The sequence below is a fragment of the Pleurodeles waltl genome, chromosome 6 (assembly GCF_031143425.1).
Source record: "Pleurodeles waltl isolate 20211129_DDA chromosome 6, aPleWal1.hap1.20221129, whole genome shotgun sequence".
Taxonomy (NCBI): Eukaryota; Metazoa; Chordata; class Amphibia; order Caudata; family Salamandridae; genus Pleurodeles; species Pleurodeles waltl.
This window is the reverse complement of record NC_090445.1, coordinates 170,944,491-171,088,669: the sequence shown is the minus strand read 5'-3', so window position 1 is coordinate 171,088,669 and position 144,179 is coordinate 170,944,491. Positions and strand designations below refer to the sequence as shown.

At 45.6% G+C, this 144,179-nt stretch overlaps 1 protein-coding gene across 1 annotated transcript; it reads right to left on the bottom strand.

Annotated features, from left to right (window-relative positions):
* Window positions 1-54,285: 54,285 nt before the first annotated feature.
* Window positions 54,286-104,283, bottom strand: LOC138299479 (glucose-6-phosphatase catalytic subunit 1-like). The gene is made up of 5 exons (XM_069237746.1): window positions 104,016-104,283; window positions 89,165-89,274; window positions 68,592-68,700; window positions 56,186-56,301; window positions 54,286-55,283 (listed from the first exon to the last, which is right to left on the bottom strand). The coding sequence occupies exons 1-5, from the start codon at window positions 104,231-104,233 to the stop codon at window positions 54,772-54,774; spliced, it is 1,065 nt and encodes a 354-aa protein (XP_069093847.1). The 5' UTR covers window positions 104,234-104,283; the 3' UTR covers window positions 54,286-54,771.
* Between the last annotated feature and the right edge of the window lie 39,896 nt (window positions 104,284-144,179).

Below are 144,179 nucleotides of genomic sequence, written 5' to 3'. Positions count from 1 at the left end.
GTCTTGCTGGAAACAAAAGGCGATATTGAACCTCCATAGCTCTTAGTTGTTGTTTCACTTCGGTGAATGAGCGCCTTTGTTGTTGAACTTCCCTTGTTTAGTCTGGGAAAAGTAGAACTTTTGTTCCATTGCATGTGAAGTCACCTTTCACACGTGCCTCTTGTAGCACTGCATCTCGGTCTTTAAAGTTAAAAAGGCGTATTATCACCGATCTGGGTGGAGATCCCGGGGGGGGCCTTGACTGCAGCGCCCTGTGGGCTCGTTCGATCGCGAACCATGGCGTGAGGCGATCAGTTGGCATCCCGGAGCGGATCCAGTCCTCCAGGTATTGGGCAAGCGATGATTCCGCTGTGTTTTCGGGAAGGCCTACCACACGGAGGTTGTTGCATCTAGATCTGTTCTCGGCATCTTCAGCTCTCCAATGCAGGTCTGAAGTGCGATCCGTCAGAGCGGCGACTTGGGTCTTGAGAGCTGTCACCTCATCTTCCACTGTGGAGATCCTGGATTCAGCTTCTGTGAGTCGAGCCGTGGCATTCCGGAGGTCCTGCCGGACCAACGCCACGTCTACCCTGACCTCCCCTATTTTAGATTCAACGACTGCCTGGTATGTCTGTATCGCCTGGAGTATTGTCGCTAGATCTTCAGATGTTGTTCGTGGTTCGCCATTTCGGCCTGGCGCACGGTCTTCAGCCCGGGACCCGGTGGTTCCCATGGTGAATTGGTCCATACACGTCTGTGCTGTTGTTTGCTGCGTTGGTTTGTCTTTACCCATGGTTGTGTCAAAGGGATTCCGGTCCTGCAAGACCTTGAGTGTTGATGGTGTGTTGCAGCCTGGCGGGATCAGTGTTCACAGTTATAAGGCCAAGAATGTTTCGGTTTGTTAACCAGTTCTTCGGTGTCCACCCGTGTCCGGTAGACCTCTAGGCAGCTCCGGGGTCCCAGGGGACAGCAGCAGCAGCTCCCAGGCCCCCAGTACGAGCCAGTTGGGCAGTCAAGGGTCCCAGGTCTCAGGTTCACCCCCGGAGGCAGAAGGAGAGCCAATCGCCGCCTCCCCGCCTGGGGATATTGCCCTGGCCCAGACGCCCTCTCCGGAAAGTTGCAGGTGGGGGGGAGCACACTGAGGGACCGCTTCTTGTCCCACAACACCGTGGGTCTTGGTGCAATGTTTGGATGGTTGTCTCTATTTACAGGCCGTTCTTTTTTGGAGCTTCTATGGAGTTTCCATCGATGAAGTGTTGTGTTCTATGCCTGTTGGGGGTGCTTTCAGGTGTGCGTTGGTCTCTCTGCATTTTCCCCTTCCCTACCGTGTGTTGCGTCGATTGTCTTGTGGTCTTCTCCAAGCCCTTCCCTCGGAAAGAAGGCCTGGGCAGGGGGGCAAGGGGGAGAGGACCCCTGAAGGAGTTTCTTTTATCCCACGTCGGTGTGGGCCACAGCTCAGTGTTGGGCAGGTTGGTCCAGTTCTTTGTGTCCTTTTTTGTGCGACACACTCCTGGAGCCCCGCCGAGTCACCGCCAGGACCCAGCATCTTCCGAGGGGATGTATCGGGGCGTGCGCCGCTCCCCCGGCGCTCTAGTCTCCCCCCCCTCGCCCGGCGCACCAGGGGTGCTGCAAAGGTATTTCCGGCCGCTTCGGGTCGGGCACCGCCGCAGAGTCTCTCGTTCCACCCATGCAGGGAGGGAGGTAGTGGGGGCCGGAGAGAGGAAGGCACCGCGGGCTGCAGCCCGCCACCGGTCCCGTCAGGTTAGTCGGCTCTCTGCCGTACGGCGATTCCCTCACCTTTGTACAGGGCCGCACGCCGCTCCGGTTGTGGTCGGCCCCCACCACACGATGTTACGCTCCCTCTCCTCGGGGCCGCGCGCCACCCCAGGTTATTCAGCGGGTGCCCTGAATAGCCGGCCGGCGCAATCGCGGTCTGCCGCCGCACCACGGGGCCCGAGATCTCCGGGCGTCTTCACCCGCGGTCCGCCATGTTGGATGCGGCCTCCACGTCTCGGTGTGTGTCTTCTTCCCGGCAGGATAGGGACGATATTTGGTTGTTTTATCTTGCTCCAGGATGCAGTGGAGTGTTTGGAGTCACTTCCAAAGCCGTGATGGGATCGGATGAGGTGTTTGTTGGAGGTGGATGACGGAGGGGTCCAGAGCACTACGAAAGTACGACTGCCATCTTGTCGTCTCGGCCACGCCTCCTATGAGGTCAGTATCTTACTTCTTCTTCCACAGACAACAGGTAAAAACAGGGCTGTTCTTCCATTATCATTTAACACAATGACACAACTGACAGTCTTGTTTAATGCAGTGAACCTATGGTATACTCGCTAGGAAGGGTCATAATTAAAACAGCCCTCAGCATCTATGCTTGATGGTCATGCGCACTGAAGTAAAAAAAAAAATGAAAATGTAAGAAACACCATAAATGTACTCTAGGGTAAATCAGGACAGGGAGCACTCTCCCAACATCATTCTGGGGACCACTTGGTCCAACACTTTATGCTTAGTGCCATGGCCAGCACTATGGAGTGCGGCAGTGCTGCCGCTAGGCTCCTCCACCTCAGCAATAGTACCTTAGCGATAACCTGTGGCCAAATAACTGGTACTCAATGTGAGCAGAGCCTCTTCTGCACAAGTTGAAGCTGTCCTCTCTCCTTCGTGCTCAGAAAAAGAGCACATATAGCTGCAAGAACTCAGTCCTCAGGTCTGGGGGTGAAGCCTGGATTACTTGGGTGGAGCTGTACATTTCAACTGCACTACTTCAGCCTGAAGTGTGACCCTTGATCCGATTCAAGATGAACTGGCATCTTGAATCACTGTATTATTTCCCGCAACAATAGTTTGGAAACTGTTAGGCTGTTGCCTCTCCAGGTGGGATAATCCTCGGCCCTTCGAGAAACCAAGCACACAATGATGAGGATGTACCTTAACTGATTGCATTGTGGTATTTCCACAAAGTCAATCTGAAGGCAGTTAAATGTGCCATCAGATTTTCCAGTGTGACCCATAGTCACTGCAACTCTTTCGTCCACAGTTTGCTTCTGACAGATCATGCATCGTTGGCACAAATCTTTTGCCGTCATATTGAACCGGGGATTAAATCAATGGGAATAGAAGGTGGACACCATTCCATCCCTTCCCACATGAGCTGGGCCATGCATGTGTTGCTACTGTATGTTCATAGGGGAAATGGTTGCCCATTTGCTCCCACCAAGCATGGCCTGTAGTTAGCCAGGGTTATAATTCTGAGACTTACTGAAGAATGATTTGCGGTGCTTGTCTGCCATTGAAGCAGTCCTCTGGAGCAATGACTATGGCTATGGCAACACCTGCTGAGACACTGAACAGCTTATCAGTGTGTTCTGGGTGCTCCGGGGGAGACAGCAAAGGCTATCCTGCACAGCATATGAGATGGAAAATCTTGTTACAGCTTTCCCTTCAAAGATAGGAATGGACAGTTACAGTAGGCCAAAACCCAGCAGACGGTAGTCCTGGGCCAACCTGCAAAGCAAACTGCCTCTGTTGCACTGCAATTTTGGCAGAATCTTCAATAAGCAATAAACTGGCAGCAACAAAGAGTACTAAACTCTCAATAGATAAAATAATTGAATAAATCCTTGACTTAAATAGATCAAACAAAGAGATGTAGACAAGGACTGTGCCAAAGACACAGCTGGGAGATCTCGCCACAAAAACATTCACTGATGGGCCTCCCAGAAGGTGTAGATAGCCACACCGTTGAAATCTTTTATTGAGGAATGGATTGAACAGAAAATGTGATCCAAGGTTCTGTGCATGTTGTTCTAGGTGAAGAGGGCACATGGAGCACGGTTCCCACAAGGCACCACACATAGCAGTGATCTTCAATCTACAGATTATAAACACAGAGAGGCTGTCCTTCTTGGGGTTTGACAGATGTGAGTTATGGTCTAGTTACCAAATTCATGACATTGGAGAATGGGGGCATGTGGCATATCATCGTTTTATGAGCAAACTATTTAATGTCCCTGTACCTTAAGTTTTAATTCATTGTGATGAACGGAATGCATAACTCTCAGCTCACCCTCATTTGGAGGGTGTCACCCTTTTCTGACTAACCAAGGAAGGGTTCCCTGCTATGTAAATGAAGGAGTGGGACAGGGCAAAAACTGTATACGAAAAAACAAAACAAAACCACCTTCTATCTGGGTTCCAATCCTGGAATCCTCCAAACAATCTACTAACATTGAGCAAAAACATGTGTACATACATTAACCACAGTGAACATGACTATACATCTTTGATATCTGAGTATAGGTTGCTGATTGATACTATTTGTTAACTGAGAACTATATAACTGGTTCCATGGAGAGACAGATAAGCATTGGCAAAGCCAACATCTCTGGGGTTAAAGAGCTAGACTGTAAGTGTGATTGGAATAAAGTGAGACACAGTGAGGCAGTTCAGTGCAGGCAGTAGTGTGTCTGTGGACATATACGGCCAGTACCATTAGGTGAAAAGTGAATACACCCCTGGGCTGAGCCAAGACATGAATGGCTGAAAGAAGATAGCTGAAGAAAGTCAGTGGTGAAAGGGGCAGACCTAAAGCCCTCCATGTGTCTATTGTAATTATATATGTGTTTAACAGCTCTGGTATCAAAGCCCAAACCTACAAAGGAGGGAGGTTCTCAGTATGTTGATAACATCATGAAAAAAGACCAGGTTGTAGCCTTTGTTATGATATGAAGAAAGTATGGCAACGTTATAAGAATAGGGTCAAAAGTAAAATACCTTCAAGCAGAATTCTGATTTGGGAGCATTGCTGAGCTGGTCCAAGGAGAGCATAATATTGTTTTCTGGGAGATGGTGAAAATGTGAAGGGGTGGAGACCTGCTAACTAGTGGCAATTACTCAAGGCTTTATTCTAAATCATCATTTTGTGCCTACTGTACCATTCTAGAGAGAGACCAGCCATGTACTAATCAATCTTGGTCCTGCTCCTCTAGGAACAGTCCATCCTGAACTGCCAGGCCAGATCCACGGTAGATGGTAGGCTGGTGGCCCAAAAACCAGTGAGAGAAATCTGTGGCCAGCTGTGCAAAAGCTGGTTAACGTCAGATAATCTATATTGCTTCATTGTATGTAGACAAGGCACTTGGCATGACCCTTTTAAAAAAAGGCACAACTGGGGATTTCTGGTTTGGGATTCTAATACTGAATGGTAAAATACTTGTGTCTCACTCCTTCAAACGCGGCAGGGCCGGATGCAAAGTCGGTGACACATGTGGTCTTGCATATTACCCTATGTTGCAATATTTGGGGCACCTCTGAAGCTGCCCCAAATAAAGATGTCCAGGGTAATCTTTTCCCTAAATAGAACAGCTGAACAGTGTGCGTGAAGCACAATATTTTCAGGACTCTTTGGTGAAATTGTTGGTGTGGGTCTCCTCAATAAGGCTTCATTGCCATTCTCTATTCATTGGAGTATTCTCACCATATGACCTGGTAAAGCAGATAGTTATTCTCCTTCAGAACTGACTCAACCAGACAGATCTGATCTACTCTAGCACCAGCAACACAAGCTCATCCAGATTGTGCAGACAATATTTTGGAGTAGGACTTATGGAGGTTAGTTAGCAACTATGAAGAGGCAGAGCACCGGTGTAGTAGAAACGTGCATCCTTCCTCCCATCCCAAGCATGAGAAAATGCAACAATGCAGTTGAAGGAGACCTTGTTGGAATAATAAGGTAGGATCGTATGAGTCCCCTTGTAAAACAAAATCATTAGACTTCTTGCTGAGTAGATACAATGATCTGGTCACACAGTGATTGGTGTAGGGCATGGGCAGCTATCCAGTAAATCAACAGCTGGCTTCAGAAGTGGCTGTGCAGAGCAAAATAAACAAGCATTAGCAATTCCAATAGGGCTGGCTTTAAATTAATATAGTATGGTGATCTGAAGCATTAGAAATAGATAATGGAGATGCATTTGTATCGAAGCAAAGAACTGTAGAGTAACACATTTGTAGATTAAAAGCTCAAGTGACACTTTCACTGTCAAGCCAGACCTAAAATTACTTGTAGGTTAACGAGTGCCCTCCTTTCATCTGTGCTGCTGCCAGATGAAAACTTCTTATCTAAGACACTTTAATATCATTAGATGTCATGTGTGTGTCCCTGAAAGTTTAAGCTCAGGAAGATGGATAAATAAACAAAATGAACACTGTTATGTGGAGGGAAAAGATTTTTTGAGAAGTGAACAATGCTCAATCAAAACGTACTCCTGGCTCCCAACATGTGGAACAGCCAAAGTCATTCTCCTGGTGATTCTCACATATTTGTCTGGCGACAGCTGCACTGTCAAGTCAGACCATAAAAAGTGATTGCTGGTATGGGTGAATTTATTATAATCACAATTGCTGTGGGTAGCATCCCACTCCCTCATATAGCTGGCCCTATTATCTAGGGGCTTCAAAAACAAAGAGGAGAGAGGGCCCCACTCAACCTTTCACCCCAAGGGGACAGGACACCGTAACACAGTAATCAAAAAGGTAACCCCTAGGGGGAAGAAGAACTATCCACCACTCAATCCTACCACAAACACTCAAACATTCCAAAGGACTATTATCTAGGGGCACAAATAAGCTCAAAAATGATGGTATGGGTTGTTCCCGGACTACTAACTACTGATTCAGATTAACTGAAGCACTTCCATCCATCAGTTTTTCTACGCCAGTCACCCTACTGGCGTTGGTATGGTCAGACATGTATCTCTTGTTCGCCATTCCACTGGGACTCAAGCCGCTCCTCACTGAGGTGGGGCACTGAAGCCAAATGTGGTCTAGGATTATCTGTGTTTCTATTCAGATTGGACACGGTTTAGCTGTTGGAGTCGGATTGTTACTACTGAATCAGGATCACAGCTGATGCACACATTGCTGGTTCATTTCTATAATCGTACAGTTTTTACCAATGGGTCTGAGCTTCCTATGCTTTTACACCCATCAGTTTTTTATTGTTCAGTGTCTTCCGAGTCAGTCATTACTCTGCGGTAAGAGAGCTTTTGTACTTTCAGCAAGAAGAAGTGATTGTTTTGGACAATTATCTGTGGATTTGTTTTGCTGTTTTAAAATAATACATTCATTCATATAAGGCGCTCATCTCCAAATGCATTTCATGTGCTTATCTGGCTGTAGCTCCCCTATTAACAGCCCTCCTCCTACCCCCATCTTCCTCACGGAGGGACCCCTAAAAAATCCTTTGTTTTCCAAGTAGGCTAAACACTCTTGTGTTAAAGTCTGTGCTGTTGTGTAGCGCTCCGACTGCTAACTGGCATCAATAGGCGCTAAACAAAACCTTTAAATAAACGCACAAAATATCAGTCGTTGCAGGTCTACCTTTCATGACTGTGGACCTATTGCCATTAAATATATTGTCCTCGTCTTAGCCGTATTTGTTTGAAATCATTTTTATTTCAGTTTATCAGTGCTGACATTGCATAGTTTATTTAGACTGTACTGATGCTGTGTTCCTACCCTTCCCGTCCTAACGAGAAGCCTTCAGTGCTCGACGCGTGGTACCAAAGTTAGCCTCATCCCAACAGAAGATGTAAAGGCTGTAAAGGCCGCGTTAATTCCGGCCCTGCAGCTGCACTTTCTTTACTGTGTTTTGGTTTCAGCCCCAGAGCAGCGTCATTGGCAGAGGCAGCAAACCTGACACTTGTATTTTGCTTTTGTGTTTGGGGGATGGAGGAGGGGAAACATGGGCGAGCAGCTGTTATTTCGTTGTTTGCAGGTGCGAGGGGATGCTTTCAGGTGGGGGAGGGCAGGGTTAGCAGACGATGTTATTCATCATTCGGTACTTTTGTAGGCGGTGAAGGAAGGCATGGGGACATGGTGCTAGGAGACACTGGGTGCATCACATGCTTCCTGATTTGATGGGAACCGTGGGGGGTGAGCCCCCTCCTCCATTTCTCTCCATGCACTTCTGCGCTGTTAGAACAGCTCAAGGAGCAGGAAGAAACACTGGGGTGGCTGATACAAAATATAGCAGTACGACTGGCTTTGGGACCCACTGTTAGACACTTGTGATTTAGGACTCCCGCAATAAGGACAATGACACAATACTATACATATGCTCTACCATCTATAATAATCATGCACTGCAAAAACACTGCAACTATGGAAAAGACCCAAATGCATCTTTATTCATTAACCTCACAAAGAAGTCTATAGATGTTGCAAATCAGCAATAACTGTGAAGACGATCACAGGCAGGTCCGTTTCCTGCTGTCCCATGTCAGTGTGTGTCCGAACTCAATGGACTTGGCCTGAAACCATGATGTTGGGGCTCTTGAAGAGGGAGGTTGTATCCTAGGAGGCTGGGGAAGCCTGGAGAGCCTGAGGACCACTTCATCACATAGCATAGGTAGTCCTTTTCTTGTGCATTGGCTGCACCATGGCCACTTTTGACTTTGCCCATGATGAGTAGAAGTGGAGGTCCAGTGGAGCGTCATCCTCTTCCTCTCTCACCTGCACATGGCTAGGGGACATGACTCATGATAATCTCCAAGTGGTCTTCTGGAAGATGCAAAGGAGGCTGGGGCTCCTACCTTTGTTCCGACTGGACACACTAGCAAGGTGTACACACACATATGTTACTTTGAATCTCTTGCCTGAAAAGACCCACCTTAATTGGTGGGTCTTCTGCCTTTCTATGCCGTTGATCTGTACAAGTGACAAATGTAATTTTTGGAGTCACACTTGTGTGGCTTAATTGTGGTACATGAAGCACCTATGCGTCTAAGTTAAGCATGCAAGGATGTGACCTGAGTAATAGTGTTATGCAAAGTATGTTAAACTCCTACTTTTTGTTAGTGACTCCTATCTAAGTAGAAGGGGCCATTCCATGGATTTTCAGATGAGTGGTCAGGGAAATGCAGTAAGGTGATGAGAACACAGCAACTCCTGGAGACTTTTCCCACCGAAGTGACAGCAACAAACAGAAACCCAGTCAGCCTGGGTTGCAATGACAATGCACCCATTAAACGTGAAGTCAGCAAAATGGGGACATTTTGAGGACTTTCGCAAAGGTTACATCATTCTGAATACTGCAGGGGTGTTTGGGGAGTTTGTGGCAGAGTTTTTGGCCCAGATGTCTTAATGACCATACATCATCTTGCAAGAGCTTATACTGTGGGAAATGCCGAGGAAGAACAGAGCTAGAACGAAGCAGTCTTACAATACTGAGCCACATAGACATAACCATATGGGCATTCACAAACATTGGGAATGCATTTACCACACGTATCTGCATTTACTTTCAAATTTACTCGTGAATGTCTAGGCATAAAGCAATGCCTAAAATGTAAGTACACCATTATTCCTTTTTTTTTTCAATATAGTACAAAAGAATAAAAAATCTTTAATTGAAAAATAGTTTCCTATTTCAGAAAACTATGTAACAAGATATTTTTTTGATTTTCTTTGAATTGTTGAACCCTATGCATGGTATGCTATGTTAGAGTGTCTTATAGGAGTACACATGCCAAGGCGGATCATGACAATAAGAATGAAATAATAGAACAGAAAAAAACTAAAAACAGGGTGAAACGAGCTTAAAAAACAACCAAAAAGCAAGACTATTAAAAGCGAGCAAAAGATGTAAGTCTTTATTGTCTGATTAAACGACTATTAAATGGATAGGTGATGAATCCCAAAGAGAGGGAATTTAGTTATATCTTAAGGTGTGATTGCATTCTACCTTCACTGTACATCTTTAAGAATTTATGCAACTCTGAGCTGTGATGATTCAAGATGGGGGTTCTGAGCCGTTCAGTTTGATTCAGGTCCCTGCCTGGTTTGGATGCTGTGACCTTTCTTCAATAAACTCCAGTATCTCATCTTCTCATTGTTTGGATTTTTTTGCAACAAACTCCATAGGTGAGGACTTAGAGCCAGATTTATACTTTTTCACGCAAAACTGCATTAGCGCAGTTTTGTGTGAAGAAGTATAGCGCCGGCTAGCGCCATTCCAAGATGCCGGCCGGGCACCATATTTATGGAATGACGCTAGCCAGCGCTAATGCGGACTCTAACAGGGTGGAGGAGGCGTAGGGGAAACCGGGGCTTGTGCGCCGAATTATGCCACTGTTCAGAGTCAGAAAAATTGCCTCTAAGCAGTGTAGCGCCATTTTCTGGCACACAACCCCCATGGACATGGCTCCTGTCTTAGTAAAAACAGGAGCCATGCTCACCACCCCAATGGCCATGCCCAGGAGACAAATGTCCCCTGGTCATGACCATTGGGGCCAGAGATGTGCAGGGGGCCCCAAGGCAGGGCCCCCGAGCAGGGTAATAGAAAAAAATGTATATACTTACCAGGATTTACCTGGGATGAGTCCCCCAGCCTGTGGTGTCCCTCTGGTGTGGGTGGGTGGGGGTGTCCCTGGGGCCTGGGAAGGCCACCTGTGGGCAACTTCCTTAGTCTCTGACCATGGAAATATGCCTACAGGTCTCCTAACGCCTGCCCATACCTAGGCGTTAAATAATGGCGCTAAGGAAGCTCAGCGCCATTATTTAAGGCCCACACCCCCCATGCCGGATTTTAGCATGGGGGGGATAAATATGGCGCAAAGGCCATATCGTCCTTTTCTGGACTGGAACGCCTACCTTGTACCTCATTGACGCAGGGTAGGTTTTCACATCCAGAAAACGACGTTAACTCCATAATTTTGGTGCTAGATGTGTCTAGCACCAAAGTATAAATATGGAGTTAGGTTTGCGCTGAATTAGCGTAAAACAAATGACGCTAATTCAGCGCAAACTGAGTATAAATATGGGCCTTAATTCCTTGAAAGCTTTCTCAACGTGCACACTTAAATTATGGTACTCTCACCATCAGAATTCAATCGACCTGCAAAGCTACCATTTGTAACTGCCCCAGCACTATTTGCGGTTCATAAGACTGATGATGTGTTAATTAAAAATGAAACAGGTCTCGCGACCCACAGTCTTAGCGGAGATCTCTGTTCGTAACCCTAGATTAACTGTAATGCCTAACCCTGACGGTTTGTCCCTGTTAGTCTACTATGGTAGTTTTGCACCTAGTGTCTGAGGCTTGGTTGGTAGTTGTGTACTCTCACTGCTATTCTTATGAGCTCCTGGCTGAAACCTTGATGAGTTACCACCCAGGGGGGTGGCCTTGTAGTTTACTGTCTACCCATGCAAGGAGACTGGGATGAAAGATGTTTGTGGTGTAACTGACTTTGTCATTAGGTTGTGGCACACATGTGAAATGTCCGCTGTGTAACACTCCACTCTGTTATGGAGTAAAAACCTACGGCAACAATCTATGTAGATTACATACATTTACTCACATAACCGGGGCGCGGCTTGGTCAGTAACACTGGGTGGGGGTGAGCTTCAGATTTCTCCAACAATCACGCTGGCACATAGGGCCTTATTACGACCTTGACGGAGGGCTTTACTCCATCACAAATGTGCCCGATATCCTGTCCGCAGTATTAGGATCTCCATTAAATATAATTTGATCGTAACATGGCGGACGTGATATCCATCACATTTGTGATGGAAGAAACCCCTCCGTCAAGGTCGTAATAAGGCCCTTAATCTTAAAATACATTATACGGGGATAGCGCATGAGAGGGGTGCTAAGGGGCAGTGGAAATAGCAAGGAATGCAGATTGGCAGGGGTACTAAGTGAGGGGAAAACTGTATGCTGTAAACGTACCAACATTTTGAAGACTTTTAAAACATAGAAAAATAGGAAGTGTGCACATGTTTTTGTCTGGGTGCATGTAAAAATTCCTGGTGAAATCCGACAAACACCTCCCCATACCCGGCTGAATGCACCTGTACCCAGGTATTTACCAGAAAATAAATTTATTAGGGGATGTAACACCCCATACACCCCTCTTCACATAACGCTTCCAATTCAGTCGTTTTGCTCCAATATTTCTCTTTGTGAGATTGGCTAACCGGATGTAAATCTGTGCAACAGGCACGTGCCCAAGCGTCTCGAAACGTATGAGTCTTTTGTCAATCAGACAATCAATATGCTATATTCCCCGAGAGAGAATAAAAACAATTAAGAATGTGTGATAATATAATTTCACTAGCGAGGCGTTGGAAAAGTTACAAACTAAACAAATGTGCAATGTTTTTCACTTTCGTAAAACCTTGCGCTGAATTTAACTCTAAAAAGTTGTTTCAGTGAAATTCTATTACAAAAAAGGAACATTTTTGTCAAAAATGCAGGTCTTCTAAAATTAGACTGGTTCTCCCCATATAACCGACTTTTGGTGCCACTTTCACACTGTTTTTTTTAAACGTTAAATTGCAAAGTTTAAAAAAATAAAACCTTCAAAGGCAATTTTGTAAATTCCCCATGCCACTAAACACTTGCCTGGAAAATAGCTAATAATCAATAAACCTTTTAGTTACATTCTGCCTTTTCTAATACTTAGCGTTACCTTTACCCATGAAGAGCAAAATTGAAGCAATTTACATCCAAACTTTTGTGCCCTTTTCCTCGAATGGAGGCCTAGCAATTCATTTGTTCTTGGAAAACACTAAAAGGCACCGAGCCTGACCTCTCACTCGTATTTCAGTGCCTTGTTGTCTCTTGTCTGTGCAGAAAGCTGACATCCTGACGTCATGGTGGCGCCCCAGGCAGAGGAATGACGCTGTACGTGCAGCTGTACGTGCAGCAGAAGGTGTTGGACTGGACACGTTTGGCCAAATCTGGATTTTGTTTTTTAGGTGGCGTGTTTTCAATTAGGAACAGTGCATGCAGGGTAGGCATTTGAAAGACGAATATGTTCCTGGCTGGACAAGTGAAGTGTCAAATGTAAGAGGTAATTTTTCAAAGAAACGTATAATTTTGAAGCAGGTAACAAGGGTTCTGAGGGCACGTCCCGTCGCCAGGTTTCCTCCCCACTTTGGGACATGCCTCTGGAATGGAGTGCGATGTTGTGAATGAATGAATGAATGAATGTTATTCATCATGATATAGTTACTTAAAACCGTACATGATGTGGTGAAACAAAATAAACCATATATATATTTAAAAAACAACAATATATCAATACTAAAACTACAAATATTTAAAATAGCTAAGGTGCTTATACCGCTGCATTTAAGCAATTAAGTTATCAAAGCAAAAGGATCGGAAATAGTGCAGGTGGTACAGTTCCCTGAGACAGTTTTAGATTTAAGTGCATGTGCAAGCATACGGTGTTATGCCGTTTTTGTTTTTATAAATCACCCCCCCAATCCTTTGGGAGTGCAGCTGCCTTGTACTGTTGTTCAGCAAAGATGTTGTGACAACGTCTGGACCAGCGATCTCGTGTAGATATTATAAGCAGGGGACACAAAGAACATCACTTAGGGGGCAGTGGTGGCTGGAGACATTTCAAAGTGGTGGGGCGTAAAAATTGGGAATTAATTATACGCAGCAAGTGAGTCCGGATGACATAAGAGCGTTCAACCCAGGGATCATTCACTGAATCATCCCCCATTAATTCATCTATGTTTCCATTATTCATCTGTTCATGCATGCATGCATCCAACCATCATCCATCCTTCTAGAGGCTCTCCCATTCACTCATCCACCCACCCACCCATCCATCTACATATCAGTTCACCAAAAAATCATCCATTCATTTGTCCACTATATGGAGCAAACATCCATTCAGGCATACATCTACTCATCCTTCTGGATACACTCACCTGTAACTCTTCCGTTCACCCATCCCATCTATGAATCCTTTCACCGAGGATCCAGACATCCATCCATCCATCTTGATCAAAGCACATTTGCTCGCGTGTATTTGAACCAGTTTCTCAAATACTCTGTTTGCCAGACAAGCGGAAACACAATATGGCTTTGTAACCTGATCCCAGTGAATTTCCCTTGTAATCTCTATTCATCTTTGAATTAATTTGCTGGTGCTCAAGTGCGTCCATCCAATTAGAAGGTATATTTTGGAGGTGTGTCATTAACAGTAACTGCCTCCGTATACATCAATGCTGGATGGGCGTGTCTTCCTTGATATAAAGTAATTCAGGTTAACAAGGGGCATTTTAAATCGGCTTCACTTCTTAATCCCAGAATAGGTAAAACTTTGCAAGAGAAAAATCGACAGAAAGCAGGCTGAAAATGCTGAGTCTAACGCCACCCTACCCTGTGACGATGGGTTGCAGTGCTACACAGCCTCGCTGATTGACAGCCAGTTTTGGAAACCCAGGGCTTACGCTTAAAGCGCCCAGGCTGTTTTCTGTGACCGAGGCTTCAGTGCGTCATAAGGGGCAGTGCCTTACAGTGTTGTAGGCTGCCAGAGGCCAGGGCTGATTTCAGGTAAGCTCTATAAATACTGCGATGGTCGGAACATGCGCTGCAGTACAAGTGCCTTTTGAAAGTGCCTGGTTTTGCCTGACCTCGCGCAGAGCGAGGGTCACACTGTTGAAGTTTAAATGCATTAAACATTTGTCATGAGATAGCCATTGATGCAGAAATTGAAGCTGGGGCGGAGCCCTGCCACCCTAATCAAGAAACCGTCCCTGCTGGAGGGCACCACACAAAATCAGTTTAATTGTCGAGGAGGAAAAGACATTCCTAGTATGTTGGCTACTTTTTGTCAGGGATAACTGGCATCATTGGAGGGCATTATCACTGATAACAGCCCTGTTCTGTTTTGTGATCAACTTTCCCTGTGATGTTGACAGGTATAGGAGGATCAGGATTTCTGATTGGCAAGATCGAGAGGTGATGACCTCATCTTTAATGCCAGCACTTGCTGATTTTATTCCCCTCCTCAAACACAGCCACCTCATCTGACAAATATGTTTTACACTGTAGCATATGAACAGTGCCACGAAAACACGCTGCACTTTTTCAAAACAAAAATCTCGCAGTGATGCTTCTCTGCAACTTAAATACCTTTTCTAGCCCTGGGTCATATAAGAAGATACTTGTCAGTAATTTTTGAATTATCAAGAAAGTAATGCCCTTGTTGACATTCTTGCAATCGATTCAAGCATACAGAGAATTCAATACCAACACTTGGATGCATATTCAGGGGAATTATATAACGATACCATCTCTGTGCTTGTGACATACACGACCACACTGTGTGAAAACGCTGCAATGAATTAAGTTGTGTCCTCCGCAAGCACTATGGGCACCAGTGGGGGTAGAAACATGGTGGCCAACAGAGCCCTCAACTTTCCATGTTCCGTGTGTCAGTGGAGGGCCCCGTGGAGAGATGGACGCAGTCCAGTCTCTCCATGGGAAGCTTCTGGCCGGAAGGAGATGGCCTGAGATGGGATAGGCTGGGGAGAGGAAGGGGAGGGAGTAAAGGGGGGGTTATAAGGAGGGGGCGGGAACGGGGATCGGCCTTTTTCGCAGCTTGTCGTGCTGCTGATAAGATTGGAGCCGATCCCCGGGGAAAGGTATTTTTGAAAGGGAATGGCCGCGGCGCATGAGGCAGCAGCTGTACGGGCCACGCTTTGCGTTTTAGGTGAAGCCAGCTGTAGCAACCTCCTCAGGCCTGGTGTCGTCGACCAGACCTGGGTGGGGATGCAGCGCGCGATGCGCGCTGCTACACACGGCGTTGAGGTGGCAGTTGCCGCCTGCCGCTCGCCTACAAAGGGGGGGAGAAGGAAGTCCATGGTGGGTGGGGCCGCTGCAGGTCTGCCCCTCTGCCCCTCCCCCGGGGCCACAAACAGCAATTGGGGCATTTGGGGAGCCTAAAGATCAGCAAAGGGAGGTGGAGGAGGGGCAGACAGAGGAGGCAGCTGGGGAGGCGCCTGGGCCCAGTGCCCAGTGCCTAGGGCCTGCCTACGGGGCAAAACACCTCTAGTGAAGTGCAGAGGACTGGCGGGCCTGGAGCAGCCTCTGGACCTTTCAGTGGCCCATCAAGCAAGGCTGGCAAGTGGGGGATAACTGGGGGGCTGGGGAGGGCTAAGGAAAGGCCAGATATAAGAAAGCCCCAGTGGCAGAGGTGGGGTTCAGGCGGGTGCCAGTGAGATCAGGGTGAAGGAGGCAGACATGGGGCCCAGCAAGGAGCAGGGGGAGGCAGGTATGTGGGGCCCAGGAGGGGAGGTTTGTCAGCAGCAGCCCACCACTGACTGGTCAGCAGTGGATATTGAGGCCAGGATACAGGAGCAGAGGAAGCTAGTGGTGAAGACTGAGGAGCGGTGGGCGCTTCTATGTAAGGAAAGGGTAGAGGCAGAGGGCCGGGCAAGGCAGGCAAAGAGAAAGTCAGGGAGGGCTAACGAGGTGCCCCGGGGGCGCAGTTCAGGGTGCGGAAATTGGGTATGGGTCCAGGCAGAAGAACAAGGAAGGGAGCAGGAGGCTGATGCGGCCGGTGGGACAGGCAGCGCAACAAGTGCACATGGCGCATACGGCCAGGTGTGGCGAGGGGAGTCAATGCTAGCAACAGAGGTTGGCAGAAAGGTGGCAAAGCCAAGGGGGTGCATCACGGCCCCTGGATGTTGGCCTAAAGCAATAGAGGGGTCTTCAGCGGCCTTCTCTCCACCGCAGGATCGCACAAAATACACAGATGGCAGAAGCCATGTGGGTCATGGGACTGTCTGCGAGCGTGATGAAGTGGATGTTGAAGTTGACAATGATGCATGGGGTATGGATGAGGAAGATGTGGTGGAGTTGGACTATGATGAGGAATTGGAAGAGTGGGAAGAAGGGGAGATACGTGACAAGTAGGTGAGCGCGGACCAAGGAAGGGGAACGGGGCGCAGGAGCGGCACAACCCCCTCTTCCTTTGATGTTTTGCAGACATCAAAGAATGGAGCTGGAACACGGGAGGTGTCGCGCACAGGAGGCAGCAGGCCTAAGGCCTTGTTGGAGGAGAGTACTCGGGCTCACGGAGTACAAGGTAAGGGAGACCGGTGGTCACAGTGGGGTGAGTGGAGGGGCAAGGCTGGTGCGGCCCAAAATAAGTCTATTGGAGTGGGGGATAACTCAGTACATGGCACACTTGATACCAGTGCGCTACCTGTGGGTGATAAAGAGCAAGAGACAGAGAAGGTTGCGACACCACAGAGCATAAAGGGAGACGCATTGGGGACAAAGAAAGTGACGTTATAGAAGGGGATAGCCACAAGAAGTGCCACCCCTACATGGGTTTAGCGATGTCACTGGGGTCTCATGTGGCAGAGAAGACGAAGGCTCAGATATGGAAGCATGAGTATGTTGACGTTTTTCGGCTCCTACATAGAGCCATTCAGGCTAAAGAAGGCTCAAAAGAGGAAGAGTGGGAACTGGCGCGTAGGCCTAGGTTATCTATCACTATGGATAATTGGACCTCGGCATTCCTGATTTATGCCAGTATTTACTGCGAAAAATACGGGGACAGAGCCATTGCTATGTTTAAGTACATGGATATTATTTGCAAGGCCCAAATGCATTTTGGAGGTTTTGCATGGTTGAGGTATGATGAGGAGTTCCGGGCTAGAGTGAGTGTTAATTCTGAGAAACCGTGGGGGGAACGTGGACTCGGAGCTATGGATGCAGTGGATGGCTTCTTCACAGTCTGCTGCGTCCACACATACAGCTAGTGGCCTTCTGGTGGTCTGTAGGCCTTTTCAGCAGCATCCCGCTCCGGCCGGAGCGGGTCAGGTACCAAGAGCACCATTGCCTAACTCAGGAGCATGCTGGAACTTCAACAAGGGGTTTTGCTCTAGGCACCCTTGCAAATTTAAGCACAAATGTTCCAAATGTGGGGGGAGACACCAAGTCACACAATGTTTTTCCTTGGCTAGTACGGCGGAGCAGTAGAGATCTTCCAGGGGCATTAAATTGGATAGGTTACTGCCCTGGTTGCACATGTACCCAGATACGGACATGGCGCGCAAATTGGAATGGAGTTTCAGACAAGTCTTTCGAGTAGGGTACCAGGGGCCGCAGGTGAGGAGATGGGCGGAGAACTTTCAGTCAGTGTTGGCCATGCCTGACATGGTAGCGACAAAACTGGCCAAGGAAGTGGCAGAGGGTAGAATTGCGGGCCCCTTTTACGGGTGGCCCATGGATTATCTTATGGTCTCACCTTTGGGTGTGATCCCCAAGAAGGCAAAGGGGGAGTTTCGTTTGATACACCATTTGTCATGGCCGGAAGGGGCATCAGTCAATGATTTTATTTCACCAGAAGATACTAAGGTGGTATATGCCTCCGTGGATGACACTATCCGGCTCATAAGGGGATACGGCAATGGTGCAGAGTTGGCCAAGTGTGACATTAAGGCAGCTTTCCGGCTGCTCCCTATTCACCCTGAGGATTTCTCCTTGCTGGCGATGCAGTTGGGAGGGGCTATTTACGTGGACAGGGTGTTGCAATTTCTTGTGCATTGTTTGAAACATTGAGTACTTTCTTGCAGTGGGTTTTTGTGCAGATGAGTGGGCATCAGACGGTGTCACACTACCTGGATAACTTTCTTTTTGTAGGGGCACCACATCCGGGAGCGTGTGGGAAGGCCTTGCAGTGTTTTGAGAGATTGGCGCAGGATTTTGGGGTGCCTCTGGCCACTGAAAAGACAGGGGGACCTAGTTGCGTTTTGTCCTTTTTGGGTATTGAGCTGGACACGGTGGCATTTATGGCACGTTTGCCTGCAGACAGGGTTGCTGAAATCCTGCAATTTTTGCGACGGATCAGGTTGAGATGGAGGATAGAGCTGCATATGGCACAACAGCTCCTGGGCTACCTTAATTTTGCATGTAGGGTGATTCGTGGAGGGAGGACCTTTTGTAGACGCATGGGGCTGGCGATGTCTGGAGCATCCCTTCCTCATCACAGGATTCGGCTGACTGTAGGTTTGAGGGAAGACATCAGGGTGTGGGAACTTTTCTTGACACAGTTTAATGGGGTCTCCATGGCTTTTTGGGAGGAGGACACAGTGTAGCAGGTGCAGAGTTTTTCAGACGCGGCAGGGGCCTCTGGTTTTGGCCTTTTTTGGGATGGTTGGTGGTGTGCGGAACCTTGGCCAGCACACTGGTTAAACCAGGGCAGGAGCATGGAGTTTCTGGAATTCTTCCCACTTTTGCTGGCTTTGGTGGTGTGGGGTGACGAGCTGGCAAACAGGACCGTAATGTTTCATGTTGACAACTTGACAGTGGTTGATCTGGTGAATAGACAGAGGGCAAGGGATCTTAGGGTACTGCGCCTTTTGCAAAGATTCATGCTGCGCTGTTTGTCTTTGAACATCATATTTAAGGCTGCACACATTCCTGGGGTCAACAATTCTATCGCAGATTCCCTGTCTCGTTCGCAGTGGCAGCGTTTCCGCACATTGGCACAGAGCGCAGAGGATCACAAGACCGCAGTTCCATTAGACATTTGGGAGTGGTGGGAGTGATGGTCATGGAACTGGTGGATATGTCGGTGGCTGAATCCACGCTGAGGAATTACCGTTTAGCATGGTTAGAATTTCAGGATTTTGAGGCGAATGGTGATTGTTTCTGGTGGCAAGGGAGGAGGGTGCTTGAAGCGAGAGTGGTGTATTTTGTTTTATTCCTGATTCACAAGGGTTGGGCGCCAGCCACGATTGGGAGTAAGCTGGCAGGTGTGTCTTTTTATGGGAAGTTGTTTTGTGGCAAGGTCCCTGCAAATGATGATATTTTGGTGAAAATGTTGAAAGGGTTGGGCAGGGCGCGAGCAGGGTCAGGAAGGATGGTGCGTGAGGCTATTACATTTGAGCTGTTGGTACAACTGTTGCCGGTCTGTTGTGTGGATGTGTATGAAGTGGCACTTTTTCGTTTGTGGATGATATGGATGTTTTTTGGGGCCTTCCAAGTGTCTGAGTTGCTAGGCGTGGGTAAAGCTTGTGGAATTCGGAAGGAGGATGTGCGAAGGCAGGGTGCACATTTGGGCATCTGGTTGAGGCGCTTGAAAACGGACCAGTTGGGGAAGGGGAATAGGATATGGTTAGATCAAGGGAGGGAGTGGGAAGCATGTCCAGTGCAGGAGTGGGACTCTTTCAGGAAACATGTTTCAGAGCAGGCAGGGGGCGTTTTCTGTCACATGGATGGGAAGAAGCTTTCGGCTTTCCAGTTGTTGGCTGTGATGAGAATGGCTTTGAGGCGGGTTGGAAGGCAGCTGAGTAATTTTGGAACTCATTCGTTCTGGATTAGTGCGGCTACTGAGGTGGCTCGTTTGGGCTGGGACTGGGACCGAATCAGGTACATTGGGAGATGGAGGTCGAAGTGTTGCGAGAGATATGTCAGGGCTTGAGAGGGAGTATTTTCAAGGACAGGACAATTTTATGCACTAGGGGGGGGGATCTTGTTCTACACTGACATTTGTTTAACCTTCCAGGTTGTGTGTACGGCCCGGAGAAAGCAAAAGCGGTGACATGGTGTAGGAAAGTACCATCTTGCCTGGCATGTTACCCCCATATTTCACTGTATATATGTTGTTTTAGTCCTTGTGTCACTGGGACCCTGCCAGGCAGGGCCCCAGTGCTCATAGTATGTGCCCTGTATGTGTTCCCTGTGTGGTGCCTAACTGATAGTATGTGCCCTGTATGTGTTCCCTGTGTGGTGCCTAACTGTATCACTGAGGATCTGCTAACCAGAACCTCAATGTTTATGCTCTCTCTGCTTTCCAAATTTGTCACTACAGGCTAGTGACTAAATTTACCAATTCACATTGGCATACTGGTACACCCATATAATTCCCTTGTATATGGTACTGAGGTACCTAGGGTATTGGGGTTCCAAGAGATCTCTATGGGCTACAGCATTTCTTTTGCCACCCATAGGGAGCTCTGACAATTCTTACACAGGCCTGCCATTGCAGCCTGCGTGAAATAACGTCCACGTTATTTCACAGCCATTTACCACTGCACATAAGTAACTTATAAGGCACCTATATGTCTAACCTTCACCTGGTGAAGGTTGGGTGCAAAGTTACTTAGTGTGTGGGCACCCTGGCACTAGCCAAGGTGCCCCCACATCGTTCAGGGCAAATTTCCCGGACTTTGTGAGTGCGGGGACACCATTACACACGTGCACTATACATAGGTCACTACCTATGTATAGCGTCACAATGGTAACTCTGAACGTGGCCATGTAACATGTCTAAGATCATGGAATTGTCACCCCAATACCATTCTGGTATTGGGGGAACAATTCCATGATCCCCCCGGTCTCTAGCACCCGGGGGAACCCGGGTACTGCCAAACTGCCTTTCCGGGGTCTCCACTGCAGCTGCTGCCAACCCCTCAGACAGGTTTCTGCCCTCCTGGGGTCCAGGCAGCCCTGGCCCAGGAAGGCAGAACAAAGGATTTTCTCTGAGAGAGGGTGTTACAGCCTCTCCCTTTGGAAATAGGTGTGAAGGGCTGGGGAGGAGTAGCCTCCCCCAGCCTCTGGAAATGCTTTGATGGGCACAGATGGTGCCCATCTCTGCATAAGCCAGTCTACACCGGTTCAGGGATCCCCCAGCCCTGTTCTGGTGCGAAACTGGACAAAGGAAAGGGGAGTGACCACTCCCCTGACCAGTACCTTCCAGGGGAGGTGCCCAGAGCTCCTCCAGTGTGTCCCAGACCTCTGCCATCTTGGAAACAGAGGTGTTGGGGGCACACTGGACTGCTTGAGTGGCCAGCGCCAGCAGGTGATGTCAGAGGCTCCTTCTGATAGGCTCTTACCTCTCTTGGTAGCCAATCTTCCTAACTTGGTAGCCAAACCTCCTTTTCTGGCTATTTAGGGTCTCTGCTTTGGGGAATTCTTCAAATAACGAATGCAAGAGCTCACCAGAGTTCCTCTGCATCTCCCTCTTCGCCTTCTACCAAGGATCGACCGCTGACTGCTCCAGGACGCCTGCAAAACCGCAACAAAGTAGCAAGACGACTACCAGCAACATTGTAGCGCCTAATCCTGCCGGCTTTCTCGACTGTTTCCAGGTGGTGCATGCTCTGGGGGTAGCCGGCCTTCAACCTGCACCAGAAGCTCCGAAGAAATCTCCTGTGGGTCGACGGAATCTTCCCCCTGCTAGCGCAGGCACCAAAAGACTGCATCACTGGTCCTCTGGGTCTCCTCTCATCCTGACGAGCGTGGTCCCTGGAACACAGCAACTCTGTCCAAGTGACTCCCACTGTCCAGTGACTCTTCAGTCCAAGTTTGGTGAAGGTAAGTCCTTGCCTTTCCACGCTAGACTGCAAAGCTGTGTACCACGTGATATGCAGCTGCTCCTGTGCGCTCTTCCAGGATTTCCTTTGTGCACAGCCTAGCCTGGGTCCCCAGCACTCCGTCCTTCAGTGCACAACCCTCTGAGTTGGCCTCCGACGTCATGGGACCCTCTTTTGTAACTTTGCATGGACTCTGGTTCACTATTCTTCTAAGTGCCTGTTGGGGTACTTCTGCGGGTGCTGCCTGCTTCTGTAAGGGCTCTCTGAGTTGCTGAGCACCCTCTCTGTCTCCTCCTCCAAAAGGCAACATCCTGGTCCTTCCTTGTCCTCAGCAGCACCCAAAAACCTCTACCGCACCCTTGCAGCTAGCAAGGCTTGTTTGTGGTATTTATGCGTGGGAACACCTCTGCAAGCTTCATCGCGACGTGGGACATCTGTCTTCCAAAGGAGAAGTTCCTAGTCCTCTTCTTTCTTGCAAAAATCCAAGCTTCTTCCATCTGGAGGCAGCTTTCTTGCACCTTCATCTGGGGTTTCCTGGGCTTCTGCCCCCCCTGGACACTGTCACGACTATTGGACTTGGTCCCCTTGCCTTGCAGGTCCTCAGGTCCGGAAATCCGTTGTCAGTGCACTGCTGGTGTTTGTTGTTCTTGCAGAATCCCCCTATCACGACTATTGTGCTCTCTTGGGGTAGTAGGTGCACTTTACTCCTACTTTTCAGGGTCTCTTGGACACCCTGACTGTTTTCTTACAGTCCCAGTGACCCACTACAAGCTCCCATAGGTCTGGGGTCCAATCGTGATTCGCATTCCACTTTTGGAGTACATGGTTTGTGTTGCCCCTATACCTATGATTGCCTTTTGCAACCTATTGTAATTCTACACGGTTTGCATTACTTTTCTGACTCTTACTTACCTGATTTTGGTTTCTGTACATATAACTTGTGTATATTACTTACCTTCTTAATTAGGGTACTCACTGAGATACTTGTGGCATATTGTCATAAAAATAAAGTACCTTTATTTTTAGTAACTCTGTGTATTGTGTTTTCTTATGATATTTTGCATATGATATAAGTGGTATAGTAGGAGCTATGCATGTCTCCTAGTTCAGCCTAAGCTGCTTTGCCATAGCTACCTTCTATCAGCCTAAGCTGCTAGAAACACCTCTATTCTACTAAAAAGGGATAACTGGACCTGGCACAAGGTGTAAGTACCTTTGGTACCCACTATAAGCCAGGCCAGCCTCCTACACATGGCTGGTTGGACATTCATTTATTCACTGGGCTGCACAATATGCCAGAGGGACCTTGCATTACTGAAACACAACATGCATGGGACTTGTATGGACTGGTATGGACGGAGTTTGTGCCCAAAGTGTTGACGCACAAAGGGATTAAAGAAAGTGAACAGGGACTTTTCAGAGATGATGGAGTACATTTGTCGGACATGGGGAATGCGCATTACATGATGGAATTGTGTTTTTTACTGACTAATTTGTTGGGGGAGAAGCTGTGGAGGACTGAGCCTGTCTGATTTTGAGTAGCAGTGGGTTCGCTGGTGGGGCAGCAAAATGCCTAAAGCGTTTATTCTGAGTGGCAGTAGATGGGGAGGGTGGAGGGTCAGATGCGGGCCTGGGCACCCTTCCACTGGGGAAAAAAAAGCAGGTGAAGGATGACAGAGTGGGATGCCTGTTTTCAGGCAGGAGACGAATGCAAAAGGGTGATGCATGTGAGAATGGAAGGGGATGCTAGGTGAACAGAGAAGTGGGGATGGAAGTGAGATTGGAAGACAAGGGAGTTCAAAGAGAAAAGAAGAAAGTGTTCAATCAAATTACGGTTATGTTATTGTTATATTATGGAGCAAGCCTGTCCTAATAAATGGCCTTTTACACTATAGAGAAGGGTGTTGAGTGTTTATGTCCCGATAGCTCAACCAGTCCAGGTTTTGCTAGGCATTCTAGGGCTTGTAGCGCTCTTTATCCAATGATAAAATTGGAGCTACAAATTCAAGAAAGCACAGAAAAACTTTGGAGTGGATGAATTTCCCATGTAGGGTCACGAAACTCTTTGGAACTCTTGGTGGAGGTGGAGGGCACAGAACTCTGCCCATTTGACTCTAGGTTTTTCTGGGCAAACAGAAGGCAGGAGCAACAAGCTGTTGATGCAAAGGGCTAAGCACACTGTAATGATGACAGTTGCTCCGGTGGAAAAGTTGTAAGCAATATAAATTTATTGAGAAAAGCGGCTGCAGCAGCAGAAACGATCCCTCGCCCACCTCCGTCTTTCTCCCCCGACTCCAACCGTCCCTTTCTCGAATGTAGAATTCTCGACATCTCCTTCCTTTAAAACTGAAACCAACCATGGTGGGTTAACCTTTGTACATGCTTTCCTGCCTCTCATCCCCTCAAAAGGAATTTTACCCATAACACTGTGCACAGTGGTACGATACGCCCATACGAGATCGTCCACCATGATGCGTACATTCTTACCGCTTCTTATAGCCATGTTGATAACACCCTTTACCATCCGATTGCACCTCTCTACCATACCATTGGCCTGTGGATTGTACAATTCAATACGGGAATGATGTATCCCTGTATGTTTGAGGAATTGTTCCATCTCATGGGAAACTAACTGTGTTCCATTATCTGTAATGAGTTTTGTTGGATAACCTTCTTCATGAAAAATTTCCTGCATTGTCCTAATAGTTGCTCTGGTAGTAATCGCTTTCATAAATTTGACTGTCAACCATTTTGAATGCACATCAATCATCACTAAAGCATATCTTAAGTCCCATGGAACACCATTCAAAGGTCCAATGAAATCCATGCACAATGTATGCCACACTATGCCAGGATCTGATATGATCCCAATAGACCTTGTCTGCCCACTTTCAATCTCTTCTCACTCTCCACACAATCAACACACCTCTCAACCCAATTGCAAACATCACCATCAATCCCTGGCCACCCAAAATTTTCCTTTAGTCTTTTTTTCGTTACAGTCTGCCCTAAATGGCCTTCGTGAGCCAACCAAAACAGCTTGTATCTCACACCTACCGGAGGAACAAACCTGTCACCCCTCACCACGATATTCTTAGTGACAATAGACAATTCCTCCAGAATCTTTGCAAAGAGTCGAACATGAGGGTTTAATGTACTCTCTCTCCTTTCTCCATTAACAATTAAATTAATAACGTCTTTCATCACCTCATCTTTCTCCATTTCCTCACACCACTCCTCACGCGATACTACACCCTGAGTGCATTCCAGCACGTCTTCAACACTTGCAACAGCACCCTCACTCTCATAGTCTTGTATACGTTGTTTATCTACCTCCTGCCAATTCAATGGCAAGCGAGATAGGCAATCCGCCTGAACATTGCGCCATCCAGGAATATATTCAATAGTAAATTGATACTCCTGCAACCTTGCAGCTAATCTGGCCAGGCGTGGAGACACTTTGTTGGCACCCCCAGGTAACAGTACCCTCAACAATGGTTTATGATCAGTGCGCAATATTATCTTACGTCCCCAAATGTAAGTTCTGAAATACTCAATGCCCCACGATGCAGCCAATGTCTCTTTTTCAATGACCGAGTAATTTCGTTCTGATTTGGTCAATGATCGTGACGCAAATGCCACAGTCTCTTCTCCTTTGTCAGAGATCTGTGAAAGTACAGCTCCTAGACCAATTGCACTTGCATCCACTGTTATAATAGTCTTAGCTTCAAGATTGAAAGGTACCAAAACTTTAGCTTCACACATTTCTTTTTTTATGTTTTGAAAAGCTGTCTCTTGATCATCCCCCCATTGGAACTTTTGCCCCTTGCGTAAAAGTTTTCTTATACTCTCCGTTTTATCAGCAAAATTCTTTATAAATTTGGAGTAGTACTCAATGAGTCCCATGAATGATCTCAGCTGCTCTTTATCTTGGGGGGATGGAACTTTTTCAGTGGCATCCAACAGTTTTCTCATTGGTTTTACTCCGTGTTCAGAGAGGGTATATCCCAAATACTCAATTTCTTCAACTAAAAATTTACATTTTTCTCTTTTTAGTGTAAGACCTGCTCTCATAACTCTCTCTAATGCACACTTCAATACTTGGTTATGTTTTTCCAAAGTTAATCCAAAAATTAAGATGTCATCTTGAAAGTACAGCACGATATCAACCCCTTCAAACACATCACACATAATTCTCTGAAACACACCTGCCGCAGAGGCCAAACCAAATGGCAACCTATTAAACTGATAGACCCCTTCCATAGTAATAAATGCTGTTAACTCTTTGGATTCGTCGTGCAATTTGACCTGGTGATATGCACTCCTAAGATCTAACTTGGAAAAATATTTTCCCCCTCTCAGGAGTAAAACTAATTCGTTAATATTGGGCAATGGGTAATTATCAACCACTATATTCTGGTTAAGTGACCTGAGGTCGACACAGAATCTCAAAGAACCATCAGGCTTACTCGTGATGACCACTGGGGAGATCCAACTAGATGTTTCAATACGTTCTATAATGCCTTCTTGCACCATGTCACCATCCTTTGGTAGAAGACGAACATTGGGCCATTCTTTAACCAATAAGCTTTTGGTACAATTGTGTATAGTGAACCAGAATCAATCATTAGTCGCACCTTTCTCCCACGTACTATAAAATTTGCCGTTGGTCTGGGAGGTCTATGTATACTTTTCACCTCTTGACCAGTGTTCTCTATAGATAAAACTCTATCTATTTCTTCGGCCTCCTCCATATGATCTTGATGTATGATACCTACTCTAGATTTTCCATTATTTTTGCACATGTGTGCAAAATGTCCCTTTTTACCACATTTCATGCAATCTTTACCCAAGGCAAAGCATGATTTTGAATCTGCATTGTGAAACTTACTCCCACATCTCGTACACACCTTACTGTAAGACTTGTTGACAACGTTATTCTTATTTGCACCCTTGAACATACGCCCACCTTTTGTACTTGCCAAAATATAATTGCCTTCTTTTATAACACACGTTGTATTTGTATTAGAACTAACATTAGACACTCTCTCTTTCTTTTCCATCTCTCTCATACAATATTCAGATTGTTCCACAACTTTTGCTATATCGATAGCATCCTTCAACGACGGATTTTTGGCTGCCCATAATCTTTCCTGCATTTTTTTGCTATGACATTGAACGATTAATTGATCTCGTATCAATTCTTCAGTCATTGCACCAAATTGACATTTGGTGGATAACTCCCTCAATCTTGTAACAAATTCGTCAATACTCTCCTCTGATCTTTGTGGTTGAGTACAAAATGTATGTCTTGCCATGACAATGTTGACTTCTTTCGAAAATCTTTTTTCCAGTCTATTCCTCGCCTCCTTATATTCATCCATTTCCGGTTGACCTTCTCCTACTAATGGTTGAGGTAAGTACTTAAATATGCGCTGACCTTCTTGTCCTATAGTACTCAAAAGGAGTCCTTGCTGGTCTCAAATCCTGGCCGTCAAGTGCCACCAAATAATTCTAAAAAATGTCAATCCATTCACCCCAAGGAATAGGTGGATTACTTGGTTGTGCAAGGAACGTGGAGGTGGTACTATACCTTGGGTATTGGTGGCCATGGTAATTCACAATGTAAATATTAGACTTTTCACCTTGTTGTATATATATATATATATATATATATATATATATATATATATATATATATATACATATTTTTTTTAAGACCTTCCTAAGACCATCCTAATAAGTCTTAAAATATAAATCTAGACAACATCAAACATTGTTGATAAACAATCACCCTTTTGAGTAGAACCTTGATGGCCTTCAACATTAAATTGTCCACTTTTAAAAATTGAAATCCGATTTTTACTCCCAAAATGGCCGCCACGTTATGAGAAATCCGATTTTCACTCCCAAAATGGCTGCCAAGTTAATGGATGGTTGTACCAGCTTATATTTCCTACCCCCAAGATGGCCGCCACGTCATTCGAAGTTTTCTTTAAGGGCGGTAGGGGTTGTTTTGTAGAAAATAGATTTTAGCTTACTAGCCTCAACACGCTTCACAATCCATGTGCGTCGACCCTCCTTTCCTTCGTGCCATCCAAATTTCAATCAGGAAGAAAGTCGCCCTCTTCAGTCACCGTCAAGATCACATGTCCACTCTTCGCGTTTCTGTGCTACGGTAAACTGGAGGTGGAGGTAGGCGCTCGTCGCCAATGTAATGATGACAGTTGCTCCGGTGGAAAAGTTGTAAGCAATATAAATTTATTGAGAAAAGCGGCCGCAGCAGCAGAAACGATCCCTCGCCCACCTCCGTCTTTCTCCAACCGTCCCTTTCTCAGATGTAGAATTCTCGACATACGCGCATATGTTGAGAATTCTACAACACAACACACACTCTTTCTGCTCTCTCATTCTCTCTCTCTCCATCCCTTAAATACGAATACCAATTGAAACCAATTAATCATATCAGACAATAATGCAGTTCTAAAATGCAACTGAAAAAATACAATCTTGCAAGATCAGCAGCTGGCGTAATACCATAACCCAATGAAAAGGATCCATTATATACCATTTATAACCTAGAATTCTCATCTGGGAGGCACCACTAAAGGCAGAGCTACTTTGAAATATACTTTAGCATTTTACACGTAATTAGGTAGTGCTGATTTAATCTGAATGAGAACTGTATTTTTTTAATTATATGTACATTTATGTGCACAATTGAAAATAACATTTGGATAAAGAAACTAATATTAGGAAAGAAGACAAAAGCACTATGAAGACATCCACAAGGTCTAAAAAAGTAGCAAGTGTCCAACAAATCTACTTTTTCAAGTGTGATATCCACTGTTAATCATTTCTTGGTAAGATAAAAGGTTTCTTAAATTGTCTTGATACTCCTAATTTTAACCGGGCCGATAACTCGGAATGAGGGCCTTAGTGTTGTTTTTCTAGTTCTGTACTATTTTTTCTGGGCTGTGTCGCTAAACCATAATGATCTCCCTTTAATGCAGAACAAACCATTAATGACCTGGTATACTGCTGCAGCATTAGTTTTGCATTATACATCTGCACCACTCCTGCTGAGCTGGACTGTTGTACCTTTTTTAAGTGAAGCCTACTAGACAGCGCATGGGCTGACTGTTCCAAGGCATATTGTGGTTTACCATGAGCAGAGAGTGACTTGGAGCCCACCCATTTGTTACCATTGGTTGGCTTTCCTTGTCACTTTCACTTGACTGCTTCTTATTTGTGCAGCAGCATGTCAGTCTTGTGTTTGTACTCCCCCTTATGGAACATTGCCTCTTTACAATATTTTTTATCCATTGCTTAAATATCTGCTTCCACTGTTTGCCTTTTAAGTGCTACTTTTTTCTTTTTCTGTTCAGAACTCCATGACAATGTGTGTTTTCCATTTGTCCATCTTGTGTACTTCTCTCCCTGTGGGGCTGTCTGTTGCCCACCAACTGTCCCTGTTGCGCTCACCCGTGCGCTTCTCCCCATTGTCTCCTCCCACACATGCTTGACGTATTGCTACCCGGTCCCTCTCACCCTCGTCTTGCTTCTGCATTTGGTAATCCCTCAACCACCAAGGTTGGATTGGGAAGGTGGGCATTCGGGAACTGGGTGATGGGCTGGTGCCTCAGGGTCTCTTGGGCCAGTTTGATTAGGGCCTCAGTTATCTGCCCCACAAAGCCTTACAGTCTGGAAGACCCTCGTCAGGCCATGTAATGTGTATTCATTTCTGCCATGCCTCCACCCACCTGAGCCAGGCTTGGGGCCAGATGAGAATCCCCCATGTGCCTGACCCGGCCCAGCAACAGTTTTTCGTCTGATGCCTCCCTGCTGGGCCACCACATTCTGGCCATGGTGAGTAGGGGAGGAGGGAGTATGCAGAGGCCTCGTTGGGGGCAGATGTTGTCACCTTGCTCCCAGTGTCTCTTAGGCCATGGTGGCGGGGGGTGGGTGGGGAGGTGCGATTGCATAGGCATCGCTATGAGACCACCTGCCCTAGAGAGAAAACTAGATAGGCTGTAAACTACGTTTGAGGCCCACCAGGCTCAGCATCTTGTGATTGTGGGCAAATCAATTAATTTCCAGAGGCCTAAATAAAAATGAATTTGATCTTGTGCAGTGTAACTAGTGCTTATGTAAATTACTCCAGTGCCATTGGGCCGAGTCCATGCTATTTAAAACTACACAAACAAAAGATAAACTGCCAGATTCTGCAAAGGCCCGAGTCATGATCTCTGCCTTTGTCTAGGCTTAACACACCTGTAAGAAAACATTTAATGTGTTTTGCATTACATTTGCTTTTAGAGTATTTAATAACTGGAGTTAAAAATACCGGCTTTGGGTGATTTTCTTCATTTTCGTACCAGCTAGAACATCAATAAACAAAAAAAAGCCAGATAAAAACCCTTGCCAGATATGTGGTTGTGGCTGTTTTATTTCACCTTGTTAGCTTGGCTAATCTGCGGTGCTACTAGTTTTCACCAGCTATAGGCTTTCAAATGCTTAATATAACAACACTGCTCTAAACAAGTGTCCAATGAGACTAAGCAAAGAGCGATCAAAGATAGGGACGATCTGGGAATGTGGGCTACGTTTGTTGGGAGTGCCCGGCCTAATTGTGATCCCCATTCGACCCTACCAACCACCCCTTTGTTGCCTCGACCCACGTTGCTTCAGTTCTGTCCACCGTGCTCAATTAAAAAAAACAAAAAAAAAAAACGTTTTGAACATTTTTTTCTTTTTAGTTACTGTTTCAATTCAAATTGGTAGCTAAAAACACAAACAAAGCGCCCACGCGTTTGGTAGGCATGCGAAAGCTTGATGTGCGCCTCCACAAAATGACGTGGGCGGCCACATACAACTTTTTTTTTCCTTTTTCAAAGTTCCCCACGTTACATCGGCGATGGTGTGCAGCCTGGCCATAACCCATTGGCAAGCTGATAGGTCACAAAGGATAGACTTATGGGCTTTGCCAATGCTTGTTATTTTTTGCGCTGCATTGTTGTGCCTCTGCTACAGCGGTATATTTCTTAATCCACATTTCTTGCTTTGCTATGTTGTACATTTTCCACTATGGTGTGCTGTTGCACAAAGCTTTGATGCTTCTCTAATATTGCAGAAATCTAACAAATGCAAGGATAACCTAACTTAAAAGGCTGTGCTTGCAGAGATGAAACAAACCCAGCCTCCCTAATCAAAAATGGCGGGAGTTCAGTTGAATCCGCAGAGCTAAGGAATTTTGTTTTCAAGAGGATTTAGTTAAAGGCCGTTGCTCTCTGACTCAGTTTCCTCACAGGTAGCGAGGCATTATTTGTCCACCGAGAGAGCAGTTGCTTCCTTGAAGGTACACAGAGTGGCAATAAATCAAACTCAAGAGACCTGCCATTGTCAAGAGACAGGTTGTTTTCATGAGTTCGACGTGACAGAATCCCCGCAGCGCGGCACGTACTCTACCTCAAACAGGACGATAAGATCAGGCGAGGAATGCCCCAAGGCGCATGCCGACAGTTCATTAGTTGGGTTTTGTCAAAAACACTGTCTGGTAAACATGATGTGGCCATGTTGTGAGACGCAATGCAAGGCTCATTGATCAAGCCATCGGTACCTAGAAAAGTTTTACATTCAGTGTTGCAGGACACGGTAATTTCAGGACACTCCTTCAATCAGACAACCTGAAGTGTCCTGGGAATTGTAGTCTTAAATTGCTACCATTGAACCAAATGGACTAAAGCAACTGATAATGGTTTTAGCAGAAAAGTCCTATGAATGACTGCATTTATTATATATATATATAAAACATGTGTTCACTGAAAAAGCGAAAAGTTAAAGGGACGTTACGGTTAGGTGAAAATGTCAGTAAAAGTGCTGTTTTAAATGTGCAAAACCAGTGAAATTCACCAATAATAGTTATCTGTATTAACTAACTTGTGCCCTAAAGTAACTATAACTCGTGCCCGCCATGCAGTGTTGTCACTAATGACGTCATTCCAGATATTGCAGTGATACTATAAATGATGTTATCGAACAAGTCAACAGTGATGTAATATGTGAGGTAATTAGTGGTGCATGGGAAAGGGTTTCTGTAGAACACAAGTTATAGTCACTTGAGATAACCATAACTGGTGAATTTCAGGGATTTTTGTTTAAAACGGTATGTTTTAACATTTTCACCTAGCTATAGCATCCCTTTAAAACTTGTTTTTTTCCAGTGAATTCTTAAGAACGTTTTAACGTAAAATGACATTATTCAATTCCTAACTATAACATCACTTTAATCTTAGTTTTTTCCCCAAATTTCTGTGGTGTTTTAAACGTAAAGGCCCTGGGCCCTAAGCATTTTTTTAAGTAGGGGGTGTGAGCCCATGTAGCACTATGGTCATTAATTGGTGTGGGTGTCCCGGTTGAGATCCAGGCACCCACAGCATCTATTGTTTTTGCCTCGGTGAATGGGGGTCCTTAGGGCTTATAAAAGACTCAGCGGGTCATTCCGACCCTGGCGGTCGGTGGCCGCCAGGGCCACCGACCACGGGAGCACCGCCAACAGGCTGGCGGTGCTCCTACGAGCATTCTGACCGCGGCGGTTTAGCCGCGGTCAGACGCGGAAAGCCAGCGGTCTCCCGCTGACTTTCCGCCGCTCGTAGGAATCCTCCATGGCTGCGGAGCGCGCTCCGCAGCCATGGAGGATTCCGACTCCCCCTCCCGCCATCCAGTTCCTGGCGGTTCTCCCGCCGGGAACCGGATGGCGGGAGGGGGAGTCGCGGGGCCCCTGGGGGCCCCTGCCGTGCCCATGCCTGTGGCATGGGCACGGCAGGGGCCCCCGTAAGAGGGCCCCTAAAAGTATTTCAGTGTCTGCAAAGCAGACACTGAAATACGCGACGGGTACAACTGCACCCGTCGCACCTTCCCACTCCGCCGGCTCTATTACGAGCCGGCGTCATCGTGGGAAGGGAGTTTTCCCCTGGGCTGGCGGGCGGTCTTGCGAAGACCGCCCGCCAGCCCAGGGGAAAACTCGGAATACCCTCCGCGGTCTTTCGACCGCGGAGCGGTATTTCGGAGGGGGGAAGTCTGGCGGGCGGCCTCCGCCGCCCGTCATACTCAGAATTAGGGCCTCAGTGAGGGAGGCCGCCATACCCCTCCCCTAATAATTGAATGCAGCCCTTGAGAATGGTGTTCCCGGGGCCTGCAAAAGGATCAGGGAGGACGTCCACATGCCTCCCTTCCACTAAACAATGAATATGACCCCAGGGGTGTTCAGGGGCCCCCCAAGGGATGGGGTCCCTGGGGCCTGTAAAGGCTCAGGAAGGAAGGTTGTGCGCCCCTTCCCCTAAAAAATGAATGTCGGCCTGGGGGACGTAGTTCCTAGGGCCTGTAAAAGGTTTGGGGAGGGTTGGCCACACAACCCTCCTCCCCCAAAATGGAGCTACAGCGTCCACCTGTGCCCTGGCCCACCCCAGGTTGTTTTTCAAAAAGCATGCGTGGCTGTGCTTTTTTCTTACATTTATACAGTGGATCCATGGATCCTTAGTGAATTTGCAGTTAAATAAAAAAAAAAGTAATGTGTTTGGCTCTGAGCGGTTTCTAATGGAAAGAGAGACAGGGTAGCCCTACCATACCTCCCTGCATGTTTTTTAATAGTTTTTTGTAGGACAGTGGACTGACTCCCTGGGTCCTAAAATTACTCCTTCCACATCTTTGTTGATGTGCCAGAAGCAATCAGATCTTATCTTGAGATCAGCTCCACAGATCCTATGTGGCATGAGAGATACTAAGGGCCTGATTCTAACTTTGGAGGACGGTGTTAAACCGTCCCAAAAGTGGCGGATATACCACCTACCGTATTACGAGTCCATTATATCCTATGGAACTCGTAATACGGTAGGTGGTATATCCGCCACTTTTGGGACGGTTTAACACCGTCCTCCAAAGTTAGAATCAGGCCCTAAATGTTTTCATCTTAATTTTTCAAAAACTACCAAACGGATTTACGTCAAATAACAAAAAACAAAAGGCGCGCTTTCTAGGTAAAGAGCTTTCTGTCACATTTGGTGTAATTCTGATTTTGTATACTTTTTTTGTATACTTTGAAAATTGGAGTTAGTAGGGCTACCCATGCCTAATGTTACACCTTCAACCTTTCATACCATTGTGACAGCAGCACTTGTCAAGCTGTTTTAAGCACACAGCTGTAATAGGAAATGGAAAACAAAATGTATCAAAATGCAAAATGCTCTTGCCGAAAAAACTGTTGTTGTGTGAAGGTGCCACACAAAATATGTTTTTTTTTTCCTGTTCACTCTCATACACTTGCTCTTTCACACCAGGCCTCAAATTTGTTCTGAACACCCCTTAATAGTACTACCCAAGAATAGTCAAGCCTTCCTTTGCCACTTAATTTTTCAATTTACTGATCTCACCTTTCAGGAGAAGATCTGTTCAAAAAACACTAACAAATTAATCTTTTGGCCTGCATCTAAATCTGGTGCATTATTAGGAATGTGCAACCCCATGTTCCCTCAATGCTTGAGACCCAACCGGGTGAGTAGCGCGCTTAATACATTTTTTGATTGATTGATTGATTGATGCTTGCATTTGTGCACCTGGATCAACATGCACATGTATTGTAAGTTCAGTAACTATCCTGTCAGTATAAGGATGCACCCAGTCTCGCATACCTCCACTTTTTTTTGCAGTTTGATATAGCACAAACTCGGCTTTCACTTTAAGATATTGGAGCGCTTTATATGAGCAACAGTTACATCACACAAGGTCACATTTTTATATTTTTAGGCATAGAGAGATTAAGTGATTTTCCCATAATCACAGGATGTTGAGCTGACCTGAAGTATACAACCTGGTTCAGCATTTCCAAAGGTGGCAGCTCTTGCTATAATGCCATATCCTCTCTCAAGTACTACTTCAAGTATTGAGTCTTTTCCAGTATTGTCACCGTTATTGTCAAGACTGTCTACTACACTGTTGGCTTAGTTTTTGACTTTGGCATACCTTTGCAATCTGTCCTGCCTTGCTACATAACTTATAGGCTTTGTTTTAACTGGACATGGATGACTCCCAATGGAATGCACAGGATAGTTACACCTAAAGCAAATTTCTTTCTGTTTCTAAAACCCTCATTTTTACAGTGTGGCTTGACAGCACAACTGCTGCCAGACAGTTATGTGAGAACTACCAGGAGAGGAGCCTTGGCTCAGCCCACATTTTGGGACTCAGGAGTACACATTTTGATTGGGCAGAAGTTGCACGATTCCAGAAAAAAAGTGCTTGCTCTCCACACAGATGTGATCATTTTGTTTATTTATCCAACTGCCTGCACCTGAACTTTAAGTGGCACACATATGCTATTGTAATGCTGATACAATGTCTTAGATAACTAGGTAATTTATGATCCTTTTCTCTGGCAGCAGTACAGGTAGGAAGAGGCAGTCATTAACACACATGGATTTTTTGGTCTGGCTTGATAGTGCATTCATAAGCCAGACCTATCGGCTTTGCCATTGCTTGTCCACTTCTTATCACTACACATTACAACTTTAGATGTATGTTTCACCGATACATGGGGTTTCTCTCTCCTTGGTGAAGACTGTGCCAGTGTTTGTTGCTTCCCTTAATGTGTTCACGTCACAACTGTGGTACATCACACTGGCAAGTACCAGTGCCAAACACACTTCAGCTCTCTAAAGCAAAATGGCGGTGGGAATGTGAGCTTGCCCCGTAATGTTGTACGTGCATCATGTCATTTCCTAACAGGATGATGCAAGATCCCTGCTGGAATGCATGCCAGGTAGCACCCAAAAGGTTTACAATGTCTTGACCTGACTAAACCTTCACCATAGAGAGTGTACATGGAGTACACCAAATGGTGCGATGGGTGTAGCAGTTCATGCCAGATCTTAGGCAATGCTCTGTAGGCCCCTCAATCTATTCTGGAAATGTGGGTTCTGTTGTTGTAAAAGGCTGCAGCACCACTCCATGTCAGTTTACTGTAGTCAGTAAATTATATTTCAGTAAATTACAAAGTGTTTTATTACAGCTCTGGAGCAGCACCAAAGGCAACCAACTCAAGAGGATGCAAAGCATTCAAAACACAGCATGCAGTACAGAACCTTCACAATGTGAGAGGACCACACAGATACGTTCTTTCCAGATACTATTAGGCACCCAGTACTAAATGTTCACTGAGCCAAGACTAATGTAATGTCTCTTTTGTCAGAGATATTAAATTTTCAGTATACCTTGATAGACGCAACTGGCATCTACAGTCACACACAATTCTACTCAAATGAAAAAGGGCTAAGAATAGGTATATTAACAAGTGCAACTTTCAACTTCTCAAGCACCTGTTTATACATATACTATTGAATTGTGTTTATTTTGAGGAGAAGCCTTACTGGATCAGTCCCAGCAGAAAATAGTTTGACCAACTGTGAGTTATAAAGGACCAAAAATGAATGTAGTTGGTCTTTGTCAGATTGGAGTTGGTCATTGTTATGGTCAGACTTGATTGACAGCACAGCTGTCACTAGACAAGTATGTGAGAATCCCCAGAAGTGATTTGGCTCCTCCCACATGTTGGGAGCCAGGGGTACACATTTTGATTGGGCAGACGTTGTTTGCTTCCTCAAAAAAAGTGCTTGCCCTCCATGCAGCTATGATACGTTTGTTTATTTATCCATTTGCCGGGTTGGAACTTTCCGGGGCACAAACATGACAATGTAGTGCTATTTATGTGTCTTAGATAACTAGATAATTTTTTGTGTTTTCCTCTGGCTGCAGTGGAAATGAGAGCAAGACAACCATTAACCTGCATGGATGTTTCGGTCTGGCTTGAAAGTGCAACTGTCACCTGTCCTTTTAACCTTAATCAAGATTATTTGACAGGTATTTGCTTCCAATCAAATACATATCAATTCCCATGCTATTTAATTGTAATGCTTCACATTACCATACCACATTCTTTTAAAGCTAGACCTGTTGGCATAGCCAATGCTTGTCTTATACGGAGTTTGTCTTTGAAAGCTAAGCCATCTGCTTTCTAGCCCTGAGAAATGTATTTTTCACCATCATCTTTCCTCTCTTGATTCTGTGCCTTAAGTATTCCACCTCCCCAGGGAATCGTCTTGCACTTTGAGCATGTGATTATTGATATATAACATTAGAGGGGAACATAGTATTCCACATATTACTCTCAAATGTATGTACTATTTTTTGCACAGACCCTCTCTTGAACTTTTACCAGAATATAAACAGAGTTTGATCTCCTTGCAACAACTCTTTGGGCAAGTGAATACATTTTCTTTTATTTTCGAGCAAAGGACAACATAAAGTTAGAGACAACATCTTTAAGCAACTGCCAGGCAGTCAGGAATTTCCTTTCACTAGTATTTTATTCATGACACAAAGAAGTTTAAATACATAGGCTCTAGGATGTCACTATGAAGACTGAAACTAGAGCTCCACACTACAAAATATACAAATGTGCCATCAGAAGGGATATACTTTGCATACCTCTTCCTACAACCAAAAAAACGTAACTAACTTTACAGACATATAATCCTGTATTCATACACAAGCTTTGTGTAGAGTGAAGTACACAAAGTGAGTAGACAAAAGTGTTACCAGAAGGAATATACTACAGACCTCTTCCACTTCCTGTACCAGATGACTCTTATTTTACAGTTGACGCAAAGCACCTGACAACTTATACTTAAAGAATGCATAACCAGTGGCAGGACCATTCTTATAACATGCCTTATGAGTTCTAGAACAATAGTAGGAACACTTAGGGGCTGATTTAAGAGCCCCTAGTGCCATCCTAATGCCACATTAGCGTAATTTGTTTTACGCGAATGTGACGTTAGATGGCCAAAAATGCAACACCATATTTACAGAGTGGCGCAATGCATGCATTGCACCACTTTGTAACCCTTTACGCTACATTATGCTTGCACCAGGCATAATGTATGCAAAGGGGGCGTTCCCCGGTTAGGGGGGCCCAAAAAATGGTGTAAGGAAATCTAGCAGATTTCCTGGTGCCATTTTTTTGGGCACTTTTAATGCCTGCTCAGAGCAGGCATTAATAGGGTTCATGCCATTGAATACAGTGAGCCCCTATGTACTCTGCAGGAGTACCGCCAAAAATTTGATGCTATTCCTTCAGAGTACATCAATAGTGTCAGGAATTCTGATGCTTTTGCCCCCTACCGTGCGCCATTGTGTGCCATATTCTAAATATGGCGCACACTTGGTGGTGGTAGGAGATGCTAAGGGGCACAAGGAAAGTGGCGCTGCACTGAGGGCATCATCACTTGCTTTAAATCAGGCCCTTAGACTTCTTCTAAGGTTTGTTCAAATCTATTTCCTTTGTCCTGTCAAATGTTTGTCAACCAGTTTCCAGGTTATCCACAACACTTTACTGGCTAATATAGCTATCACAGTGGTGGCATGTTTATAATCATTATCCAGGTCCTTATTACGAATAGCCTGGGAATTCCACTGACCAGTAGGAGTTACCAGACAAGTTTTGTAGGACTACCACTTGTCTAGGGATTTTACCCAAATTCTTGCTGGAACCAGGTGATGTGGTCTTTCATTATTAAATGCTTTCCAAAAACATTTATTTTGACCTGCATCACGCAAAAGCATATAGTGTGTGAATTTCACATTAAGTTTGACCATAGTGAAAGTAAGCCTCAATTTAAAATGGTTCATATTAGTTGCAATACATTTTTATCTGTCATGTATTTTTCCTCTTACTCGTTTTAGGAGCTGAGTTGCACCAGCCTGCGCTAATTAAAATGTATTATATTGTTTCTTTTTCTGTGTGACTGTTTATTTCTTTACGTTCATTGGAGAGAAAATAACGAGTGTCACTTCTGACAATGAGAACAGCCTGCCCAAATTGTATCACCCTGACACTGATATCTAGCTGAAGGTCATATAGCAGAGACTTGATTGTTTGATAAATGGGAAAAAGACAAAGCTGTGTTATCACAAGATGTTTGATCCTGAGTGGTTCTCTTCATGGGATTCATAGGGAGTGAAGCTTTCAATAGAAGCCATTTTTCAGCTCTGTATTGCTGAGTTAGTTAGATCAGATGCCCCTCCCACTATCCTTAGAGAAGACGCTTACATAACTCCCCTTTACAGCTGATGAACTATGTTCTTGCCCGAAAGAGTTAGAGCCCAGCCCAGATTTTCCCTTTTCCTTACTAGACTGAATTTTCATTTGTTTCTGCCTTTCAGAGGTTTCATTTGCTGACACCTTCTGCCTTACTTCTCCCCAGCGTTGCTGACTCCTCTAGGTTAGCAGATAAGGGGACTTTCTTTCCTGGGAAATCGTTCCTGCTTTGATTTCCTTTATGACAACTTTAAACGATTTGTCTTTGTATTCGCAATTTTGAATTGATGTGAATCACATTGACTAATTCATTCATGAAATGATTACAGATTTACAACTCATTTGAGTGATTTGAATTTGTAACTTTGCTAATCCACAAATAAACTTCATGGTTTACAAATCTACCGCTTTCTGTTATTCTTGTGGGGCCTAATGTGCTTCATGATAATTGATGTCTTTGATTTGTTGTGACATGCCTCAGTCCAGGACTAAAGATCCATCCACTTGAGTGCAGCTTGTACTTGAGTTTGCACCAGAGATCTGCACGGTGCAGATCCACTGCATCACAGGCAACTTCTGCACTTTGCAGGTTGAATAGCAAGGATACAAAATGCAATAAGCAGGTCAGAAAGTTTGATTTCAAACAGACATAGGGGGTCATTACAACATTGGCGGTAAAAGGCACTTACCGCCGCGCAAAAGACCGCCAATACACGGCCGCGGAATTCCGCCACAGCTATTATGACACACAGCTCGGAATCCGCCAAAATTCAGACACCCACACAACTCCACCACACCAAAGGTCAGTGATAAACTGGCGAAAACAAAACCTCCACCTCCACGCCAACAGAAACACGCCCATGCTATTACGACCCACGAATCCATGCAGCGGTCTTACAACCGCGGTATTCCATTGGCAGTACACACCGCCACGCTCAAAATACACACACATCTTCAAAACACCACCACATTGGACAATTCCAGATACACACACCTGATACACATACACACACCACTCCCACACATCCAATACTATATGAAACACACACCCACATCACCCGCAAACCCCTACGACCGAAAAATCACGAACGAAGGCCAGAGAGAGAGCACAGAATAGACAACCCCATCACACAGAGGCACACAACACCATCACCCACACAACATCCACGCACCAAACACCACACACTGCTACACATCACCACACTCATCAACACATACACCACCCCACACATCACACACACCACCCCATGTCACGCCAAAGTCACCCCCGCTTCTCCGAGGAGGAGCTCAGGGTCATGGTGGAGGAAATCATCCGGGTAGAGCCACAGCTATTTGGCTCACAGGTACAGCATGCATCAATAGCCAGGAAGATGGAGCTATGGCGCAGAATAGTGGACAGGGTCAACGCCGTGGTACAGCACCCAAGAAATAGGGAGGACATCAGGAAGAGGTGGAACGACCTACGGGGGAAGGTGCGTTCAACGGTCTCCAGACACAACATCGTGGTGCAGCGGAGTGGCGGCGGACCCCCACCTCCTCCCCCACAACTAACAACATGGGAGGAGCAAGTCTTGACCATCATGCATCCAGAGGGCCTCGGAGGAGTCGGTGGAGGATGGGACACTGGTAAGTCAAATCTTAACTATCATATCCCCCACCCTACCTGCATGCTCTCACACACCCCCACCCTCACCCCCTCCCCTATCACTCCAACTCCTCACTAATGTACTAATAACACAAACCACACATCCCAACACCAAGCCCTGCATGACACAACTAAGCATGGTCACCCCTCACTAAAGCATGCTCACTGCACATACCCAGAACAACCCCCTAACCATCATCACACAAGCCCACACACAGGAATGCTTGCACTGGGGTACACAGACACCCACCCATTGCACACCATCACACACACATGCAATAATCATGCTCTGATGCCCCTGCAGGAACCAGAAGGACCGTCACCACACCAGAGGGTCCAGACAACACCACTCCACCCCCAGAAGAGGCCCACAGTGACGATAGCAGCTCTGCCCTACTGGATCCTGATGACCAGCCCGGACCATCGTGGGCCTCGGGACAGTCGGTTCCCCTTGCACAGGCACAGCCCAACACTGACCTTCCACCCTCTGGTAACACCAGCACAGCACCCACCCAGCGGGCCCGAACCTCCCTACCCAGGACAGGTCAATCAGCGGTGTGTCCACCACTACAGGGAACCCAGGATAACCCACCACCCCAACAACAACAGGGACCTGGGGGCAGTGGTAGTGGGCACACGGTCCAGGGGACGGAGGCACAGGAACACAGGGGAACTGGGAGGGCTGCTGTGCGACAGGGGGCGGACAGGCCAAGGGAACCCACTCTCCACAAGGCCCTCTCCTCCATCATGGGAGCCTACCACCACTCCCAGGAGACGATGGCGACAGTCCTGGCCAAGTTTCAGGAGACCCTGCGCCTGCAGGAGGAACAGTATTTGGGGTTCAGGGAGGAGCTCAGGACCATCAGCTCTGCCTTGGGCACCATCGTAGGGGTGCTGAAGGACATACAGAACACCATGAGGGACACCGTGGCACTCCAAGGGGCCCCTGATACTAGCCAGGACGATGAACTGCCCACCACCTCCACCGGCGCTAGTGGACAGGACGCCTCGCCACAGGACCAACACACCAGCACCCCACCCCCTGCAGACGGACAACCACCACGCAAGCGGTCCCTGAGATCCAGGAACAGGACAGAGCAAGATGGCAAGACCCCCGCCAGGAAATGAGACCACCCTGTTTGTCCTCCCACTGTACCACCTTGTTACCCTGTCCATACTTAAACTGCCCCAGCTCCACTTCCTATGCCCAGATGGGCAGTGCATCTGTGAGACTAATAGACTGGACTCTGCCATGGACATTCCTCCACCATCACCCATCCGCTTTTTACAACCCCCTCACATTTCTGAGCACTTCAATAAACACCCTTGAAACCCAAAACAATCTTGAGTCAGTCTGTGATTTACTAATTATGTATTATCAATGACAGTGTCATAATGCGTTTCCCATAGTAAGGCTAACATACCTATGTCACACATCACAAGTCCTTGAAGGATGCAAGCAGATGACACGTTGGTAACCACACCTGTGAACCGTAATGGAAAGGTACAACTCAGTTACCAAATAGTGTTTGAAATCGACAAACCAGATAGAGGTAGACGTGTGCAAGTTAATGTAATGTTAAACATGAAAATGAGCTCACCTGTGTGTCACTGGAAATATTGCTGACTCCCTGTTGTCGTTGTGTTCTTCCTCAGCTTCCTCCTCATCACTGTCCACAGGCTCCACAGGCTCCACAGCTGCAACAACACCGTCATCTGGATCATCCTCCTGCAGAAAAGGCACCTGGCGTTGCAAAGCCAAATTATGGAGCATGGAGCAGGCGATGATGATCTCGCACACCTTCTTTGGTGAGTAGGATAGGGATCCACCTGTCATATGGAGGCACCTGAACCTGGCCTTCAGGAGGCCGAAGGTGCGTTCGATCACCCTCCTAGTCCGCCCTTGGGCCTCATTGTAGCGTTCCTCTGCCCTGGTCCTGGGATTCCTCACTGGGGTCAATAGCCAGGAAAGGTTGGGGTAACCAGAGTCCCCCAATAGCCATACACGGTGCCTCTGGAGTTAACCCATCACATCAGGGATGCTGCTATTTCGCAGGATGTAGGCATCATGCACTGAGCCAGGGAACATAGCATTTACCTGCGAGATGTACTGGTCTGCCAAACAGACCATCTGGACATTCATTGAATTATAACTCTTCCTGTTCCTATACACCTGTTCACTCCTGTGGGGGGGGACCAGAGCTACATGTGTCCCATCAATGGCACCTATGACGTTGGGGATATGTCCAAGGGCATAGAAGTCACTTTTCACTGTAGGCAAATCTGCTACCTCAGGGAAAATGATGTATCTCCGTACGTGTTTCAGCAGGGCAGACAGCACTCTGGACAACACGTTGGAAAACATAAGCTGGGACATCCCTGATGCCATGGCCACTGTTGTCTGAAAAGACCCACTTGCAAGGAAATGGAGCACTGACAGCACTTGCACGTCAGGGGGGATTCCGGTGGGATGGCAGATTGGTGACATCAGGTCTGGCTCCAACTGGGTACATAGTTCCTGGATTGTGGCACGGTCAAACCGGTAGGTGACAATGACATGTCGCTCTTCCATTGTCAATAGGTCCACCAGCGGTCGGTACACCGGAGGATTCTGCCATCTTCTCAACTGTCCCAGCTGACGGTGCCTACGAAGGACAACAGCGAAGAATCAGTCATTATTCCTCGAGGTATGTACCCACAGTTACACACAAGACTACACCACTCACAGAACCCTTCCTGTATGTGTTTTGAGTGTAGGCCTAGCTATGTGTGACGCAGAGGTAAATTAAGCCATGTGGGCCCCTGAAATGGCGGCTGCCTGACCTCTAAACTGGGACAATGGGATTGTGGGGTAACTGCGCTGGTGTTGCACACCGTCGCGGTAGGCGGTCGTAGACCGCAGCGCAATGCTGCATTGGTTAACTTTGGACCCTATGGGTCCCAGGAGCCAATGAACAGGTGCGCCGGCGGTGATGATGTGCACCGCCGTGGACGTCACCGCCGCGGACGTCACCGCCATTTTCTATCTGTTCAATCACTAGATACCTGACCTTCGACAGGAGAGGACTTACACTGCAAGTGCTGCTGTGACCTCGGTCTGGAAGCGACGATGGCTGCTGCGTCTGGGGAAAGGGCCCCTGCCTTCACTGCACAGGAGTTGGAGAAACTGGTAGACGGGGTCCTCCCCCAGTACACGCTACTCTACGGTCCTCCAGACCAACAGGTTAGTACACAGGGAGCACGTGGTATGGGCTAGGCCTGGGTGGAGAGGGCTGGTTGGTAGAGGGAAGGGGGCAGAGTTCATAGTACATTAATGCATGGGAATGAATGGGCCACATGGCCAGTGTAGGGAGGGGGCCACTCACAACGACGGTGCAGTTGTTAATGACTGTTCCTCTTTCCTTGTGCATGTCATGTAGGTCAGCGCCCACCAGAAGAGGGACATTTGGCGTGCCATCGCCAAGGAGGTACGGACCCTGGGGGCCCACCAGAGACGGGGCACCCACTGCCGTAAGAGGCGGAGGCTCAGCTGGGGATGGCCTCCCAATGTGGGAGCGGTACCTGTCGCACCATGACCCCCCTGATGTTCCGGATCCTGGCGGTGGCCTACCCGGAGTTGGATGGGTGCTTGAGGGCATCACAGCAGACACAAGGGGGTGAGTACACTCTCATTCTGCGGACTTTGCGCACAGTGGAGGTGTCTGGGTGAGGGAGGTGGGCTGTGGGTGTCCCGAGGCCAGGGCGAGTTCGGTAGGCAAGGCCCCTCCGTAATGTAGGCCATGTGGCACTCTACCCCACCTCAGCAGAGTGCCAAGTCGAGGTATAGTTGCCCCTGTGGCATCCATGAGCGTAGATATCCACCATTGCCATGTAGGCCATATCCCAGGAATTGCATGTGCAGAGGGCAGGAGCACGGCGTAATGCAGGGGGCTGCTGTGTCTGTCTTGCCCGCCAACGGTAGCGGTATGCCATGCACTATAACTCTCTTTCTTCTGTCTCCCCCCCTTTTTCTGCTCTCCCTGTCCTTTTGTACATCAGCATCATCAGGCGGAGGTACAGTGGCACCAGAGCACGAGGGAGCTGCATCCCACATGGCCATGGAGGGCCACACCACGGACTCTGAATGCACCAGTGGGACGGAGGGCGAGGGGAGCTTCACGTCGGCCACCGGATCACCAAGTAGCGACACGGACTCGTCCGCCGATGGAGGCTCCCTTGTGGTTGCGGCACCATCTGTGCACCCCACTTCTACAGGTACAGCCGCCACCTCCCCTACCAGCTCCGCCCTCCCAGCAGCCCCTCAGCGTTCGCCCCGTGCCCGCTCACCCAGGATGGTGGGCATCACCTTCGCCCCAGGCACCTCAGGCCCTGCCCCAGTCACCCCTGCTGCCCTCAGTGAGGAGGCCATTGACCTCCTCATGTCACTCATTGTTGGACAGTTTTCCATTGTGAATGCCATCCAGGGTGTAGAACGAGAGTTGCAACACGGTAATGCATTCCTGGAGGGCATTCATTCTGGTCAGGCTGTCCTTCAGCGAACCCTGCAATCTCTGGCCTCAGCACAGATGGCAGCCATTGTCCCTGTGTCTAGCCTCCCCCCTCCAACCTCCTCCACCCAGACCCAATCTCCTGTACCCCAGCCCATCCCAAACACACCTACAGACCAGCATGCACACAAGTAAGCACACACAGGTAGCTCAAGCAAACATAGGCACCACACAACCCACAGGCACTCACGCAAGCCTCACCCACGTACAGACACAGCAACATCCACTGCCTCCACTGTGTCCCCCTCCTCCTCTTCTCCCTCCTCCCTCCCAGTCTCGTCTACACACACACCTGCATGCACCACATCTACAGGCACTAGGACTCGCACCAGAACACACAGCACCACACCCTGCTCACCTGCACTCACCACCTCCACTCCCATTTACACGTCCCCTGTGTCCTCTCCCAGTGTGTCTGTGATGCCCCCTCCCATAGTACACAAACGCCGCCAATCACTCACCCAACATCCATCCACCTCACGACAGCCTCCAGTACCTGCACCTGCACCCAAAACACCTAAAGTGACACCTCCGACAACCACCTCCTCTTCCTCCACTTCCAGGCCCCCTCCAACTACCCATCCCAGTGTTCGTCAGAAACTGTCCCTCTGTAAAGCTGACCTATTTGCCCCCACCCCCCCCTCCAATTCATCAGTCCTGTCGTAGCGCCTCAGCCAGAAAGCCTCCAATACCAGTGGTGCCTGTTCAAGGTTTGTGGAGTGCACCGGCCACCAGGACTGGCAGTATGACCCGGAGCCAAGGGACTGGCAGCCCACCCCCTGTAAAGGCTCTAAAATTGGAGAGTGGATGACGGGACCGTGTGAAGACTCCTGGTGGGAAAACAACTCACATGGGTTCCAAGGGGATTGGAGAGTCAGCTGTGACTCCACCAAAGGTGGGAAAGGGCCAGAGGAAGTCTGCCCAGCCTCTTGTGAGTGTCACGGCGGAGAAGTGCGCCATCATTTCTGGCGGTCGAGACACAACCGCCAGCACCGTCGTCACTGGTCCAGAGACCACCGTCGGACTCCCAGCCCAGGAGGGCCCAAGTATCGTCACTGGTCAGGAGACCACCGCCAGAGTCATTGCCCAGGAGGGCACAAGTATCGTCACTGGTCAGGAGACCACCGCCAGAGTCATTGCCCAGGAGGGCCCAAGTATCGTCACTGGTCAGGAGACCACCGCCAGAGTCATTGCCCAGGAGGGCCCAAGTATTGTCACTGGTCAGGAGACCACCGCCAGAGTCATTGCCTAGGAGGGCCCAAGTATCGTCACTGGTCAGGAGACCACCGCCACCCCCGGAGTCACAGCCCAGGAGGGCCCCGGCTGCCACAGCCCAGGTGGGCTATGATGGAACGTCATGCCACACACCAATGCCCAGTGTAGGGAACGTCATGCCACACACCAATGTCCGTACCAGAACCGCCATGGCAAAGCACCGCTGAACAGGGCAAAGACCGCCATGGCAAAGCACCGCTGAACAGGGCAAAGACCGCCATGGCAAGGCACCGCTGAACAGTCCTGAACCGCCATGTCGAAGCACCGCTGAACAGGGCAAAGACCGCCATGGCAAAGCACTGCTGAACAGGGCAGAGACCGCCATGGCAAGGCACCGCTGAACAGTCCTGAACCGCCATGTTGAATCACCGCTGAACAGGGCAAAGACCGCCATGGCAAAGCACCGCTGAACAGGGCAAAGACCGCCATGTCAAGGCACCGCTGAACAGGGCAAAGACCGCCATGGCAAGGCACCGCTGAACAGTCCTGAACCGCCATGTCGAAACAACGCTGAACAGGGCAAGCACCTGGTAGGAATGAATAGAACGCCACATCACGCATCCTTATCCCATGTGCAGCTGGGACAGTGACAGGACAGGAACTTTCATGGGGAGACTCATCCAGTCTGGGCACCAGTCCCCCTCCAGAACCAGTGGAGACCTGCATCCACTCTGTCTGTCCTGCACAGGATGAAGCACTGTGGGCACCAGTCCCCCCCAGTACCAGTGGAGACCTGCATCTACTTGAGAGACTGTGGCTTTGCACCCCCCCAGGATGGCACAGTGGGCACCCCACCCACTGTAGAGACTTGAGAGACTGTGGCTTTGCACTCCCCAGGATGGCACAGTGGGCACCCCACCCACTGTAGAGACTTGAGAGACTGTGGCTTTGCACTCCCCAGGATGGCACAGTGGGCACCCCACCCACTGTAGAGACTTGAAAGACTGTGGCTTTGCACTCCCCAGGATGGCACAGTGGGCAAGCCACCCACTATAGAGACTTGAGAGACTGTGGCTTTGCACTCCCCAGGATACATAAATGGGCATGGAGCCCGTCGTGGATCTGGCTTTGCAGTCATCCGGCTGAGGTGCCCCTCCTTCCCTTCCCCCTGAGGTGCCTGTAGTATTTCTATCTGATGCCCCGGCAGTGTTCTCTCCGATTGTGGTCAGGTATCCTTTGTGGGCCTCGCCCATGTATTTTTGGACTGTTGGTGCACGGACATTGTTGTGTACATATCTGCACTACTTCTCGTACTGTATATAATTATGACTGATTTTCATATATATCTGTATATTTTTGTATGACATGCATATTGCCACATTACAATGTTTGACCGAATTTCGCTTTGTCTTTTCATTCTTCCGGGGGGATTGTAGGTTGTTACTGTGGTTTTTGTGAATGCATTGGTGTGTATGTTGTATAATGCGAGGTTGGGGGTGTTTGGTGGGTGTCCCCCTAACTTTTGCCTCTCCCCTCCCCCATGTCGTAGGTGCAGTACTCACCGTTGTCTTTGGCGCCTACGTAGATGATGGTCGTAGAGGAGCAGAAACACAAGGGCAGGGAGTATTTGTAGTTCGGGGTCCATGGAGTCCTCGTTCCTCGTGGGATGTGTTCAGGTGAGCGTTTTCCCATTGCCAAAGCTGTTTCCGCCGTGTTTTTATCCACGGTGAATCCGCCCCGGAAAAGGTGGCGGATTGGCGGGTCGTGATACTATGGGCGGTACATTGAGTTCCGCCTGTCTGTTGGCGGTGACCGCCGCGCTGCTTGTCTGTACCGCCGTGGCGGGCGGTGTGTTAAAGTGGCTGTCTTTGTTGGTGGCTCCCGCCAGGGTCATAACTCTCTTTTTTTGTCCGCCGGCCTATTGGCGGTCTTACCGCCGCTTTAACACCGTCCGCCAGGGTTGTAATGACCACCATAATCTTTTAATACCCCACTTCCAAAATTACTGGGGCCCACCCTGTCGATCCTTCTGTGTAAGGATTGTAATGGTTCAGGTTCTGGGCCATTCTTTATAAGGCCTCAGTGGCTTAATAGAGTGATTGGGCCACACTTTTTGCAATTTCGATTTATTTTCTTAAGTATGTGGTTCCTATTTTGAAGTAATTGAACCTGTAATTTCTTGCATAAGCCACTTACCATTATTTCATCCTGAATTATACTGGTCCACAATGTTCTAAAAACCAAAGTTGGAGTACCACTACACACGCTTCAGCTCATTGGGCTATTGATGACAAGTGTAAAAATGTTGCCCACCACAAACAAATATGCCTGTCCAGTAAGATGTAAATTACGTCTGTCCAGTGCTTCTACATATTGATTATAGTCAGTGAGCAGCCTTACTGGGAGAAGGTAAACGAGGATGGAAGTGGTCAAAATGTTTTGACCAACCATTCCTGCAGAGGAAGCAATAGCATGAAAGAGACAAAGCTTCTTGTGCAGCATAGAATGTTATAGAATGACATTCTTGCATAATATCCGAGTGGTAAGCATCCTGTTAGCTTATTTCTTTGTTGCTTGTCATGCCGCCAAAGGTCCTGCCATTACTGATCGTTGTTCATTCTGAAGAAGTGTCGAATTTCCTGATTCTGACGTTCCCTCTAATTTGATATATTGAGGGAGACACCACCACATTACACCATTGGTGGTGAGCAGTTGGGGCTGGCCATTACTGAAAACTTGCTGGTGACTGTGAGCACAATATTCTGTATGGCTGATGGTTGAAGGCATGACGGAAACTGAGAGACAGTGGTGGGGTCTCTCTAGTGTAGTACACTTCTCCATCTTACAGATATGAGCTAGGAACCAGATGATTGACAAGACAAGATCTTAATAAGAGAGATGGCCCGAATTCTGTACTCGGTTGACAAGATCGCTTGAGCGGTCTGTGGGGCATTTTAGAACATCCGCAGAGTTCTTCAAACTTTGGGTCACGACCCCAAGGGGTCCGTGAAGTCATCAACGGGGGTGCGCATTCCACAGCCACTTCTGCCTCAAATCCAAAACGTCTTTGTTTTGGAAAACACACCCGTCCTGGGACGATTAATTTAGATAGTTTAGAAAGCTTCAGTTGACTTGTCATTTAGTGAGTCTCCTGTTAAATGAATCGAGGGAGAGGCAGACATCTAAAGAAGCATTCTTTCCAGGGTGCCTGCTTGCCTGAAAGAAGTGCAAATATGCCCTGTTAATCTGCAAATGTAAACTGTAATCTGCAAACGTAAAGGATGCTTGGGACCTGGTACTGATCGAATCACTGGAAGCTTTGTAATGACAAAGATTTATTCTTCTTCAGTGGTAGTAAAAAGAGTTAACAACTGAACTGTGAAGTGCATGCTTTTAATTGTAATTGTATCTACATAATGTTAACTACCCCTAAGGAGGTATTGAAGGGACAGTCTGCATATTACTAAAATCTATATTTTGGAAGCACTATTTTATGGTAAAACCTTTTGCACATTTTTTAGTAGTTTATTTTATACTGTGTGTAATGCAAATATAAAATAAAGACATACATAGTCACAGTGCTTTCTGTCCTCTCCAGTTACACACAGACCTCTGCAGTGCATTAACTAATAGAAGCTTCCTTCAAAATGCACTACAGTGCCTTGCCCACTGAGTAACAACTTTCATTTATTTATTTTTCATTTAAGCTTGCTGTTATTTTATATGTATCTACCTGACGGTGAAAGACCTAAAAAAGGTACAGAATATTTTGGAGCTTATTTATGAGAGGCTTGCATCACCGAAGCATCACTTTTTTTGACGCTTCGGCAGCACAAGCCTGTTAGCCACCCTACATGGCTGTGCATGGCCTCATAGATTTGGAGTAAGACAAAGCAGCACAAGCCGCTGCGTTGTCTACCCTGCACCAAGGAGGCATCCCATGGGTGTTGCGGTGGCTGTTCTCATGCAGCACATATAGATTTTGACACTGCACCAGGTTTTCAAAATCATGTGAACTGGAGCAGTGTCAAAACCTTACGCCTCCCCAGAGCAGACGTAATGAGGAGAAATGTTTTCATTTCTCCTGGGTTTTTCCTCTTTCCATTTGTGTTGCATTCTGCAGCACACACAGAAAGTGGAAAATGCATCTCAGGATTGTTTTTGTGCATCCTACATTGGCGCTAGGCAGCAATTTGTGAGCCAGCGCAGGGGGAAACAACAGGAATGGATTGTATTTCATAAATACGGTCCATTCCTGCCCTTTTATATTGGTGCAGGGCAGTGTAGTAAGAAGACTTGTGGCTCTGCCCTACACCACTTCCTCATAAACGAGTCAACACCTTTCTACCACCTAGTGACAGACTCTACTGCATTTCTGGGATCATGAGCCTCCTTCCGAATGGTGATTCCTTGTCCTGAAAACATGAGGGTGAAATAGCCAATCTTGGGAACTGTCTCACTTGTGTGATGTGAATTTCCACAGTGGTGGTTATTAGTCAATCAAGGGTGTGTGTTGAGCTGGGAATAACAAATGAATGTCCAAGGAGGCGGATTGTTTCTGGTGCTGTTTGGTGTTCACACATCTGTGGCTGTGAAAGCGAGTATGGAAATTCTCTAACAATGACACAATTTGACTTTCAGTAACTATTTGAGAGAGCAATTCTGCTATCTTATCAATTGAAACTGTTTAGACGGTGTGAGGACAATAGATCAACGTTAAATACTAGATACAATTCACCACAAACAAGCAGTGCCACCTGATAGCCACATCTGCACAAATCATGTTTAGTGTGCAGGGCTGCGTGAGGGGCATCCAGCTTAGCTGCTTGGGCCGCTTAGTCTTTCTTTGGCTATAGGTGAGCTTTCCAGTGATCACAACGCGGGACGCAGAGAGCAGGGGGTAATTCCTGCTATAGTAAAGCAGTTGTTAGTAAGTATCTGGCACTTCACAAAGAAGAGAAAGGCCAAGGTGGTCAGACTAGCACTTAGCCTCTCCTTGGAATGACCAATCCTCAATTGGCCATTGTGCTATAGGTGATGCACTACAGGGATCTCAGCTTCTGCAATGTTCATCTCATTTTTGGGGGGGGATTTACCTTTGCCTATTCTTAGGCGGCCATGTGAAAAAATATTGTGTTGGGGATCTGTCATTGTCACTTGTCAGCAATGGGGTACAGTTTTAAAAACTGAAGGAAAGTGAGAATGTTTGTTTGACTAGTGATATGGTATAAAGATTATAGAACAGCTTTGATAGAGCCTATCCTATTGGATGCCCACAAGTAATATGCTGTGGTGTAAAATTAAAGGGCTGGATTGGAGTTGTTATCATGCCAATGTTTGACCAGTAATTCATAGTTCAAATAAACATTTCAGGAGAGAAGAATAGGCAACGATCCGATCAAATGCCCAACTGTGTCTGACCTACTTCCAAACAAATCATTCAGAATCAAGCCCTTCATGGACCCAATGATTTTTGTTGTTCTTGAGTCAGCATTTGCTGTATCAAATAGGTTACTGGTGTCAGCAAGATTTAAAAGAGGAACCTGGAAGGTTTGTTGGAATATGTTGAGATGAAGCCGAAAAGCAAGAAGGTCATTAGTGTGTTTGTTGAGTTTGCTTCTCATCAGTAAAACCGAAAACTGTTCAGCCGTAAATGAAGAGAACACCACCTGGATAAGAAAATTCCCTTCTAATAACCCAGTGAAAGGAAGCCTAACAGGGTTTAGACTGAGAACCACAAGCATCCCTGACAAAAATGTTTAAATAAGCTCTGCTTCCTTTGTCTTCTCGAGCTAACACTCTCTTTAAATCCATCTATTCTCTCTCTCTTCTCTCTCCCTCTCTTCTCCCTCTCAATCTCCTTCTATGTACCTTCCCCCACCTCAGTTTCTTTCTCTCTCTCTTGAAACTTCCCTGTCCCTGCTGCACTTGGAGTCGCCCTAGGCTTTCAAAACCTGCCTCCAAGGGCTTCAGCCCACCAGGAAAATGCCCGGTGGAATAAAAGACCTCCACAATCGTGGTGACTAACCTTGCATATGACCCAAATTGAACATGAAGTTTCAATTAATTGCCAGGCAACGCCCTAACATGCAACTCATCACTTATACAAGCAATGGAATATATGAATCCATCCATCCCACATCCTCAAGTGCACAGCACCAAACACGTGTAGTTGGCATTGGGATACACCTTGACACAAAACTGAACACAACCAGCTAAGCAATGGCCAAACATTCAGAGTCTTGTAACAAGGTGAACTGTTCACTACCCCGACACAATATACACAAAGACTTCACCCAAGATCTGATACAGTAGGACAAGACTCTGGTCCTCCATTAAACTAAAATAAACCATCACTAACTACAATCAAGAACAGGCCAATTGGTGCACAGACCAGGCACAAACAATATCTAGCCACCACAACCGTAGTCCATGAGAACACCTAGAACATTGTAGAGAGGCACCCTTAACGATTGTTAGCAGTCTATACAAATAGAAAAAATGCAATACAAATGTGCAACACAGCACAAGCTTTTCGATGGCCAACCCCTTCTTGACATTAACATTTTCCTTACCTATGTTGATTTTGACTTCTCTGTTTGCATAAAAGCTGAAAAACGAATGCCAGTGTTTCCAGACAAAACAACCAAACATGTTGATAAAGAGAAAGAATACATATAGACCATACAGTCTTATGTATGTTGCATGTAGACCCATCTGTGGAACATTTGCTAGCCTGCAGATCATAACTAACCAGAATTTAAATCCATTATGGCAGCCATTACTAGACTGGGAATCTGGAAACATTTTGGAAACCACAAGATTCTTGAAAAGAGAAAAAACAGAACGGGATGGATGCTAAGGAGTAAGCTTTATACATAAGAGTTAGAGAAGTGTAATGGTTATTATCAGTGACATTCCAACATTTTCATATTTTCATTGAGATACAAAACCTTGTTTTGATGGGAGTGTGATCACACTTCTAATCAGTCTTCCTCAGAATTTTTTTTGAACTTGTAAATAATACATACTATTTGCTGGTCTATGCCACGTTAGGGGCATAGGACATTCAATGCACTCATATAAGGTGGTCTGTTAAAATCAGTTTAATTACATACTTATCAGTTATGCTGCTAGTGCTGCATCCCCATAATGTTCCCCAGGTAAATTGGTAATTACCAGAACATTGCACTCAATGAAATATGACCACTGCTTAGTTGGATTTCATAGGATGCGATAAATATCGCACAAAACACTGGGCAATTTGTAATGAGATCCATAGTGTAATTGGAAATGTTATATTAAAGGGTGTGCCATGGCACCATGTCATGGAGACGCTCCATTAAACCATCCCGATTCACATTGGTGTAGGAAAATGAGCCAATCTCGTATTTCCTAGTCATGCAGATGTCATGAACAGAAGTACTAAGTGACACGTTTACCCAGGCACTTGGGAGCATGCCCTGGCTGCAATATGCACCTAAAGAAATACTTTCTGTTTTCAGCAAGAAAACATATAGAAGTCTACTGCCTTTTCGTGACAATTCGCCTCTCCATTTATGATGCTAGTAAGAGAAGAGCTTCCTTTGTAGACACAGCAATGAATGTAAAAGTAACAGGCTTTTATTTTCTGTGCAGTTTATAAGCACACATTTAGAAAATACTTATTTACAATTTCCTGCCATATGATTTTATGGCTGCACAATTTGCTACTTGTCTATTCATTGATACTGATCATTTTTAGATTCGTCTTGCTTTTAATTCAGACAATTCAGAAATTTGGAAGGAAACTATATCCCTACACCAACCTACATGCACTTATGTGTAACAAAAAAATTTACTTTAGAAAAACCATTTAAAAAACATGTAAGCAAAAAATAATGAACACTAACTAAGTACTCTACTTGTTTCTTTCTAAATATTCAAAGTTTAAATCCCTGATAAAAAAGCGAAGATTCTGTATCTACTTTGATGAAAACTAATCTGATTACAGCTGCAGACCTACGGTAGCAAATACAGTAAACAGCTTTCTTTCGATGCCACTAAGTGTAAACTTCTATTGTCTATGCTACAAGATGGCGGCCTGGCTACACCCTCTTTTTCTCTTTCCACCTTAACCAGTGTGATACGCAGTAAGGGATAATGGCTACAGCAGTGAGGGGTTCAGCCATGCTTTTGCAGAAGGCCAATAAATAGAAGAGCAGTTCAGAGTGTGCTGGGAGCTCAATGATGTCGTACAAATGGAGGACCAGTAGCGATGGAACGATGCAAAATAGGCGGAAGGTCAGCTGCCGTTGTTGCTTCCCGTTGCAGCTCTCCTGATAAATCTGAGTGTTGAGCGCTACCCCAAGCCCAAAGAGGACGCCCAGGTTCCTCAGCAGGCCGGCGAAGGGGGTGGTGTCAAAGTGAATCCACTCAGGCTTGGCGCACCATCTGTCGGCTTTGTCCAGTGACCAGTGCAAGTCCACACCAAGTGCGTTCAGTAGGATGTAGAACCCCAGTGCGAAAAAGAACAGGAAGAGCGTTGTATAGAAGTATGTCCTTAGGCTCGCTTTGTAGATTGAGTCAATCCGGTCAAATACTTCAGCTACCACCATCCCTAGGAACAAAAAAAATCTCATGGTTAATCATTCGACTAAAATGACAAAAGACTAAGGGCCTGATTACAACTTTGGAGGAGGTGTTAATCCGTCCCAAATGTGACGGATATACCACCAGCCGTATTACGAGTTCCATAGGATATAATGGACTCGTAATACGGCTGGTGGTAAATCCGTCACTTTACCGTCACTTTTGGGAGGGATTAACACCTCCTCCAAAGTTGTAATCGGGCCCTAATTGTTTTGAAATGTGATTAAACTGTATGAACCATCAAAAGGAATACTTGTACATGGACAAGATTCGCTCTTAAATATTTGTTGGTTAACGACGACTGTAGTTTAAATAAATGTGCCATAGAAGAGATATTCCAGACCTAAGTTTAATGTATAGAAGCTGGCAATACTGGCAATACTTGTTCACCTTTTGAAGAATTGTTTTGCTGTTTTGAGTGTTTCTATTCAACTTGATATATGCATAAATTCTGCCTTCGCTGAAATAGAATGTTTTTCATCATTTTTATTATTGTGAATTTTATTATTAAAAATTACAATGACAATAAATGTGATTACACAAATTGTCAACTTCAGCAAAGGCAGAATTGTCTGGACATATCTGTTGACAGAATGGCTGGGTTGATCCCACAAGAAGTTCCTATTTCTAAACTCAGATTAAAGTCAAGTGGCCCTGCTGATTGGATACTGTTGCTGGGCCAATGACCTGGTCACCGGAAGGTTTACTCTTAGAACACTTCCTGAAGTTAGCAACACCCCATTGAGCTAAATGATGCTGACTTCCGTCTTTTGCACTACCCTGTCCCAACCTCAATTTTGTGCTTATCATGGCTGACGAGACTGATGCAAAAATATGGTCTAATGACAGAGAGCAGTGACTTGTACTGACCTGAGATGACTCCAGCAACAACTTGATGTGGAAAGTGTGCAGCCAGGAATACTCTGGACAAACAAACGCAGACCTGCACTGCCCAGAAGCAAGTCCACATGATGGCCCGAAAGCAGCTAAAAAAGTATGCAAACTCTCATAAATTAAATGTAGCTGACATGTTTAATGGTATCATGCAAATCATACATTATTCTTAATTACATTAAAAGATGACGTTAAAAGGCCTCTCTCTTCCTCTTATGTGGCATCTACAGATTTGCCCAAATTGCTAGAATACAAAAACGATATAAGATGTTTTGCACGTCTGTCTAATTTGCTATAAATTATTTTTTATGTTTTACTTTTACAGGCAGAATCCCAGACCATCCTTCCTTTTTGCCATAACCACACAAGAAGGTTCTGATGTGTGCATGCCTTCAATTGTCCTGTTTTCCTTGTGGAGATCCGCCCCGTGGCCTGTGTACTTTAGAGTTGTCCCCCTCATAACTTGCTTACGTGTATTGTACCACTCATTGAGACTCATTTCCTCAGACCTGGACCCACTGCCTACTTTTCATCCTTATGTCTGTGATTACCCAGTACCACTGTCTCCCTCTTGGGCTCCTGCACCGCACAACACCAGCAAACCTAGCCTAATGGCTGCACTGTGCTGTGCAGAGTCAAAGGCAAGGATACAGTCATCATGTGATAGGAGGGGTAGCTGGTTGGTCAGCAAAGTCCCCTTCCCCAGCCATGGAAATTATGGAATGACCTCCTGCAGTTGCCTTCTTTTGCATAGGGACTGGGAGTTTCCGCATGGTATCCACCACAGGCTTACCTAACAGAATCGTTTTTGCTTCCCATGTTTTCTCAGCATTGGAATTTTGTCTGTAAAGTTTTGATCTCAAGTGTTAGGAAACCCAGTTTTTTTTATCGAGTTGTGCCTAGTATTTTCTAGTGTTTTACAAGAGAAGTGTGGATATTGGGTTTGTAGGAGTGCCTGGAGCAGGAGATCTCAGCAGTTATACACATTCTGTCTCTATTTTGTAGCTGTTTTTACCCCCAGACCTACTCTTTGATGAAATCGAAGCCTAAATGCACCCACTTGGCATGTTCTCTCACCACTTCTCATTTTGATGTCACTTTTAGAACCTGTCCCTATCCAACCTCTTTAATTCATGAAAATGAACTCTGACTCCATGTCCAATGTTGAAAGAATTTGTTTGAAAATCATATACAAATAGGTTTCAAAATATATTGTTTGAAAATTGTACAGGGAATACAAAAACATGCCAGAATCTGTTACTTTAATATGCATTAAGAGGGCTAAAGAGGATCAAGTTATAAAGGTGACGTATTTAAAGGTGGTGAAGTGTGCACGTAGAATGGCTTTAAACTCTGTTTTAAAGCAGGATCGATTTTTTATTGAACAAGCTGAATCGGGACATTTTCCTTCACATTAGGTTAAAAAGGTTACGTTCGTGAGAAGATGCACGAGGTCTATTACTGAATCTTCCAAAAACAGCTGCCAGAAGATCACAATCCCAGACATGGGGAAAGTATTCAACATTTGCATCATCCAGATTTGAAATTTTAAAACAAGGAATTAAGAAACATGAACAGATTGGGAGGCCTAAACACTGAAATGACAAGACAGAGCCCTGCGATTCTTTTCAACTGCTAGTAGCCCATCTGTGACTGTAAGCGCTACCATAAGAGACAACAAGGACTTCCTCAAACTCAGAAACCTGGAAAAGCCAGAAAATTAACTGTGTGCTTTTCCTCTCTGTTGGTGGAAGTAGTTGGTCTGACTCAAGCAACCACATAAAAGGCCTTGAGGCAACCATGTTATCGTACCACTTGGCGGGCAATGGGTTCTAATATGATTTATTGGCAAGGAACAAACGCCTAGAGATAGAAAATATGTGATAGCAAGTCATAACTCTTTGCTTTTTGTGAGTTACCACTCCACCCCCCAGGATACCTTGATGGAAATAGAATGTTTTTCATAATTTTTATTATTGTGAATTTTATTATTAAAAATTACAATTACAATAAATGTGATTACCTAAATTGATGATAATTATAATAGTAATTATGATTATATTAAGTACACCAAGTAAAATGTATATATTTTTTTAATTAATTTTCTTTTCCGGGGCTGGTGGTGAAGGACCATGCAGCATCATGAACAGGACTGGAACAAGCACACCTGGTACCCCTGATCCCCAGTGTATAATTCATTTATGGTCAAATGTGCAACATGGAGTTACGTTGACAAGCCTGTAGGACTACTCATCATGGAAAACTTTGTTAGAAGTAGCTCAAGTAAGAAATCACATTCCACTGTTAGTGTAAGAAATATGGAAAGCAACACAGTTCCCCAAGTATTTTATCAAAGAAAGTGCAGGTGCTTGTTTATTATGAAGAGAGATTTAGACACAATTAACCCCTTCGCTGCCAGGCCTTTTCCCCTCCTGTGGCTATTTGGGGCAGTTTGCGCTTAGGCCCTCATAACTTTTTGTCCACATAAGCTACCCACGCCAAATTTACGTCCTTTTTTTCCAACATCCTAGGAATTCTAGAGGTACCTATACTTTGTGGGTTCCCCAGAAGGAGACCAAGAAATTAGCCAAAATACAACAAAAATTTAGTTTTTAAAAAAAAAAATGGGAAAAAAGGGTTGCTGAAGAAGGCTTCCCTGAAAATGGCATCAACAAATAGTTTGCAATGCTAAAATCACCATCTTCCTAGCTTTCAGGAACAGGCCGACTTGAATCAGAAAACCACATTTTTCAACACAATTTTGGCATTTTACTGGGACATACCCCATTTTTACTATTTTTTGTGCTTTTAGCCTCCTTCGCGTTAGTGACAGAAATGGGTGTGAAGCCAATGCTGGATACCGGACAGCTAAACATTTCTGAAAGGTAGAGAAAATTCTAAATTCAGCAAAAGGGTCATTTGTGTAGATTTGCACATATCTGAATTCCGGTGTCCCCATACTAGCATGTGAATTAAAGGTCATCTCTCAAATAGATGTCTTTTTTACACACTGTCTCACATTTGGAAGGGAAAAATATAGAGAAAAACAAGGGACAATAACACTTGTTCTTCTACTCTGTGCTCCCCCAAGTCTCCTGATAAAAATGGTACCTCACTTGTGTGGGTAGGCCTAATGCCCGCGACAGGAAATGCTACATGGACACATCACATTTTTACATTGAAATCTGACGTGTTTTTTGGAAAGTGCCTAGCTGTGGATTTTTGCCTCTAGCTCAGCCAACACCTAGGGAAACCTACCAAACCTGGGCATTTTATAAAACTAGACACGCTTTGGGGAATCCCGGATGGGGGACTTGTGGGGCTCTCACCAGAGTCTGTTACTCAGAATCCTTTGCAAACCTCAAAATTTGGCAAAAAACACTTTTTCCTCACAATTCGGTGATAGAAAGTTCTGGAATCCAAGAGGAGCTACACATTTCCTTCAACCCAGCATTTCCCCAAGTCTCCAGATAAAAATGGTACCTCACTTGTGTGGGTAGGCCTAGTGCCCGCTACAGGAAGTGCCCCAAAATACAACATGGACACATCACATTTTCCCAAAGAAAACTGACGTGTTTTTTGCAAAGTGCCTAGCTGTGGATTTTGGCCTCTAGCTCAGCCGGCAAATAGGGAAACCTAGCAAACCTATAGATTTTTTAAACCTAGACACCTAGGGGAATTTAGAATGGGGTGACTTGTGGGGCTCTCACCAGGTTCTAATACCCAGAATCCTTTGCAAACCTCAAAATTTGGCAAATAAAACATCTTTTCTTAACATTTTGGTGATAGAAAGTTCTGGAATCTGAGAGGAGCCACAAACTTCCTCCCACCCAGCATTCCCCCAGTCTCCTGATAAAAATGGTACCTTACTTATCTTGTTAGGCCTATTGCCCACGACAGGAAACGCCCCAAAACACAACATGGACACATTCAATTTTACATTGACAACTGACGTGTTTTTGGGAAAGTGCCTAGCTGTGGACACCTAGGAAAACCTACAAAACCTGTGCATTTTTTAAAAATAGACACCTAGGGGAACCCAGGATGGGGTAATTTGTGGTGCTCTCACCAGGTTCTGTTACCAAGAATCCTTTGCAAACCTCAATATTGGGCCAAAAAAATCACTTTTTCCTCAAATTTCGGTGATGGAAAGTTATGGAATCTGGGAGGTGCCACAAATTTCCTTCCACCCAGCATTCCAAAAAGTCTCCCGATAAAAATGGTACCTCACTTGTGTGGGTAGGCCTAGTGCCTGCGACAGGAAATGCCCCAAAACACTACGTGGACACATCAAAATGATCAAATACAAAACTACCTGTTTTTGCGGGGGGAGCACCTGCGTTTTTGGTCCTGGGCTCTGTAGCCATCTAGGGAAACCTACCAAACCCAGACATTTCTGAAAACTAGACACCTGAGGGAGTCAATGGAGGTGTGACTTGCGTGAATCCCCCAGTGTTTTCTTACCCACAATCCTCAGCAAACCTCACATTTAGCTAAAACAAAATCTAATTTTGCCCACATTTCTGTGTGAGATCACCGCACCAACACATATTTCCTACCACCCAACGTTCTCCTCAGTCTCCCGATAAAAATTATACCTACCTTGTGTAGGTGGGTCAAGTGCCTGTGACAGGGAAGAGCCAAAACATATTGAAATTGAGGGGGAACCACAGCGGGTCCAAAAGGGCAGTTTGAAGAAAAAAGTTTTGAGGCTGACAAGTGGGGCAGATTTTTTATTGGTATAGATGCGACAATGCTGGGTGGTATGAATTTTGTGGATTCTGCAGATTCCGGAAGGTCCCATCACAAAAATGTGGGGAAAATGAGTGATTTCAAGCAAAGTTGTAGGTTTGCAGGACACTGTGGGTAAAAGAATGGTGTGGGGTGCATGTGAAGCACACCACCCTGGAATCACCTACATGTTTAGTTTTCAGATGTGTCTAGGTGTCGTAGATTTTTCTACATAGCAGTGTCCCAAAGTCCAAAAAGTGCAGCCCTCACCATTCCAAGTGGGACGATTTTGAGAGTTAGACAAGCTCTCATGGCCCAAATGTAAAACCAAAACACAAAATAATCAAATGTCCTCTTGCTTGCCATTGGGATAAGATATTTTAGTGTGCGAGGGAGAGCTGAAAGACTGTTACCCCCTTCAGTTGGGGTGGGGGCATAACCATGCCCATACTGGTTGGTAGCCACCACCCCACTATTTTTTTAAAATTCGCTGGCATCTAATAGGGTTTCTGCCCCCCCAGGGAGTGGATCGGGTGTAATTGCCCCATCTGCCCATCAGTGAGCAGAACAACTTTGTCTCCATTTATTTAGGGTGGAGGTATGGCCATACCACACCCTCTTTTTTTGAAAAAAAATCTTCCCTGGTCTCTGCTGGGCTTTCTGCCCCCCTTGGGGACAGATGGGCCTAAGAGAAATAGGCCGATCTGCCCCCAAAGGGGGCAGAAATGGCCAACAGTAATGTGCCTCCATGAGGAGCAACCCTTGCCCAAGGGGCTGCCCCCCAAACAAAACACACACACACCAATCCCTCGTGCCCAAATGGTTTCTGCCCCCCTTGGGGGCAAATCGGCCTAATTAAAAAATAGGCCGATCAGCCTCCAAGGGGGACAGAAATGGCCTAAAATAAATTTGCCCCCCAGGGTAGCAACCCTTGCCTATGGGGTCACTCCCAAAATCCCTGGTGTCTAGTGGTTTCTGCCTCCTTTGGGGGCAGATTGGCCTAATAAAAAGAGGGGCAGAAATGGCCTAAAAACAATTTGCCCCACAAGGGAGCGACCCTTGCCTAAGGGGTCGTTCCCCACATGTAAAACAAATGGGAGGGGGGCAGAAAAAGCCTAATTAAAAAATACCATCCTTGAGGAGCGGCCCTTGCCCAAGGGGACACTCTCCTTATAAGTAAACATAATAAAGACAAACATCCCTGGTGTCTAGTGGGCATTTCTGCAGCCCGATCGCTTTACGATCGGGCTGAAGAAATGTTCAGAAAGATACGAAGGAAAGGAAAGACCAGCACCCGCCCCCTGATCGGAAGAGATATGCTTTCATTTCTCTTCCGATCGTGCTGGAAGTTGGGCGACCTCTGATGAGGTCAGCACGCTGACATCATCAGACGTCACTGGGGTGGGGGAAGGGGTGGAAGGGGAAGCGATTCCCCTTTCTTCCCTGCCCCTTGGCCCACGGGAGGAGCGCTAGCACTCTCCCCGTGGGCCAGTGACAGGACGTAATGGTTACATCCTTGGCACAGGAGCACTGTGCTGTAGGACGTAACCATTACGTCCCTGGCACAGAAGCGGATAAGCAAAAAGCTGAAGCAAGTGTCAGTGATGATGCTGGAACGAGTGAGTGCACAAATAAATGCTCAAACATAAGAACATCATTAAAGTCAAATGTGTAGGCTGAAGTATGTATATTGTGTGGAAATATAAAATGCTACAGGGGAATATCAACGCATGAGAAAATAATCAAGGCCATAGAGCTTAGAGTTGACAAAAGGCTTTGAGAGTGTGCCAACATTAATTGTGATTCAAATATCTCAGCAATTTGTAGTAATGATATAGTAGCTGGAGAAGCACATTATCATGTATCTTGTTATAGGAACTATACAATGATTAAAGCAAAGGAGGAAGATCATGCATCTTGCATTTAACTGATGATCACTACAAAAATATGAGAGATGAAGCATATGATTAACTATTTCAATACATTAGAACTGTGATTATTCCTAACAAAAAGGTAATACGTGAGATGACTCTCACTGAAAGGCTTGAAACCCTAATGACATGCAGAAGAATACAGGGAATAGATGAATCAACCAAGAAGCATATTAGAAGAACGTTGGACTCCGGGTTGGTGACAGCCTCCACATATTCCCAGACAACAAAGATAAATGATTGGCCCAACTTGATAGTGTCATGCTACAGGACGTTGTAACAGAAAACCAGAGTTTGAAAAGAGAATTATCAGTTTTAAAGGTTAAGGCAACAGACGTGAACAAGATCATTGATCAAACATCATCGCACAAAAGAATAATGATTAAAACAAACTCGACATCAACACCATGGCCATATCATCCATCAGACGTTGATAAAGATTAATTTACAGTGCATGATTACCTTAAACAGTTCCTATTAGGACTTCTGACTGGAGATCCAGAAAACACAAAGCTGTTCAAAAGGGTCACCTTATTTATGCCATTGTTCTGTCAGGACAGTATATATGCAGTCACAGATGGCCAGCAGAAATCCCCCAAGCAATTATTGCTCCCATACACCATTAAAAAGCTAAATGCAATGTTGAAATCATTTGCACTCTAAGCAGACTTTGTCATGATATACCATACTCACAACTGGAAGAAAATGATACCGCCTTGTATCTTTAGAAACTTGCAGCTACTTTAAATGAGCAATTTGTTCTTCCAGCAGACATTCAGCCTCATGTCTTCACTAACTTATCATGGGATAGCATTGATAAGCTGGAAGAGACCCTTATTGGTAAGGGGACAACTCATCGAGTCAATGACATAGCTGTGCAGCCCAAGTTGTTTGGACCACAATCGTTTAAAGCTCCTCCCCCAAGCATTGAGAAACAAAAGCAAAGAACAATGATCACCACAAATACTGAAGAATTATTCATGTATGTTTCTGGTGAACGAGTTGGGCCTCAGCCATTGATGACCGAAGTCATGCCAGAACGTGTTGCCCAACTGAAGCTTGCACAAAATAAGAACATAATCTGGGTTGTTACAAGACAAGAAGCGAGCCTTAAACAGATAATACCAAGTTGGACAAGATTTAATATCAGTACTAGAGACCTAGTTAGTGTATCACAGGAGTCCATTGGCTACTTGCCCACCATTAATGCCCCTGCAACTGAGTCGACATCTGTTTCTGAAATTTTGAAACAGTCAGAGCTGGTAAGGTAATCACTGCATTTGGGGAAACCTTTGCATTGAAACAGACATGATAGCAAAAGGATCAATATCATCATTACTTGAAGGTCTATGTACAATTGTGCAGTTCAAGTACACAAGTGTGTGTATGAACCTATGTTGAGACAGGCTTGGTTGGAATTTATCCCATGGGTGGAGAAGAATTACAAACAGAACATTCAGGTAGCCTATTCCTTCATTGAGGATGTTAATTACTTTGCAAAAGACCTATGCCAAAAGAGATTAGATGACCTCTAGCAGAATGCTGTCTTTGCCGAAGATGTATTCCTGGAACATCTTCATCATGCCAATGGAGATCTCTTTGCACTTTGGATGTCAAATGTGAATATTGCTGAAAATATCGTGCTGGCTCTGCTGCATACTGCTTGAGAAGGAAATTGGCATTTACATCTTACCGCCATACCCTCTATGATCCCATGGTGTTTTGCGTATGACAGGATGAACTACGCTAGATATCTTCCTGTATATTATGCCGAAATGACATTACTTGCAGTGAAACATCCAGAGAGTCACCACATCTTCATCAGTATATGCTTTTCTGGTCAACTGTCAGATGTTAATCCATTTGGAGGAATTCTGGTTGATCAAGCAATAGAGGTAACAGTCAACAAAGACACACAGACTCCAGGTGGTACAACAAGATTCAATCTCAAGGTGGGTGCTGTGAAAAGATAATATATGACGGCTGAACACAGAAGCACCTTTTTAGGTCAGATAAGGGAAATTGTTCTTAACAACAGATCTTACTCAAGCAGACCTATAGAAATCAAGAATTTGAAAGATGAAGATACTGTTACAAGAGCTGTTAGTCTGGTTCACAACCCATATGTTGGGCTACATGGTCTCATTTGTCTCTCCACAGCAAAAAAGGCACCTCAAGACATAGTTTCGGACATAATGAAGGTGCATGACTTCATACTTGAGCGACTTGAGGATAATCCACCCATTGAGAAGTTTCATGACCCAATGAAAATGAAACCTTCACTAACGTGTCCAAGAAGAAGGGAGTGAACAGCAATGGCCGGACAATCATCATGAAAGCAGACAAAACACTATTTGGTTAAATCATTGTGACAGCACAGAAATGGAACCTTCAAGTGGCGGATGTACTCTCTCATCCCTTTGGACCTTTACCAGGGGCTTCAGCAGCTCCAGATTATCTGTTGTAAAAGACAAAGCTGTTTTAGCAATATACATGCAGAAAAATGTCACCCCTGCCAAGGAAATTCCTGGAAATTCAGCCACACTGATTGAAGGCATGGTTCTTGTTTAGAGAGTAAAAGGAGGGGGATCAAACTTTGGTGAGGTGGCTATGTCTGTCTTGTCCATGGCTTTGTGGGAAGGAAATAGGAGTCAAAGAATCAATGTGTTTAGTACGTACCATGAGATGTCTATTAAGAACGGCAAAAGGATAATCAGAGGGGGAGAACTCTGGCACCAGATACAGAGCATCTCACCTTCCTAAGTCACGTAAGGAATAAAACAACTCTCATCTCATTTCTTGTTAATGAACTGAAGAAACTGGAGTATTTGGCAAAACCTGAGAATAAAGCACTTTGTGAACTGTGAATATAAATGCTACAAAATCACATCTGAAGGGAGCCACCAAGTGTCCGATCTCTGCATTACATACGAAGAAGCAGCTGGTTGTTTGTCACTGCATGCTGCACGCACTGCTAATGAGGGTTATGAGGCAGTAATGATAAGCTCAAATGACACCAATGTGTTTATTATGTGTTTGGGATTCCATGACAGACTCATGGCTAAACTGTTTCTGAAATGTGGTACTGAAATATGCACATGAGTCTTTGACATTGAGAAAAAAGCTTCAACTCTTGGTGAAAATGTTTGTCAAGCTATGATAGGTCTCCATACGTTTACCATATGTGACAGAGTAAATGCATTTGCTGGAAAAGGAAAAGTAAGTGCATTCAAACTTCTGCCTGCCAACAGATATACACAGGAAACATTTTGTAGCTCAGAGATGAATGTGATCTCTCTGAAGAACTAATGGGCAAATTGGAGCAATTTTCATGCTTGCTGTATGCACCAAAATGTTCGGTTCATCGCATGAATGACTTGAGATATCACCTATTCTGCGCAAAGAAGGCTGAGATAGACAGTCATAAACTTCCAACTTGCAGGGACTATCTGAAGAAACATGCCAAACGTGCAAATCATCAAGCCGCTGTAAGCAAGAGATGTCTTCTGAATGATCCACTGGCACTTAGTTCAATTGGGAGAGGGTGAAAGTTGAAAAAACACAAGGAAGCAGAGCATCTGGTAGTGGACTGGATGGAAGGGCAGCCAGCACCTCAGGCTGTGTTAGATCTACTAGCTTGCAAATGCATTAGGAACTGCAAACTGCCAACATGTGTCTGCTGTCTAAATGACCTCAGGTGCACTGACGTGCAGTCTTCCCACCTGTCAAAATCAGAGACACAGAGAATGATAACACCAATTCTGAATAAGTAGATGAGGACAATGACTGTGAATGATAAAATTGTGATTATGTACTTTCATGAATATGTAAGATGTGACAACTATTATTATTTGAAATTGTAAGTGAAAATTATGCATATAACCTATATCAATATATGAGGAATACAGTGAAGTTTTATTGTTTTTATTTTAAAGACTGTATAATAATAATTAGTATTACAATTAACAATCATAATTATTTCTAAATTATATTGAATTTAACCAATTTGGTGGAATTAGATTTATTTTTCCACATATTATGATGAATTTGTATGCTATTTATCAAAAATATGAATTGTTTTTTTGGGCTATGTTTGCTAATCCAATAATATCAGACAAAAGGCAAAGAGTGATGACTTGCTATCACATATTTTCCATCTCTAGGCATCCACACCGTGCAAAAAAAATCATGTTAGAACCCATTCCTTGGGTGGTACCAATGGCCTAAATTTGGGGTCCTGGCTCATGGCCTAAAATGCCAAAAAAGGGAGTTTGGTTGCAACAAATTTCTCAACAATTGCTTTGACGCTGGGGAAAAGGGAACGCCCAAACAACAAAAATTTAATTTTGTGAGGGTCCCCTAAAATTCTTTCACCTAGCTGCTTTGAATGATGAGACTCGAAAGACATTTATTTCTCTATCAATTAAATGGATCTCCAGCAATTAAACAGATCTACCTTAAGATGTATTTGCTTAAAGTACTGTATTTTATACTTTCCAAATGAGAAGTATAATCAATTTTGTGTTGTATATTTATGACATATATTTTTTTATTTATGTAGGGTTGTTTGTATGGTTTATGTGTAATAGTAAATAATAAAAGTCATTTTTGAAGAAAACAAAAGATAGATACATCAGATCACCAATTTACGGAACTGACCTATACTTTCTATATGTAGAACATTAAGTGCCAGATATATCAAACGATTTTGCATTTACAAATGGTGCGAATCAGTAAAGTCCACTGTTTGCGAATGCAAAATAGTCTTTCACAATGTATGAAAGGCACTGCAGTCCCATTTTAGGGAATTACAATTTTTTGCGATTAATAAAATTGTGACTCTAAATAGGGAATCGGAATGTGTGATTCCCTAAATAGGAAATCGCAAAAAAGGAATTCCTATTTGCCATTTCCTATGCACATGTAACAAGCATTTCCTAAATGTGAACTGGGCATTTAGGAAATCCTATTTCCACCAACTCCATGTTCGTGGTAACCATATGAAATTTAAAAAATGCATGTGTAAATTTTTTTTTTAATGATGCATCATAGGAGTCCTTAGGCCCTCAGCACCCTTGGTTTTGCATTTCCAAATTTGTGAATTCCTGAAAGGAAATTGCAAATTAGAAAATGCAAAACCATTCGCACCCATGGGCCTTCAGGCCCATAGGAACAAATGGAGTTGCAATCCCTAATAGCGATTCCCTAATAGCGTTTGCCAATTTTAAGAAATAGCTATTAAGGAATCGCTATTTTGTTACATAGCATTTTGAATTCCCTAAGCAGTGATTTCTTAAAATTCGCTATTTAGGGAATGCAAAATGTGAGTTTGATACATCTGGCCCCAAGTTCGATGTTGCACAGCCTTTTAGGCAGTGGTGATTTTCAGATCCGTGGCCAGTGAGGAATGGGTTTGTAAGAAAAATACGTTTTAGAATATTTCACAACTTCGGGTCTTAGATGTGGGTGATTGTTACACAGGGAGAATTCGAGAGGCATGGGGGAGACAGGCATGATGGCTCATCCATAGTGGTGTGATTATGTTTACTGGAAAAAGTTGTCAATAAACATTAGAAACCTGAGGTGGAGAGCTTGCTTGTTCATCAAGAGCATTGGAAAAGCAGTGCTTTTTGTACAGTACATGTGGAAGACGATACATCGGACCTGGGAATGACAATTCCTACGTTCCTTCTATAGCAGCAAGGCCCCAGCTGGCTCACCCGGTTAAAACAGTCTTCTTTCTCTCTCTCTTCAGCACACTGGTCAGAATGGCGGTCACCATGACATAGTAGACAGCAGACGAGCCCATTGCATGGCCAGAGGGACTTCCTGTGGGACACAAAATTAGGAATCTAGGATATGGTTTAGCAATATCATCTGTTGACAGGCAGTACAAGAATATGAGCTTTTCTATAGAGTGTTTCCCAATCTAAACTACGCTTGAACTGGTGACAAAAAAATGACACAAGTTGATGAAACTGAAGCATGCTGATGATAATTCTTAGGTTTACCTAGTCATTACATTATTTATGTCATCTAATGAGTGATTTAATTTCACATCTTGGGATGACTTATAAATAACATGAAAGCAACTGTTATCCACAGTTTGTGTATTTGTGTACAACGTACCCATAACATCACAGTAAAACATTAAACATCTTTACATGCTGTGTCCTAGAAAGGAAGTAAGTGGAAAGACAGTAGAATTGTGTGGAATGGTGAAAAATATTTATATTTATATTTGGTAGTTCACTGTAAATCAAGATTGATTTGCCAATGTCAACCCAACCATACAAATTACCTATATAACTTAAACATACAAACCGTTTAAACCTTCTTATCTGTAAATATACAGGTACAAGTTACAAGTAAATATATTACAAGTTTGTAGTTGATGGAGTGGTGGGATTTAATCCTCAGTCTTTTGGTGAAATCATCAAACAGAATCCCCCATTGGTCTTATAGACCTTTGGTTGTCGACTTGAAGCATAGAGAGGGAGCTAACTTTGAAAATACATTTACAATTCAGTGCAACCAAGGTGGCTTCACAATAACAACAGAGATGATGGTATTTCAACCGTAAAGGTTTATTTTGTATTTGTATTTAGGATTTATAAGGCGCATTATGCCCTTATGCGTCAAAGCGCTGCCAACAGAAAAAAACTGCCAGGAGAGGGTGCAATTACAGAAAGGAAAAAAGCCAGGTCTTCAGTTGCTTATGGAAGGCCATGTGACAATCTAAGCTGGCTATGTGTAGTGGCAACATGTTCCAAAGTTCTGCCGCCACTACCGAAAAGGTACGACCACCCCATCAATCAGCAAAATTGGCAATGATTAAAAAGGCCTATTAATACAGCCAGAATATTCACATAATCAAGTATTCTAAATTTGAGTATTATGAAATACTTTTTTTTTATTTATTTATCAGTGTGTTCACTTAATTAAAACCATTACACTATCGGTACATGACTAAAAGAAAAAGGATCAGTTTTAAGTTAAATATTCAGCTGGATTGCGGAGAATTACAGAGTTGCTTACTGACTACTTGTGCACACTTGTACTGCTTGTTCAGTCTCTTGGAGTTGACGCCCTAGTTTGTCCAGGAATTCTACCAGCCTACAGCTGAGCTACACATTGTCCCCTTTGAATCCAGCCAGAATCGCCAGTCTGCACCTGCGCAGCCCTCTTTGAAGCCAAACTGGTGTAGAAGTTTTTTACGGTCCATCGGAGTGCTTTTGCAAAAACATATCTGGTGGACCAGTGTTTCCGGAGCCACCCCGAAGAGTCGACAAGTGCCCATCATATTACCTTGCGTCCACCTGGGGAGATAGGCATATGATGGAAGGCAGCCCATTCGGTATTTTGTTAAAAGCTGATTTAGTCTATGGGTTGACTGCTGCCCCCAGGTAGGACTGTGGGACAGGAGTATCATATGATGACAAGATGAGCCACACGTGGCTTCGTTTCAATAAGACTTCTTTGTCCATTTGCTGCGAGAGAAAGAGACTCTTGCTTTCGACACATTCTTGACGAGCTGGAATGAACTAAGTTGAGACAATTGGTCTACCAGATCCAATGCCGTCAGAGAGGCCTCGAGATAAAGACGAAAAGGAGAGTTGGTGTCCGCAGCCGTTTCGGCCCAGATAAAGGAACTTAAAGAGCCTTTCCTTGCTGCTTTCATTTTGTAGCTCCGTTTAATAAATGCCCCTTTCCTTGCTAGAGGCTGTCTGACCAGGCCAAGATCTAAGCGGTCTTGAACCATTGAAGCATAATTTGGTAAGCGCAACAGCCTCTTGAAAAGCTTGACGACCATTTTGTCCAGGTGCTCTTCGCCTCTGCCCCTCAAAGCTTCGCTGCCATATGTGATTGTTGGAATTAATTTGGCTTGGATGACCTTTAATAGCGGCAGGTAGGTTGAAGAGCCGGTTGCTGTTTTAACACGTTTAAATGATAATGTGAGCAAGATGGATTTCTGGCTTTGGCATTCTAGGTGGGGCTTAAAGGAACCGTTGCATTCAAGAAGAACCCCTAGGTATTTATATTTGCACACTGTTTCAATTTTGTTGTTGCCCAAGTACCACTGGTGCCACGGCCACATGGTCGTCCTAAAGGGCATGATTTTTGATTTGTCAAGGTTAATCAGAAAGGCCTTTTCTTCTGAAAATTCAGCTGTTGTGTTGAGAAGCCTTTGCAGACTTATTCTGGTATGGCTAAAGGGAATGAGATCGTCGGCGTACATCAAGCATGCTATAGCAGTTTGCCCCAATATTGAAGGGTGCGAGTTCACCTTGTCCAGTCTCGCCGGTAAATTGGCCAAAAAAAGATTGAAAAGATGAGGTCCAAGTACACATCCTTGCCGCAGTCTCTGAGAGGTAGGATTTTTCCAGGAGAGGTGGTTCCCATCACCCATTTTAACCCTCACCCAAGTGTCTGTGTGTGGAAGGGCTATTGCTTTCAACAGGTTGGCCAGAATGCCCCATTTCGCAAGCTTAGACCATAATTTACTTTTATCTGCTCGATCAAACACTGCTTTATAGTCTATGAAGGAGAGGAAGAGGGACTTGTTGGCGCGCTGACATTGGTCGAATAATAATGCTACGGCCATAAGATTGGCAGTCCTGCTTACCCCTTTAGAGAATCCGGTTTGGTTGAACGGGATTAAGTTATTGGCAGCAGCCCAGGTTTCTAACTCCTCTAAGAGAATCCCTGAAAAGATTTTGGACTCGACATCTAAAAGTGCAATCAGTCAGTAGTTTGATGGGTTGTTAGTCACGCCTCCTTTGAAGATAGGGGTGATGATAGCGCCTCTCCATGCTTGCGGAATGGTGTCAATAGCGAGTATGCTCTTGTAAAGTGCCTAAAGGTGTTTTGCCCAAAAGTCTGGGTCCTCTTTGTACAAGGCTGCAGGAATACCATTGGGTCCTGGTGCGCCCTCGCTTCGACACTTAATGATTCTCTTCCTCGTTTCTGAGAGAGTCAGAAAGCAGCTGCGTGAATGATTTGTAGAGCCGGTGGGGCTGTGAGCTTGAGCTTGTGTTATTTCCTGGGGGCCCTCACCTAAGGTGCCCTCGGTCAGGAGACCAAAATGGCAGGAGAGATATTGATATCAAGTGGAGCGGGTGTATGTTAATTGTGGAGCGGGTGTATGTTGCAGAACTTAGACTGTTTATGTGCTTCCAGAACTGCGTCTGCCTGTTTGTCTTTAATGCATGCAGGAGTTTCTCTGCTAGCCCAGCTGCCTTGTCTCTTTGGTGTGCTCACAAATGACCTCTGCAGGCGGATCTGGAGGTGGAGACTAGCGCTGTCAAGGCCTCATTTCTAGGGTCTTTCTGAAGAAGGCAAAGGGCGGTGTTTAAATTCCGTTTAAGTGTCCTTGTGCCCCTTCTGGATGGAAATCTTTGAGGATTGTAAGGTCTTTTACCTTTTGACTGCTGTTGACAGGATGCCAGAGGTTCTGCTACAAACTCGTCCCAGGCTGCTTGTGCTGTATACTCGGGGCCTGCGTGGTCGGGATTAAGGGACCACGTTCGCTTAGCCTTTTTTGCCAGGGCAGGTGTGGCCTCCGAAGTCCACTTAATTTGCCTCCCGTTACTTGTATACATAGCTTGCTGGAAAGCATCTGTGGGATCGTGGTGTTTAAATGAGTGAGTGAAGTTCAGCTCTTGCGGTAAGTGATCACTCTCCCCTCTGCTTGCTACATGGAATTTCGAGATTCGGCCGAACAAGGCCAGTCATAGAATCGTGAAGTCTATTAGCATTCTCACTTCTTTTTAAAAAAATGTGAATGAAGGGGGTTGATCCGCACTATAGCGGCCGTTTGGCGAATCGAAGACACATTGCTTCGAGGTCTTTTATTAGTTGTCTCCCTAGCCTGACCTCTTTGTAAATTCTGGATGGGGTTTGGTCCAGAATCTGCCAGAAGGAGTTCTGCGCCATGATAGCTTCTTCAAAGAGCTCTGCTCCCAGTAGATTCATATTGAAGTCGCCGCTTAGGATCAATTCAGGGCAAGGTACGTTGTTAAGTAGTTCTTCAATGTTCTCTTTCAGCAGGCGTGCAGCCTCCAGTTTACAAGTTTTCTCCAGAGGGATGTTGATGTTCATTAGGGCTAGGTGGACAGTGAAACACGCTTGTGTCCTAGAAAGAAAAACTGTCATAAAGTTTTTGCACATGGCTGAGGGCATGTGGTGGTGCCTCTTCATTCTTGCGCTGAGATATGTAATGAGGCTGCCACTCAGGCGCCCAAAGCGGGCCCTCCTTCCTGCCGGGATGTGATAACTCACAAATCCCGGGATTGTAGGTGGAGATTCCGTCCAGGTATCTTGCAGTGTTATTATTTAGAATGATGATAGGTAGTTAAGTAGGCTCACATCCTCCAGTTTGTCCAGCAGCCTGTTAATATTCCAGGAGCATATTGCAGAATTGGATTTATCCTCCTGGTCGCCGGTGTTTTGCCTGTTCCGTCATGATTGTCCTGGTCCTATGTTCAGGGTGCTGGGTCTCCGTCTCTGTATATTGCCCCCATTGCCTCCCATTCCAGGGAGGTGAGTGATGAAGGATTCTTCAGTGTGCAAGTTGCTGGTTTATCCTGGGGTGCAGGGCTGTCAAGGTGGAGAAGTTTAAGACAGCATCTTCCCGTTGGGTACTTTGGTGAGTGCTGACCTGACACTGGGTCTGCTCGGACTGTGCCGAGGGTGGTAGCACTGATACAGACTCTTGATGGATAGTTTGGATTAGAGCCTGATGAGCCCAGTGAACAAGATTGAGCTGAATTAACGTACTGAGATGGCTGCCTTGATGTCGATGATAGCAGAGAGGAGGAGAAAAAGTAATTGAGTTCTCCTAAGTTAGATTTGTCTGCGTGGCTGTCGCAGCTATCAGTTTCTCCTGTGGGCAGGAACTCCTTTCCAGGGCTGTGTGAATGCACTTGTGCCACTGTAAAGGATTTAGTTGTCATTTTTAGGGCAGATGGCTCCGGAGGCTCTGGTGGCGGGGGCACTGGTGAACTTGGCTGGTGCCCAGAAGGCTTAGGGGTGCGTGCTGGATTTGAAGCTAGGCCAAGGGCGGCTACTTGACTGATGATAGTTGGTTCCAGGGGAAATAGTAAGCCTGGGATGCTTGAGTTTGCTGCGCAGATGGTTGAAGCTAGGTCCTTAAGAAGGAGAAATTTGGCGTCGATTTTTAGACTCGCGTTTTGTAGCTGTGAGAATGTCTTTCATAGTCCTGGGGCCTGTCGGATTAGTCCTGCTGTGGGGCCCTGTCTAGCTGGTTGAGTTTGAGTTGCTATCCTGCAGGGGCCCTAATGGATCAGTGTTGTCAATAACATCAACTAGGGCCTCGGGTGTACACAAAATAGCAACAATCAATATGTAAAGAATGGAAAATTTTCAAATAATGTATTCTACAAAGAAACCTATGATATCTAAATTAAAACTGAAAGAGAGTTTGGGATTTCTAAAGAGGGAGAGACGAAGGTGTCAGCATTCTGTGAAGAATTTCAGAGGAAAGGAAAGAGTTTCTAGCATAAGACTTTCCACTCAGGAAAGAAAACCAACAGAAAGTTCAGCTCACTTCTAAGCTGGGGTAGGGTCTGCCCTAACTAACGATGGAACACTAATTAAAAGCACAGTTGAAAGTTCTGGTGTAGGAGGCTGGCCTGGCTTATAGTGGGTACCTTGTGGTACTTACACCCTGTGCCAGGTCCAGTTATCCCTTATTAGTAGAATAGAGGTGTTTCTAGCAGCTTCAGCTGATAGAAGGTAGCTATGGCAAAGCAGCTTAGGCTGAACTAGGAGACATGCAAAACTCCTACTATACCACTTATATCATATAGCACAATATCATAAGAAAACACAATACTCAGAGTTACTAAAAATAAAGGTACTTTATTTTTATGACAATATGCCACAAGTATCCCAGTGGGTACCCTCAGTTAGAAGGTAAGTAATATACACAAGTTATATGTACACAAACCCAAAACAGGTAATAGTAAGAAAAGTAATGCAAACAGTGTAGAATTACAATAGGATGCAATAGGTGAACATAGGTCTAGGGGCAACACAAACCATATACTCCAAAAGTGGAATGCGAATCACGAATGGACCCGAGACCTATGGGAGCTTGTAGAGGGTCGTTGGGACTGTAAGAAAACAGTCAGGGTGTCCAAGATACCCCACCCCAAGACCCTGAAAAGTAGGAGTAAAGTACCCCTAACACCCCAATAGGACACAATAGTCGTGATAGGGGATTCTGCAAGTACCACAAACACCAGCAAAGCACTGAAGACGGATTCCTGGACCTGAGGATCTGCAAGGCAAGGGGACCAAGTCCAAGAGTCGCTATAGTGTCCAGCGGGGCAGGAGCCCAGGAAACCCTGGATGAAGGTGCAAGAAGGCTGCCTCTGGGTGGAAGAAGCCAAGAATTCTGCAACAACGAAAAGGGCTAGGAACTTCTCCTTTCGATGGAAGATGTCCCACGGGGTGTTGGATGTTGCAGCAGTGTTGCACGCAGAAATAACGCAAACAAGCCTTGCTAGCTGCAAGGGTCGTGGTAGAGGTTTTTGGGTGCTGCTGGAAACCGGGAAGGACCAGGATGTTGTCCCTTGGAGGAGGAGACAGAGGGGGCGCTCAGCAACTCAGAGAGCCCCCACAGAAGGAGGCAGCACCCGCAGAAGTACCAGAGCAGGCACTTAGAAGATTTGTGAACTGGAGTCCATGCAGAGTCACAAAGGAGGGTCCCACAACATCAGAGTCCAGCTCAGAGGGTTGAGCACTACAGGACGGAGTGCTGGGGACCCAGGCTAGGCTGTGCACAAAGGAATCCTTGGAGAAATGCACAGAAGCCGGAGCAGCTGCAAATCATGCAGTAAACAGGTTTGCAGTCTAGCGTGGGGAGGCAAGGACTTACCTCCACCAAACTTGGACTGAAGGATCACTGGACTGTGGGAGTCAATTGGATATAGCTCCTGTGTTCCAGGGACCACGCTTGAGATGAGAGGGGACCCAGAGGACTGGTGATGCAGAAGTTTGGTGCCTGCATTAGCAGGGGGAAGACTCCGTCAATCCACAGGAGATTTCTTCGGGATTTCCACTGCAGGGTGAAGGCAGACAGCCCTCAGAGCATGCACCACCAGGAAGCAGTCGAGAAAGCCGGCAGGATTAGGCACTACAATGTTGCTGGTAGTCGTCTTGCTACTTTGTTGCGGTTTTGCAGGCGTCCTGGAGCAGTCAGAGGTCGATCCTTGGCAGAAGTCGAAGAGGGAAGTGCAGAGGAACTCTGGTGAGCTCTTGCATTCGTTATCTGAAGAATACCCCAGAGGAGAGACCCTAAATAGCCAGAAAAGGAGGTTTGGCTACCATGAAAGGAGGATTGGATACCAAGAGAGGTAAGAGCCTATCAGAGGGGGGTCTCTGACGTCACCTGCTGGCACTGGCCACTCAGAGCAGTCCAGTGTGCCCCCAACACCTCTGAATCCAAAATGGCAGAGGTCTGGGACACACTGGAGGAGCTCTGGGCACCTCCCCTGGGAGGTACTGGTCAGGGGAGTGGTCACTCCCCTTTCCTTTGTCCAGTTTCATGCTAGAGGAGGGCTGGGGGATCCCTGAACCGGTGTAGACTGGCTTATGCAGAGATGGGCACCATCTGTGCCCATCAAAGCATTTCCAGAGGCTGGGGAAGGCTACTCCTCCCCAGCCCTTCACACCTATTTCCAAAGGGAGAGGGTGTAACACCCTCTCTCAGAGGAAATCCTTTGTTCTGCCTTCCTGGGCTGGGCCTGCCCAGACCCCAGGAGGGCAGAATCCTGTCTGAGGGGTTGGCAGCAGCAGCAGCTGCAGTGGAAACCCCGGAAAGGCAGTTTGGCAGTACCCAGGTTCTGTGCTAGAGACCCGGGGGATCATGGAATTGTCACCCCAATACTAGAATGGTATTGGGGTGACAATTCCATGATCTTAGACATGTTACATGGCCATGTTCGGAGTTACCATTGTGACGTTATACATAGGTAGTGACCTATGTATAGTGCACGCATGTAATAGTGTCCCCGCACTCACAAAGTCTGGGGAAATTGCCCTGCACGATGTTGGGGCACCTTGGCTAGTGCCAGGGTGCCCACACACTAAGTAACTTGGCACCTAACCTTCACCAAGTCAGGGTTAGACATATAGGTGACTTATAAGTTACTTATGTGCAGTGAAAAATGGCTGTGAAATAACGTGGACATTATTTCACTCAGGCTGCAGTGGCAGGCCCATGTAAGAATTGCCTGAGCTCCCTTTGGGTGGCAAAAGAAATGCTGCAGCCCGTAGGGATCTCCTGGAACCCCAATACCCTGGGTACCTAAGTACCATATACAAGGGAATTATATGGGTGTACCAGTGTGCCAATGAGAATTGGTAAAATTAGTCACTAGCCTGCAGTGACAATTTTAGAAAGCAGAGAGAGCATAAACACTGAGGTTCTGGTTAGCAGAGCCTCAGTGATACAGTTAGGCACCACACAGGGAACACATATAGCCCACAAACATATGAGCACTGGGGTCCTGGCTAGCAGGATCGCAGTGACACATATCAAACACACTGACAACATAGGGTTTTCACTATGAGCACTGGGCCCTGGCTAGCAGGATCCTAGTGAGACAGTAAAAACACCCTGACATATCCTCACAAACAGGCCAAAAGTGGGGTTAACAAGGCTAGAAAGAGGCTACCTTCCTACATCCGGATCATCCATATCTTGCTCCCACTAGCCAAAACCAAACCTGTAGTGGCATTAGTGGGGAACTGGTAAACTCCCCAAATTCCCATTCTCACACAATTAGGTGCACGTCTGCTTCTCTTTGACAGTTGCATCTTCCTAGGACGGCGGGTACAGGAGGCTCCTTTCATCATCATCCCTCCACGTCTGCTGCCACTTTTTCTTCCCAGACCCCACTATCAGTCTAACACATAACAAGAAACCCTTTTCCAACTAGCGAAGAACCCAATAACACACCTACAGAGGAAGGAGAAACAGTATACTGGCAAGCTTTTGAGTGTGAAATACACAGCTAAGGACCAACATCAAGCTGAGTTAACCCGAGAATCTAAATGTAAGGACATTACAGTAACCTTAATCCTTAGAAGTCTAGACATTGTTATTACAGTAAAAGAACATTCAGCAAATATGATTGCATTCACTATCATTCACAGGCTAAGAAATGATGACCTGCTACAATTCTTATTAGAGTGGAACGCACAGATTAATGAAGTTAAACACACGTTGAATATATGACATACACGTAAATGAATATAATGATATATAGAAGGTGGAGCATAAAATGATGCTGCTCCATAGTTCATAAGTCAACAGCTACAATCACAGCCACCACATGTTTTGTTTTTGTAACACTCTTTCTCAAGGTTAGATTATCCCAAGGTTTTCTATGGTTCATTTAGGCTAGTACTGAAGTTGCCCTGGCAAAAGCATTAAACCTAACAATAGTCTCTAAGCAAACGTATGTCAAATTTACTGCTTCAGACTCATCATATATGCCATCCTATGTGCTAAAATGCTGCAATCGTGTATTATGGAGTTCCTTCAGTCAAAACCTTGTGGTAATATCCTTTCAGTGGGGGAGTGAGATACCAAGTTGTAGGAAATAAATATGTGTTTATTTGGTGTGTTCATTTGTTACACCGTAGCCATCTCATAATGATTCAGATCATCTGGATCGTATTATAATATTCAGCTAGGAGCAGTGGTAAGAAACAGTGAAGGGAAGAGATAAGTAACTTGATTATGGATCATTTACCACCCACAATGACAGGCAGTAAATGTCCCAACCAAGTGGTAATTCCAGGCCAGAGGGGAATTACATGTAGCATACCTCTCTGCTTGGGCATTAGAATGGCTGGACAAACAGGTTCATATCCATTCAGGTGGATGGAAGTGGGCAGTATGCCGCCTCTTTCCAGGGAAGATTAAAGGGATTCATCAGTGAATTTCTCCAATACCTCAGGTGGACAAATGGTTGGGTATCAGGCCAGTGTTCCCCTTTGTGCCACCGGCATTATAATACATAAGATATCCTGTTTTAGGTGTAAACCTATAGTAACTGATAAACTCCACTGAAATGGAAACAGCCCTCACCAATATCAAACATATAAACAATAGAAAACCCCATCTGAAAACTAAAACACTATTCAAAGAAAAGCGCCAACACAATTTAACTTTGTAATATAAGATTGCAGCAAGAAAGACTGGTCTAAGAATATTCTGCTTGAGTTTTATTGTTTAAGGATGTCACTAAAATATTGTTTCTTCCGCCTTTTGTTTCATTTAGTCTGTGTGCTTGGAATAAAGGTGCAGAGGTTAGAAGCATGTTTTAGGTCTGATGTAATTATTTTATACACTACAGAGAAACTGGGAATATTAAAATCATTGTTGATCCTTTGGTGATATTTAATTATTTCAGTGATTGGTGAAATGGCTGGCTCATAACAAGTCAGTATTGATAGCAAACTCCCTAGGCTTTACAGATTCAATGCAAGGTGAAGTAACAAGTACCTGTGAAAAGAATTATGTCATTATGCACATGGGCCAGTGGTGAAAACATGACACAGGACTTTCCATACAGCCACGCAATTCATAGCTGTAAGCTGTCCCATTGTTATACGTGATACCTTTAGCAAATCCTTTCTTTTTGCCCAACTGGCATTTATGAGCCCATAGTTGCAATGTTAAATGTTAACATCAAAATGTCAAGTCCTAAGATTGCAATCTGTTAAAAGATCAGGACTGACGTAAAGTGAGACGCTTGCCATGGGGACACTTTGCAACTGTGAAACTCCACACAACGGCAGCAGCACCTTGATGTAATCAGGCAAAGAGTGCAGAAAAGCAGTGGTAAGCATGCTTAAAGCTTTAGGTTTCAGGTGCCTTAGAATGCAGGGCTTTAAATGAATCTGGAGTAATTCACATTTTTAAAGGTTACACGAGGTAATATGCTGTTGGCAGGGTTGATCACCCCAACAATGTGATAATATTCTGTAAGAAGTAGGTGAATGACCCCCAACTCTGTCCAGGAATTTGTTTATTAAAACATTTGAACATATCACTCTTACTTTTTAATCCATTAATAATTCTGTAAAGCAGACAGAGTGTGAGAGGTAATGAGAAATGGAAGAGGGTAATGAGATGTGAGTGTGAGGGAGAGTGCAATACACAAACATTCTATGCATAAAAAAACCTTAAATCGATTGCACTACCTCTCAATGGGAAGACATTACATATCCTGAATTACTTCTCCTTTAAATTACATTTTTACTGTAGAACAATCAATGCAAACAGCAACATGTTTTGTAAACGCTAGAAAGCATTAGAAGAACAGTTTGTGTCTATTTTGGGGGTTAGCCTGCTGAATAAACGCTGATAAGCACTTTTTCCAAAGGTTTGGAAAACACCACTGAAATCCACAAACAATAAACACTGAAACACAACAGCCTAGTAATACCAACTAGTAACAATCCACCATCTGTCTGAGGAGCATACCTCATTTGCATTGCTCATAAGGCCTAACCAATTCAGTCTACTTATGTCTAGGCAGATAGAAACCTGGTTGAGTGCTCAGTTGGCAAATTGTGTTGTCAGATATTTCTGTAATAAGTGCTAAGTGGAATCATCAATGGTAAAACACTGCAATCTATGTAATGAGGGCCTCCTTTCTTTAAGGTAATGACTTTGGTATTTCAAATTGTATGAAGTAGGCAGACCTATGTGGAATAAGAGTAAGTTACGGAGTGCTTGAAAGATCTGGGATTGAATAGGTAGGTTGGAGGAAGGGGAATGTTAGGTCAATGTTTTAAGAGGCATTTGCTACTGTTTGTACCCAAGGACATTCTAGTGCGTACCGGAGGAAGGCCATTGTAGCCTCAAGGTGCTAAGCTCTGGAATAACTACCTGCGCCGCCTGCTTACGGTTCAAGATCATGAGTGCTTTAGGGAAGTGCTGAAAACTTCCCTTTTCTCTTAATTCTCTATTGTATTTTATCATTGTTAGTGTATTCAATGAAAAGAGGAATTATAGAGCCAAGTTGCCCCCGCAAAGTGGTAGTTTGCTGGATCTGTGAAGATTTGTTTTCAGCTGGCAAAGGCTTAGTCCTGGTAGGCCCTGGCCTATTAAAGCATTGTAGGAACTGCCTGGGCTCAGTAAAATGTATATAATTCCATGCCTAAACCATTTCATTTAGGTTTTGTGAATATGTGCTTATTGTTTCAGACATTTCAAGTAGGCATTGCTCTTTACACTGACCTGTGATTTCTTGTTAGGAAAACTGAGTTAAGATCTGTTGCTTGAACCTTGAATCTTTCATGTGCATCTGCGTTTGGTCTACTCACAGACTCCTACATTCTGCCAAACATGCTTAGCAAGTACACTCCTCCTCACTGATGGGCACTACGGTCGGAATACTTTTAAAGAAGCATTACACTGGAGCCATCATTACGGATCAGAGCCCTTATTTAGAACAGTAAAGGCACAATGATGGCCAGCATCTATAATACAATTACTGCACGGTGTTAATACCATATTTAAAAATATGGGGGAAATGATTTGTTCCACTGAGGAAAACACGGTTTGACTGTGAAACTATAAAGTAATTATCTATGTTTACTTAAGAAAATAAAGCTGTTAAGTGCCTGGTTAACAAATTATTGGGCATTTTTACCAGTACTGTATTATGAACAAGTTAACGAATAAACAGGTAACGGAATATAAAGTACCTTTTTCGAAGCATTGACGCTCAAGACGTTTTTGATGTTATTGCCCTGAATATAAATAATAATGTAATTTTATGTCTTGGTAGGTTAGGATGTAACTCACAAGTGATTCTTTTAGCTGCAATTACTGTTTTAGTCTTTCCACTCTTCAGAGACGGTGACACTGATTTAGTCCTCGCCAGTAACATATCAAGACAATTATTATTATAAATTATTATAAAAGTTTTATAAAGCACATAGTTATCCACAATGGGCTTCACAGTGCAAAGCCTTTCACGGTACCTCCCTAGAATTAGTTCTGAGGCACACGGTCAGACCAACCACGTTTTTAGTTGTGTATGAAAAATAGAAAGAGACTGACAGGATCTCATCATTGGTGGACGCGGGTTCCACAGTTTGGGATGTAGGTAGGAGAACACCCAGCCTCCTTGACAGGCCCTCCTCACTCTGGGGACTGTGGAAAATTGGAGGTACTGGAGCGTAGGGAGCAACATGGCTTATAGGCTGATACCAAAAGCCTGAGATAGTGAGGGCCCGTGTTTGATAGTAGTTTGTGCATATGGCATAGTGCTTTAAAATTATTTCATCTCTCTACAGGTCGCCTGTGGAACTCATGCAAAAACTTGGCTGTGGGAGTCAGTCTGGGTAATTTTTAGAGAAGTCTGGCAGCAGCATTTTGGACTTTCTTGCTTGAGTGCAGCCTTAGAGACACCGAGATAGAGAATATTGTAATCCAGTCTGGGAACGATCAAAGCCTGTATCACTGTTCTTTGCACTGATCCAGGAAGGCAACTAAGAATCTTTCTTAACTATCTCAGCATCCCAAAGCAGATAGCCACTACCTTTGTAATCTGGGTTCATTAGGAGCTTATTATCTAGCCAGGCACCAAGGCCCATATTTAAGAAAAAGTGGTGTATCACTGATGATGTGCCAATTTCTTGCGCCCCCCTCCTTACCAGCACCTAACAATACCATGGTTGTGCCGTATTTATAATGCATGTATTGTGCCGCTTTGTAACTATGGCCTGGCAGAAAAGCCATTTTAGGGCTGCATTAGTGTAAAAAATTACACTATGGTAGTGCTAAGGTGGTGCTTGGGGCTCTTAAATATGCCCCCAAGTTTCTTAAAAGCAGTGCTGAGATTGGACATGCCCCAAGAAACTCAGGCCACAGATGGGGCTCCCAGATACGGGGCTAGTTACCCACCAGCAAAATCTTGGTCTTATTCCTGTTCAATTTAAAGGAGTTAGGGTTCATCCAGGCTGACACTTTTCACCGGCAAGTGTTTAGAGCACCCGTGTTCTGATTTTCCTAAGCTGACAAGAAGACCACAATCTGGATATCATCGGCATATGAAAAAAGTTTCAGACCGCAGTTCTCTACAGTATCAGCCAGTGGAAATACAAAGATATTAAACAGGGTTGGGCTGAGGATGGAACCCTGCAGTTTGCCAGATGATAGTGGGTAGATTTGTGAGAGGTGCTTTTAGTATGTATGTACTTGAAAGCAATGATCCTGCAGAAATGATCTGCACCATAGAAAAGCAATGTCACATACACCTATTTCTTCTAGTCTTTGCAGTAGAAGACTGTGATTGACTGTATCAAAGGCGGTGCTTAGGTCCAATAAAATCAGAGCAGCGTGCCGCCTTTATATAACTGAGATTTAAGATTTTCTGTGATGCCAAGTAGAGCTGACTCTATATGGCTGGTTCTAAAGCCTAACTGGGAGGGGCAGAGTAGACTGTTTGAATAAATGAACACTGTGAGCTGTTTATTTATGTGTTTTTCTAAGATCTTGGTTAGCATTGGAAGAAGCAAAATAGGTCTATTATTAGACAAATTTGAGATGTCTAAGTTTGGCTTTTTTAACAGTGGCCTGACATGGAGCATGTTTCCATGTGTTGGGAATGTATCCTTCCAATAGAGAAATATTCAGATGCTCTACTAGAAATTCTAAAAATTGAGGGTCCAACTTACCAAGAAGCAAAGGAAGAAGTGGGTCTAAACGGGATCCTGATTTAATAGCATTGAGGAACCACTTATTGGTCGTGAAATCCAAAGAGGCGAAGTTAACCATCTTACAGGGCCAGACAAGACTAAAATGAGGGTCTCCTCTGACCTGCAACAGTTGGTATCCTGATATAATACGGACAGCGGTTACTCCTGAAACATCAGGGTAGGTATCCGGAGTGATTGCAGAGGGAAAGGAAGCCTGAATGCCAGACACTTTTTTCACAAAAAATGCTAATCCATCACAACAAACAAGGGGCTTCTTTCCAGCTGCTGGACATGAGGCCACAAAGGAATATTGTCATCACACTTGTTACCTGCTTTGTAGACGGGTCAAGAATCATCACTTTCTGGCAGGCTGTTTATCTCATTCCACTCCGAAGCAGATACTAGAAAGTCAGACATTGAATCCGTGCCTGATTCAGGGCTGGCTTTAGCACTGGTGGTGCCCTGTGCGACAGTTTTTTTTGGCACCCTCCCTCCTCATGACCATCTCCTCGGATTCCTGCACTAACACCTGGCAAATGTGCCCCTCATCCCTCCATAGCTCCCCTTTCACATACATTCATTTATTCTAAAGTGCTTGTAAAGGCTGGCTTTACTAATCTACTCAGCTGTCCACATAAAATATAGTTCTGTTCTTTGCAGCAGGCATATTACCCTCAATGCTACTTTATGGTGAGTTAAAGCTGCCACTAGACAAAACTCCCTTCTCTCTCTCCCTAGCAGGAACATTAATCACAAGAGGTATCTTGACATTTTAATTGTTTCTTGAATCCAGTTCAGCACCCAGTGAGGCTGCACCTCTCGCAACGCCCCTAAAGCCGGCCCTGGCCTGATTAAACCCTGTGGAGACCCTCAGGCAGTTGAAATTTCAGGGGCCCCCTCGCAAATGATCTCCTAATACGGTTTTAAATTTACCAACCAACAATTTTAATGAACCAATTTTATTACACAAAACTTAACATTACAGCTACATAGTTTGCACCAATTTTTAGAAGATGAGCTTTGTAAGAGACAAACTGTTATGGTAATTTGATGTCTATGGTTTTTGTACTTTAAGTAGTTAGTGGGTACGTTAATACAGTATTTTCTCTATAAAGTCTTTAAATTAAAGTTTTCGTTTCTTTTAGTTGATTCATTTTTTCTATGAAAGCTTGATTGTAATTTTCTTTCATGTTCAAATCAATATTATTTTGATCTGTTTTCGCGGGGCCTTTCAAAGGAATGGGGCCCATAGGCCAGTGCCTACTCTGTTTAGTAATCCAGCACTGCGTTGAATGCCTACAAAAATCTGGGCTAAACTTTTTTTGGCCACTAGATGTCACTGCTGCACCTATGTCTGTTGGATTCTTCACTCAATTAAATTGTCGGGGCTGTTTGATACAGTGAAGTTTTTCTGCTGGATCCTTTAGGCATTGTATTGTTAGAATGAGCCCACTCAGTTTACGGTGTACTGGGTATGATGAATAACTATGGAAGTAGATTCATAAATAACACTTCAATATTAACACAAACTGTTGATCCAGTATGAAACATATCAATGTTACAGTACAACGGTACATACACTAGAGTACCTACAGATGGTATGTATTTAAGAAAAATGCAAGGTACAGATCGAAAATATTAAACTACGAAAAAATGTGATTGAAAACGAATATGTTCGAAACCTTTCATCTTGAAAAACGTGCCTGAACTATTTACTGTAGTTTTATATAGCACGAACTTGACAAAGAAGGAGCGATTTACACGAACACCAGTTACACTATGCAAGGGAACATTCTTTTTTTGGGGGGACCAGGCGATTATGTGACTTGCCCAGAATCACAGGATATTAAATTGACGCCTAGACTCAAACCTGGTTTCCCAGTTCCCAAGGGGGCATCTCTGGCCTTTACGTCTCGTCCTCTGTGCTTTGATTTCCAGGGACTATATGTACAAACACTTTTTCCCATAGACACAGAATGGGTAAAAACCTTTGCTACATCTGGCCCGAGATTACGTCATGGCAATGGTGATGGTGCAATTTTGCACTGACATTTCCAGATTCCAGATTTTCTGCTATGGTGCCAGACTAATTTTGCACCTGCACACGTTGATCAGAGCAGAAATAACATTAGCACAGACTAACGTCTGCAGAAGTTACGTTCTCAACGACTGATTTGGTGAAAATGCTGTTGTAAAATTTGCACAAGCGCAGTCCTATATTAATGCGTAAATGTCAGTGCAAAGTTGCACAGGCACTGTCCACGTGTGGATAAGTAGATTTGTTCACATTGCTTGATTGAAAAAGGACAAATATTCCTAATTAAAGATGGCAGAGCAAAATACAAAAATGCTAAATCTAAAATGCATGTAAATTATTAGTCGTTTTACAGTTAAACCTTCCTGTTATTCGAATGGCCTCGTTTTTCTAGTGGGAAACACAAAGCAAGAAATTGTTTCTCTTCTAGAGAGAATGTTGACCTTCTTCAAGGCCGACCAAGTACTCGATTTCTAGGTGTATTACAATGGCACAGAGAAGAATAAAGTGCTTAATGTCTTTGATAATATCTTTGATTACACGATGTTTGCAGTTACAATCAAACTTTGGATAGCTTTCATTCTGTTTTTTCCTTACACCTATGCCTTCTAGCCCCGAACGGAGAGTGCGAAGCCTTAGCCAGTGATGTGGGATCCAGTCTTCAGTGGACTGATCTCCTCCAGATACCTCGCCTTCTCTACCATGTTTATTTTATACACCTTGGTGCACAAAGACATTGAGGGCAATTTAAATCCCTGTTCGCAGCCTTAAAGTAGGGACAGAATCTTGCTCTGTTTTTCAAGGTTCTTATCTTATCTCTACTACTTACAGTCTTCAGACAAACCACCTGCACCGCTCAACACGGGCATTAATTAGATACACCCCTTTCTTTTCATCCACAACTGAACAACCCATGTCATCCTGCTATTTGACATCTTAAATTTAATACTTTCTCTAGTATCAGTATAATCAGTTGGAAAATTATTGTCTAGGCTTTGATCGTGTCTAAAATGGATTATGTTAATGCTATTTTGGCCTGGGCATAAGAAGCATTTAGGGGCATATATACAAGAAAGTGGAGCATCAGCATTTATGCGCCACTTTCCTTGCACCCTCCCCCCCCCCCCGTGGTGCCCTAACGGCACCATGGATGTGCTGTATTTACAATATGATGCACCATGTCCCACAATACCGTCAACATTTTTGGGGCCATTGTGGTGCTTTGCCGCACTAGCGCCAAAAAACTTGACGCTAGTCCATCAAAGCATAGGGAGACCCATGGGAGATTATGGGTGAATCATTTTAATGCCTGCTCTGAGCAGGTGTTAAAAATGATGCGAAAAATGGCGCAGGGAAATCTAGTAAATTTCACTGTGCCATTTTTTTGGGCCTAGAAAGCCCCATTGCATACATTATACCTGGAGCAGGCATAATGTGGCACTAGGGTTTACAAAAGGGTGCAATGCATGCATTGCGCCACTTTATAAATATGGCACAGGGAACTTGCCTCCTTGACGCCATATTAGCATAACAAATTACACTAGAGTGGAGCAAGGAGGCTCAGGGGCTTGTAAATATGCCCCTAAGTGACGACAGGCCCCACAAAACATGGCAACACTCTCTACTGGGCCTTCCACACAGGGATTGTACACCAGGCCATGTTGCATCCATACACTAGCCTATGAGGCTACTGTTTAAAACAATCTGCATCACACAGAAATAGTTCCTAACTGGTCCCGGCATCTAGCGGCCTATTTTCAGCCCTGTGTGTTAAAATCGGGATTTATCAATCCTTTGATTGTCCCTCAGTTTGAAAGATGTAAACTGGGCGACCTCCCCGTTTCAGGATTTACTTCTATGAAATTGAATGCTCTTCCCCATCATCCTCGCATCTTGTCCGTTCCTTTGGCTTTCCACAAAGTCATAAAAAGCTGATTGTTCAATATGTCTGTGTGATTTTGGAAGTTTTCGCGCCTCAGTTTCCTAAGTGACGTCATCTTTATGGTCCATAAATTCAGCACGTTAAGTGTTTTTCCGTGTAATGCCACCCTTGACGGTCATGCCCACTTCTGTCATCATGAAATATAATCTAAAACAGAGGAATAACAGGGTAAGGCAGGCTGAGAAAAAGGGCCAGAACAGGTTGGGGTCTATTCTTGTAAAAGACAAAATGGATCTGTGTAACTGTATCAAAAAGGGACTGCAGCCAAATATTTTGAAATATTTCAATACATTCACCAGGTTGGATTAAACACATTGGGAATGTCGTTCATTTTAAACGTGTGTTGGAATTGATTTGTGGAATACGTTTTTGAGACTACGATTCCACAAGTCTGTTAATTCAGAACTGGCTGATCACTTGTTTTTGGTATGGTACCAGAATATCATGAACTAGCTTCTGAAAAAAATATTGTGGTCTAAATCTCATGTACAAAAAAATATAACCCAACTCATGTGAAAAATATAAGATTTATGTACAATACCACAATATTTTTTGTAAATGACTTTTTGGATACAATATTTATGTAAGACCATATTGTTATCAAAAATGTTCTGACATACAGCCTTTGCTTTTGCAGCAATTGTGCATTATGAATCGAGATATGGTTACCTTTTGATTTGTAACTGTCATTCATCCAGTAGTGTCTCCCTGTGCCCGTGAAGTGGTACAAATTCAGGGAACTCCATACTTTGGAACGAAGTGCAAAGTGCACAATGGATTGGACATAAGCCTCAAGGATATGTGTTGCCTGCCTGTTACTCAGGGCCTGCCTAGCCTCAAAGATCAGTAAAGCAACACAGTTGCCGCCACTTGGAAAGAGAACCATCTCCTTCATTCACTGCGGGAAGTCTCTACCCGGAAGTCTCCACCCGACACTTCCAGCAGCGGAGAAAGGGGAGGAGCGCAGTGAATGTTTCAACTTCAGCAAGATTCCCTTTTTGGTATCTTTACTTTTCCAAAGCTTCTGCAGCCTTGTAAAGCTGGGATTGAATCTGCTAATTGCAAGGTCCAAAACATTTAAACTTCACCAAACCCTAATCTAATTTGCATACAAATTGCACAAAACAGTCCCAGAACTTTATGCATAGATTAATATAGTGTCCATCTGATATTTTTATGGCTTCAAAATCACGGGATGATATCAGGTTGGACCACCATCAGAAATACGTTATATGGTGCCCTCTGTAGTAGGCCTGAGCGGTTGTTAACCACTGGCATTTAGTACGAACAAATTCAGCAGAGTCCTGGCCTCCTGAATTTAGAATATTGTTTGTGACATTTCTTGCCGCATTTTGGGTGTTGGTGTAAATATCTGTAGCGATTGTGAGTAATAAACATTCATTCATTTGTTCGTTCATTCTCATTGGTCACAGATGTGACGTGGCTCTTGTGTTCATTACGATCAATGCCACAGTTGGAAAAGTATTTTAAATTAAGAACACGAAGCAAAGGAGTTTGTCATAGATATTTAGTCATGCATCTAAACAGCTGAACTGCCTTACCTGGCCCAGTCTCACAGGTGACAGGAAACTGTTCAACGACAGGGACAGAAGTGTTGCCATAGTAATCCGTATCATGGACCCACCAGTATGGTCGCTGTCCAAATAGAATCCTGTAATGAAAATGTAAGAAACTGAGACGCTAGATGGGTGAGCGGGGTAGACAAGTCCAGAAACTTGCTTTCTGCTTATTTTAGTTCAGCCATAGTTTACTTGATGGCAAAAGCAAAAAATAATGATGTCCATTTGGAAGGCGATGCAATATATTGCTTGGTCTAAACTGACCCAATAGGGAGGTCTCAAGTTGCCCAAGCCAAAATACCAAATTGTTCATCAAAATATAGAAAGGCAAAGCCCATGTCTTTGTTTTATGATCTCTTGAACTGCTTCTGTCTGGTGGGAGTTTATCACCCAGTGCCATTGTTCGGCCTTTGCATTGTCAATTTGTGTGAGTTCGATGGGATTTTTCAGATTAGTGCAGCCAGACACACCTATCAGTTTGGGAATTTGCACGAATAGTATAATCTAAGGTCGGACAGTAACAGGGTCACATGCAAAGACTGCTATTTGAACCACTTTCAATGTTGCCTTTATTGAGTTCCAGTCCTTACACATAGAACCCTTGTTGTGTGTCACCTTCGTTTTCCCAATATGCTTGCTCGACTATGAAGTACGCACTTAGCAAAAAAGTTGACGGTCCTTTTAGCCAGTCCTAGAAATAACAGACATTGGCGCAGCTAACTGGTCTCGCTTTTGAAATGTGTGGTGAACTGCTGAATGGGTCAGTGCCTGCTCTGGTGGCATTATAAAATAATATAAAAATACAATCTGAAATGGTAGGCGACGCGTGCATACGCACTGTGATGTCATGACGCGTGTGCGTGTGTATGCTACTCTGGCTAGTTGGAATGTCAGTTCTTTAATAAAATACATTGCAGGAAGGCTGTTTGAAGAAGGATGACAAAAAAGAAACGCGGGAGCGCAAAAAAAAAGCAAGCAGACCGATAGCAGAGGGCTACTCCCTGGCCCTAGCAAAATAATCTTTACATAAATGGATTTTTCAAGGAAAACCAGATTGGGGAGTAATCTGGGGTGTGTGTGTGTGTGTGTGTTTTTGTTGGGTGGGGAAGTGGGGTCGTAACACATCTTGAAAAAACAAACCCAGGTAATTCCACAAAAACGTAGGACTACGATGTAGCATCGGACAAGAGACACTTAAGTGACAGAGCTCACAAATGTAGGAAACATAGAAAATTAGGCACCTGGGGAATAAAGGAACCTTTGACACAAAGTATTACCTACGTGCTGAGAAGACTCTGGGCAGCTATGCGCTTTACAAATGCTGCTAGAATAAATTAGGGTATACTAGCTTGATTGCGATCTGCTGTGGACTGAAAAATTCTGCAATGGAGCACATAAATATTTGCTTCTTTTTATGTTCTATGTTCAGTTGATCCTCTCTGAAACCTGAAACGTGCTAAATTTACTAACGTTTGCCAGGAAAGATTGTGAATCCCTGCCAATGTACAAGCAGAAGGGGCGGGGCGGCACGCAGGGGGAATAACAATTAAATTAAATAAGAAAAAAAAACACTTACCTCCTCTCTGTCGTGCCGCTCCGCTCTGCTCCTCCGTCTTCTTAGTGCAGGCACAGGCTCCCAGCCTGCCCTGCGGCCAATCCTGACGCTGCTCAGAGCAGCATCAGGATTGGCTGGGAGCGCCCAGCCAGGGCACTCCCAGGCAGATTGGGAGCCTGTGCAGGCTCTCTCCAGCCCAGCAAATAGTTGCTGGGCTGGAGAGAGCCCTGTGCGCATGTGTGTTTGGCCGGCCCGAGACGGCCGGCCAAACATACATGCACAGTGAGGGTGAGTGCTGTGCACTCCCATTCAGTGCACGTCACCGCCGTGACCCTGCGCCTTTCAAACAAAACGATAATAAACACAGTTTATTATAGTTTTCTTGGAAAGGTTTTGCAGCTACCTCTGCTGGCAGGGGAGCACTGCTCCTCAGCCCTAATGGAGGAGCTGCTCCTGAGCTGATCCAAGATGTCTTGTAACCCTAGTGAAAGGGGGGAAACTCTAAAGAATGAGTGGCTTGACAGCAGTGGGCAGCTGCTGAGCTCTTGCAAATAAAAAATTAAATAAAAAAATGTTGGGAGGAGCAGGAGCAGAAAGACAGCATGGGTGAAATGAGTGGTGGGCTTGAGGGAGGAAGCAAGCAAAAGCATGCAGTTCCATGAAGCACTATAGAGAAAATTTAAAAAAGTAGTTGCCAGGTGACAGCCAAGGAAGGATGCAAGTCATCCAACCAAGAGGGCTAAAAAGAAAAAAAATGATCTCCAAACTAAGAAAGATTGAGGAACATGCATACATTGGTGGTGTCGGATTTAATATTGTAACTCCAGTTTAACACACTTTGGGGAAAGTGCATAGTTGGGGACATAGGGATTCAGATTTACTATTCTAAAGCCAATCCAAGCAATGGTGGCTAACGTGAAAACTTAGTCGTGGAAGATTTACTATTCTACCTCTATCTAAAAGGGAAGTGTATCCATTGGGGGAGGTTACGTTTAATATTCTAATTCCAGTCTAATCAATATTGGGCAAAATTCATAAATGGATGAGGGTCAGATATAATACTCTATCTCCAGTCCATCAAACATTGTGGGTGGAAGGAGGCAGAGTTTACTGTTCTAACTGAAATGATAACAAACACTGGAGAAAGGGCAAGCATTCGGAAGGTCAGATTTACTCTCCTAACTGTAGTCTAAGGAATATTGGGGAAAATGCATACATTGTTGGTGGCCATATTTAATATTCTAGCTCCAATCTAACAAACAGTGGGGAATGTGTGTACATTGGAGAGTTGGATTTACTATTCTAACTCCAGTCTAAAAAACATTGTGGAAAGTGCATACTCTTCTAACCCCAGAGTAACAAACTCTGGAGAATGTGTATGCATTTGAGGAAGGGTGGTCAGATTAAATATTCTCACTCCAACATCACAAACAATAGGAAAAATGCATACAATGAGTGGTGGATGGAGAGGGTCATATTTACTATTTTTACTCCAACCTAACAAACACTGGGGGAAGTGCATACAATGACCTCATGCAAGGCTATAAGCAGTGCACAGAAAATGTTACAGTTGTGCAGTTATTCATAACTACTATATTTTAGTGATCTTAGATTTTGGATCCACAACCTTCCTCAACCTGAAGTTGTATGTTTTGTTTTATAAAGCACATCATCTTATGATATGATTAAACAGTCATAAGTTACATGTAGTGATTTTAAATGAATATCTTTGTATTTCCTGATATACTTTGGATTCTATCTAAAGTGCACACTGGGACCGGTGGCCAATTACCTAACCCTGACCACAGAGCCCACATGCCATGGATGCCATGGCCTTCTGAGCATAGTGTGACTTTCAGCAATGCTTTCCACTGCAGCTGCCCCAGCACCAACAGTGTGCACAGCACATACTTTGTTCACACACCCCATGGGCCTTGTCTGGGTGCATTCAGCGCCCACTGGCTACTCCATTCAACCATGCCCTGTGTGTTTTGGGGCAGGCTGTGGTCTTTTAACAGGTTAGGAAAGAATTGGGGCGAGGGATCACGTGGAGAGCCCCGTCAGTAATCGAGCCTTAAGGAGGAGGCAACAAACTGTGAGAACATTCAAGGCCTGGCCATGGTCGGTTTTAGTAGATGGAACTGAATCTTACTGTCCCACACTGGTCCATTGCAGGACCCTAAGAGAAACAGGCCCTTGGTGCCCAACAGAAGTTTAGTTGATGAGAAACAGGATAGTAGTCAAACTTTGCATCCCTGAGGAATACCTATACCTCCCATTTTCTCCCCTGGGTGTGTGTTGTTAAGGCAGCTATATAGAAGCAACCTCAAGAGGCTATCAATGATAGTTATTAGTATCAGTGAACTTCAAGCAAAAGAAGAGGGAAAGGAAAATAATCACTGGTCACCTAACAGTCCTTCAAGTACTCTGCAGGGTAACCCCTTCTTTTGTCTAGGAGATATTGGAACTAGAACAAACTGCGGTGGTGTGGATCCCATTTTTATACTCCTTTTACAGACTGGGGATGCGAAACCACTGTCGAAGGTTTCAGAAATGGTTTGGGTTGGTTCTTTTTCAGATTTAATTTTCTGGTTACTTATCAGACACAACTTTAGCCCAATCAATATCTCTTACAGCAGGTAGCAATGTTTTGCTTTTTTTTCACGTTCAAACTGTTACTTCTAAAAGAAGAGCCTGGTGCTGAGACTAACCTAAAAGTAAAGCACAGGATTTCATTATCTCGGAAACAACTATCTCTTCAGGTTATTTTTGAAGGCAGTGAGGTCGGAAAGAGAGTGTAAAGAGTCCAATGTATAATAGCCAAATAGGAAAAGGATTCTCCTCCTGATCTTCCAAACTGAATACTCAGATTTGCATCCAAAGCAGTGTTTGAAGAACATAAAGATCTACAAGGATGGTTAACAAGCTATCTATTTCTCAAATACATAGGCCTTTACTGATGAAACACATAAAAGAAGCCAAGCAAGGCATCTTACATGTTCCTGGTTGTGTATAGGCAGCCAATGCAAATCTATAGGGTGGTTGTAGATGTGAACTGTTTTGGAGAGGCTGAGAATCACAGGAGCTGCTAAGTTTTGCACAGCCTATAACTTAAGCAGTAACTATTTTGAAATACTCAAATACAAGGAGTTGCCATAATCAAGTTGCAAAATGATTAACACTTGTGTCGCCATCAGCGACAGTCCAATGGCAGGAACTGAAATATTTTTCTTAGCATCCTCAAAAGCAAAGGATGTGGATGCACCTCTGTAACTTGGAGAGATATTCTATCTCGGTACAGTAAGATTCCTGGCTGAGGCAACCAGAGTAGGGATAGATCCCAACTCTTGAGGCCACAAGAAACATAGGAAAGCATGCCAAACAGCAGTACTTATGGACTTTAACTTGACAATTTTTATTCATCCTCATAGACTCTGCTGTGATGCCATTACCAATATTTTTGTTTAATGGCAGGCAATTCCTTTGAAATAGCACAATAATATAGGTATTGTCTGTGTGTGAATCTCGGTTAACACCAAAAGACCCAACATATTTTGTCAAGGGAGACCTGTGTACATTGAAAAGAGTAGGGCTCAGGGATGCGTCCTACGATACCCAATAGATTATAGGCTGAAAGGATGATGGAAAAGGAAAAAAAGGGGAGGGAGACAGCACAGCAGCTGCCTATCAATAATGAACAAATCTACTTAATAACCAAATTATTTATGCAGACTATCTCAAATTATGCTATTACGGTCTCATGAGACAAAGTATCATAAGTGGCTGGTAGATCCAGTAAGACAAAGGTGGTCGAGCTCTCATCCGGCCCAATATTATTCTCACATGATTAATTGCTGCCATTAAAGCTGACTCTGTACTTTGTTTTGGGCTAAATCAAGACTGAGAGATGTCCAGCAATAGATTAGATTCTAAATATCCCAAAATGAGCTTCTTGACAAATGTTTCCAAACTGTTGAGAGGGAGTGGTGATAAAGAGATTGGCTGGTAATTACGTAGCACTAAAGGATTGGCCGTAGGTTCTTTTAAAAGCAAGATTAATTGAGCTTGCATCCAACAGGTGGGGAGTGCAGCCTGGGAGAAAGCTATTGGTTGCATAATATGGTCAAGTAGGGGACTGAGTGTAAAAGAGGCCTAGACGACATTACTCGAACCACACACTTGAACATGATGCTTTCTCCTCACTGTTGCCTCGTAGGTAACATAAAGTGGCCGAAGGACAGGAAGATACCATACAAATATCTACAGTTGGTCTTAGTTTTAGCACAATGGATGGGGCAGAGGGCACCTGAGATTACACTGTGGCATAAAGATGTTTTGGAATGGTCCTTAGCAGAGGAGATCCAGATGAAGCTCATTAGATGAGACAATAAGGTGAATGATGACCCAGCTGACTAGAGGGCCCTGGTTGACACCCTCCTAGACCCTGACTCAGATACGACCTCAAAGGACAGTGATGGAACCGGTGATGAGGAGGGGCGATGCCCTGACAGTGGTCCCACTATCCTGAACAAGAGCAGAGCTCCATGACACACAAATAGTAAGAACCCACTCTTCATCTGGGGGACATCAATTACCCTGTATACTTGGAATTATTTGTGTAATGTATTACGTGTGCTTTGTCTCTTATCAAGCAAACGTCTGTCTGCTGACTTGTTTATACTCTGTTGCTTGTAAAACTGAAAAATAAAGGTTATATAAAAATATAAAAGAGGCCACATAAAAAAGGCTGGGAGGACACGTGTCTAGTGATGCCATGGATTTAACAGAAGTTAGGAACAACAGTGTCTGTTTCCAATAATGCCTCAAACACTTTTAAAGAGCAAACAGCTAATTCATTAAATTACTGTGTATATTGACAATTTTCTCTTTAAAGAAATTGGACAATTTTTACACAGTTCTTAAACTGGTGCAATTGCTGTAATTGTAGCTTTAGAGTTCATAAAAGCTGAACTTTACACAAGTAGGTGAGTAGACCCTGCTGTCACCTGATACAGAGGAAAATGTCTGGGCACACAAAAAAGAGCCACAAAAACCTAATATACTACCAGCAGCACTAAGTGTTACTAACTAGGGCATGGGCAGTAGCCCCCCAGGCTCCAGAACAGGTTCTAGACGTTGCATCACCAAGGATAGGCCTATGCCTCTGCACATATGCTGGATTAGCGTTCTGTCAGGGCCCTCAAAATGTCAGGATACCAGTTTCATATGCAGTTGAGCACTCAGGACAGGGTTATATGCCCCACCATGAAGGGGGTGTTCTCCTTTCAACAGAAGAGAAATGTATATGTGCCTATGAAGATAGACTGAATAGCTTGTTGTAAGGAAATGCCTCCTTGGCATGGTTGCCCCCTGACTTTTTGCCTTTGCTGATGCTATGTTTACAATTGAAAGTGTGCTGAGGCCTGCTAACCAGGCCCCAGCACCAGTGTTCTTTCCCTAACCTGTACTTTTGTATCCACAATTGGCAGACCCTGGCATCCAGATAAGTCCCTTGTAACTGGTACTTCTAGTACCAAGGGCCCTGATGCCAAGGAAGGTCTCTAAGGGCTGCAGCATGTCTTATGCCACCCTGGAGACCTCTCACTCAGCACAGACACACTGCTTGCCAGCTTGTGTGTGCTAGTGAGGACAAAACGAGTAAGTCGACATGGCACTCCCCTCAGGGTGCCATGCCAGCCTCTCACTGCCTATGCAGTATAGGTAAGACACCCCTCTAGCAGGCCTTACAGCCCTAAGGCAGGGTGCACTATACCATAGGTGAGGGTACCAGTGCATGAGCATGGTACCCCTACAGTGTCTAAACAAAACCTTAGACATTGTAAGTGCAGGGTAGCCATAAGAGTATATGGTCTGGGAGTTTGTCAAACACGGACTCCACAGCACCATAATGGCTACACTGAAAACTGGGAAGTTTGGTATCAAACTTCTCAGCACAATAAATGCACACTGATGCCAGTGTACATTTTATTGCAAAATACACCCCAGAGGGCACCTTAGAGGTGCCCCCTGAAACTTAACCGACTATCTGTGTAGGCTGACTAGTTCCAGCAGCCTGCCACACTAGAGACATGTTGCTGGCCCCATGGGGAGAGTGCCTTTGTCACTCTGAGGCCAGTAACAAAGCCTGCACTGGGTGGAGATGCTAACACCTCCCCCAGGCAGGAGCTGTAACACCTGGCGGTGAGCCTCAAAGGCTCACCCCTTTGTCACAGCACCGCAGGACACTCCAGCTAGTGGAGTTGCCCGCCCCCTCCGGCCCGGCCCCCACTTTTGGCGGCAAGGCCGGAGAAAATAATGAGAATAACAAGGAGGAGTCACTGGCCAGTCTGGACAGCCCCTAAGGTGTCCTGAGCTGAGGTGACTCTAACTTTTAGAAATCCTCCATCTTGCAGATGGAGGATTCCCCCAATAGGGTTAGGATTGTGACCCCCTCCCCTTGGGAGGAGGCACAAAGAGGGTGTACCCACCCTCAGGGCTAGTAGCCATTGGCTACTAACCCCCCAGACCTAAACACGCCCTTAAATTTAGTATTTAAGGGCTACCCTGAACCCTAGAAAATTAGATTCCTGCGACAACAAGAAGAAGGACTGCCCAGCTGAAAACCCCTGCAGAGGAAGACCAGAAGACGACAACTGCCTTGGCTCCAGAAACTCACCGGCGTGTCTCCTGCCTTCCAAAGAACTCTGCTCCAGCGACGCCTTCCAAAGGGACCAGCGACCTCTGAATCCTCTGAGGACTGCCCTGCTTCGACGACGACCAGAAACTCCCGAGGACAGCGGACCTGCTCCAAAAAGACTGCAACTTTGTTTCAAGGAGCAGCTTTAAAGACCCTGCAATCTCCCCGCAAGAAGCGTGAGACTTGCAACACTGCACCCGGCGACCCCGACTCGGCTGGTGGAGAACCAACACCTCAGGGAGGACCCCCGGACTACTCTACGACTGTGAGTACCAAAACCTGTCCCCCCTGAGCCCCCACAGTGCCGCCTGCAGAGGGAATCCCGAGGCTTCCCCTGACCGCGACTCTCTGAAACCTAAGTCCCGACGCCTGGAAAAGACCCTGCACCCGCAGCCCCCAGGACCTGAAGGACCGGACTTTCACTGGAGAAGTGACCCCCAGGAGTCCCTCTCCCTTGCCCAAGTGGAGGTTTCCCCGAGGAAGCCCCCCCTTGCCTGCCTGCAGCGCTGAAGAGATCCGTTGATCTCTCATAGACTAACATTGCGAACCCGACGCTTGTTTCTACACTGCACCCGGCCGCCCCCGCGCTGCTGAGGGTGAAATTTCTGTGTGGGCTTGTGTCTCCCCCGGTGCCCTACAAAACCCCCCTGGTCTGCCCTCCGAAGACGCGGGTACTTACCTGCAAGCAGACCGGAACTGGGGCACCCCCTTCTCTCCATTCTAGCCTATGCGTTTTGGGCACCACTTTGAACTCTGCACCTGACCGGCCCTGAGCTGCTGGTGTGGTGACTTTGGGGTTGCTCTGAACCCCCAACGGTGGGCTACCTTGGACCAAGAACTGAACCCTGTAAGTGTCTTACTTACCTGGTAAAACTAACAAAAACTTACCTCCCCCAGGAACTGTGAAAATTGCACTGTGTCCACTTTTGAAATAGCTATTTGTCAATAACTTGAAAAGTATACATGCAATTGAAATGATTCAAAGTTCCTAATGTACTTACCTGCAATACCTTTCAAACAAGATATTACATGTTAAATTTGAACCTGTGGTTCTTAAAATAAACTAAGAAAAGATATTTTTCTATAACAAAACCTATTGGCTGGATTTGTCTCTGAGTGTGTGTACCTCATTTATTGTCTGTGTATATGTACAACAAATGCTTAACACTACTCCTTGGATAAGCCTACTGCTCGACCACACTACCACAAAATAGAGCATTAGTATTATCTATTTTTACCACTATTTTACCTCTAAGGGGAACCCTTGGACTCTGTGCATGCTATTCCTTACTTTGAAATAGCACATACAGAGCCAACTTCCTACACTTGTTTATCCACATTTTTTGCCCACTTCATCCTTATCTACTTACTTGAGTCTGAGTAAGGCACTGGTCACTTGGCATGTCTGCTTCATTCCAAAAGTAGACACATTGCATGCGTATTTGTAGATGTGTGTGTTTCAGTTGCCCACTGGTCGAATACAACAGGTGCTGCCAGGGAAGGGTTGCAATAACACCAGCAGAACAGAACTAGTGCGCACATGACAAGAGCTCCAATTCAGATTGATAACTTCCGATTTTTTAAGCAAAAATTGTTTTTTTTGCTGTCTTCCATCTGAAATTGCCTCTGCTTTAATAGAAGTCAATGGAGAAAATGCATTCCCCCGATTTTTTCCAAAATCCCCCACTTTCCAGGTTTGAAATGTTGCCATGTATGCTGCTGGAATAGCATGACTGCTTCTCTTAGGAAGGATGAGGTACACTGGCAAGGCTGTGTGCTTCCCAGTGGGAGCCAGTTATGGCCTTTGCAATTACAAGGAATGGGATGTTGCACAGGCAAAGCTGTGCCTGTTCTGACCAAGGTGTACTGGGAGAGCTGTGTGTATTAGGGTTCTGCAATGATAGATTGAGGTGCACACACACAGTTTTGTGTATTCCCCCAGGGGTCAATGCTCATGCTGGGAATTTCAGTACACACAAAATAGTATTCAACATTTTGGATCCTGTCATACTTTGGGGAAATTGGTTTGGGCACTGGGCTGTTCATACTATAATCAGAAAGATAGATTGTGGAGTAATAATGCGTCTGGGTAATGTGGCAGGCCCAGCCTATCTTTTAGGCAATTTTGTTCGAAAACTGTGCTGCAAAACAGGCCCTTTCTTTAATTATTTTCAGAACATTCTGATAGAGGAGAGCCAAACTCAAACCCTTTCACCCCTAGGATTGAGTCTGGCGTGATCGCAAAGCCTCCGTGCTCGGTGCTATATTGGGCTGGTACGTTCACCCCACCTGTTTGAAAGTTTACCAGCTGCCACTGCTGCAAATCATCAGTGGGGGAGGGCCTAGACTGCATCACCTTCAACCGATAAGCAGCATTCAATGTCTGTCTCTTGCCGATGCAATGGCATAAGGCCTTCCAACATTCAATCAAATCAATCAGGATTTATAAAGCGTGGCTAATCACCCAGTAGTGTATCCAGGAGCTTGCAGGTCCTGGAGGCTTATTTGAACAGCCAGGTCTTGAGGGACATTCAGAATTCCAGAAGTGAGGTGATGGTCCAGAGGTGCATGTGAAGGCTGTTCAAGGTTTTTGCTGCGATGTGAGCGAACAAGCGTCTTCCACTTCTGCTTTCGTAGATGCAGGAGTATGAGCCAATGATCAACCCTCATATGCCATTTCGTTCACTAGGGCCCCATCTGTTCACCACCAAGCCTAAACTACTGGATAGGTTAGACTCCAGGGTATAACTGAGTTCACTGTGTCACAGAGTGACTCTGTATCTTTTTACACTTCCTTACTCCCAAGGTTAGAAAACAAAAAGGTGCGGGTTCATAGCACATAATTTATCTTGTCTCTCCTGAAGGAGTGATGTTTATGGTTTGTGAATGTTTGTATTGCTTGTAAAGTGCACCCTGCAGAACGCACCCGCTTCTAGGCGCTGTGGCAACATGGAATACATTGTTATTAAGATGATGCATAGCACCCAAGAGATGCATGCGATACAGAGAGCAAAGGAAAACCATGCAGAATGAAAAAAGGATGAACATGAAACAATACATAACGGTTACTGGAAGGGAAATGCAAGATACAAGTTTAGCAATGGTAGGTCTGGAGACTTGACCTTAGATGCACCAGAGAACTGACATGGCGTACGCAGCATTAAAGGTTGTTCCAATGGCAATTCCAGTCTACAGAGAATTATCTGTTGCCCCTGTTGTTGCATCTGGGTTTGGGTGAGGTTAAGAGACATTCATCAGCCGAGCATAGGTCGCGAATCAGGGTGTATTGCACAAATTATTGCTGCAGGTATTTGGGGCTACCCCACTGATGCATTTGTAAATAAGGCAGAGAATCTTGAATATGATTATGTCCTTAGCTGGGAGGCAGGGTTTTGAGCTGTGCTGCTAATGGTTCATGTTTTTAAGTCAAGTATCAGCCCGCCTACCGTGTTTTCAACCCACTGAAGCCTTCTGGTTTGGCACTACACTCATTTGTTGTACAAGTTGCTGCAGTAGTCAAGTCCTAAGCTGACCAGGGCCCCAACAACCATGGTTCCGTGTATTTCCACTACTGCTCCCAGTTCTATTTTTTCAGATTCTCTGCATGTTCTTTTGCAGTGGTTCCCAACCTTTTGACTTCTGTGGAGGGTCACTTTATCATTACTGCAATCCAGGGACCCACCCTGAAGCATTATTGGAATCCGGGGACTCCCTAGTGAGTCATTACTGAAAGCTGGGGACCTAATCTGTTAATATTTAACCATTGTACTATAGTATAGGAATATTATTGGCCTTGTGACTCTGTTGCCTTCAGAGGAGCTCTCACCATTCGAATCTTAAGGCGTTATGAAAAGTCTTAGCTCCGAAGTGAGGTACATTCCATTCACGTGCACCACAGATACCCATGAAGTCATGTATCATTCCCATATCCCTAACTCTTCCATGAGGTCACCCCCTACCCCATCCCTGACCTGAAAAGCAAGAATTATCACTATTCACTTGTTTACACACCAGAGGCAGTCCCAACATGCAAAGCGCTGCCAGCGACCAAACCTGGCCTGTATGAATGTACTTCTGATCATAAACGGAACCGTGGGTAACTTTTTTCAGATTTTGCTCCTTTGCACAACACATATTCACTCTTTTCAATGTGAATTTAAGCCTTTCTTTTGAAAATCTACTTTGTAGCAGTATTCAAGACGAGTCCCCAGTTTTTTCCAAAAACCGTAAACATTTTTTTCCCGTTGTTTTCAGAAATATATTTGTTTGTATTGTGTGTTGCCTGTTTCACTGGCTTTACGCAGGGCCGGACTGGGGAACCAAAAGCAACCATGGAAAAAATGCTCAAACCAGCCTATTCTCTTTGACAATTTGCTCTATCACTCTCTTTCCATCCATTAATTCATTCATTCATTCTCTCTCTCTCTCTTCTCGTCTCTCTTCTCGCTTACTCTCTAACTGCCCCTTCCCTTCCTCTCCTGAAGCCCCCTGTGCCTACTGCAGTTAACCTTGGGAGCTGGGGAAAGTGAAGGTGACACCCGGCATTACCCCGGGCATCCAAGGGCTCCAGCCCACGGGGAAATGCGCAGTGGAATGAAAGGTCTGCCCGGCCCTGCTTTTTACCGGTATGACTGAGTTCCTGGGCTGGGATTTTTTTAGGGTGGAGCAAGAGGCGCCATGAAGCGAGGTTTGGCAGTCCAGGCCCTGTGGTGGTCTTTGCCTCAATGTCTGCACATCGCAGTCACGTGGTCTTCCCACCCTCCTGACCTCATTTTCCTCTCTCCTACATTTTTTTACCTAATTGATGATAAGCGATGACGATCCCATGTACAGTGCGACTGGCCATTAAATAGTGACACGTGCAGAAGTGGATACATCCGGTAGTACGACACCACTTCAGCGCACAAATGCGCGTGCACGCTTGATAACGCAAGCCATGGTTTGCAGTGCAACGGTTCTTCATTTGTAAATAAAAATGTGCCGGAGCTCAAAGCCCTCCTCTTAAACACGCGGCTGCTGAAATTAAATGTGTGAACACTGAATACTGAGGCAGCGTAATCCTGAAGCCATCTCGGGCCTCTTTAATCCATTTACACCCACTCCCTGCCCCTTCAGCCCACCCTTGCAGCTTTCTGCTTTCACCCTTTTTGACGCTTTTTCTCTTCCTCCGCCTTTCCCATATGTGTCTTTTGCTCGCAGTAAATGCTTGATGCAGAAAAATAAGCGCAGGCCCTCAAAAGTAAGTGCCAGTGCTCTCGCCGGAAACAACAACCACTGCAATGGAATCAGTATTGTGTTGTAGGTTGCCCTTAGCCTGAAAAGTGTTTTCTTATTAAAATCAATGTACCTGGAATTCTGCGGTGTGTTTTTCTGCATGTTTTCCTTTTCTCTCTAGTAAACTGGAACTGCCTTTCATCTCCACTTTGTTATTTACTCTCAAGGCCATTGTAGCCTCGTGCCCCTTTGTTATTGAGCAAAGAGCAAACCGAGCCTGTTGGGAAACGTCAGCTTGCAAAAGCATAAGAACTAAATAAATAAAACGAGCCTGACCAAAGGAGAGCTGGAGCAGAGGAGGGGTCTTCGTGCTGTGCAAGGAGACGAACCCGGAGGGAGGGGGTTGGGAGCAGGATTAGAAGGGGTGGAAAAGTCACTGAGACGGTGGAGGATAGAACTTCCGTTGCAGATTTAAAGTTCCAAAAACAGGTGGATAAATTACCTATGCTCGACTGCAAAGAATTGTTCTTTAATATTGTGTCTCAGACTCATACATTTCCAAAATATGAATACTGCTTTATACAAGTGGAGTGTGGTTTAATAGCACGTATTAGTGTTTTATTCCGTATTTGTCTTGGGCTGATCTTCAAAATGGTTCGTGATGTGTGTATGTGGGCGTGTTGTGAGATAAATGAAAATGCGACGAAAGCCGCTAATTTCATACTCCTCAGTCTCACGCCTCGAAGGAATTTAGGTTTCTCATTTCTGCATATCGGGTTCAAATACGGTAAAAAAACATATCCATGTAATTTTCAACCTAAACTACAAACAGAACTGACATTTCCGTTGGACAGTCTGCCTTTTCACATTAAAAAGGATTTTTTTTTTTTGCACCTTACATTTTGTCAGGAGTCAGGTTAGACACTGGAGAATTCAGCTGAAGTGAGTTTTCATCATCAGAATTCCATGGAGATTGTTCTTTAAAAAAATGAATTATGGTTACGCATGCCTTTTAGGGTGATTACACATGTTTGGAACTACAGCAACATTTTATTCCGGTGGCTTGGCTAGTTACATCAATGCAACATCCTGTCATCCATGAAGCTTGTGCTGGTGGACAGAACAGGGAAGGTCAAAGGCCACTGCGTCCAACAAGTGCTTCCTGACCGGGATCTCAGTTCTGAGATCTAAATTCAGTAATTGAGTGTTCAGTTTCCTACTTGCTCTTCTTTAAAAAAATTGGTCCCTGTCCTATGCTTCTCAACATCCCACTTTTCAGAGTTCAAGTATTGAGAGGTTAGGGTAGGAGAAGACCCCTGAAGTTCACCCATCAACCTCCAGCATTGTGTGAAGACTTCTATACTCACCATTTAGAGACGAGGTTGAGCCAGTCTCCGATCACGGCCACCCAGATGAGTTTGATGCCCACCGCCTCGCACAGGTGGAACCAGACGGGGAAGAAGATTGCAAAAGTGTTGCGGAGGTCAGCGGCGAAGGAGATGAAGATGAACCAGTCCTGGGAGCTCTTGTAGTTCACCTGGAGGTACTGCACCACCTGGATGCCGGCACTGTGCAGATGATCCATTGAGACCACCGGGGGCTTCCCTTCTGCAAGAGCCTTCCTCACAGGCGGAAAACTACAACTGACAGTGTCTGAGCCCCTGTGCTGGCTTATATTTCACTTTGAGCTCACGTCACTCACTTCATGAAGCAAGTGAACTTTGGACCTCTCAGTTCCTCTGGCCAAAAAATATTGACAGAGCAGCCGGCATGAAACAGACCAGCAGATAAATGCTTCCCGCGCTGGACCTGGGGGTCAATGTGTTTAAGGGCTGGTGCTGTCGCATTACTTTGAGCTCATGCTCCACGACCCGCCAAGAATGTGACAATAATGTTAAAAGGCTGCCAAAATATTGAAGAGTTGGGCTCCTTCAGAGACTGCTTTTGCAACAGCTTAAATGAAGATGGTTTGTACCCATAAAGCTGCCTGTGAGGTTAAAAAACAATGCATAAAAAGCCCAATGTAAGTATTTATGCTAGTGTTTTGTAGTGCCCACATATTAATGCCTGCCTGCTCCTTCAGTGCACTAGTCAGCATGGCAAACCATAAGCAGATAAAAGCACTGGTCGAACTGACACATGTTGTCCAATTTGTAGGTTCAGTCCTTTAACAGTCGGTCCCAGTCTGATCTCCTAGAGAGTGTAGGCTGTATCTCAGTTTCATTATCTGTATGAACTAAGGGTCTAATTTAAGAAAAGTGGCGCTGCATCCAATTTAGTGCCACTTTTCACGTGCCCCCTGCACCCCTTTAACACCATCATGTCTGCGCCATATTTATGCTACGGCGCACTATGGTGGTATCAGGAACAGTAGCGTCAATATTTTTGACGCTATTGTGGTGCTTTGCTCCACTAGTGTCAAAAAGTTTGACGCAAGTGAAGCAAAGTGCTTGGATGCCCATTGATTACAATGGATGAATCCTTTTTAACACCTGCTTTCAGTAGGCATTAAAAATGACGCCAAAAATGGCACAATGAAATCTTGTAGACATCATTGCGCCATTTTTGCGGGCCTCCTTGCGCCAGAACGCCCCTTTGCATACATTATGCATTGCACATGCATAATTTGGTGCAAAGGGTTACATTTGTAAATATGGCTCTGGGAAAAGGCCACCTTAGTGCTCCCTTAGCATCAAAAACATGATGCTAAGGCGGTGCCAAAGTAGCACAAGGGGTTCTTAAATCTGCCCCTAGGAGTGCTAAGAAGGATGAGCTCCCACTAAAAAACACTATCGAGAAATTAGGCATGTTCCTAGTGCTTAATTTGTAAAAGCTTAAGTGCTGGGCCCAAATTTTTTCTAACTGCCAGTGCTGCTGAATGTCACAGTTGCCGAATACAAGGGCTTTCTAGCCTTAATTCAACCTCCTGCCTCTTTCTTCCAGCAACCAACTGTTCCTATTTCCTTATCTCACTATTGCACTTTCTTTTGCATTCCTGCTTTCTCCCTTTGTCTCTATTTTTGCTGTCTTTGTCTCCCTCTTCATTCTCCACTTTCTTGCTTTTTATTCTCTGGTTCGTGGACACACTTTTATGATTAAAACCAAGTTCCAGTCTGCAAAAATAAATGATGGTACCAACCACCTTCAACCCCCAGTCAGAAATACCCACGGCTCCTCTGTCAAAGCTCATTCTTACCTCTGTTTCTTGCCCCTGCTTCCCCTGCTTCCTGCCTTCAGTTAAGTTCTGCCCACCATCCAGGACCTGCTTAATGTAGGCCATTGAGGTTGGCCACGCAGCGTACGCACTCTGCGGGCATGCCAAAGGCATGCCAAAGGATTTTGTGCCCATCCATGCCTGAAGCGTGCACAGCACCAAGAACCCTGGCCGTCCTGCCACCCAAATATACTCCTCTGCTGTAGTCTGAGCCCTGGAGCCCAGACGCTGCAACAGCAACTGCTGCATCAAATCTCCTCGAGCAACTCAGCTCCTCCCGCCCTCACAGAATCATTCCAAACACCCTCCTCACTGACCGCAACTGCCACAGACCCACTCCATTGCCTCTGCTCAACTCTACTCTGCAAACAAGCTACCGAAATCTGGGACACCATCATCACCCTCACCCCTGACAGTGTCTTTATTACTAATACCTGGCTCAACCCCTCCGCCACCCCAACATCACCACCGCAATGCCCAACTGATTCAAGATGATACACTGGGACTGCCTCAACAAACACTGAGGGGGCATTGACGTCATCCACAGAGAAACCATCTGGTTCACCACCACTGAATGTGACACTACACCAATCATGGAGCACCTCAACTTCCAACTCCAAATCGATGGCATAACAACCATCAGAGGCACCCTTCCATACAGACCCTCAGGCTCATGCCCCCAACTCTGCAACACCATTTCAGAATGTATTGCCCCACTCGCCATCGACTCCAAACACTACATCTTCCTCTGTGACCTCCACTCCCACCTCAATAACCCTGAAGACATGAACACTGCCAACCACCTGGAAAACATGAGCGATATTGGCCTCACCCAACTGGTCACTGATCCCACACACGGTGCAGGACACACGCTTGACCCAACTGAAAACATCTAGAAAGACAATGGTGCACCAACAAAGATCCCACAGACCAAGCCACCTTTAAACCAGCCCTCAACGAATACCACCAATCACTCTGGAAGACTGCGTCAAACTTAGCTCCAACCACAACAAGGAACTCTTCAACATCATCAGAGTTCTCCTGCCCGGCTGCCACTGAGAACATTATCACCCCATCCCAAGAAGTCTGCAACTCCCTGGCGAACTACTTCCACATCAAGATATCCACAATCTACAGTAACTTCAAAACCCAACCTACAGACCTCTACAACCACCACACGCCAAAAGATGCCACCCACATCCCCCCGCTCACCTCATGGGAACAGCTCACCACACAGAGCCCAATGGCCATCATGAATTCCATCCACTCGAGAGCACCCATGGACCCATGCCCCCCTCAGCTCTTCAACCTTGGGAGCAAGAAAATCAGCAACAAACTCACCTCCATTCTCAATGCATCATCACCACAGCCACGTTCCACGATTAAGGGAAAAACACAGAGGTTAGATTTAGACAACTTCTAAAAACATGCCTCTTCAAACGAGCATTTAACTGAAAGTGCGAGCAGTAGGTAATGGTTCTGTTATTCTAATGCCAAGAAACCATTTGGTGTACGCACACTTTATAAATGCTAGTAACATAACATAACATAACATAATGTAATGTAACATAACAGGTCAGACCCCTCCTCAAGAAATCCTCTGCCGACCCCAGCGTTCTCAAGAATTACCGCCTCATCTCTTTGCTCCCCTTCCCCACGAGAGTCCTCGAGAAGGCCATCAACTGACGACTCACCGAACAACTGGAGAACAACAACCTCCTAGGCACCTCCCAGACCAGTTTCTGCACAAACCATGGCCTGAGGTTGCCCATATTGCTGCCACCAATGACATCAGAACCCTCCTCGACTCGGGAGATACAGTGGCCCTGATCTTCATCGACCTTTCTTCTGTGTTCGACACCGTATCCCACCGCACCCTCATCAAAAGACTCCACCACATAGGGATCCAGGGAGACACCCTCAAATAGATTGCATCCTTTCTCACAGGATGAACCCACAGAATCCACCTACCACCCTTCACGTTGGAACCCAGAGCACAATCTGAAGTATCCCGCAAGGTTCATCCCTCACCCCCACCTTGGCCCCTTGCCAACATTTGTCAGAACCCTTGGCTTCAACATAATTTCCTATGCAGATGACACTAAGCTTTCAGAACACCCCTCCACCACCACGATCAACTTCCACAACTGCATGATGAACATCGCCAAATGGATGAAGACCAACTGTTTGAAGCTCAACACAGACAAGACTGAAGGGCTGATCTTTGGAAACAACACCTCCCTATGGAAGGGGACCCAGTGGGATTCCGAACTCAGACCCACACCCACACCCACACTGACAGACCATGCCGACAACCTTGGCATCATCCCGGACAGCAAATTCACCATGAAACACCAGATTCAACGTAGTTGCCTTTGCCTGCTTCCACACTTTTGCATGCTCTGAAAGGTCTTTAGATGGCTCACTGTCAACACCAGGAAAACCAAGCCCTAGTCACCAGCTGACTCGACCATGGCAACACACTCTACGCAGGAATCACCACCCAACTCCTGAAGAGACTCCAGATGATACAGAGCTCAGCTGTCAGACTTATCCTCAACCTTCCCAAATGAACCCACATTACTCCCCACTTCATGAACCTCCACTAGCTCCCCGTCCAGAAAAAGATGCTAATTCAAGATGCTGATAGACGCCTATAAGGCCATCCACAACCAAGGACCAGCATGCATCAACCACAGCCTGAGCTACCACCAATCCTCCAGATACCTTTGCTTCACCTCCTTCGCCCTCACTCACACTCCCCGCCCCGCTTCTGTCAAAGCCACAGTGGAGGATGCTCCTTTTCCTACCTCACTGCAAAGGCCTGGAATGATCTTCTTCGCCAACTCCGAACAGCATCCTCTCTCACAGAATACAGAATGGGACACAAGACCTGGCTCTGTGACCGACCGCAGCAGGATCCTAGCGCCTGGATACACTCAAGGGTGATTAACCGTACTCCCCAAATCTTGATTGGATGAATCTTGATTGAGAATTAGGCACTGCATGTTCATCCTTTAAAAAAGTAGATATAAGCACATGGACATCATTAAGGAATTGGCAGGGCTCACTTTTGCAACCCCTTGCTTGCCCTTTGTGGCCCCTGGCATTGTCTTTGCGACCACTGGCCTGAGAGGTGGCAAAATCTGTGCCAGGAACACAGCAACTACTCGTCTTTATGGACGTCGGTTGGGGCCCGATTCTGTTTTCTCGCAATGTTTTTTTTTCACTAATAGTGAATGATGTTTCATTATTCATTGTTAGTGTATTACAAAATGGAGTACAATTAGGTGAAATATAGCCTTCCTGGCAGCTGAGGTAAGTAAAAAAAAGTGCTTTTAAATGTATGTTGTGTGCATGCTTGCTGGTGAGTGTGTTTGTGTGAGAGAGAGTATGTGTGTAAGTGTAAATGTGTGTATCTGTAAGAATGCGTGTGTGTGAAATTGAAGGTCAAAGGGTGTGATGTAATTTCCGCTAACCCTAGCATTTTGGTAAATTGATGTTCATGCATAAGCAGTGTTTGACCTCTCTTTGCCAAGTTCCCACATCTGTTCCTCTGTAGAGCTTATAAAGGAACGAACCATGGGCCTGGTGTGACTAGTGACAGACAGAATTCTGCTGAACTGCTGAAGTGTAGGAAACGTTCAAGAAACCTTTACTCTGGTAGAATGTCGTAACGAAAAGTATTGGGGCCTCTCCTGCAAATGTGGTGAGGGGCCATTGTTCCTCCCATATATCACAGATATTCATTGACCTTGGTTTGAATGGGAGCACCTGATGGGTTAGGGTCTGTTGTAGAGTTGGGGGTCCAAATCCCACAGGAGCCCGAGTTACATCCCTGTTTTGGATTGTGTCTACACATGTTTTACCCACTTCCCTGAGTATGGTGTCCATGTAGGAGTTGCTTCCTTTGTGGACCTTTCAAAAGTACCTGAGGAAATTGCAGGCATTAAGGTTATATTTGGGATTGTAATAGCCCACTACTGGATATTTCGGTGCTCTGTGGGCATTTCCCAACTATATAAGGACTTTGTAAGAATCTTATTGACTTTTAGGGGACAGTTTAAGTCTTTGAAGAATGCACAGTTTAATTATACAACATGTAACATAAAATTACGGTCTCTCCTGGGACCAAACAAAATTTGGCAAAGCAATAAGTCTGGCTTTAAAGTGCTAATGCATGTAAAAAAAGGCTTTCACAAATGCTGTTTACATGCATTGTACGAAAAATGGTTTTTATCGCATTGTACGAAAAATGCTTTTTATCACATTAAATCCTGCATTATTGGCTTTGGTAATACTAGAAAAAGTAGCAAAAAAGGATTGGTTCCGCACAGAATACATATTGGAGCTAAAGAAGTGAACTTTACAGTGTGGTGGCTGGGTATACGTTTCAGATAAGGACTTTCTGGAAGGGTGAATGATACACCAAATAACCAATATCACCAGGAGAGAGAATAATATATCTCTGGATGGAGCCATTGCCCAGTCCACGTATATTTTACAAAATGGCAGCAGTAACTGTTGTAGATAGCTGCTCTGACAAGTCAGCCCTAAAAAGGGAAAGGAGTTAAGCTCAACCAATCGCAATATAACATCAAGGTATGTCTTGTTTCTCAAACAATTATTGCAGCACCTCTGCAGTGATACATATCCGTCCTGGAATTAGCAATGAACTCAATAGTTCCTCCTGCATTTCTAGGGCAAAATACACTAGTTTTATGGAAAAGTTCATTGAAATGTGTATTTTTTTATGCCATCAAAAGGCACCTGACTCAGTAACGGAGGAGCTAACTGACTTGCAGGTCAGTGGGTTGGATACCAGCCTTTCATGCTTTTGAAGTTGACTGCAATGCCGCTTTCTTTCTTATCTTGTGTGAAATGTATGGTTTATTATGTTGTACCATCTCAAAGTTTGACTATGTGAGCATGTATGCTAAGCACGTTTGGCAGCTGCCCTTTTGGCTTGCCGTCTCTCTCCAGGAAAGCAAAGAAGGGCAGGCCGATCAGTGCGGGGACTAGAGAAGAGACTGTGTAGTATTATGATATGTAGGCAAGGAAGACATGTTTGGGAGGTGCAGACATGGAGACTCTTTGGCCTAAAATGGTGGTTGACAATAGCACATTTGTAGAATACCGGGACAGTTGAGAAGGCTCCTAGGACAGTGTTGTGAAGGGTCAGTGCACTACATCAAAGGAGATGCCTATGGTGGACAGGCGCACCCTACTGTGCAAGTGTGAAGGGATTGGTCTGTGCCACAACACTTACCAGAGCGTTGTGCCTGGCTCTGGGAATAATGCAGTGGTTATCGTGGGGTTGAGGCAGTCGGTGTTTCTACAATAGGGTGAGACATGGATCTGCTTCCCAAGAATCCAGAAGATGGGTGGAGCATGGTGCTGCTCAGTCTGGCAGACTTGTAGGCAGGATAAGCATAAGGGAGTAAAACGCAAGGGCAGATATAGATGCTGGTTCCTGCTCAGAGGTGTAGGTGGTGTGCATTAGACAAACACAGGCACACATGCAAGGGGATTGTGTTAAGGCAATGTAACCATCAGTGTGATAAATTAGTATAGGCTTAGATGGGGAAACCTGGGACTATACAGGGTGGAACTATTGTGCACCCTAGTTCTTTGTGGAGGGAGATTTCCTAAGCCTGAAGATGAATAATATATAGCACAACCTCTTTGGACTAAAGTAGAATGGGTAGATATTGTTAACTCCGCTCTGGAAAATGCCCCCACCCCCAGGGACCACGTACCCAAACTGGGCATCATCCTGGACTCCTCTCTATCCATGACCCACCAAGTGAACGCTGTTTCTTTGTCATGCTTTCACACCCTCTGACTCCTGAGAAAGAGATTTTCAAGTGGATTCCCTCTGACACAAGAAAGACAGTCACCCATGCACTTGTCACTAGCAAACTGGACTCAATGCTGGCATCACCAAGAAACTTCAATCAAGACTACAAAGGGTCCAGAATGCAGCAGCCAAACTCATCCTGGACATCTCCTCCCACCTCAGAGACCTACACTGGCCCCCAGTCAACATGTGCATCACATACAAACTCTTGATCCACACCTACAAGGCACTGCAAAACATAGGGCCGGCATACCTCAACCACTGTCTCACCTTCTACGTACTGAACAGACATCTCCGTTCCTCCCAGCTCACCCTTGCAGCCGCCCCAAAGATCCAGAAAAGCAAAGCATGAGGAATTCCTTCTCCTTCCTAGCAGCCTGGACATAGAACACGCTACCTCTCAAGATCAGGCAGACCGCATCACTGAAGCAGTTCAGGAAGGACCTCAAGACCTGGCTCTTCGACTGAGCAGCACACCCACAAACAGTGCCTTGAGACCTTATGGGTGATTAGCCGAGCTCTACAAATCTATGATTGATTGAACTCCTAACCACAAGCTATGCTTATATGAATAAGGAAAGTTAGGAGTCAGAAAACCCTGTCAGAGTAACTCTCATCTGCAGAGGGAGTATTATATATAGATAGAGAACCCCCATGATGGCTCCTAGAAACAGTAGACACACAGAGGGTCATTATGACCCCGGCGGACGGAGATGAGGTGGCGGTAGTACCGTCAACAGGCTGGCAGTACTTACTGCCACATTATGACATTGGTGGGTTGGCTGGAGCCAACCCGCCAATGTATCACTCCGACCGCCAAGGTGGTAGGAGCCGCTGGGCTGGAGATAACAATCTCCAGCCCGACGGCCGCTATTGTGCCGCCGGCAGTATCATGACCCTGACTACCAGCATGGTTTCTGTGGTGTTCGTAGCGCCACGAAAACCATGGCGGTACGCCCTATCAGTGACAGGGAATCCCTTCCCTGTCACTGATAGGAGGTCCCCTCCCACCCAACACTCCCCAGACACCCCTCAACCTCCCTTCATCCACGTTGACCCTCCCTTCTAACCCCCCCTACACACACACACACACGCAGACACACACTCATTCACACAGACACACACGCATACATACACGCATGCATTCATTCATACACGCACACATCCGCACACACATTGACACTTTCACGCAGACACGCATTCACATTTCCATCCATACACACACACACACTTGCACACACGCATGCAAACAACACAAAACACACACTCGCATTCATGCACACACTCACACATACATGCACACACCCCCACACACACAACACCCCCACCCCACTCCCCTGTCGGAAACCCGACTTACCTGTATCGAGGGGTTCTTCTGGCAGGTGACGGGAGGGGGCACTGCTACCGCCAGGCCGTATTATTTTTCATAATAAGGCTGGCAGCGGTCTACTGGAAGGGCGCTGCTGGTGGTAGCAGTGCCACCTTACCACCAACCACCTGTGTGGCCACAGAGGGATTTCCGCCCTTCTTGTGGCGGAAATCCGGCTGTGGTCATAATTTGGCAAACGGATGGTAGCCTCGGCAACGGTCTTTTGGTGGCCGTCGCCATGGCGGTAGGCGGTTTGTACCACCAAAGACATAATAAGAGCCACAGTGTTGCTGGTATTTTGCAATAATAGTTAATTTATTATGCATTATTTGTTCTTAAATCATACGTATCAGAATGATGGTAATTATTACAATAATCTCAGCAGTCATGATATAAAGCAGGGTGAATTTCAGGAATAGCTCAAACATTCTACATCACACTACATCACTGTATCTCAGTTCCACTATCTGTATAAAAGTGCTAAGAAGGATGAACTTCCACTAAGAAACGCTATGGAGAAGTTGGACATGTTCGTAGTGCTTAGCTTGGAAAAGCTTAAATGCCTGTCAGTGCTGCTGAATGTCACAGTTGCCAAAAATCAGGGCTTTCTACTCTTGATTCAACCTCCTGCCTCTTTCTTACAGCACACTACTGTTCCTGTCTCTTTATCTCACTCTTGCATTTTCTTTTTCATTCCTGTTTCTCCCCTTGTCACTATTTTTGCTCCCCAGTGGTCAACACAGGTGATAAGCAATGGGAATAATCTAAGAGGATTTTAAGGCATGATATTATTTGATGAATTTTGGATGAAAAGAATAGTGGAAGTTTATCTTTGCTGTGATGCATTCCTTTTTTACCTATGACAACAGAGGTTGCTACATTTTTTACAGTGCTTCCAACATACATTCCTTGAGGAACTCTCACAATTTCTTATAACTCATACTTATGCTACACCTTTCCCTGACCTTTCTTCTCTGTCTTTCATGCCACCGAAGGCTTCTTCATTCATCATTACTCACAATAACTTTGGGTTCATGGTTACAATCTTATAACATGTTTTAAATGCTAACACCACCATTGAGGAAACTAATTGGTCCTCGTTTTCACAAGCCTCCACTGAACAAATACTTAAATGTCAGTCCTTAAAGTTTTTGCATTTTCTATTCATTATCGGCTCACCAAGATTTTTAACATCTCTGTGGCACCAGAAACAGTTCCACTCCAGTGGAAAGTTAGAATTGTCATCCTTTGCTTACGAAAGACAAGATGGACAGAATGGTTGACAATTGTTGCCCCATCACTTTTCTCTACTTTAGGGAAGACTTTGGAAAGGTTTGTAGCTAAACAGCTGAAAGTTTATTCTGAACATCATAAGATGGTCGACCTGTGGCAGTTAGGGTTTCACCCTAGTAGGGGGTACTCAAGACGACACTCCTCTTAACTATAATTGAGCTAAGGACAATTGTGGATGTGGGGTTTGGGTTGGATCTGTGCCGATGTATTAAATATGGTGGACTTCTATTTGAAAGCTAATTTAAGGAAGTAAGGACACTTTTTTAACTGTAGCAGATGGGTTGCCTCATTCATGATGAACCATAGGCAGCCCCAGTCTCTTCCACTTGTTCTCCTAGTACATATAAACCTGACACCAGTAGACTCACCTCCAGGTCCCAGAAGATCCGTAGCACCTGCAGAGTCTCTTAAGATTTAATCTTGATTTCTTGTAATCTTCAACCTCTACAGTGACTCACCTCCAGGTCCCAGAAGATCCCTAGCACCTGCAGAGTCTCCTAAGATTTCATCTCGATTTCTTGTCATCTTCAACCTCTACATGGACTCTACTCACTGATCAGCATCAAAATTCAACAGTATGATGATGTCTCAAAACCCTCATTGAAAATTTCCTACGATTCAGACATGTAACATTTCAGGCACTGCTCCTAACTCCAGAATTGGATATCCAGCACCTACCTGAAGGTCAATCCTGCCAAGACAGAATTTCTACTAGGCATTAATAATAGCTAGTCCAAACGTAAGTCAATGACATGAGCCTGGACAGACTTGAACATCAAGTATCACCCAATGCCAAGTCACACACAGATTCAGCCTATGATGTATTAAATATGGAATGCTGTTCATTTAGAAAGTGTGCTCTCATAGTGACTGAAGGCCGAAAAGTTTTCCACCTTTTAAGTTCATCTACATTTTGCTTAGCACAGGACTATATTAATTAAAATATTTCATAAGATACCTCCATCCAGGATAATGCTGGTAAAGTCCTTCAAAGTTATTTCCGACATAGGCCCTGATTATGAATTTAGATGTTATTTATTGCAGATGATAAATAACGATACCACAGAGTGTGCTGTGTACTGTGTGTGATAAATAATACAAATAACGAGTTTGTGGGGAATAACATGCAGATTTTGGTGTTTAAAACACCAAAATCTGCACAGTACGGTAAATACCATAACATTTACCCTGTTAAATTTCGGCAGGTTTGACCTGCCCAATTTTAACAAATGTTGAGTTATTTATCACATCCAGTAATCACTGGGTATGTGAAATAAAACAAAACTCATAATTAGGACCCACATGTAAACACTTGTAATCAAGCCCTTAGTCCTCAAAATATGATTTCATTGAGAAATCACATTTGTGATAACTTGAGTGGATAAGTAACTTTAGAAAAATGTACTTTGGGCTAATTGAGCAAAACATGTTCTGACACTTATTACTCCTCCAGGACTGGAATACACATTCTTGGCTGGGCGAGCTAACCACTTTGGCTGTGAAGACAAATGACCTGCCTTTGAGCTTAGGAAGGATAGGGTAGTGTTCACTGCTGTCCACGTAGCAGGGTTCAGATATTTGGGAGTAGATAGGAACAGTTGACAATCTAATCACCTCTTCTTTTGACTTGTTGATACAAGGGAGAGCTTCTGCTAATTCATTCCTATGGCCCTTCTGAAAAGCCAGCCTCCAGTCACAGTGAGAGACAGAACCAGTTTGGACCCTGTAAGGTGGGACGAAGGATCATATAAATAGAGGAGTAGCTAAGGAGATGAAGACAGGCCTGCCAGGTGCCAGAAAGGTTCTGCAATAATGAAATGGGTATCCTCAGTAATTTTACAGTAAGGCAAACGGAGATGGGGACTAGAAGAGCATGGATAGAGTTAGTTGGCATACTTTCTGCTGTCACTGGCTAATTCCCAATATAAATCTGGCACCCTAACCATCACTTAATCAGAACATTACTGGACCTGGGAGACTCTACCTGAAGAAGGGAGGAGTGAAGGCCTTGCTAGAAGCAGGCACATGACCCCTGCTGGAAGAAGAGGGTGTATTCAAGGACTCTTAACTCTTGCTGGTACCCAGGGACTGAAATTGCTCTTCAGGGGCAATATGGTTAGCTTTCCTGTTTGCCCACTTCAGGGACACAAAAAACTGCAAGACTGCTGACTCCAGGAATGCCCATCTGACACAGAGGACTAGACTTTGGAGAGGACCTGGCTGAAGAGTGGGAGACGTGGTGCTTAGAAGCTTGCCCAGGAAGGTTGCAAACCATATTTGTCCCACTCAGGGCTTTTTGCAGTGCAGTAACAGGTTCAGTGAGACCTCGCAATAAAGGCATCAGGCCTCATAGAGCTGTGCCTCACTGCAGCTTCAAGCCTTTCACCACTAATGGTGCGAGGTCTTAGAACACATTAGAGCAGTGGTCTTCAAGCTTTTTAATGCCGTGCCCTGCAAGTGAAAAAAAATAATTGAGTCCCCCCATACATATTTTTTGCAATTATTCTATTAAATTGGCAATATTTAAATATGACTAGAAATTTTTAAAGAGTGCACATAAGTTCTGTTATTGTTTTAAAAATACAATCAAATACATGATGCCAAATATACTATTCTGGTCAGGCAGGCCTTACTAACATGTAAAACTGTAAACATGTAAACATGTAAAAGTGTGATAATTAGGGGTGGGGGTTTTAAAGAGTATTTGGAGTCCCTTCCCTTTTGACACATAGGGGGTCATTACAACATTGGCGGTAAAATCTGCTTACCGCCGTGCAGAAGACCGCCAACACACCGCTGCGGCTGCGGAATTCCGCCACAGCTATTATGACCCCCAGCTCGGAATCTGCCAAAATCTAGACACCCACACAAGTCCGCCACACCAAAGGTCAGTGATAAACTGGCAATAACAAAACCTCCACCGTCACGGCAACAGGAATACGCCCACACTATCACGACCCACGAATCCACACGGCGGTCTTTCAACCGCGGTATTCCATTGGCGGTACACACCACCGCGCTCAAAATACACACACATTTACGAAACACTACCACATTGGACAATTCCAAATACACACACCTGATACACATACACACACCACTCCCACACACCCAATACAATATAAAACACACACCCACATCACCCACAAACCCCTACGACAACAACTGCGACAGAAGGCCAGAGAGAGACACCACCAGAAACAACACTAGCATCCACAGGCACTCAACACCATCACTCACACAACATCCAAGCACCTCACACATCACACCTCTAAATATCACCCCACACATCACAACACACACCACCCCACACATCACCCACACCACTCCATGGCACCGCAAAGACACCCCAGGTTTTCTGAGGAGGAGCTCAGGGTCATGGTGGAGGAAATCATCCGGGTAGAGCCACAGCTATTCGGATCACAGGTGCAGCACACCACCATAGCTAGGAAGATGGAGCTATGGCGCAGAATTGTGGACAGGGTCAACGCAGTGGGACAGCAGCCAAGAACTAGGGATGACATCAGGAAGAGGTGGAACGACCTACGGGGGAAGGTGTGTTCCATGGTCTCAAGACACCAGATAGCGGTTCAGAGGACTGTAGGCGGACCCCCACCTCCTTCCCCAGAACTAACAACATGGGAGGAGCAGGTCTTGGCTATACTGCATCCTGAGGGCCTCGCAGGAGTAGCTGGAGGAATGGACTCTGGTAAGTCAAATCTTTAACTACCATATACCCCACCCTACCTTCATGCTATCACATACCCCCACCCTCGCCCTCACCCCCTTCACTCCAACTCCTCACACATGTCCCACTATCACAAACCACACATCCCAAACCCAAGCCCTACATGCAACACCAAAGCATGGACACCCATCACCAAAGCATGTCCACGGCACATACCCATACACCCCCCTAAACCATTATCACTGAAGGTCCCACACAAGAATGCAAGCACTGGGGCACAGTGTCACCCACCCATTGCACACCATGGCACACACAGATGCAATAATCATGCCTTTACACCCCTGCAGGACCCCTACCAAACGTCACCGGACAGGAGGGTCCAGACATGTCCACTCCGCCCACAGAAGAGGCCCACAGTGATGACAGCAGCTCTGTCCAACTGGATCAAGATGACCAGCCCGGCCCATCTGGGACCTCGGGACAGTCGGTTCCCCTCACACTGGCACAGGTCACTACAGAGCTTCCCCCCTCTGGAAACACCAGCACAGCACCCACTCAGCGGGCCCATACCTCTGTCCCCAGGACACGTCAAGCAGCAGTGTGTCCACCACTACGGGGAACCCAGGCTAACCCATCACCCCAACAACACCAGGGACCTGGGGGCAGTGGTAGTGGGCACAAGGCTCAGGGGACAGAGGCCCAGGAACACAGGGGAACTGGGAGGGCTGCTGTGCGACAGGGGGAGGACAGGCCCAGGGAACCCACTCTCCACGAGGCCCTCTCCAACATCATGGGAGCCTACCACCATTCCCAAGAGATGATGGCAACGGTACTGGCCAAGTTTCAGGAGACCCAGCGGCTGCAGGAGGAACTGTATTTGGGGTTCAGGGAGGAACTCAAATCCATCAATTCCACCCTGGGCACCATTGTAGGGGTGCTGAAGGAACTCGTCAACACCAGGAACGACACTGTGGCACAACAAGGGGCCCCTGACACTAGCCTGGACAATGAACTGCCCACCACCTCCACCGGCGCTAGTGGACAGGAGGCACCGCCACAGGACCACGACACCAGCACCCCACCCCCCTGCAGATGAAGAACCACCCCGCAAGCAGTCCCTGAGATCCAGGACAAAGACAGAGAACAAAGCCAAGACCCCCGCCAAGAAATGAGACCTTGCTGATTGTCATCCTTCTGTCCCACTTTGTCACCCTGTCCATACTTAAATGATATATCCAACGTAATGTCAACATACCTATGTCACACAGCTGTAGTCCATGCGGAAACAAAGCAGAGGTCACACAGTGGGACCCACATCTGTGAAATCAAAAGGGAAAGTGACAACTCAGTGCCCATACACTGGGTGAAAATGACAGACAGATGAGAGGTAGAACAATTAAATCAGATGTAGCAGGCACTGTTGTCTTCTTACCTGTGTCTCACTGGAAGTATTGCTGGATCACCGTGTTCCTGTTGTCTATGTCCTCTTCTTCTGCATCCTCGTCTTCACTGTCCACAGGCTCCACAGCTGCCACAACACCTCCATCTGGAACATCCTCCTGCAGAATAGGTACCTGTCGTCACAAAGCCAAGTTGTAAAGCATACAACAGGCCACGATGATCTAGCACACCTTCTTTGGTGAGTAGAATAGGGAACCACCTGGCCTTCAGGAGGCCGAAGGTCCTCTCTATAATCCTCCTAGTTCACCCATGGGCCTCACTGTAGCATTCCTCTGCCCTTGTCCTGGAATTCCTCACTGGGGTCAGTAGCCATGACAGGTTGGGGCAATCAAAGTCACCTGCAAATGGCGAGGGACAACTGTTAGACACACACTAACTCTTAGGGACATCCTCAGACACCTAGTCACACTGTATTGGGTCCATGTCCTCACCTAATAGACACACACAGTGCCTCTGGAGTTGCCCCATCACATAGGGATACTGCTATTCCGCAGAATGTAAGCGTCATGCCCTGAGCCAGGAAACTTATTATTTACATGGGCGATGTACTGGTCGGCCAAACACGCCATCTGCACATTCACAGAATGGTAACTCTTCCAGTTTCTGTACACCTCTTCACTCCTGCGGGGGGACCAAGGCCATATGTGTCCCATCAATGGCACCTATGATGTTGGGGATATGTCCCAGGGCATAGAAGTCACCTTTCACTGTAGGCAAATCCTCCACCTGGGGGAAAACGATGTAGCTACGCCTGTGTTTTAGCAGGGCAGACAACACTCTGGACAACACGTTGGAGAACATAGGCTGGGACATCCCTGATGTAATGGCCACTGTTGTTTGAAAAGACCCACTTGCTAGGAAAGGACTGACAGGACCTGCACTAGAGGGGGGATTCCTGTGGGATGGCGGATGGCTGACATCAGGTCTGGCTCCAACTGGGCACACAGTTCCAAGATTGTGGTACGATCAAGTCTGTATGTGACAATTACATGTCGCTCCTCCATTGTCGACAGGCCCACCAGCGGTCTGTTCCCCCGGAGGATGGCGCCACCTCCTCACCTGCCCCAGCGGACGTGCTCTATGGAGGAGAACAGCGAGCAGAGAGTCAACCAACACTGAGGTACGGAAACACAACTTTATAGCAAAATGTCTGAAAATCGATATATGGCTGTATTAGTGTTGTAGCAAGGCCTAGATATGTGTGACGCAGTCAAAATTAAATGCCATGTGGCCCCCTGAAATGGCGGCTGCCTGACCTGTAATGTGGGACAAGGGGATATGAGGTAACTGCGCTGGCATTGTACACCGTCGCGGTAGGCGGTCAAAGACCGCAGTGCAATCCTGCACTGGTTAACATTGGCCCCTACGGGTCCCAGGAGCCAATGACGATGTACACCGGTGGTGACTGTGCGCACCGCCGTGGACGTGACCGCCATTTTCTCTCTGTTCAATCACTTGATACCTGATCTTCGACAGGAGAGGACCTACACTGCAAGTGCTGCTGTGACCTCAGTCTGGAAGAGACAATGGCTCATGTGTCTGGGGAAAGGGCCCCTGCCTTCAGCACGGAGGAGTTGGAGAAACTAGTGGATGGGGTCCTCCCCCAGTACACGCTACTCTACGGTCCTCCAGACAAACAGGTAAGTACACTGTGAGCATGCCGAATGGGCAATGCCTATGTGGAGTGGTGTTGATGAAAGATTGGGGGGGGGGGAAGAATGAGGCGTGCATGATACGACAGTGAGTGCATGTGCGTCATGGCAAGGGTAGGGATGCGGGCCAATGACTGTGACGGTGAGGACGGTTATATCTTCTCCTTTTCCCCTGTACTATTCGTGTAGGTCAGCGCCCACCAGAAGAAGGATATTTGGCGTGCCATCACCAAGGAAGTCCGGACCCTGGAGGTCCACCACATACAGAGCACCCACTGCCGGAAAAGATGGGAGGACATTCGCCGCTGGAGCAAGAAGACGGCAGAGGCCCAGCTGGGGATGGCCTCCCAACGTGGGAGGGGTGCCCGTCACACCATGACCCCCCTGATGTTCCGGATCCTGGCGGTGGCGTATCCGGAGTCGGATGGGCGCTTGAGGGCATCACAGCAGCCACAAGGGGGTGAGTACACTCTCATTCTGCTGATTCAGCGTGCATTGTAGGTGTCTGGGTGGGGGAGGTGGGCTGTGGGTTCCCGTAGGCCAGGGCGAGTTTAGTAGGCAAGATCCCCTCTTAAGGCAGGCCCTGTGGCACCCCACCCCACCTGTGTTCAGAGACGACTACACCTAGTCAGGCTCCTGTGACTTCCATGTGTGCAGCAATTGGGCATAGGCCTTGTAACCCATGTCCCTGTTATTAATTAGGGAACTCTAAGTGCACGGCGTAGTGCAGGGGGGTTCTGTGTCTATAGTGTCCGCCAACGGTAGTGGTATTGGATGCACTCAACATGTCTTTCTTCTGTCTCCCCCCCCTTTTTGTGGTCTCCCTGTTCTTGTGTGCATTAGCATCATCAGGCAGAGGAGCAGTGCCAGCGGAGCAGGAGGGAGCTGCATCCCACATGGCCCTGGAGGGCAACACAACGGAGTCAGAAGCCACCAGTGGGACGGAGGGCGAGGGGAGCTCCACGGCGGGGACAGGAGCTGAGACCAGCGACACGGACTCCTCCTCTGATGGGAGCTCCCTTGCGGTGGCGGGCCCCTCTGTGCCCACCACATCTACAGGTACAGCCGCCACCCCCCCCTACCAGCACCGCCCTCCCAGCAGCCCCTCAGCGTGTGCCCCGTGGCCGCTCACCCAGGAGTGTGGGCATCTCCTTCGCCCCAGGCACCTCAGCCCCTGCCCCAATCAGCCCTGCTGCCCTCAGTGAGGAGGCCATTGACCTCCTCAGGTCCCTCACTGTTGGGCAGTCTACCATTTTGAATGCCATCCAGGGTGTAGATAGGCAATTGCAACAGACCAATGCATACCTGGAGGGCATTCATTCTGGTCAGGCAGCCCTCCATCACCAGCACACCCACCACCACACCTCGCTCACGTGCAGTCACCACCCCCACTACCATTCACACATCCCCTGTGTCCTCTCCCAGTGTGTCTGTGAGCCCACCTCCCAAGGTACACAAACGCAGGCACACACCCACCCAACAGCCATCCACCTCACGACAGCCTCCAGCCCATGCACCTTCACCCAAAGTCAGCAAATGTACACCTCATACAACCACTACCTCTTCCTCCACTCCCAAACCTCCTCCATCTACTCATCCCAGTGTGTCCCAAAAACTTTTCCTGTCCAACCTTGACCTCTTCCCCTCACCTCCCCCACCCCTTCAGTCTCCTAGGGCCCGCCTTTCCAGGTCCCAACCCAGCACCTCACCCACAACATCTGCGGGAACAGTGGTGCCAGTAGTAACCGGCTTCTGGAGTGCGCCAAACAGCAGGGCAGCCAGTGTGCCAAGGAGCCAGACCACGGACAGTCCCCCACCTCAAAAGCACAAAAAGTTGGCCAGTGCCTGGCGGGAGAGTGGCAAAACTTCTACCACCAAAGCCTCTCCCAGGGGTACAGTTGGGAGTAGGAAGACAGCTGCGCCATCATCCAAGGTGGGGAAGGGGCACAGAAAAACAGGCAAGTCGGCGAAAACCTGCACGGCGGACAAGACCGCCACCAGCACCGCTGCTAAGGACACTGCCGCCACCAGGACCGCTGCCAAGGACACCGCCGCCACCAGCACTGCTGTCAAGGACACCGCCGCCACCAGCACCGCTGAACAGGACACCGCCGCCACCAGCACCACTGAACAGGACACCGACGCCACCAGCACCGCAGGCCAATGAGCGCCAAAGCTTCCGACGCTACTGAGGCCGCCACGAGCAGGATGAATCACTCTGGGCACAAGGCCCCATCCAGAACCATTGGAGTATCCCATCCACTACCTCAGTCCTTGGCAGGATGAAGCACTCAGGGCACAAAGCCCCCTCCAGAACCAGTGGAGTATCACATCCACTACCTCTGTCCTTGGCAGGATGAAGCACTCTAGGCACAAAGCCCCCTCCAGAACCAGTGGAGTATCACATCCACTACCTCAGTCCTTGGCAGGATGAAGCACTCTGGGCACAAAGCCCCCTCCAGAACCAGTGGAGTAAGGCATCCACTACCTCTGTCCTTGGCAGGATGAAGCACTCTGGGCACTCTGGACACAAAGCCCCCTCCAGAACCAGTGGAGTATCACATCCACTACCTCAGTCTTTGGCACGATGAAGCACTCTGGGCACAAAGCCCCCTCCAGAACCAGTGGAGTAAGGCATCCACTACCTCTGTCCTTGGCAGGATGAAGCACTCTGGGCAAAAAGCCCCCTCCAGAACCAGTGGAGTAAGGCATCCACTACCTCAGTCCTTGGCAGGATGAAGCACTCTGGGCACAAAGCCCCCTCCAGAACCAGTGGAGTAAGGCATCCACTACCTCTTTCCTTGGCAGGATGAAGCACTCTGGGCACAAAGCCCCCTCCAGAACCAGTGGAGTAAGGCATCCACTTGAGAGACTGTGGCTTTGCACTCCCCAGGATAAAGCAGTGGGCAACCCACCCACTGGAAAGACTTGTGAGACTGTGGCTTTGCACTCCCCAGGATGCAGCAGTGGGCAACCCACCCACTGGAAAGACTTGTGAGACTGTAGCTTTGCACTCCCCAGGATTCAGCAGTGGGCATGGAGCCCCCTCGTGGATCTGGCGTCGTGCACTCATCCGGCTGAGGTGCCCCCCCTTCCCTTCCCCCTGAGGTGTCTGTTGTATTTCTAACTGATGCCCCAGCAGTGTTCTCTCCGTTTTGATCGGGTATTGAGTGTGGGCCTCGCCCATGCATTTTGGGCCCAGTGGTCCATGGACTATGATGGTGGAATACCTTGGACTTGTATTCTTGGTGTATATATTTGTTTATAGTGTAAATATTTATATATATATATATTTTTGATTACAGTATTTGAATAGATTACAAACGTTCAACTCATTTCCTTTTGTCCTTGCATTCTTCCCGGGGGGTAGTAAATGTAATGTATCTACATGTACTTGTGTGTGTGTTGTAGTGGGTGAGGGTGGGGGTGGGAGTGTTGCGTGTTGCGTGTGTGTGTCACTCTTTTTTCCCTCCCCCCTCCCCTGTGTCGTAGGTGCAGTACTCACCGTGGTCTTCGTCGCCGTCTTTGTTGTTCCTGGTAGAGGAGCAGAAAGATAAGGGCTGGAAGAATCTGGAGCTCGGGTTCCATGGCGCCCTGGTTCCTCGTAGGGTGTGTAGAGGTGAGCGTTTTCCCTTCCAAGTCCTGTTTCCGCCGTATTTTTGTTTGCGGTGAATCCGCCCCGGAAAAAGGTGGCGGATTGGCCTGTTGTAATACAGTGGGCGGTACATTGTGTTCCGCCTGTCTGTTGGCGGTTACCGCCGCAGTGTTTGTTTATACCGCCGTGGCGGTTGAAGTGTTAAAGTGGCTGTCTATGTTGGCGGTTTCTGCCACGGTCGTGATTCCATTTTTTTTACCGCCGGCCTGTTGGCGGTTTTAACGCCGCTTTAACACCGACCGCCAGCGTTGTAATGACCACCATAGTCCCAGCTTGGATATAAATGACAAAACATGTTAGTGATGTCCCATTGCAGAGCGGTTTAATGCTGTTTTTTTTCAGATTAAAGCAAAGCCCTGTTCTCAGCACAATGCTTCTTTTGCCTGAGCCTAGCGGTCGTTTGTGGGTTCATTTGAGGCCTCCCTAAGAGGGCCTGCCCCGCCCCTCAGTTTGAAGACACTTGCATAACAGCAGTGGTTCCCAACCTTTTGACTTCTGTAGACCCCTGCTTTATTAGTACTGGAACCCAGGGACCCCCACTGAATCATTATTAGAATCCGAGGACCCCCCAAGTGAGTCATTACTGAAAGCTGGGGACCTAATCTCTTAATATTATTATATTTTTTAAGCAGTTGCAGACTCTCTGGGGAGGCTTCGTGGACCCTCAGGAGTCCCCCGGACTGCATTAGAGCATTTCTGAGGTTGTTGTTCCACCATCAAATGCAACCTTTCACAAAGCACCAGCGTCTGTCTTAGATTGCGCTGCGGGTTTACCTTGCCCAGCTGACTGGAAACATGAACAGAGATCATCATGTGTCTTTTAGCAAACGTTTGATCCTCACAATCCTCCTTTATTTTTTCAGTGTTTAGAGCTCTCAGGCTTACCCTGACAAGCAACCTCTGACCTATAACTTCCGCCAACTTTGTTTGTGATCAATAAAGTGCTGGGTAACATAAGGGCGCGGATTGGTGCACGGCGTCTCCGCTTCGAGGGGAGACAACACAACGTCACAGCCTGTCACCAGCACAAGGAGCCACCTGTGCTGGCAGATGGTAACCAATCAGGAGAGAAATGGGACGTGTGAAGACAAAAGTCCGCGCCTCGTCTCATAAGATAAGAGCCCTGGGAGTATCTGTCTGAGTAAAGAAACTTGCAGTAAACAGGAGGGAAGCAGATGTTCTGAGAGAAGTACATTCTCTTAAGAAATTGATATTCTGATGGTTTGTTTCAGTCAGACGGACCTCTATGAAAAATAGGAGGTTTTCAGAACAAGATGGGTGGAGTGGGGGTGAAAGTGTATCGAGTGGGACATCTGAATGGAGTTAGCCTCTTATTTAGGTGACTAGATTTGTGTTATGTGAGGTCGACAAAATAAGGCGACCCTTAGGCTTCCAATAGTAAATTTACAAAATATGCTGGATTCGCGGATAAACTGATAAAGCACACACAACAGAGTAAACCATCGAGTCCTGGGCACAAAATATGCCATGGCTTAACCATTTGGGTTTATTGCTCTATTGCACACTTGCAAACACTGCTCATGATAGGGCTCTGGTGTGTGTATATTAACAACTGTCAGTCACAGTTACCCGATTAAGAACTGCATAAGCCACAGAAACGTGACCAACGGGGAATGTGCAGATGGGGCAGGAGAACGCCGGTACTAATGCAGAAAACATGGGATATGATGGAGGGAGCACAGACCCCAGGTCCTGAATTCATAAACGCTGGTGCAGTTAAACATGAACACTTGAACAGTGGCGCAGGCAAACATGAACACCTGAACAGTGGTGCAGGTAAACATGAACACCTGAACAGTGGCGCAGGTAAACATGAACACTTGAACAGTGGCGCAGGCAAACATGAACACCTGAACAGTGGTGCAGGTAAACAGTAACTGACGCAGGGAAATATGGATGCTGTGCATGTGGGGAAAATAAAGGCACTGAAACCTGGAAACTGTGAGAATGGATATAAAACTGAGAAAGAGGAACCCAAACATTATAACGGAAAAAAGACACAGGTGAAGGTAAAGGGGGAGAAGCATAACAAGCATTTGCAATGCAATAGGTCTCGCATTTGCAAGAAGTAGAGCTTTTGGCGATGTAAATGAAAATGCATGTTATGTGTTTTAGTTTGGAATGTAGGGGATGTATGTGGTGTGGAGTGAAAATGTGTGGTTTGTATTTTAATTGTTACTTGTGGAATTGTGCAGTGTGGAATTGTCTGGTACGGACTGCATTTGTGTAGTAGAATTATGTGGCATGGTGAATATATATGGTGAGAGTTGCATAGAATAGATAGAAAGGAAGATAGGGATAGGGGGTTTATTTAGGAACTGGTGCAAGCTTCCCTCACACAGAATGTACAATGCAACCTTCCGTCACACAGAAGGTACAATGCAAGCTTCCCTCACAAAGAATGTACCATGCAAGCTACCCTCACACACAGTAGGCACAGTACAGGTAACAACGTTGCATGCTTCCCTCTCACACAGCAGATACAGCACTGGCAGCAGTGCATGCTCAGTCACAGAGAAGGTACAATGCAAGCTTCCCTCACACACAAAGCAGATACAGCACAGGCAGCAGCAGTTCAAGCTTCCCTCACACACCGCAGTTACAGCGCAGCAGCAGTGCAAGCTTCCCTCACACACAGAACAGATACAGCACTGGCAGCAGCAGTGCAAGCTTCCCTCACACACAGCAGATACAGCACAGCAGCAATGCAAGCTTCCCTCACACAAACAGCAGATACAGCACAGGCAGCAGGCATACAAGCTTCCCTCACACACAGCAGATACAGCACAGCAGTAGTCCAAGCTTCCCTCACACACAGCAGATAAGCACAGCAGCAGTTTAAGCTTTCCTCACAGAGAAGGTACAATGCAAGGCTTCCATCACACAGAAGGTACAATGCAAGCTTCCCTCACAGAGAATGTACAATGTCTATGGGAGAGCTATTGGCAATGTGTTTTAGCCGCATTGTATGCCAGTGTTACTGATGTTCAGCATGGCTAAAAGTTAGTGGTATAGAGTGGAGTGTCGTAGAGTGGAGTGAAATAGAGTGGAGTGGCGTACAGTGGCATAGAATGTTGTGTTTTGGGATTGGGATTTGATTTTGAATTTGGATTTGGGATTGGGATTGGAGTGTTCATGCTGTAAAGAAATTGTAAAACAAAATAGTCCATCATGCTTTAAGAGCTGAGCTGAAGAGGTAGTACTGCACCTTCAGATGATGGGAAAAATAATGGTGGGGTAATACCCCAAGCATGAATGGGCGAGTTGCCCCTTTCTAGCTTTTATGAGGCATATTACATAGCTGTACATGCCACAAGAGCTGGCTTTCACTACTTCAAGTTCAAATAGAGGCTTCCACAAAAGTGAAATGAATCAAATCTGAGGCCTGCAGTGTTGCTGAAAAGGAGGTACCGTGCAGTCTAAATCATGGAGGGATGGGAAATATGGAGATGGTGTACAATACTTATGCTGGCATCTTTGTCGATATTGGCTGACGTTGTCAGTGTACTTTATTCTGTACTGCCAATAATGGCCCCTGTGGCCTAGGAAGGGCCCCACCCTTTAAGTGAGCCCCCATTCAGCCCAGGGCCAATGATGTTTGTTAGTCATGGGACCTAGAAGGGCCCTACTTCACATTCTACAGGGTGCCACATCATTTTGCGTTATGTCACTGCTGCCAAAGGAGTAAAGGCACAACATTGAATTCAAGTACTGTGACTTCGTCACATCTTCGTTTTATTCTGGTGAGGGGAGATATATTGAAAACCATACTTTTCTGGGAAACCTCAACATACGTAACAGCTGTGCAGGGCCCCTGTTGGATCATCCATTGTACACATGTTAAGTCACAATATCAATCTCAACTATCACACCCTGAATGCTAGGCACCCAGGATCACATATGTGGTATTAGCCCTTGGAAGAGGACAACTGTTCACAGTGTTTGGTGCAGCTGTACTCTTCTGTTGAATTCACAAACATTTCTTTAAAAAAAATCCAACATGTGGTTCACACCTCATTCACACATATCTGAAATACTTCAGAGTTTGGCACTATCAACAAGTATCTCTGAAAAAATACTTTTTAAGTTGGCAGGATTCACAGTGACTTGTGCATAAATTATGCCAGCACTGACCACTCCTCGTCTGCAGGATACCTTTCCCAGTGACTCTCAGCGGGTCATTCTTACACTCGCCTACCACTCACCTATTAAAAAAAAAAACACTGATGCACAGCAAAGATTACAATTTGGCCGCCTCTTTCTAATGTGCCAGTGGATCACTGTTCTGGTAACATATCATGGTAAGACAAGGGTCCGACCGAGAGCAAATGATACCTAAAGAAGTACACATAACTTTGTGAGCTGAGTTCTGCTACGCAGCATTCCTCACGTGCCATGTCTGAGTTACAACTTTGAGGGTAAACTCCTGTTCGATTACAAATGTTATGGACATTGGGGGTTATTCTAACTTTGGAGGAGTGTTAATCCGTCCCAAAAGTGACGGTAAAGTGACGGATATACCACCAGCCGTATTACGAGTTCCATAGGATATAATGGACTCGTAATATGGCTGGTGGTAAATCCGTCACTTTTCCGTCACTTTTGGGACGGATTAACACCTCCTCCAAAGTTAGAATAACCCCCATTGTCTGATACATGCATGGTGAAACAGGAGAGTAACTAGGGGTACTATGAAAGCAAACTCCGTTGTTACCAATGAGCAGGCACACAGAGCTGAACTCACACCAAAGTACAGATCACTGAGTTAGCTTCTGACCTCTTGATGTACTCTGGTGTTTGCAGGTTCTAATCTTAACAGCACCTTTCATCCGAGTCAATGAATGAGTGTCGGGTTTGTAGTCAGAATCATGGTATCAAAAGACACTGGCTTCTCATTATTTTTAGCGCCACGAAGACTACATTAAGGGGGTCATTCTGACTCCCGCCGGCACCGCGGATACCGCGGCCGCCGCGGTTATTCTGGGTTTCCCGCTGGGCTGGCGGGCGACCGCCAGAAGGCCGCCCGCCATCCCAGCGGGAAACACCCTTCCACAAGGATGCCGGCTCCGAATGGAGCCGGCGGAGTGGAAGGGGTGCGATGGGTGCAGTTGCACCCGTCACGATTTTCAGTGTCTGCATGGCAGACACTGAAAATCATGGTGGGGCCCTCTTACGGGGGCTCCTGCAGTGCCCATGCCATTTGCATGGGCACTGCAGGGGCCCCCAGGGGCCCCACGACACCCCATACCGCCATCCTGTTCCTGGCGGCCAAAGCCGCCAGGAACAGGATGGCGGTATGGGGGTCGGAATCCCCATGGCGGCGCAGCAAGCTGCGCCGCAATGGAGGATTCCCCAGGGCAGCGGAAAACCGGCGGTACACCGCCGGTTTTCCGTTTCTGACCGCGGCTGTACCGCCGCGGTCAGAATGCCCTTGGGAGCACCGCCAGCCTGTTGGCGGTGCTCCCGCGGTCCCCGGCCCTGGCGGTCCATGACCGCCAGGGTCAGAATGACCGCCTAAGTGCTGTACAGAAATGTATCTTATAATATATATATTGCAAGGTAAGGCGATGTGCTGCTTTCGTTCATTTAAAAGATGCACACAAGTTGAACAGTGAAAGTACCTTGAGACATAGCCATGAAATGGGTAGGGGGTGGTGAGAACATGCATAGACTGAAGATTAAACATTAGAGCTATTTTAATACATGATTACCTGAAGTGGATTGCGGAGGGGTTGACACTGTCGTATGAGTAGAAGAATCCAGCTCACAGGCACCCTCAGGAAAAACTCAGTCTTTGCATGAACAGCAAATGCTATGAAGTAACATTTCCAGCCCTGTTTTTTAAGATTTAGCCTCAAGGAGATGAGCCCAAAGGCAGGGGCAGAGGGAGGGGGAAATGAATGCAAAAAAAAGACAAGATAAAAAGAAAAACAAATGCAATAGTCTGTGCACATTTTGTACCTCATTCAAAATGCAAGAAGGCAAAAAAAAGCAAGGGCATTATAAAACACAAATGGGTTGAAATTAACAAAAAAGCGAGTTTCATTCTGAAGATTTACAGCCCTGTTTTTTTAAAGATTTAGCCGCACAGAGACAAGGACAAGGAGTGGGGGGGGGAGGAATGAATGCAAAAGAAAGTCAGGGATGGCACCTAAGTGGAACATGCACCCACAAAACTGGTGGCAGTAAAAGTGGGGCAGACAAAACACACATGTGCTACTCAAACCAAAGCCGTGGGCTAGAAAAGCAGATCATTAGAAAATCTTTCTTTACACACGCAGCCTTGAACTAGATAATCAAAAAAATAGTGCATGGAAAGTAACAGAAAAGGACAGAAGTGAATGCCTACATGTAAAAGGGGCAGTCACCATGAAAGGGAACCAAGCACCCAAAGGAGGGACAAACACATCCAATGCACCAATAAAAAGTAATAATTTCTGAATGGCACATAAATTAACAAATCACAATGAGTGGGTGAAAGTAGGTGGAGTAGAACCTCACAAACCATCTACAATAGGTCGCTAAGCGTCAGCACAAGTGCTGTCTAGGTTCGATTTATAAACTGAGACTGCCAATGGGGGCATAGAATACCAGATGCTGAGAGATGGAATATAGGCACTGGGACAGGAAAACATGGACAATGAGGCAGGGAAACACAGACACCTGGGTAGACAAATGTAGACTGTGGGATAAAGGCACTTTGACACCGCGGCTGACACACTTTGACACTGGAATCAAAGAAAAGTTTATAAAGCACACCTACTCACCCGTAAGGGTCTCAAGGCACTAAGGGGGTTTGTCCTCTGAGCTTCAGCTGAAGAGCCATGTATTAAGGTCCTTCCTGAACTGGGGTAGCAATGGTGACTTCCAGAGGTGCAGGGGCAGAGTGTTCCAGCTCTTTGCCATGAGGTAGGCGAAGGATCTCCCACCAGCCGAGATCTTCCGTAAGGGGGGACTGTGGCTAGTGCTTGTTGAGCAGAGCGGAGTGGTCTGGTGCTGGAGTAGAAGGTGATGCGGTGGTTGACGTAGGCGGGTCCTAGGTCATGAAGGGCCTTCTAGGCGTGGACAAGGAGCTTGAAGTTAGTTCTTTTCTCAATAGGGAGCCAGTGGAGGTCTCTTAGGTGAATGGAGATATTTTTGTGGTGGGGAATGTCCAGGATGAGTCTGATGGAGGCGTTTTGGATGTGCTGTAATTTCTTGTTGTTCTTCTGGGTGGTACCGGCGTAGAGGGTGTTGCCATAGTCGAGTCTGCTGGTTACCAGGGCCTGGGTTACGGTTTTGCAGCAGTTCTTTGGGATCCTTTGTAGATCTTCCGGAGAAGTTGGAGTGTGTGAAAGGAGTAGGATGCAACTGATTTGACTTGGCGAGTCAAGGAGAGCGATGAGCCCAGGATGACGCCGAGGTTGCATGCGTGGTCTGTTGAGGTGGGGGGCTGCCAAGGGTCGATAGCCACCAGGAGTGGTCCCAGGCTGATGTGGATGGTCCCAGGATAAGGATCTCGGTCTTGTCAGAGTTGAGCTTCAGGCAGCTATCCTTCATCCAGGCAGCGACGGCTTCCATCTTGTTGTGGAAATTCTTCTTGGCAGTAGTGGGGTTTTTGGTCAGTGAGATGATCAGCTGGCTATCATCTGTGTAGGAGACGATGTTCAGTCCATGGTCCCTGGCGATGAATGCAAGAGGGGCCATGTAGACTTTGAAGAGTGTTGTGCTCAAGGAGGAGCCCTGTGGAACTCCGCAGCTGATCTCCGTAGGTTCTGACAGGTAAGGCGGGAGTCTGATTCGGCCAGACAGGAAGGAGTGTATCCATTGTCAGGCCTTTCCGCAGGTACCGGCTGCATGGGGCCTGGAGCAGAGGGTGAGGTGTGAGACCGTGTCAAAGGCGGAAGATAGGTTCAGTAGGATGAGGGCTGCTGTATGGCCACGGTCGAGGAGTGAGCGGATGCTATCTGTGGCGGCGAGGAGGGTGGTCTCTGTGCTGTGATTGCACATGAAGCCTGATAGGGAGGTATCCAGGATGTTGTTGACCTCGATGTGCTTACGGAGCTGAGCGTTGATGGCCTTTTCGATGACCTTGGCTGGGAAAGGCAGCAGAGAGGTGAGGCATTAATTCTTGAGTTCCAGGGGTTTGGATGTGGGTTTCTTCAAGAGCGGGTGAATCTCAGCATGCTTCCAGTCCTCTGGGAAGGTGGCTGTCTCTATGGAACAGGGTGTGTCGAAACTCAGGTGCAATGGATTTGTTGGATTTGTTGAAAATATGGTGAGGACAGGTGTCCATAGGGGCTCCGGAGTGGATGCTGCTCATGATGGTGCAGTTCTTGTCTGTGGTGAGGGTTGCTCAGCGGTGCAGGGTCTGTGGTGGTTCAATGGTATGGATCTGGGGGTTGTTGGAGGGCTTGGGGGCTTGGGATCCGAAGCTGTCGTATATGTCTTTGATTTTCCGGTGGAAAAAGTTGGCTAGCCTGTTGCAGAGGTCTTTAAGGAAAGAGAAAGAGACAAGAAGGAAATAAATAAATAGATAAAATAAAAATGACAGAAAAATAAGCAGAAGTAAAAAGCAAAGCAACAGTAAGGAGAGACATCAAGATAGCCTGCGGGTGGAGGTGGGCCTCGAACTCAGAGTCAGGCACGCTTTCAGTTCGCTCGCAGCAGAGGCAGCAGCAGCAGAAAACAGTTGGAGCTGCACAGAGGAGGGCGAACAGACCTTGAGCAGGAGGTCAGAGAGAGGAGTTGCCCTCTCAGTGTGCAGCAGCTGCCATTAAGAAGGGGAGGGAGAGGGGGGTTCAGTCAGCTGGGAGGCTGGAGGGCGGGAAAGCGCTTCACAGGGAGGGAGGGAACAGAGAGACGAAACACTGGAGAATGTAGAGACTGCATTCTGGTCATTAGACTCATATGCGTGAACTCCTCAACACATCCTCATTATCCCCGAGAAAGAAGTGCTCTTCACAAAACATAAATAGACTGAATAAGGGCAACTTCCACTTACAGGCCTCAAGGTCTCACATCACTCAAGTTCTTATTTATAAATTTTCATATTACCTTTTGACTACTAGAGACAAGAGCAAATGTGAAATTCGATGAAGGAGAAAATGAAAAGAGCAGTCAAGTCTGATGAGTAGTCACGTGTCACACCTATGACGTGTATAGAGTTAAATTAAAAATCAAATTTAATTATTTCAGTTTTCAAGAGTTTCTAGGTGTATATTTGGCATGACTTACATGTATTAGCCCATATTGTGCTTGAATATACTTCACTGTGAGAGATTATCCTTAAGAAATAGCCTTCAGAGATGCCTTTGACCCTTAGTAAGAGCTGGTGAATGTTCCTAGGAGTCAGGCTCTTCTCTCTCTTGCTCTGATTTCTCAAGCTCTCTTAAGATCGATTTTTGCTCTTTGCTGTAGTTATTCCCGGATTCCTTATGGAACACTGTTTATAAAGGAGCACTGAAAGCACCTAGGATAAAACCTGAAGAAGCAATTCAGGTATTTTCCATAATTTCTAGAGAGTTACATTTTATTTTGATTTCTTGATATTTACAGGTATGCAGGGGTCACATAAAATTCAACACAGTAGATTCATCCAACATGTTTTGCTCAGGCTCTATCTGCCTATGATCTTTCCCAAGGCTTTTGTACTTAGTCAAAAGAGAAAAGAGAATGGAAAATGGAAAATTAATTAGGGATCTAGCCTTACTTGGTACCTGTGACAACCATGTAGTGTGAAGCCGATAGCTGAAAGATGAAAGGTGCGCAGTGTCCACATAAGTGAAAATTATAGGTTATTAGGGGAAACCCAGCTACTAATATCAATTTGCCTAGTAGTTGAAGTGCTTTAAATATATGAACTTGACATTAGTGAGATAAGCTTGTTTTTTGCCACCATTATTCCATAAATTATATTGGTGCAAATATTACCATTACTAGAGAAATGGTTATCAATTCACCATAGAGTGCCTGCCGGAGACAAACTAGCTGTGCTGTATAGCATTGACATAAGCTACTAATTCTGAGCTACTTCAGTCCACGATAATCTTGTAACAGTAGGCATCTAAATCAGAAAATTATATTTCATTACATTTGCTTGTTTAATATACCTTACACGTTGTAGAGAATGCCCTCTTGACCATAGAAAATGACCCATTCCCCCTGATATTGTTGGTCCTGTTAGATGCCTTTTACACAGTCAACCATTCCACCCTCATCTGCAGGCTGGAATCTCAAATGGGATTCACCTGAAATGTCCATCACTGGATCTTCTCACTCTTTCCCAACCAACATCAGTTTGTTCACAAGGGCACCTGTAGGTCACAAAAGATCCCTATCACCCGTGGGGTACCACAGGATTCCATACTGTCACCTGTCATCTTCAACATTTACAAAGAGCTGAAATGTGCTTTATTCACTGATAACAGCTTCCAGAATAACTAATATGCAGATGTCACACAACTCTACTTAAAAGTCTTCTCTGCTTCTGTCATCCAATGCCCCAAAGACTGAGCAGGCCCTGGACATCTAAACCTAGATGTCCAGAGCCTATATGAAGCTCAAACCAACCAAGACAGAATTCCTGTTCTTTGCCAAGTATAACCAATAGAATACAGTATCAACCTGGCTCAAGGACATGATACTGACAGCACACTGAACTCAACTTTCACTGAATGTTAACTCACTTATATTCACCCCAGACGACAACCTCACCCTCAAAGAACACATCACCAAAACACAAAGACAAATATGGCCTGGTACCGGCTCTCTCTTCTACAGAAACTCAAACCATTTCTTTCAGAAAGTGACTTCAGAACTGCTGTTCAGTCCCTCATATTCTCCTTCATGTGTGGTAGTAATGCCCTTTTCTGTGACCTTCCAAACTCCATGCTGGCACCCCTTGGGGCATTCTACATGCCACAGCACGTCTCATCCAGGGAAGAAATGTGATCATATAGCTCCCATCCTGATGGAACTTCATTGACCTCCCGCATGCCAGACTGCACTATCTTCAAAACCAGCTGCATTAACAAAGCTATGAACAGCACCTCCGCTTATCTTGCAGACAAAATCACAATCTTTGATGGATCTGAGTATACCTGCATCCAAGACAATATCAGCCTCAGACTATGAGGTGTAAAAAAGAAAAAAACAAGGCAGCATACCATTTTCATTGATACACCCGGGATCTGGAACAACATCCCTGTATCCATCATAACTACCCCAGTGCAGCTCCAATTTAGGAAAGAGTTAAAGGCTCACCCCTTTAAAGAACACTATATCACAATGCATTAGCAATGTACATCCCAGCTTCCTCTCCTATTACTCATTGACTTTATACTTGTTTTTGACCTTTTTCAGCCCTCCCCTGCCTTCTGTCCAGGCTTGTGATATAGAAACACTATATACATAGAAACATTAATGAAAAGATGGGGGGCAGTCTAGACTGTTCTTACCAGTCAGGGGCTACATGAGTTTCAGTACAACATCAGTGTGTGCTTGAGTCTAGTGACTACAGGATAAGGCTTTGTATTTGAAAAGATGTGTTGCATCTTTACCCAGTGGCCTGAGCCTCAGGGCACATCATCCTCTTGCTAGAAGAGGATGTATCAAACTCGAGTTTCCTGGGGATACATTGGATGCATAGTGGTCTCTATTCTGGAGGAAGGCCAATGATGTGGTAGGTATTTGCCCTCTTAGCATGGCCTTCTATAGCATGTACACTGGGGGTGACTCTGGTGCCATATTTTCCTCTCAGCCTCTGCCGGAAACTCCTGTGTTCAGGTGGCAGGAAATTCCTCTTCATAAACCACAATGGTGGGTATTCTATATTACACCCATGAAACTTTCTCAAATCATCATGGTTCCAGTAATTGGAGTCTCCAAGGTGGCTCTTGCTCTGAGAAGCTTTTCATCTCGAGTGGAGCTCTGGCCTCCTGCACGCCTTTACACCCATACCACTCCCGCATTCTCAAGAAGCTCAGAAATGCATGGGCCCAAGCCATTCTGGTGCAGTCTGGTATCCAGAGCTGTTGAGCATGAGCTGTCCTCCGATGAGGCTACCTCTTTGGGAGGATCTTCTGTTGCTGCAGCAGGGCAGGGGTCTGCATCCGACCCTGAAGACACTTCTCCTTCATGAATGGAGACTGAGCGGGAATAGTTGCAACTTTTGACCTTTTACCCAGTCTGCAGCGTTATCTTGGCAGCCTGGTGTCACTGAACCAAGACGGTATTCGCCTTCCGTTGGAGTAAGTTAGTGACATAATGTGCAGATAAAAAAGGTGACCCTCTAGACCAGGGATACTCAAAGTACGGCCAGCGGGCCTTATGTGGCACCTCTGACCTTTACATGAGGCCCCCTCAGCAACAGGAGCACTGGGCAGCTGATTGCTCGACTCCCCACTAACAAAAATATTAAATACACACACAATAAATACACACACAATCATTTAGTTCAAACTTAATCGGTGTTAAAGAAAGGAAGTAACTAAGGACTCCTGCACTTAACTTTAGAAACGCCTTCATTTTTAAAGACATCTTGCAGCATAAGTGTAAAACTAAGACAGTTGCTTCAAAAGTAAAAAAGTGTATTTAGTTAACATGCAGAACCTTTTCGTCTTAGTACAATTTATTTCATCAGTGCATTGAGATGTATTCATTTAAAAGTGATAGTTTTCAAACATAAATTTGGAAGGATTAATTATTTCCCTTACCCTGAGAACACCACCAATAGTAAATTAAAGAGGCAAGTCACTTGGTAAGTGCACTTTATGGGTGGCCTGGGTTCCTATCATACATAAACAACATTATAGTTTATTAAATCAAACATAGAAGCAGGTTTTGTGCAGAGCACTCCATGAATCATGTATTTCGAGGTCATCCTAAATGTGATAATGCAGAAAAAGGCGAGAAAGTGACAATAACAATTGCCTAGGATCACACAATTTGGAAAAGTGGGTAAGCCGGGATTAATTCCAGGTTTTCTGGTTTCCCATTGTTTATTTCAGCCACTAGATGTATATCCTTTGCTTCCCCTACACCTACCTTGCCATCAATTCCCCTAGCCACCCCACCCGACCGCCACTGCCCTGGCATCAATGCGGCCCCCAGGCACGTCACATACCAAACTTTTTGGCCCCTGGGAAAATGTTTCTGAGTACCCGTGCTCTAGACGCACCCCTTTCCCAGGTTCTTTTACCCTAGCCCAGCACGGCTTTGCTTTGCGCACACTGATATGTTATTTGTCTGCCATCTCTGCATTTCTATGATTGCCAGATCTGCCATCTCTTATCAAATCCCCTATTGTAAATAGGTTTCTGATAGGTATTCAACATATGTTCTGACCAGCACCTTTTATTATGCCTAGTTTGCACATTTTTGATGTGTGCTCCCTTCGAGCCACTACATAACTGCTCTCTCAGGCTTCTTACAATGAAACAGCCTTCCGCGTAGCAATAACATCTGCCCGGTGGGTGAGTGAGCTACTGCCACTGTCAGCACATCCTCCGTACCTCAATAATTACACAGACAAACTGGTCCTTTGGACTACAGCATCATTTCTACCTAAGGTGATAAAGCCCTTTCACGGAGGCAATCCATCACTTGGCCTACCTTCTACGTTCTGCCTCATCCCTCTAAAGAAGAGGAGAGACTGTATTGGCTGGACCCACATAGAGTGTTGCTGTTCTACCTTGTCTGTACAAAAGAGTTCTGGGTGGGCGATCAACTCTTCGTGGGGTATGTTGGAGTGAAGAAAGGAAAGGCAGTGCAGAAACAGACCATCTCACAATGGATAGTTCTCAGAATAAAGATTTTCTGTGCATTGTCAAAAAAACAACCTCCTCAAGGCTTGCAAGCTCATTCCACCAGAGCCAAGGTTGCAACCACTGCGTTAGCTTGTGGAGTTCCTGTCCTTGATATCTGTCAGGCAGCAAAATGGGCTTTTCTGCACATGTTCATAAAGCATTACTCCCTGGACTGTCAGGTCCAGCGTGTTGGGCATTTTGCCCGTTCAATCCTGCAAGATATTTTAGTCTAATCCATATTTCAGCCCCTCTTCTGGGAGTTATTGCTTGGGTATCTATTCTAAGGTAATGAACCTGTGGCTAGAAGTCTCTATCAGATGAACAAGTTACTTACCTTCGGTAACTCCTTATCTTTTAGAGACCCTAGTCACAGATTCTTTACTGATTTACCCATCCTCCCCGCTCTGTGAATAGATTTTAGAGTTAAGGGCTAGTTTGATGCACCAGTGGTCAATGTTCTTCATGACTCTGTGCTTCTGGCATGGAACGCCGTGAAAAGAAACAGATATGAGCCCTCTGGAGTGGCGCCTATATAGGGACTGCACACATCACTTCTGGTGCGTAAAACACAGGGGTACTGCTCACCAAAACATTTATTGATCCAGTCTGACACCTGGGAAATATTTTAAGGTAAGGAGTCTATGACTAGATGTAGTCTGTACCAGATAAGGTTTTGCCGAAGATAAGTAACTTGTTCTTTGACACATAAAAGTACCAGGAGTTGAGCATCTCTGTAAACAGGAGAAACATGTCATGGCATATTGTGAAATATAACAGTCTGGAATATTGGGAATGTAAACCCAAATACTTGTGATAGTGGTACTCGCTTAGGGCCCTGTCAAGTTCGATTACATTTCACACCGAAGTTGGTAAAATACCTGGGAGATTTAGCATGTCCAAGTGAAAGAGCGATAACAGTCTTTTGCAGTTTTGAGTATTGCCACATGCCGTCAGCCATGATCAGTCAGTTTTAAAGGCACACCATTAGAAATTCACCTAGTGTATATAAACCATTTGAGAAATTGTAATTCATCAGTCTATAATAATCTGACATCTGTATGTGTAAAATCCAACGTATGAATTGCCTGTTGGCAGAGAGTGACCAAAACTAGAAATAGTAAAATATGAAATTGTAGGTTTACTACCTATTTCCTGGGTAGAACCCCAGTGCACCAGAACAGTCCTCTCGTCATACAGCATAGAAACGTTTAGGCCTTTGGATGCAAGGCTCATAAACACCCCTACAGAGTATTACTGTTCCTCTGGGTATCTCCGCCACAGATTCATACCCTTGCAGCTAGCTACATAGAAACGTATTCACCTCTATGGCCATTCATGAGGTTCCTCAAGACCCCTAATCATTTTTATGCCCATCTAAAGTGTTGACAATGTTACATATCTTACCATCAGCTGTCTTCCTTACTAGGCTGTTTGCAATGTTATTCATTCAGGAAAAGGATGGGCCATAGCATCTATGTCCCACTGCCCCAGCATCTCTAATCACAGCAGGTTTTTTCTTGTCTCACTTACACAGCTAAGGTTCCTGCATTGGGACCCGCCCTGACATCAGGCTCAAACACCTTCATTTCAAAGCTGCAACCTTTATATTGCTGGTAGGATCGGTCAGTGGAGTATGTGTCAGTTAAAGAGACCTGTGGTCTAAGGGTCAAATGTTTGAATCCTGGCAAATCTCTTCCACCTCTCACTCCTTGAAGGTACATAAAATAAGTGGCATTAACTTGGAGGACAGCACCTTTTATTGCAACTGGAACTGCGGTGCAGAACAAAACTGGTCCATGTTCATGGCCTCCTAACAGGTCAATACATTCCATGGAGAGTCATAGGCAAAGCAAAGGAATAACCACATATCATTACCCCTTCCTTGAATAACACCTGTGCGTCTGTGAAAACTGAACACTAGATAGGCTTCTGAACGTCATAGGTGACCTATCAAGTGACCTTTGTAGGATCAGACTCTTCTTTCACCCTCATATTAAGTCATTCCTTAATGCAACCCTCGCAAAAAAGCCATCCACCCCAACACCTTTAAGCAATGAGTCCATATTACACCAGCATTTCAATGTGAATGTTACCTAGGACACCAGGAAAAACGCTGCTTCCAGTCTGAAAAGTTATGAAGTACAGTATTTGATGTAACCCTCTTCTTAAAACAGTAGGATTAAAAAAATACATTTTAGAAAAATATTATAAATAGACCCAAAATACCCAGGCTGTCGTTAGGGTGTCAAATACAGTTCTTGACCTGGTGCAGGGAATGACTCCCCCATCTGCCCTGCCCCCAGTCATTAACTGTGAGTGCCCTCTCCTGCATAATATTGCTAATTACATTTTACCCAATGACATCACTAGAAATGGTACTGTGTGAGCTTTTACTTTGATGGATTCACAGCAAGGAGCATCATGGAAGTGTAGGGAAAATATTAGCAGGACATCCAACTGTAGCTAGAAGGTATATACCCAACAAAGAAACAGTCTGATTGGAACAGCTACTTCACAGGTTGCCAGTGTCAAGAGGAAATCCTCAGATGCCAAGAGTACAGAGAAACAATGACTATTGCTCGTAAGTGGTTACATGTGATGACGTTGACTGAATATTTTCCAATGAGGCTTATAGCTCCTGAATGAAATGTTCAGTCACAGTTAATTTTTTTAAAATACATTTTCTGTTTGATAGCTCATAATGTGAGAGAAAGCAGAGAAAGAAAAATATTGCCACCTGTGGTAAGACACCGGCGTCTCTTTACAATTTGAATAACAGATTTAATTCAAACAGGTTAACAGTCAGACCCACCCAGGATATTGCAGCATGACTTAGCAAATTGTGCGGCACAAATATGAGAATTTGACAGCATTTTTTGCAGCACTTTATTTTGCTATTACTAAACACAGAGATCTTATTTTTGTGAGGTATATTACTGCATGAAAGTTTACACCAAGGCATTGCATACAGTATTTATGCTGCCAGGTTTATATACTGTATGTATCATGCAGTATTTATGTTCACATTACTTTCACCTTGAGCACTGTGCTGTTGTCACTTGTGGATTTATATATACTTTATAGAGAACACAATTGCAATTCTTTCCAGTGAGAAGGCCTATGTGTATTTTGTTCTTTTACAACTGAGACAGTTTATTTTTGGTCGAGGTCTGCACATATGACACAAACCTGTTAATGAATAAGACCCACAGAGCCGGTATGCTTGTTTCCTTAGGTTTTAACCTTGGCCATGTATTTGAAATTCTTTTGAGTAACACAAATCTAGCCCAATGTCCTGCTGCTAATTATAATGTAAAAACAGTGATGCCTGAATGGATTGTTCTGAGAGGGACTGACATCTGGCCAACAAAGTAATTATGTAAATGCTGTTTGCCCCTTTCAGTATCTGCAGAACTAGTCGCACACTCCTTGTACTGTCAGATGTGAAAGGACTGGAATGCAGTCAGCCATCACATGCCAAAATAGGTCAGTGTCAATCACCCCTGAAACTGATGCCTGTACTGCATCTGGGCCTGCATGTTCAAAATAGAGGCAATGCTCCTGATCTGGAACTTCGCTCAAACCAGGGATTGCTGAATATGCCGTCTCCTTGGGGAGGATGCAGAGTCGTGCAGGATTGAGAAGGTGTACTTATTTCAATAACTCTGGAATAAGTCCATCAGACTTACAGTGTTTTTACATTTTTCTGCCACAATGTCCAATTGAACTTTGAGACAGTTTTTCTTGTCACTGTTCAGAATCCTCTGTTGATTTTCAAAGGAATCCAGGGGACTTGCTGAAATGCATCTCAGACTCAACAAACCCAGCATAGGCATTGCAGTGGTACTTTACAACAGCAAACCAAGAATTCCAGTGGATACTGAAAGGGCCAGGTGCCATCCATTCCAGCCATGAGAAGTTTTGAGAGAATTACAGAAGGAAATAGTTTAGCTCCACAAAAGGTTCCAGAACAGCTCCCCAACAAGGTTCATGATGTGTGCCAAACAGTTGATATGTATGGATGTATGGATTTTATATATAGATTTCTCAACACAGTGTTGTATGTCTTGAGCATGTATGACACATTGTCTGCATTCAAAGAAATAATGTTCTTAAAGGTTATGTGATAATCTGTGAGCACCCTCACAACTGCTTGCGCTACCTTCCCATGGTTGCACTGTGAGAGGAACACTGTGCCTGCTAGGTGGGTGTGGATTTGACAGCCTCCCTGTGAAGAGACCACTACAAATAAAACATACAACACACATCATCCTTCAACATTAGGTGTTTTCCCTCAAATATAACACTGATCTTCTGATCTTGCAATTGTTTTTTCAGATCATCCTTAGCTCCTACATATCTCTCTGGGAGAAAACGCACTTGAAGCTGATGACTTCTAGGTAGCGCTCCACCATTCCGTACTCGCTTCTGGAGAAAGGTATGCAACATAGGGTGCTCAGTTTTGCTCAGTGGAATGTTCCGTGTTGTACAGACATTGACTCACTTATTATTTCCTGGTTTGAGGCACTGTCAGCTGTACACTTTGTGAAAAGTGAGTTCATGGTCATCTGACTGGCACATTTCGGTGAAGAGTGAGGGTCTGAAGCATCTGTGCAGCACTCCAAGTGTTTTTGGGACCGCTCATGCATAGCCACTGTGTGTTTTTGGACATAGTCCACCGCCACATTGTACACACAGCAAAATAGCATTCCACTGTCAGCATGTATCACGTCACTGTACTCTTTGGTCCGATCTACTGCTGTTATTTGGGTAGCAAGATATAATAATTTCTTCACAGACTTCCCAGGCTGCATATACTTCTCCATCCTACTAGGCAAGTATGAGTCGTCTTTGTATCAAATATATTTGGTGTTATTTCATGTAACCCAAAGGAAAAAAGGCAATGCAATTGCTGAACAGAAAATTAAGAACATTTAGGGAAGCAGTATTTTAAAAAATGCACTAAACTCTGTTCTGAAGCACTTGCAAATAAAGTGGAAAAAAATAAAGGTGAAAAAAGGAAACCTCTTTGAAACAAAACTACAATGGAAAATGGCAGTCCTCAAATGGAGTTGAGCAAACACATTGTTAAAACAACATAGTCAGTTGCAAAGAAAGGGAAACTTGAAACCTTATGATGCACAGCAAAGTTGCAGTTGGAGTTTAATAAATACAGGAAGACAGGCATCCCAAAACCTTTCAAACACAAGCAAAGTATAAATATAGGAGCACATAAGCCTGGTGTTTGCAGTCAGGAGAGAAAAAAGAATAAGATCAGGCTACAGTGCTTAAGGGGAGGATACATTGCTGTAAATTAATCCAACAAGATTAGGGAAAAGGCAGAGTAAAAGTGTATACGGAAGATCCAAAAGGTGTTCCAAACCCCCCTCCACAAACAACAACAAAAAAAACACTTAAACCCAGGCGCTCTGCAACTCCTGTGGCTCCAAGGAATGAAAAACATGAAACAGTTTGGAACCGATCCACCAATGCAGATTTAAAACAGAACAATCAACTGAGAAAGAAAAACT

What these genes read in the sequence shown, in the direction of transcription:
- LOC138299479 (XM_069237746.1), bottom strand. Translation starts at nt 104,233, where the DNA reads ATGGATCATCTGCACAGTGCCGGCATCCAGGTGGTGCAGTACCTCCAG. An exon ending in CTCAACCTCGTCTCTAAATG is followed by an intron (nt 89,275 to 104,015) that starts GTGAGTATAGAA and finishes TTTTCATTACAG; the next exon opens with GATTCTATTTGGACAGCGAC. An exon ending in TGTTGCTGGAGTCATCTCAG is followed by an intron (nt 55,284 to 56,185) that starts GTCAGTACAAGT and finishes TTTTGTTCCTAG; the next exon opens with GGATGGTGGTAGCTGAAGTA.